This window comes from Salmo salar, chromosome ssa14, assembly GCF_905237065.1.
Source record: "Salmo salar chromosome ssa14, Ssal_v3.1, whole genome shotgun sequence".
In the NCBI taxonomy this organism is placed as follows: Eukaryota; Metazoa; Chordata; class Actinopteri; order Salmoniformes; family Salmonidae; genus Salmo; species Salmo salar.
This window is the reverse complement of record NC_059455.1, coordinates 19,425,631-19,543,186: the sequence shown is the minus strand read 5'-3', so window position 1 is coordinate 19,543,186 and position 117,556 is coordinate 19,425,631. Positions and strand designations below refer to the sequence as shown.

The following is a 117,556-nucleotide window of genomic DNA, read 5'->3' as shown; positions in this document are numbered from 1 at the left end:
AAGATAAAGCAAAGCAGTTCGACACATACAACAACACAGAGTTACACATGGAGTAAACAAACATACAGTCAATAACACAAGATAAAAGTCTATATACAGTGTGTGAAAATGAGGTAGGATAAGGGAGGTAAGGCAATAAATAGGCCATAGTGGCGAAATAATTACAATTTAGCAATCAACACTGGAGTGATAGATGTGCAGAAGATGAATGTGCAAGTAGAGATACTGGGGTGCAAAGGAGAAAGAAAATAACAGTATGGGGATGAGGTAGTTGGATGGGCTATTTACAGATGGGCTATGTACAGGTGCAGTGATCTGTGAGCTGCTCTGACAGCTGGTGCTTAAAGTTAGGGAGATATGAGTCTCCAGCTTCAGTGATTTTTGCAATTCGTTCAAGTCATTGGCAGCAGAGAACTGAAAGGAAAGGCGGCCAAAGGAGGAATTGACTTTGGGGGTGACCAGTGAAATATACCTGCTGGAGCGCGTGCTTCGGGTGAGTGCTGCTATGGTGACCAGTGAGCTGAGATAAGGCTGGGCTTTACCTAGCAAAGACTTATAGATAACCTGGAGCCAGTGGGTTTGGCACCGAATATGAAGCGAGGGCCAGCCAACGAGGTCATACAGGTCGCAGTGGTGGGTAGTATATGGGACTTTGGTGACAAAACGGATAGCACTGTGATAGACTGCATCCAATTTGCTGAGTAGAGTGTTGGAGGCTATTTTGTAAATGACATCGCCGAAGTCAAGGATCGGTAGGAAGGTCAGTTTTACAAGGGTATGTTTGGCAGCATGAGTGAAGGATGCTTTGTTGAGAAATAGGAAGCCAATTCTAGATTTAATTTTGGATTGGAGATGCTTAATGTGAGTCTGGAAGGAGAGTTTACAATCTAACCAGACACGTAGGTATTTGTAGTTCTCCACATATTCTAAGTCAGAGCTGTCCAGAGAAGTGATGCTGGACGGGCGGGCAGGTGCGGGCAGAGATCGGTTGAAGAGCATGCATTTAGTTTTACTTGCATTTAAGAGCTGTGTCGTAGCCTGGAGGTCTGGGACCCGATGATGGTATTATTATTTAATAATAATGATGACTATGGCCAGAGCTGTGTGCCCCCCCCCCCTCACCTCCAGTGCTGTGTGCTCCACCCTCCTCCTCGCCCTCTCCATCACCTCGAGCACAAGCCTGACTATATTTAGAACTTCTGCATCACCGCTTGTCATATTGACTCGGAGAATAACATACACATAAAATGATCTACTGTTCTCCACCTGGCCTTTCATTCAGGTTCAAGGGGAGGCTTTCAAGGAAGAATGCTGCATGCTACTGACATATTATCCTGGTGTTAATTCTTCATCTTCCTTATCCTTTCTACCAGTGTGTACCACTCTCTCTTTTCTGGCCATGCAAATTATGCTTCACATATATATTCTAATACCACCCCTCCAGAGGTATCATTTCGGTCTAGACTAAAGCAAAAATGAAGTCTACTGTACCTAAGGATTGTAACAAGCTTAGTGGGGGTTATGTGACCTTTAATACCATCATTATTATTAAATAATAATACCATCATCGGGTCCCAGACCTCCAGGCTCAGACACAACTTTTACTCACAAGCCATCAGAGCACTGAAATCTTCAACCCGTCTCTTGCACTGACTCCCTGCACCCTAACACACATATACACACTCACACACTCTCACACCTAGACTCGAACACACACAAACACACTCCCACTCTCTCACACACACACAGAACACACACACCCACGCTACACACACACTCCATGACTGCTGCGACTGGATACCTACAGTGCCTTCAGAAAGTATTCATACCCCTTGATTTATTCCAAATTTTACTGTGCTATAGCCTGAATTTTATAATGGCCTTTGATCCTCCTTGAGCTGTCACTACAACTTGATTGGAGTCCACATGTGGCCAATTCAGTAGTTTGGACATGATTTATAAAGAAACACACCTGTCTATATAAGGTCCCACAGCTGACAGTGCATGGTCAGAGCAGAAAATATACCATGAAGTCCAACGAACTCCAAGATAGAATTGTGATGAGGCATATATCTGGGGAAGGGTATACAACTATTTTTATAGTGTTGAAAGTTTCCAAGAGCACAGTGGTCTCCATCATTGGGAAATTGAAAAAAAATATGGAACTACCCAGACTCTGTCTAGAACTGTCCGTCCGACCAAACTGAGCAACCCGGCAAGAATGACCTTAGTCAGGGTGGTGACCAAGACCACTCTGATATAACTACAGTGTTCCTTGGCTGAGATGGGAGAACCTGCCAGAAGGACAACCGTCTCTACAGCACTTTACTCAATTGCTTCCTGTTTAACTTTTCCTCGGTCGTCACTAGTTACCACAGCCTCAAAGGCATAAACCCCGCCTATTTATACAGTTTAACTTATTAAAATGTGATTTTAAACCTAACCATAACCTTTAACCTAACCTTAACCATACTGCGAACCTTATGCCTAACCTTAACCTTAAATTAAGACCAAAAATATCCAAGAAAAAAATCTATATCCAATTTGACTTTGTGGCTGTGGTAAGTAGTGGAAATCTTCCTAGTCCCTACCATCTTGTCGCTGTAGTAGTTTCTACGGACCCAATTGGTCAGAAAAGTTTGAGGAATATACGTTATTCAGTAATCTATTGGATAACAGCACTGTCAATGAATTAATTACAGGAGGAAAGCTCCCTCATAGGCTTACTGCTGCCATCGGGAACAGTGGGGAGATGAGCGTGTCGAGAGCAGGAAAAGAGGGCGTAACCACTGCATCACTTATTTTATTTCAAAACAAAATAGTACTACCGGTGTTCAGATATTATATTTGTGAAGGATAGAAGAGGAGCCATGGCGAAGCAGCAGGACACAAAGAAATTATTTGAGAATCTCTCTGGCGCCGGGAAATCCATCGGCGTTCTGACAAGCGGAGGAGATGCTCAAGGTATCGATTATTGAAACAAGTGGATAAGAGTGATATATTGTATCAAATGGATTACAGTGTAATAACTACATGATACTAAAATGTAAACAAACTGTTGAGTTATCATTTTTCCAAGTACTGTCATTGGCATTGTTTAGCCTAAAGGATCAATTTATCTTACAGTAGGCCTATTTGTTATCTTATGGTCATCAAAATTATGCAACAGATGATATGGTTGAGTATTGACACTGACAGTCGTATAAGCTATTCGACAGAAACATTTTAAATATAGGGGCCTAACCATTATTTGTGGAATTATTTGGAAGTTATATTACAATTTCTCGTAATTTAAAGAAATGTGATTATGCACTCTAATAACCGATAAAAACACATGTAGCCTATAGGAGCAAAACACATGTAGCCTATAGGAGCAAATAAGTTAGGATACCATATTTGAGGTTACTGAAGCCTGCATTGCAGACTTACAATCGTTGGGTAGATAACGTGGCGCAGAAATGTCAGTCTGCAGCTATCGCGCTCTGCATGTTAAAGTTTACATGCCAAGATTTTAGAGAGCAAAGATATAGACCTACACCTCAAATTCCATCATTGGCGTGTACCCAATATTGTAATGAATGTAACTTTATAGACTGTTGCAATGCCTTTCATCATCGACTTCCTCTGTCCGTTAAAACACAGGTCTTGTAGCGTGCATGACAGATGGGCAGACATCCACTTGAGTCGTGAGGAAGGGTGGGTGCCATGTACTGTAGGCCAGGCCTACGTGAGGAGCGGGAAGTAGCGGGGTTTTCCCAATGATTTATATATAAACTAGATGTCGGATTGGGGGAGCTATGTTGAAGCCATCGGACCTCCATCTTGGCACGCCCCTACCGTGTAAAAATATTTTGGAAGTGATAGAAATGCATTTATTAATGTCTACATTCGTTTTTGCCACGCTTATTCTATTACAGATATCTTAATGCATACTTTTAAATTATGTTATGTGAGCTAAGCATAAAAAAGGAAAATATATGAAAACATTTTCCTTAGAGTATACATTTTTGGAGATGACTAATGTTACTGTCCCCACTACAACCAAAACATATTTAAATACATGTAATTTTGTTCTTGAAACATTTAATTGAAATACTGTAGAATTCCATTCATTCCTATGGAGGACTGCTCCTACTGGGGAATGCCAATATGGCTGATCTGTTGGTTCAAAGCCTCTCAATTTCCAGTCAAGGGTTCAAAGCTTCTTAATGTCTAGTCAAGGGTTTATATACAGTTGAAGTTGGAAGTTTACATACACTTAGGTTGGAGTCATTAAAACTCGTTTTTCAACCACGCCACAAATTTCTTGTTAACAAACTATAGTTTTGGCAAGTCGGTTAGGCATGACACAAGTAATTTTTCCAACAATTCCAGTGGGTCAGAAGTTTACATACACTAAGTTGATTGTGCCTTTAAACAGCTTGGAAAATTCCAGAAAATTATGTGATGGCTTTAGAAGCTTCTGGTAGGCTAATTGACATCATGGGAAAATCTATAGAAATCAGCCAAGACCTCAGAAAAAAATTGTAGACCTCCACAAGTCTGGTTCATCCTTGGGAGCAATTTCCAAACGTCCGAGGGTAACACGTTCATCTGTACAAACAATAGTACACAAGTATAAACACCATGAGACCATGCAGCCATCATACCGCTCAGGAAAGAGACGGGTTCTGAACGTACTTTGGTGCGAAAAGTGCAAATCAATCCCAGAACAACAGCAAAGGACCTTGTGAATGTAACCAATATGAAATGGCTAGCTAGTTAGCGGGGTGCGCGCTAATAGAGTTTCAGTCGGTGACGTCACTCGCTCTGAGACCTTGAAGTAGTTGTTCCCCTTGCTCTGCAAGGGCCGCGGCTTTTGTGGAGCGATGGGTAACGATGCTTCGAGGGTGACTGTTGTCGATGTGTGCAGAGGGTCCCTGGGGCAAGGAGAGGGATGGAAGCTATACTGTTACATGAAGATGCTGGAGGAAACAGGTACAAAAGTATCTATATCCACAGTAAAAGGAGTCCTAACCTGAACATAACCTGAAAGGCCACTCAGCAAGGAAGAAGCCACTGCTCCAAAAGCGCCACAAAAAAGCCAGACTACGGTTTGCAACTGCACATGGGGACAAAGATCGTACTTTTTGGAGAAATGTCCTCTGGTCTGATGAAACAAAAATAGAACTGTTTGGCCATAATGACCATCGTTATGTTTGGAGGAAAAAGGGGGCGGCTTGCAAGCCGAAGAACACCATCCCAACCGTGAAGCAGGGGGTGGCAGCATCATGTTGTGGGGGTGCTTTGCTGCAGGAAGGACTGGTGCACTTCACAAAATAGATGGCATCATGAAGATGGAAAATTTGGTGGATATATTGAAGCAACATCTCAAGACTGGGTCTTCCAAATGGACAATAACCCCAAGTATACTTCCAAAGTTGTGGCAAAATGGCCACGGTATTGGATTGGCCATCATGAAGCCCTGACCTCAATCCCATAGACAATTTGTGGGCAGAACTGAAAAAGCGGGTGTGAGCAAGGAGGCCTACAAACCTGACTCAGTTAAACCAGCTCTGTCAGGAGGAATGGGCCAAAATTCACCCAACTTACTGTGGGAAGCTTGTGGAAGGCTACCCGAAACGTTTGACCCAAGTAACATTTTTTAAAGGCAATGCTACCAAATACTAATTGAGTGTATGTAAACTTCTGACCCACTGGGAATGTGATGAAAGAAATAAAAGCTGAAATAAATCCTTCTCTCTACTATTATTCTGACATTTCACATTCTTAAAATAAAGTGATGATCCTATCTGACCTAAGACAGGGGATTTTTACTATGATTAAATGTCAGGAATTGTGAAAAACTGAGTTTAAACGTATTTGGCTAAGGTGTATGTAAACTTCTGACTTCAACTGTATAATGGGACATTTTTTCACCAAATATTTTTAATATAAGGTACGATCCTCGCTGCACTTTGATAGGTGGGGGCAATGTACTGGTGGGGTTCATTAGCATATTTGGGGACACGGTCAAATATTTGTATATTTGTGCCAACCATCAGTGGAAGTGTTGTAGCAGATTAAGTTTGAGGGTTATGCCAGTGCAAGTTGAGCACCTCATTTGACACTGTCTGTTCTGCAAATGTTGTAAGAGCATGTGTCACTAACAAGCTGCTCTGTAATGAGGTTATTGTGCATTTTCCAGCAATTTAACAGCAACTTGTTGTTAGAAGTTGCTGTGAATTTGTATTTTCTTAATTAACTGGAAAACATTTGTCAGTAAGTTATTGTAAAATTCACAATAATTTACAGGCAACTGGCTGCCACGAGCAATACATGCCAGTAACGTTCTGTGCCTTCACTGACTCTTCTGTTGACAACATGCAACATTACTTGCTATTTGGCAGCATACTGTAGAAGCGGCAGCCTATCATAATATTGCAGGCGTGGCTTTCAGCTCCCATGAGAAGGAATATCATCCCAGTTAATGTGAGCTGTTCTATTCTGCTCATAAACACCAGCTTGTACACTGTCAGTTCTCCAGCCTTGTTAAAAGCTGACATACACTACATGACCAAACATCTGATTCAAAAATCATGGGCATTAATATGAAGTTGGTCCCCCCTTTGCTGCTATAACATCTTTCACCCTTCTGGGAAGAGAACTAGTGAGGTTAGGCAATGATATTGGGTGATTATGTAAGGCTCGCAGTCGGCGTTCCAATTCATCCCATAAGTGTTCGATGGGGTTGAGGTCAGGGCTCTGTGCAGGCCAGTCAAGTTCTTTCACACTGATCACGAGAAACCATTTCTGCGTGGACCTCGCTTTGTGCACCGGGGCATTGTCAAGCTGAAACAGGAAAGGGCCTTCCCCAAACTGTTGCCACAAAGTTGGAAGCACAGAATCGTATAGAATCTCATTGTATGCTGTAGCATTATCATTTCCCTTCACTGGAACTAAGGAGCCTAGTCCTAACCATGAAAAAACATTATTCCTCATCCACCAAACTTTACAGTTGGCACTATGCATTGGGGCAGGTAGCGTTATCCTGGCATCTGCCAAACCCAGATTAATTCGTCGGACTGCCAGATGGCATTGCGCATGGTGATTGCCCATGAAAACCCATTTTGTGAAGCTCCCAACAAACAGTTCTTGTGCTGACATTGCTTCCAGAGGCAGTTTGGAACTTGGTAGTGAGTGTTTCAACCGAGGACTTCAGTACTCCACGGTCCCGTTCTGTGAGCTTGTGTGGCCTCAAACTTCGCGTCTGAGCCGTTGTTTTTTCCTAGATGTTTCCACTTCACAATAACAGCACTTACATTTGACCGGGGCAGCTGTAGCAGGGCAGAAACTTGACGAACTGACTTGTTGGAAAGGTGGCATCCTATGACGGTGCCACGTTGAAAGTCACTGAGCTCTTCAGTAAGGCCATTCTACTGCCAATGTTTCTCTGTGGAGATTGCATGGCTGTGTGTTCGATTTTATACACCTGTCAGCAATGGGTGTGGCTGAAATAGCCGAATCCACTAATCTGAGGGGTGTCCACATACTTTTGTATATATAGTGTATCACCCAACCCGACTCTACAGCTTTAAAGATTGTTACTGTGCATGGCCCTAATATTGTGGCCTTACTTATAGCCTTCAAACACAGTGTTATGTCTCTGTTTCACTGGCCTGCTGTTTTTTACTTTGCTTGCTTCTATCTCGAAGGGTCAGTAGTGCTGAAAAGAAGAGGTTGTATGCGTACATACGCCTGTGTTGTGAAATACACTGTATCCTGACTTCAACTGTACATCATTGGTTTTGCCTCTATGCGTCACTATTCCAAAGATTGTATATTATATTGACAAGATAGTCAAGTGACCACTATAACAATGGAAATACATGTCCTCAAAGATGGAAGGCAGGCGGGAGGAGGCGAGATCTGGTGGGACCTTTCTAGCCAATGAGAGGTCACATACAGGTGTGAACAACAGGCCATAGAGATAGAGGACTCATCTTTGTATCTGCCATTGTAACGTCTATGACATTATGGGCAGCGCCATTTAGGCTATCTCCATTTAAAGTATTCAATTTTCTTCTTCATTGGCTGATTGCTCCCAACTCATAGGAATCCCCACCCTGTTGACTACTTTAAAATGGCAATGTCCATGCTTAAATAGGTTATATCCATGATGAATACTCTATCTATAGAACAGGTTCAACTTCACATGCATCCACTTATATCAGTCCATTCGTAACATTCGTAACAACCTAACCATCTTCTATTTGATCAAGCAAATTAGCAATAACAAAATGTGTTGACCAATTTTATACTCTCGTTGTTCTCCATACAAAATTTCCTCACTTCTTGGGCTTATTTTGGTGGACAGATTTTGGGCAGAGTAAAACCTTTCGCTTTGCCTCTTCCTCTCTGACTATCCTCTACACTCTCGTTGATCTCCATACAAAAATTCCTCACTTCTTGGGCATATTTTCGTGGACAGATTTTGGGCAGAGTAAAACCTTTCGCTTTGCCTCTTCCTCTCTGACTATCCTCTTTTTTTTTTACATCACATAAGTGTTTGGGGTGGGAAACACATCTTACAAAGAACATTAAAAGTCTGTGGTGCAACGTGGCGTTGGTGGATGGAGCGAGACATGATGTCCCAGATGTGCTCAATTGGATTCAGGTCTGGGGAACGGGCGGGCCAGTCCATAGCATCAATGCCTTCCTCTTGCAGGAACTGCTGACACACTCCAGCCACATGAGGTCTAGCATTGTCTTGCATTAGGAGGAACCCAGGGCCAACCGCACCAGCATATGGTCTCACAAGGGGTCTGAGGATCTCATCTCGGTACCTAATGGCAGTCAGGCTACCTCTGGCGAGCACATGGAGTGCTGTGCGGCCCCCCAAAGAAATGCCACCCCACACCATGACTGACCCACCGCCAAACCGGTCATGCTGGAGGATGTTGCAGGCAGCAGAACGTTCTCCACGCGCGTCTCCAGACTCTGTCACGTCTGTCACGTGCTCAGTGTGAACCTGCTTTCATCTGTGAAGAGCACAGGGCGCCAGTGGCGAATTTGCCAATCTTGGTGTTCTCTGGCAAATGCCAAATGTCCTGCACGGTGTTGGGCTGTAAGCACAACCCCCACCTGTGGACGTCGGGCCCTCATACCACCCTCATGGAGTCTGTTTCTGACCGTTTGAGCAGACACATGCACATTTGTGGCCTGCTGGAGGTCATTTTGCAGGGCTCTGGCAGTGCTTCTCCTGCTCCTCCTTGCACAAAGGCGGAGGTAGCGGTCCTGCTGCTGGGTTGTTGCCCTCCTACGGCCTCCTCCACGTCTCCTGATGTACTGGCCTGTCTCCTGGTAGCGCCTCCATGCTCTGGACACTACGCTGACAGACACAGCAAACCTTCTTGCCACAGCTCGCATTGATGTGCCATCCTTGATGAGCTGCACTACCTGAGCCACTTGTGTGGGTTGTAGACTCCGTCTCATGCTACCACTAGAGTGAAAGCACCGCCAGCATTCAAAAGAGACCAAAACATCAGCCAGGAAGCAGAGGAACTGAGAAGTGGTCTGTGGTTACCACCTGCAGAACCACTCCTTTATTGGGGGTGTCTTGCTAATTGCCTATAATTTCCACCTGTTGTCTATTCCATTTGCACAACAGCATGTGAAATTTATTGTCAATCAGTGTTGCTTCCTAAGTGGACAGTTTGATTTCACAGAAGTGTGATTAACTTGGAGTTACATTGTGTTGTTTAAGTGTTCCCTTTATTTTTTGAGCAGTGTATATATATTTTTATATTATTGTCCATAAAATTATCTCAGTGAATCTCAGTTGATAATATGAAAAATGTAACATTACAGTAGAAAACATAGTACATCCTCATGTCAACTACAAAGGCTGCTCTGAAAACTCACCAAACTGTTACTGAGATATTTATCTATTAGAAACAATTTGAATATCAAACTCACAAAAATTATAATTACACAATTACACACACTTACCATAAAATGTGCTAATTGTAATGGGAATTGTGATGGTTGCCATTTTGAAGAACCAGAAAGAAGAAATGATCAAGGTGACACTCATACACATATGGTATCATTGAAAAACCCAGAATGTCCTCTCTAAGGTACAACAGGACCTAACACAGTGGCAAGTATGGTCTAGAGATACGGACCAAAAACTAATGTCCTTTAGAGAGAACATAAATGAGGCTCAGGAGACTACAATAATGTGGAAACCCAACTGACATCCCAGTTAAGGACTGTGGTAGTAATAGAGTAATAGTGACTCAGCCCTTCATGCCTGGCTGTCATCCAGTAACAATATTGTACTCTCTGAATATGGACTGTCTTATTGGCATACAGGCTACAGTAGGCTGAGATTACCACTGAATTTAGGATACTGTAGTAGGCTACATTTGCAATAATAGCCTATCTGTCATTGAAGTGTGACGTGGTGGGGAGTAGAGTAGTCGGCTACTCCCTTTCTCACCAGAGCACCAGTGACAGAAGCCTACAAGTTTCATTTATGACCATGTAATGACAATTCTAGCTCTCCACAATAGGGTTGGGCGATGTCAACCTTTGTCCTATCGTGATTATGTATTCATAAAATATTGTGCTATACCAGGCCTGGGCAATTCCAGTCCTCGGGGGCCTGATTGGTGTCACACTTTTCCCCCATCCCTAGCAAACACAGCTGATTAAACTCATTTTATTTTTAACTGAAGATCATGATTAGTTGGTTATTGGAGTCAGGTGTGTCAGCTAAATAAAAAAAGCTACATCTGGACGAATCATTACGAAATATATTGTTGTTGAAAGCCTGAGCAGAGGTTAAGTGCAGGCAAATCTAATATTTATTTCAGGTGGAGATTCAGCATGGAACAGGTGTGTCTGTCTGTGTCTGTGTCTTGTACATATGATGGAGCAAAGTGACAGTCAGCTGATGAGGAACAGGCTGTTTTACCGTCGTGAGGTTATAAATAATGGGTTTTATAGAAGCAAAGTCTACAGTCTTGAGAACTGGATAATAATTGCGTTGCCTCATCAGCCTGTCTTAATGGGCTATTGTTTGTTATATCACTCATAAAGCTGTGATTGAGAATAGCCTATAGACTCCGACTTCCATTATTTTTGAAAGCTGCAACTTTAGGACAACAGTAACTTCTTAGGCTATTAGAATATTTGGGAAATAGGCTAGTTGTTCATAACTTTAATTTGTCTTAAATCCTTATGGAAAAAAACACCTTTTTTGCCTTTATTTAACCAGGTAGGCTAGTTGAGAACAAGTTCTCATTTACAACTGCGACCTGGCCAAGATAAAGCAAAGCAGTTCGACACCTACAACAACACAGAGTTACACATGGAATAAACAAACATACAGTCAATAATACAGTAGAAAAAGTCTATATACAGTGTGTGCAATTGAGGTAGGATAAGGGAAGTAAGGCAATAAATAGGCCATGGTAGCGAAGTAATTACAATATAGCAATTAAACACTGGAATGGTAGATGTGCAGAAGATGAATGTGCAAGTAGAGATACTGGGGTGCAAAGATGCAAAGGTGCAAAGATAAATACAGTATGGGGGTGAGGTAGTTGGATGGGCTATTTACAGATGGGCTATGTACAGGTGCAGTGATCTGTGAGCTGCTCTGACAGCTGGTGATTAACCCTTTCACACGTACCATCACATGGGTGTGATCGTTCTACAGTGGTCCCTGAAGTCTACGATCACACCACGTGTGATTAGAACACTCATTTAGAATGCTCATTTAGTACGGACAGTTTCGAATGACGCAACAGTCAGCATTTGAGCTGGCCACACTTTTTTCAGAAACTATTTACACAAATACAGTCCTTACAAAGTTATGTCCAGAATGTGAGCAGTTTATTTTTGGATGCAATGTTCAGATATTCACAGAAGTATCTATAGCATAAAACAATCATCCTAACCGGAAAAATGTAGGCTACATTTGTCCTAGCACTGAGGAAAGATTGACGCAACACAAGCGGTCATATTTTCTAACTCTCGGCTGACATAAACTACACTATGAATTTGCTAATAGCAATTACTATGTATAATTAATCACATCACGGGTGAGCTCACCGTTGATCAAAATAATTGAGTAAAACACTTTCTAGAAATCAAAAGTAATCCAACAATTAGTTTCAGCGCGCAGCCATGCTTTTTTACCTCACAGAAACCAAAGATAATAAGAGAAGACAAGATTAGTTTGGTCTGTTTATAGTATGCATGTTGAAGGAGTGTGTCGTCTACCATCGTTCACATCCCACATTCACTTCCTGAAGTTCTCAAAAAATGAGTGAACCTTTACTCACCTCATTTTGTTATAGCATCTTTGGTCCGACAGACGATCAAGTGAAACCCAGAATGCATTGTATGTCAACAAACATGGCTCCACACACATAGCTGGAATTAGCTTAGCTCATCATAATCAGTACAACCTTCAAAACATTATTTTACACACATACTATGTGCCCATTACAATCTATGCAAAAATCGGAATGCATGATTTATCACCGGTAATTGAAAAACGTGAATAAAATAGTAAATATATCAATAATACCACACAAAACATTTTCTGATAGTGATTTATTGATACAAATGGTGCATGCAGGCAGTCAATCACGTTAACCTCTCACTCCCACTCTGAGCCATTCAGTGTTGTTGTTTATGTATGTAGCTAATGAGCTAAGCTGTAGCATTAGCAATGTCTTTCAAAAGGAGACAACTCAGAAATGCAGAAATTCTGGAGATTTAAAAAAATTCTGACAATGAGTCTGAAAGTCAGGAATCAGATCTGACAGTGACAGAGGACCCCTTGTCTGAGGACTCCTTGTCCACTGACAAAATCCCAGTTCCATTTGAAGATGCTGTTGGTGGTGGAGGCAGACCGATAGTGGATGAAGTACAGGAGTTCTGTGGTAGCTGGAAGGCTGCCAGCCATTTCACCCCTCCAGGCCCTGCTGTTTGTGTTGATGAGTCCCAGTCTGGAGTGCAACACCCCTTTCCATTTCCATCTGAGGCAGAGTGCTTCAAGTTGTTTCTGACAGAGGAGTTGGTGGGAGACATAGTAGAGACCAATCCAGGAGAAGAGAGAGCCAGGAGTGGGGGGGGACAACCACAATTAGTGAAATGTATACATTGGGGATAGTAAAGAAGAACTCCCTAAGAGAATAATGGAGCAGAGATCCTATGTTTGCAACTCCCTTCTTTGCCACCCTCTTTTCCCAAGACTGCTTTCTAGTTCTGCTGCTCTGACTGCATTTCATCAACAACGCTACTGACATCCTAAATGACCCGTTATACAAAATAAGAAATGTTAACAGCTGGCAGCAAAGTGCCATGACAAACGAGACGTCCATGTCCTCTCCACTGTCCATACAGCAACCATGTCGGCCACGTGGAAGGTGGACCATATGACGGGAGAGAGAAACAAACCAGACAGAGAAACATCAAACCAGACTGCGTGCTTGACGATAACCTCAAAATGGGGGCAGTGGATAAGGCTGACATGATAAACAGCTTTGTGGAATGCACTCAGAAAACGACCAAGTGGTATAAGATATGTTTAAATTTTTCCAGGGTAGCTTCAAAATACAGGCCAATACTTCTGACACATTTAGCATTGTTTTACAGTGCTAATAGAAGAATGTAACTAGCTACATAAGCACGATTGAATATAACACCATAAAAGGTGAGTAACATGAGTAACGTTACCTCGCGTGTCCACTATTATAAGGAAAATACACAAAAACATTATGCTACAATAGAAACGACATAACACGACATGCAGAAACTATTATAACGTAATAAGGCACTTACTTTGAAAGAAACGCACACATTTCCAAAGTTATTATTGGTAACGAAAACAACTTTGATTGCGATGAAGGCAACAGACGTAAAATATGGACACGTGTATGCAGGGCGGCAGATGAGCAAATGTCTGCAGACCTGAACTGCACAAACAATTGAGAAGTGTTTTGGGGAATTTTGTCCAGGTCAGAAATGTCCCAAAAATGTATTGGTCCGCAGTTTGCGTGCTTTGGTTTGTGGGCAGTGCGGATGAAATGTACTGTTAAGTAACAATCACATTCTGGAATGGGAGAGAACGTTCTAACATCACGTGCATAAAAAAACTCACGCTGGGGCAACCGTTAGAGATATTTGGAACTCACGCATGAAAGGGTTAAAGCTAGTGAGGGAGATATGAGTCTCCAGCTTCAGTGATTTTTGCAGTTCGTTCCGGTCCGGTCATTGGCAGCAGAGAACTGGAAGGAAAGGGGGCCAAAGGAAGAATTGGCTTTGGGGGTGACCAGTGAGATATACCTGCTGGAGCGCGTGCTACGGGTGGGTGCTGCTATGGTTACCAGTGAGCTGAGATAAGGCGGGGCTTTACCTAGCAGAGACTTGTAGATGACCTGGAGCCAGTGGGTTTGGCGACGAGTATGAAGCGAGGGACAGCCAACGAGCGCGTACTGATCACAGTGGTGGGTAGTATATGGGGCTTTGGTGACAAAATGGATGGCACTGTGATAGACTGCATCCAATTTGTTGAGTAGAGTGTTGGAGGCTATTTTGTAAATGACATCGCCGAAGTCAAGGATTGGTAGGATGGTCAGTTTTACAAGGGTATGTTTGGCAGCATGAGTGAAGGATGCTTTGTTGCGAAATAGGAAGCCGATTCTAGATTTAATTTTGGATTGGAGATGCTTAATGTGAGTCTGGAAGGAGAGTTTACAATCTAACTAGACACCTAGGTATTTGTAGTTGTCCACATTTTCTAAGTCAGAACCGTCCAGAGTAGTGATGCTGGACAAGCGGTCAGGTGCGGGCAGCGATCGGTTGAAGAGCATGCATTTAGTTTTACTTGCGTTTAAGAGCAGTTGGAGGCCACAGAAGGATAGTTGTATTGCATTGAAGCTCGTTTGGAGGTTAGTTAACACAGTGTCCAAAGAGGGGCCAGAAGTATACAGAATGGTGTCGTCTGTGTAGAGGTGGATCAGAGCGACATCATTGATGTATACAGAGAAGAGAGTCGGCCCGAGAATTGAACCCTGTGGCACTCCCATAGAGACTGCCAGAGGTCCGGACAACAGGCCCTCCAATTTGACACACTGAACTCTATCAGAGAAGTAGTTGGTCAACCAGGCGAGGCAATCATTTGAGAAACCAAGGCTTTTGAGTCTGCCGATAAGAATGTGGTGATTGACAGAGTCGAAAGCCTTGGCCAGGTCGATGAATACGGCTGCACAGTAATGTCTCTTATCGACAGCGGTTATGATATTGTTTAGAACCTTGAGCGTGGCTGAGGTGCACCCATGACCAGCTCTGAAACCAGATTGCATAGCGGAGAAGGTACGGTGGGATTCGAAATGGTCGGTCTGTTTGTTAACCTGGCTTTCGAAGACCTTAGAAAGGCAGGGTAAGATAGATATAGGTCTGTAGCACTTAGGGTCTAGAGTATCTCCCCCTTTGAAAAGGGGGATGACCGCAGCAGCTTTCCAATCTTTGGGAAAAACATGTGATCACTTGATTTTATGTGAAGTTAATGTGATAACATGTAACAACATGTGAAGAAAACATGATCTCATTTGAAATAAAAGTGACAACATGGTGATGCAAAATTTCAACATGTGATACCATGAAACTACACATGTGTAAACCCTGTGTCAAATGTTATTGAGATTATTTTAGTTTCAAATGTATAATGGACATTAATTCAATCAGGCATTGTCCCCGGCAAGTGTTATCTAGTTCCCTGTTTGTGGACAAGAATGTTTTTAGAATGTTGTATAATGTTCCCCTGGATAACTTGGGACTCACAACCTCTTGGCCAAGTTTAGGACCAAAAGGCTCCTTAACAGCTTCTAACACCAAGCCATGAGATTGCTGAACAATTAATTAAATGGCCACCGGACTATTTACATTGACCCCCCCTCCACTTGTCTTGTACACTGCTGCTCCTCGATGTTTATTATCTATGCATAGTCACGTCATCCCTACCTACATGTACAAATTATCTCAACTAACCTGTACCCCCGCACACTGACTCGGTGCCGGTACCCCCTGTATATAGCCTCGTTATTGTTATTTTATTGTGTTACTTTTAATTAGTTTTTACTTTAGTTTATTTGGGAACTATTTTCTTAACTCTTCTTGAACTGCACTGTTGGTTAAGGGCTTTTAAGTAAGCATTTCACAGTAAGGCGCATGTGATGAATAAAATGTGATTTGATTTTCTACCTGAAGTTCCTGTTGAGCCACCAGGTCTTGTCATAATCCGTGTATGTAGGTGGCAGGGAAGTCAGGTGCAGGAGAAACCAGAGTGATTTAAAAAAAATGGAGTATTTATTAACAAAGAACTAACTCCAAAACCAACGTAGAAAACTAATTCGGGTAAACAAATAACCCGTCGCACACCGATACATAAACACGTACATAACATAACAAACAATCACCGACAAGATATGAGGGGAAACAGAGGGTTAAATACACAACATGTAATTACTGGGATAAGAAACAGGTGTGTAAGGAGACCAGACAAAACCAATGGAAAATGAAAAACTGGTGGCTAGAAGACCGGTGACGTCTATCGCCGAGCACCACCCGAACAAGGAGGGGTCTCAACTTCGGTAGAAGTCGTGACAGTATCCCCCCCTGACGCGCGGCTCCAGCAGTGCGTCGACACCGGCCTCGGGGACGGCACGGAGGACGAGGCACAGGGCGATCCGGATGGAGACGATGGAACTCGCTCAGCATGGAAGGATCTAACACGTCCTCCACCGGAACCCAGCATCTCTCCTCCGGACCGTACCCCTCACAGTCCACGAGGTACTGAAGACCCCTCGCCCGATGTCTCGAATCCAGGATGGATCGAACGAAGTATGCCGGGGCCCCCTCAATGTCCAGAGGGGGCGGAGGAACCTCCCGCACCTCAGCCTCCTGGAGCGGGCCAGCCACCACCGGCCTGAGGAGAGACACATGGAATGAGGGGTTAATGCAGTAATTGGGGGGAAGCTTTAACCTATAACATACCTCGTTCAATCTCCTCAGGACTTTAAACGGCCCCATAAACCGCGGACTCAGCTTCCGGCAGGGCAGGCGAAGGGGCAGGTTTCGGGTCGAGAGCCAGACCCTGTCCCCCGGTGCGAACACCGGGGCCTCACTGCGGTGACGGTCTGCACCAGCTTTTTGACGTCGTACGGCGCGCTGAAGGCGGACGTGAGCAGCATCCCAGGTCTCCTCCGCGTGCCGGAACCAGTGGTCCACCGCAGGAGGCTCGGTCTGATTCTGATGCCAAGGGGCCAGGACCGGCTGATATCCCAACACACACTGAAATGGAGTGAGGTTAGTGGAGGAGTGGCGGAGCGAGTTCTGAGCCATCTCTGCCCCGGGCACAAATGCCGCCCTCTCCCCCGGCCGATCCTGGCAATAAGACCTCAGAAACCTACCCACATCCTGATTTACTCTCTCCACCTGCCCGTTACTTTCAGGGTGAAAACCTGAGGTAAGGCTAACCGAGACCCCCAGACGTTCCATGAACGCCTTCCAAACCCTTGACGTGAACTGGGGCCCTCGATCAGACACTATATCCTCAGGCACCCCGTAGTGCCGAAAAACGTGGGTAAACAGAGCCTCCGCCGTCTGTAGGGCCGTAGGGAGACCGGGCAAAGGGAGGAGACGACAGGACTTAGAAAAGCGATCCACAACGACCATGATCATGGTGTTACCTTGTGAAGGTGGAAGATTGGTTATAAAATCCACCGACAAGTGCGACCACGGCCGCTGTGGAACGGGTAAGGGTTGTAACTTACCTCTGGGTAGGTGTCTAGGAGCCTTGCACTGGGCGCACACTGAGCAGGAGGAAACATAAACCCTCACATCCTTAGCTAAGGTGGGCCACCAGTACCTCCCACTAAGACAACGCATCGTCCGACCAATCCCAGGATGACCAGAGGAGGGTGACGTGTGAGCCCAGTAGCTCAATCGGTCACGGACAGCGGACGGAACGTACAGATGCCCAGCTGGACACTGTGGGGGAACGGGCACTGCACGTGACGCCCGCTCAATGTCCGCGTCCAGCTTCCATACTACCGGTGCCACCAAACAAGAGGCTGGGATGATGGGAGTGGGATCCATGGACCGCTCCTCTGTGTCATACAGCCGGGACAATGCATCTGCCTTGACGTTCTGGGAACCTGGTCTGTAAGAGAGGGTAAACACAAAACGGGTGAAAAACATGGCCCACCTTGCCTGGCGAGGATTCAGTCTCCTCGCCTCCCGGATGTACTCCAGATTGCGGTGGTCAGTCCAGATGAGAAAAGGGTGTTTAGCCCCCTCAAGCCAGTGTCTCCACGCCTTCAAAGCTTTGACGATAGCCAACAGCTCCCTGTCCCCCACATCATAGTTTTGCTCCGCCGGGCTGAGCTTCTTAGAGAAGAAGGCACAGGGGGCGGAGCTTATGTGGCGTACCCGAACGCTGAGAGAGCACAGCTCCTATCCCAGCCTCAGATGCGCCCACCTCCACTATGAATTGCAAAGATGGATCCGGATGAGCCAACACAGGAACCGAGGTAAACAGAGCCTTCAGTTTCCTAAAAGCCCTGTCCGCCCCAGCCGACCACTGCAAGCGCACTGGATCCCCCTTCAGCAGTGAGGTAATGGGAGCAGCTATCTGACCAAAACCCCGGATAAATCTCTGGTAGTAATTGGCAAACCCTAAAAATCACTGCACCTCCTTTATCGTGGTGGGAGTCGGCCAATTACGCACGGCTGTAATACGGTCACTCTCCATCTCCACCCCTGACGTAGATAGGCGATATCCTAAGAAAGAGACAGACTGTTTAAAGAACAAGCATTTCTCAGCCTTGACATACAGGTCATGCTCCAACAGGCGACCAAGCACTTTGCGCACCAGGGACACATGCTCGGCAAGTGTAGCGGAGTAAATCAGAATGTCATCGATATACACCATTACACCCTGCCCGTGCAGGTCCCTGAAAATCTCGTCGACAAAAGATTGGAAGACTGATGGAGCATTTTTTAACCCGTACGGCATGACAAGGTACTCATAATGCCCTGATGTGGTACTAAATGCTGTCTTCCACTCGTCTCCATCTCGGATACGCACCAGGTTGTACGCACCCCTGAGATCCAGTTTTGTGAAGAAGCGCACGCCGTGCATCAATTCAATAACCGGGGCGATCAGAGGTAGCGGATAACTGTACCCCACTGTGATTTTATTAAGACCTCGATAATCAATGCACGGTCGCAGACCCCCATCCTTCTTCACAAAAAAGAAACTTGAGGAGACGGGTGAGATGGAGGGCCTAATGTACCCCTGACGCAGGGATTCAGAAACATATGTCTCCATAGCCACCGTCTCCGCTTGCGACAGGGGATACACGTGACTCTTGGGAAGTGTAGCGTCTGCCATGAGATTTATCGCACAATCCCCCTGTCGATGAGGTGGTAATTGAGTCGCCTTCTTTTTACAGAAGGCGAGAGCCAAATCGGCATATTCAGGGGAAATGCGCACGGTAGAGACCTGGTCTGGACTTTCCACCATAGTAGCACCGACGGAAACCCCTACACACCTACCTAAGCACTCTCGCGACCACCCCGTAAGAGCCCTCTGTGGCCAATAAAAAGTGGGGTTATGACTAACCAGGGCAGACCCAGCACCACTGGATACGCAGGAGTGTCAATAAGGAAAATACTAATTTTCTCCTTGTGACCCCCCTGCATCCCCATAGTCAAAGGAGCTGTGGCCTCCCTAATCAACCCTGACCCAAATGGTCGACTATCTAAGGTGTGAATGGGAAAAGGTACTTTCACCGGTACAATAGGGATCCCTAAACTATGAGCCAACGTTTGATCAATAAAGTTCCCAGCCACGCCTGAATCTACTAGCACCTTATGCTGGGAATGAGGGGGGGGGGAAGAAAAAAAAATAATCAGGAAAAGTGACAGACACAAATATATGAGCAACAGAAGGGCTCAGGATGAGAATGGTGCCTACTCACCTGGGGTGGCACCAGAGCGCCCTGCCTGTTACCTCGATTCCCAGAAAAACCTACCCGGCACCGACCAGCAGTGTGTCCTCTGCGGTCACCGATGGTGCACGAGCGGGAACTCCCTCCCGTCTCCCTGTGCACCCTCTCTCCTGGCTCCATGGTTATAGGAGAGGGGGTGCGGGAGGATGAAACCACCAGACCCCGATCTGGACGTCCGCGAGCAGCCAGCCAGTTGTCCAACCGGATGGACAGATCCACCAGCTGGTCAAAGGTGAGGGTGGTGTCTCTACAGGCCAGCTCCCGACAGACGTCCTCCCTCAGACTACAGCGATAATGATCGATCAGGGCCCCGTGATTCCATCCTGCACCGGCTGCCAGGGTCCTGAACTCCAATGCAAAATCCTGGGCGCTCCTCGTCTCCTGCCTCAGATGGTAGAGGCGCTCACCCACCGCTCTGCCCTCGGGTGGGTGGTCGAAGACTGCCTGGAAACGGCGGATGAACTCCTCATAACGGTCCAACGCCGCATCTCCTCCTTCCACCATAGCGCTGGCCCATTCCAGGGCTCTCCTGGTGAGGCACGAGACGAGGGCGAAAATCTTCTCACGTTCTGATGGAACTGGGTGGACCGTGGCCAGATAAAGTTCTAATTGGAGCAAGAAACCCCGGCAGTTGGCAGCACTTCCGTCGTAACCCCGAGGCATGGCTAGACGGATACCACCCGGTTCAGGTTGACAAGGGGCGTTTTGGATCGACCCCGGTTGGGCTGGTGGAGGCGCTGGCTGAATCTCCCGTCTCTCCAAGCGGTCCATCATCTGAACAGCGCGATCCATGTAACAGTCTCTCCTCATTCTCCTGGATGTGCTCCTCCAACTCCCTGTCCGGGATATCTTCTCCAGCTGACTTCAAAAAAATTGTTGATGATTCAGTCATAATCCGTGTATGTAGGTGGCAGGGAAGTCAGGTGCAGGAGAAACCAGATTGGATTAAAAAATGGAGTATTTATTAACAAAAAACAAACTCCAAAACCAACGTAGAAAACTAATCCGGGTAAACAAATAACCCGTCGCACACCGATACATAAACAACACGTACATAACATAACAAACAATCACCGACAAGATATGAGGGGAAACAGAGGGTTAAATACACAACATGTAATTACTGGGATAAGAAACAGGTGTGTAAGGAGACCAGACAAAACCAATGGAAAATGAAAAACTGATCAATGGTGGCTAGAAGACCGGTGACGTCGATCGCCGAGCACCACCCGAACAAGGAGGGGCCTCAACTTCGGTAGAAGTCGTGACAGGTCTGTGGACATAATGGGGATAGGCTATACATACTGTACTCTATATTGGCAAGAATGCATTTTTGCACTTTGCCAAAAGTATATCCAATAACTTGAAGGCATTATTTCTATAAAATGACAGTATGCTGCTGTATTCTGATTTCAATTAGTGTAATAAAAATACGGTATTATTTCGTACTGTGACCACACTTGGGACTCAGCCTTAGCTGGGATTTGAACTTAAAACCTACACCTGAACTCTCATTCACTAGCAACCTGAAATGTCCTGCTACATTTCCTGCTGCACCACCACACTTAATGGCAAGAATACATTCATACACTTTGCTTAAAGCTGTCCAGAATAAAGTAAATAATTGTCCAATTATCACCACCGACATTACATCAACGTAAAACTAACAGTGCTCAAGGACACTTGACACAGAGTATACATGAATGCTTTGGGGATTTGAATTTGCAACCTCTTGGTTGAGAATGTCAATGTTTCTGCAGTGCCACCAGGTTCATACTTCCCTCTTGGAACATGTATTAACACACTCTCAAAAAATAAGGGTATGGTTAGGGTACAGTATAGTTCACTGGGGTGCAAAAAAAGTAAAAGGTACACTTCGCAGGTACACATATGAACTCACAGTTCGGTAACTTGTAGGTATAATGGGACATTTTCCCACCAAATATTTTGAATATAAGGTACGATCCTCGCTGCGCTTTGATAGGTGGGGGCAATGTACTGGTGGGGTTCATTAGCATATGTGGGGACGCGGTCAAATATATGTATATTTGTGCCAACCATCAGTGTAAGTGTTGTAGCAGATTAAGTTTGAGGGTTATGCCAGTGCAAGTTGAGCACCTCATTTGACACTGTCTGTTCTGGAAATGTTGTAAGAGCATGTGTCACTAACAAGCTGCTCTGTAATGAGGTTATTGTGCATTTTCCAGTAATTTAACGGAAACTTGTTGTTAGAAGTTGCTGTGAATTTGTATTTTCTTAACTGGAAAATATTTGTCAGTAAGTTATTGTAAAATTCACAATAATTTACAGGCAACTGGCTGCCACTAGCACTACATGCCAGTAACGTACTGTGCCTTCATGGACTCTTCTGTTGACAACATACAACATTACTTGCTAATTGTCAGCATACTGTAGAAGCGGCAGCCTATCATAATAATGCAGGCGTGGCTTTCAGCTCCCACTTAATGTGATCTGTTCTATTCTGCTCATGAACACGAGCTTGTACACTGTCAGTTATCCAGCCTTGTTAAAAGCTGACATACACTACATGACCAAACATCTGATTCAAAAATCATGGGCATTAATATGGAGTTGGTCCCCCCTTTGCTGCTATAACAGCCTCCACTCTTCTGGGAAGGCTTTCCACTAGATGTTGGAACATTGTTGCGGGGAGTTGCTTCTATTCAGCTACAAGAGATTTAGTGAGGCCGTCATTGTAAATAAGAATTTGTTCTTAACTGACTTGCCTAGTTAAATGAAGGTTAAATAAATATAAATAAAATTGAATAAATTGGTAAACACTGATAAACAAAGGGAAACAAATTCACACAATTACACAATGAATGCGCATGAATTGGCGGAAGTCAGTGCTCATTAGTGGAGAGAGACATTGCACGTCTCTGCCACACAAAGACATATCCATAATCTCTAGGAACAATACTTACCTTGTGATTGGTTAAATGTGTCCCTCGCTATCAAATAAACAGCTGAAACGAACTTTTGTCGCAATCACACCACATTCCTGCTTTGTAGACAGTGGGTTGCCATTAGACCATGCACTTCGTGCAAGACTACCTACCACGTAATCTACCACTGTCTACACAGCAGGAATGTGGTGCGATTGGGACAAATGTTTGGATCTCTGTATCAGGCCAATGTCCCATCAGAATCCATCAGAATCCAGGTGCGGCCAATTTGATAACCACTCCATCCTGTAGCCTACCTTGTAAACTAGAGAATGCAGTATGCATATTTTCTCACATGATGTTAGTAAAAACCACTTGCAAGTCTTACCTGCCAGAAAATATCAGTTTGTTCTGTATATAGGGGGATTTCTGTAATGACTCACAGAGCCATTGGCCATGCTTCAGGAAATCTTCCAGTGGATTAATAACTTTTGAAGTGTTTATCATTATTAATCCACATTGAGAAATCTGTGCCATTCTCCATGTGTAGACTCATCTCCTTCATTTTATATCGTTACAGGTATCCTAGCATGACTGCATGGCACTAGCCAACCCACAGTACCAGTATCAGTGCTTACAGTTTCGGTGCAACTAAGATGCCAGTTTTTATAATCATTATGATCAGTTTTCAGACTGTAAATGGTAAATGTATTAGATATTGAATTAATGCAATGATACATGGCCGATGGCTATGCAAGCATCTTTCTCTGCTGGACGAAGCACCCCACTGGGCAAAGATGCCAATTCAACGTCTATTCCACGTTGGTTCAACGTCATTTCATTGAAAACAACGTTGATTCAGTGGGACATCACTTTAATGTGGTTGATTTATCTCTGTGATTCATTCCATCTCCCTGATGAGTGTTTTCAGTCTGGAGTCTACTGGATGGAACATGCAATGCAATAGCCATTCATGTACTGCCATTTTTAATTTTCTCTCTCTCTCTCTCTCTCTCTCTCTCTCTCTCTCTCTCTCTCTCTCTCTCTCTCTCTCTCTCTCTCTCTCTCTCTCTCTCTCTCTCTCTCATATTGTGCAGGTATGAATGCTGCTGTCCGGGCTGTGGTCCGCATGGGTATTTATGTGGGAGCTAAAGTTTACTTCATCCATGAGGTGAGATCATGACAGACACTACTTGGTGGCTTGTACCGTTCTACCACTGACACTGAGACAAATCAACTCTGGCAAGCTCTATGCTCAAGGGGCAAAGCTTTTCTTTGAAATGAGGGTCAGGAAAATTAGAAGTAAGGTTATTTAACAATTTGTCATGTCATGGGTGTTAAATTCATCTTTTATGTATCCCTATATTTCTGTTTTTACGGGGCTATCACTCTGTTATTAGTGCGCCTGCGCAGCAGTCTCATTGTGGATGAACCTGGCCTGAGTGCAATGGCAACCATGTAGTGTGCTAATACGGTTTAGTAAACGTTGTTGAACTGGAACCTTGTCGTTGTGTCATTTCGAGTTAACAATGGGATCAGTCCTAAATTCCCTATATAGTGCACTACTTTTGACTAGGGCCCTTTATAGAAAATGGGAGCAGTTGGTAGTGTGGGTGGTTTCCCATAGATAAGTAGCTCCTTAAAGCAAAAGTTCGCCCAAATTACAAAATGACACATTGGTTTCCTTACCCTGTAAGCAGTCTATGGACAAGGTAGGACAGCAATTCATGCGTTGGTTTTGTTTCCCTAGCACTGTTTCCACATGCTAACGTTGCTAAATCAATCATGCTAAATCATCCAAAAGTATCTACAATTTATGGTGAAGCTCAACAAAGTCACTTAGATGATTTGAACATGATGTGCGAACAATGCTAATATTGGTCCCATGACTTGAATGGGATTTGTGCCACCAATGTTAAAATGATAACATGTGGAAACAGTTGCAGGGAACTTTGCTTAAGTGTTGTCTATTGTTAGAGACTCTGGTGTTTAATGAGTGATGAAAGGCATTCCGTTGAGGAGGCTCACATCACACTCACTGGCTTTGTCCCAAATGGCACCTTATTCCCTATATAGTGCACTATTTTTGTCCAGTGCTCTGTATAGTGCAATACTTTTAACCAGGGCCCATAAGGTTTCCTATTTTGTGCCCTACATTTGATCGGGGCCCATCGGGTTCTGGTCAGAAGTAGTGCACTATTTCCTATATAGTGCTCTACTTTTGACCAGATTCCTATGGGTCCTGGTCAAAAGTAGTGCACTATACATGGGAAAAGGGTGCCATTTGGGATGCAGACACTGAATGTAAGAGGTGTTAGGTTCTATTTTTAGAGTAAGAACTCGAAGGACACTGTGAAAGCTTAAACCAACTTTATTCTTCTGTGAAAGCTTAAACCAACTTTATGCTGCATTAGACAAAGCCATGAAATATAGGCCAATGTTAATGTTTCCTTTCTACTTGCAGGGTTACCAGGGTATGGTAGACGGTGGAGATAACATAGAAGAGGCATCATGGGAAAGTGTCTCCAGCATGTTACAAGTGGTAAGGAGGGCAGTGAACTGACTACTGTGTGTATTTGTGCCTTTAGGCAAAATACTAGGGATTTCATTAGAATTCCCATAGGCTATGTACAGTATACAATGCTAGGAATATGAGCTGAAAGTTATTCCGCTAACTAAGAATAGCAAAGCACCCTTAAGCCAATCAGCCTGTTACCAACCCTTAGTCAACTTTTGGAAAAAATGGTGTTTGACCAGATACAACGCTATTTCAAAGTAAACAAATTAGCAACAGACTTTCAGCACGCTTATAGGGAAGGGCATTCAACATGTACGGACGGCTCTTACGCAAATGACTGAGAAAAAAATATCATAAGAAAACTGTGGGGGCTGTTTTGTTAGACTTCGGTGCAACTTTTGACATTATCAATCATAATCTGCGTCTGGAATAATGATGTGTTATGTCTTTACACCCCTGCTATGTTGTGATTGACAGTTACCTTTCTAACAGAACACAGAGGGTGTTCTTTAATGGAAGCCTCTCCAACACAATCCAGGTAGTCAGGCATTCCCCAGGGCATCGGTCTAGACCCCTTACTTTTTAAAATCACTGGCACTGAGTAAAGCCTGTGTGTCTATGTAGCAAGGAGCTGCAGTCAGTTTCAGAATGGGCAGCAAGAAATAAGCTGGTCCTAAATATAAAAAAAACTAAAAGCATTTGGGACAAATCATTCACTAAACCATAAACCTCAACTAAATCTTGTAATGAATAATGTGGAAATTGAGCAAATTGAGGAGATTAAACTGCTCGGTGTAACCCTGGATTGTAAACTGTCATGGTCAAAACATATCGATTCGACAGTAGCTAAGATGGGGAGAGGTCTGTCCATAATAAAGCGCTGCTCTGCCTTAACAACACTATCAACAAAACAAGTACTACAGGCCCTAGTTTTGATGCACCCGGACTACTGTCCAGTCATATGGTCAAGTGCCACAAAGAGGGACAAAGGCAAATTACAGTAGGACCAGAACAGAGCAGCACAGCTGGCCGTTAGATGTATACGGAGAGCCAGCATTGATAATATCGATGTCAATCTCTCCTGGCTCAGGGTGGAGGAGAGATTGACTGCATTACTGCTTGTCTTTGTGAGCGGTATTGACATGTTGAAATCACTGAGCTGTCTGTTTAAGTGACTAGCACACAGCCCAGCCATGTTTTATTGTATGTAATTGTGATTGGAACCCAGGATGTGTAGCTGCTGCCTTGGCAGCTAATGGGGATCCAGAATAAAGTCCAAATCCCAAATGGTATAAATATATTTGTGGTCCCAGACTTGTAATGTACAAATTGCACGTGACAGATGAGCGCAGCTGCATTTCTGCCTGATGCTAACAGAGTGGAAGGTGCCTTGTCATTGTGGATTCTGCATGAACCTGTTAGTTAATGACAATAACAAAACACACCACACCACACAAAAAAACAAAATGAGAGGTTGAATTAATGAGGCATATCAATGACTGCAGCAGTGCTCCATTGTGTCAGATTATGCCATTCATTGGTTTGGTCTAGAGCTGTTGTGTTCCATCCATCCAACCTTCATCTGCCCATTCATCCAACATCCATCCACATTTATCCATCTATCCTTCCAACATTCATTCATTCATTCATTCAATCATCCATCCATCCATCCCTCCATCTATCCTTCACCCATCCACCCAATCTTCCTTCATCTATCTATCCAACCTCAACCTATCCATCCATCAATTCAATTGTCATCCATCCAGCAATCCATCTTTCAAACTGTCATTCATCCATTCATTGCAATTCTTAGCTGTTGTATTTTCCTGTCAGGGTGGCACAGTCATTGGCAGTGCCCGCTGCAAGGAGTTCCGCAGCCACGAGGGGCGTCTAAAGGCTGCCCACCAACTGATTCTGCGTGGCATCACCAACCTGTGTGTGATCGGAGGGGACGGTAGCCTCACGGGGGCCAACCTCTTCAGAGAGGAGTGGAGCGGACTACTGGAAGAACTTGTCCGACAGGGTAACTGAACGTTGTAGTCCATGTAGTGGACCAAATGTTCACAGTAATCTACTCGATCACTAAATTAGATATCTAATTTCCTACGTAAATTGCAAAAAATGTATTTTCCCACATGATATGTAGTAAGACATGTATTACTAGGTATTACCAAAGCCTGTATACCAAAGCGTGTATACAGCCATTCCACCTATGAGTGTACATTACTCAGTAGTAAAACCAGTGGGTTAAATTGTGGTGTCTTGTGTATCCTGTTTAAAGGTCTGATTGATGAGGAGGCTGCCCAGAACAACTCAGAGTTGCACATCGTGGGAATGGTGGGCTCCATCGACAACGACTTCTGTGGCACTGACATGACCATCGGGACAGACTCTGCCCTGCACAGAATCATAGAGGTGGTAGACGCCATCATGACTACTGCACAGAGGTACTGACAGAAATAGTATAGCATGTGTATCCCAAATGGCACCCTATTCTCTATATAGTGCACTACTTAATTGGGAAGCATCCAGTGAATTTAATAAAGGGTACATATTACAGCTCAGTGGTGTTGTTTGTACACACTCAACATTTACACAAACTTCTCGCCTTTCTCTCAGCCACCAGAGGACGTTTGTGCTCGAGGTCATGGGAAGGCATTGTGGGTATGGAATGACATTAATTTGCTGCCCTGACTTCTTGCTTTATTCTTGTGTATTTCCTTGCTGTAATTTAGCTATGGGCTCTCAGCGGTCTTGCTTTGAAAATGTTTGTTCATAATACATACAAATGGGTTTGTGTTTGCATGTAGTTATTTCTATTTTATTATATTCTAATGTGTGTGTGTGTGTGTGTGTGTGTGTGTGTGTGTGTGTGTGTGTGTGTGTGTGTGTGTGTGTGTGTGTGTGTGTGTGTGTGTGTGTGTGTGTGTGTGTGTGTGTGTGTGTGTGTATGCGTGTGTAGGTACCTGGCTCTAGTCAGTGCTCTGGCCTGTGGGGCCGACTGGGTCCTGATCCCTGAGATGCCCCCTGAGGATGGTTGGGAGGAACATATGTGTCAGAAACTATCTGAGGTAAAACACACACACACACAGGTGACATCTGACATGTGCAGATGTAACAATAAACACATTTTAAATCTATGCTTTACATTGAATGGGATGTACTGCTTAGTGATCACAAGTGTTGTAGTGTATTGTATTCCCTTCAACCATAGCAAAATCAACAGTGTTCATTCCTGCAGTGTGTTTCTTAATGCCCAGAGCCGATCCAGGGGTTCAAGGCTGAATATAATCATAGTTGCTGAAGGAGCCACTGACAGACAAGGAAAGGCTATTACTGTTGATAATGTCAAGGATGTGAGTACCTGAATATGCAACGAAGGGGGAACCAAAAGCAGGCCCTATAGATGCGTGAATAGCTCCATGCTTTACAATGGAAAGGAATCTATACAGTGAAAGATAGAGAAAGAAAGAAGAGGTAGTAGACATATCTGTTCTTTCTCGTTCTAAGGTAGACATGCAGCTGTTTCAGCATAAACCGGGTCCAGCTTTTGACAAGCCAAATGCAAAACTTTTCTGTCATGTACTGTATATCTGTGCTTTGTTTGTATTCCTATAGAACCGTGCAGATAAGAAACGGCTCAATATCATTATTGTAGCTGAGGGGGCGATAGATTGCCACAACAAGCCTATCACTACAAACCATATTAAGGAAGTAAGTACTATGAGAAGACCAGCGCAGCCCAGCTGTCTTGTACTGGTACAGTACTTCTCTGCAGACCTGAGATCAAATCCTATTTAAAATCTTTCAAATACTTTGAATGTTTGCTTGAGTGGCAGATGGGTGGGGTTTGCAGTTTTGCGGCTATTCTATTGTTACCAAGCGCCAGCCAAGCTCAATCAAGCCCAACTTAAGTATTTTAAATGATTTCAAATAGTTTTTGAACCCAGATCTGGTACAGTACTCCTTTGTGCCGTGGTTCCTTCTGGTTGGACATTGTCATCTCTCACTCTCTCTGTCTCATTAACAACATGCTGTACATGTTTTAACTCTGAAGTCTTTTCATGGACCTTTCTTAGTGATGTGAAGTTCTGTAAATTATACTCCTTCCTGTTTGTGCATTGCCACCTTGTTCTTCGTCAGCATACCTAAGAACCTGATAAACATAGAATTACATATAGAACTTATAGGATCTCTGTGCTGGTAAGAGTCTTATACAGTACATTTTACCTGGGAGAACAGAAGAACAAGTTTGAGTCCAAAGTGGCTCCCTATTCCCTATATAGTGCACTACTTTTGACCAGGGCCTATTAGACTCTGGTTAAAAGTAGTGCACTATATACGGAATAGGGTGACATTTGGGTCACAAAAGGTATAAGTGTTGAAGGTGTTACATCTGCTCCTTCCACACCCTCTACTGCTCATCCTGTGTCTCCTTGACCTGCCACATAACAGTATGATCTGGCCAAAGAGATGAACCCAGCAGATTCAGATCCTCTCCACCAAACCCTCGCCGGCCAAGGCGCCATGCTCAAGCAACATGGCCAAGCCCTTCTGGAGCACATCAAGGAGTTTTCACTGAGCCTGTCTGACCTACAGGGCCGAACCTTCGCCCAGAGCTCACAACCAGTCCCAAGTACTTGTTTTCCGCCCCGGGAGCCGTTTGTTCCGACTCCCGAGTGCTACGATGGCAACCTCTGAGCTTTCAGAGCCCTTTTAGTACAATGTTCACTAATATTTGAGCAACAGTCCTACTCTTATGCTAGCGAACGGGCCAAGATTTCCTTCCTGATTGGCTGCCTCCGTGGAGCAGCGCTTTCCTGGGCCACGGCGGTGTGGGAGAGACAGTCCCCCATCTGCTTCTCCTACTCCAGATTCACGGAGGAGATGAAGAAAGTCTTTGACCACCTGGTCTGCAGTAAGGATGCCGCTAAACGACTCCTGTCCCTCCGTCAAGGCCCCCATAGTGTTGCTGAGATGGCATGTGAGTTTCGCACCCTCGCCGCTGAGAGCAGCTGGAATGAGGAGGCCCTTCAGGGAGCATTCCGGAACGTGCTCACTGAGACCATAAAGGACGAGTTGGTGTCCAGGGATGAGCCTGATGGACTCGATGAACTCATCTTTCTCGCCATCCGCATCGACAACCGTCTCCGTGAGCGTCGGAGGGAGAGAGTAGGTAGGATTGCATGCACCATAACATCTGCTTCAGCACCTTGTCCTCCTTCTCCGACTGCATCCCTTTCCAAGGCTCTTCCTGATCCTGAACCCATGCAGCTCGGCAGGGCCTGTCTCTCTCCAGAGGAGAGGCAGCGGCGAATCGACGCTAGGAGCTGCCTATACTGTGGCCAGGTTGGTCACTTTGTCTCCACTGGTTCCCTGTGTCCAGCAAAAGAGGGGGCTCGGCAGTAGTGGGGGATATACTGTTGAGCCAAATCGCCTGCCCATCTTCCCCCAGACCCCTGCTTGAAGGCAACATTGTGTGGCAGAGCCAGGCTTTTCCTCTTTCTGCTCTCATCGATTCGGGCACCGACAGGAGCTTCCTGGACCGAAGTGTCGTTACCCAGTTGGGCCTGGACACTGTCACACTCGATTCACCCGCTCGATGCCAACGCTGTCAACGGACAGCTCCTCGCCCGTGTCTGTGAGAGAACCGTCCCTACCATCCTGTGTCTCTCTGGAAACCACCAGGAAAAGATCAGTTTCCACATAATCGACTGTCCTTACTCCCCCCTGGTTCTTGGCCATCCATGGTTAAAGCTACACAACCCACAGATTGACTTGACCGCCGGAAAGGTAACCACTTGGAGTTCATTTTGTCACTCTAATTGTCTACATTCTGCCTTTCCCCCTGCCTTGTCTGTGCCCCAGTTCATTCCAGAACCTCCGGACTTGTCATCAGTTCCTCCAGAGTATCACGATCTAGCTCCTGTGTTCAGCAAGCACCGTGCCCTGTCGCTGCCGCCTCATCGGCCAAACGACTGCGCCATTGACCTCCAGCCTGGGGCTCCTCTTCCCAGTAGCCGGTTATTTAACCTCTCTCGCCCCGAGCAAGAGGCTATGGAGAGGTACATCCAGGATTCTCTGGCAGCAGGACATCTTCCTCCCCGGTGGGTGCTGGGTTTTTCTTTGTGAAGAGAAGGATGGATCACTGAGGCCGTGCATAGACGTCCATGGGCTGAATAATATCACAGTGAAGAACAAGTACCCCTTGCCACTCATCAGCTCTGATTTTGTCCCCCTTCATGGTGCCACGGTGTTTACCAAACTCAACCGCCGGAATGCCTACCACCTTGTCCGCATAAGAGAGGGGGAGGAGTGGAAGACTGCATTCAACACACCACTGGGTCACTTTGAGTATTTGATCATGCGTTTTGGTCTAACTAACGCCCCTGCTGTATTCCAGAACCTAGTCAATGATGAGCTGAGGGATGTGATTGGACGCTTTGTTTTTGTCTATTTAGATTACATCCTGATTTTTTTCCATGGACCCTGACGCTCACCAGCACCATGTTTGCCAAGTTCTTCAACGGCTGTTGGAGAATAAGCTTTTTGTTAAAGCTGAAAAATGTGAGTTCCATGCAGCCTCAGTGTTTTTCCTGGGTTATATTATTGCACAGGGACAGTTACGTATAGACCCTGCCAAGGTCATGGCAGTCACAGAGTGGCCTGCGCCCTCCAACCTGAAGCAGCTACAGCGTTTCCTGGGGTTTGCACATTTTCACAGACATTTCATCCGCAGCTACAGCCATCTGGCTGCACCTCTCACCACTCTCACCTCCACTTCCACTCCATCCCAATGGACTCCTGAGGCAGAGGCAGCATTCCTGGAACTCAAGCGTCGCTTCACCTCCGCTCCGGTCCTTACTCAGCCCGACCCAGGACTCCAGTTCATCGTGGAGTTGGATGCCTCTGACACCGGAGTAGGTGCTGTTCTGTCTCAACGTTCCCTCTCTGATCAGAAGGTCCACCCATGTGCATTCTTTTCCCGTAAGCTCTCACCTGCAGAGAGGAATTTTGACATCGGACACCGGGAACTCCTGGCAGTTAAGCTGGCTCTTGAGGAATGGCGTCACTGGCTGAAGGGCTCTGTAACCCCCTTCATTGTGTGGACTGACCATAAAAATATTTCCTACATCCAGACTTCCAACGTCTGAACTCCCGGCAAGCCAGGTGGGCCTTGTTTTTCGGTAGATTCAATTTCACACTCACTTATCGCCCCGGTTCAAAGAATATCAAGCCTGAATGCCCTCTCCCGCCAGTTTACCACCGACAGCATGGGTACCGAGGCAGAAGCCATTGAGCCATCCACCTGCATCGTCGCCGCCGTCGCCTGGGAGATCGAGTCCCGTATCCGCCAGGCTCAGCAGAACCAGCCTGATCCGGGTAACGGTCCTAGGAATGCTATGTTTGTTCCAGATTTTGTTCGCTCTGAAGTTCTTCAGTGGGGCCATTCTACTCACCTCACCTGTCACCCTGGTATGAACCGGACCCTCGCCTTCCTGCATCAGCGCTTCTCTTGGCCCACCGTGGAGAGAGATGTCCGGGAGTTTGTCTCAGCCTGCTCGGTTTGTGCTCGGAACAAAACTTCCACTAAACCACTTCTGGGCTGCTGCGCCCTCTTCCCTTACCCAGTCGCCCCTGGTCACACATAGCTCTGGACTTCATCACTGGCCTTCCCCCATCTAACGGTAACTCCGTCATCCTCACCATTATTGACAGGTTTTCCAAAGTGGCTCTCTTCATTCTCCTCTCCAAGCTCCCGTCTTCCAGGGAGACTGTGGACCTGCTAGTATCCCATGTGTTTTGTCTGCATGGCATTCCCACTGACATCATTTTCGACAGGGGACCCCAGTTTACCTCCCAGGTATGGAGATCCTTCTGTTCAGCTCTTGGTGTCAATGTCAGTCTTTCTTCTGGATATCACCCCCAGACCAACGGCCAGACCGAACGGGCCAACCAAGAGATGGAGACTGCCCTATGCTGCGTGACCTCTGCTAACCCTTCTTCCTGGAGCGCTCAGCTACCCTGGGTTGAATATGCCCACAACACCCTCACTAATGCCTCGTCAGGTATGTCACCTTTCGAGTGTGCTCTGGGTTACCAACCCCCCTTGTTCCCCGCCCAAGAGGTTGAGGTTGCGGTTCCCTCTGTCCAGGAACATCTGTGCCGTTGTCATCGTACCTGGAGGAAGGCTCGGGCTGCCCTTCTTCGTGCCTCCGACAGGACCCAGTCCCAAGCCAACCGTCGCCGGGTCTCAGCCCCAGTCTACACCCCAGGTCAAAAGGTATGGCTCTCATCAAAGGACCTGCCATTGAAGGTGGCATTGAATAAACTTTCCCCCCAATTCATTGGTCCCTTTGAAATTGACCGTGTCATTAACCCCTCTGCTGTGCGCCTGAAACTCCCAGCCTCTCTCAGGATCCATCCTACCTTCCATGTATCCCTGATTAAACCTGTGTGCTCCAGTCCCCTATCTCCTCCTGCAGCAGCTCCTCTACCCCCTCGGCTCATCGATGACCATCCTGCCTATACCTTCCGTCGGCTTTTGGATGTGCGCCGTCGGGGTCGCAGCTGGCAGTACCTGGTGGACTGGGAAGGATATGGGCCGGAGGAGCGCTACTGGGTGCCCCACCGTCACATTCTGGACCCCTCCCTCTTATGTGATTTCTATACCTCACACCCAGATAAGCCTGGGGGGGGGTTACTATTATATCTGCTCCTGCCACGCCCTCTATTGCTCATCCTGTGTCTCCTTGACCTGTCGCATAACAGGACTTACTGTGTACATGACAGTGTTTTGCATGTGTCTACAGTGCTTGTGCTTTCCCCTTCTGTCTTTCTTTCTGAGAAATAGCATGCCATTTTCATTCTCTTTCTGCCATACATAGTGTATTATGTGACATAACTCAAATACCACGTTTTCAAATAGTCAATAGTTACGTCCCAAATGACACACTCTTCAATATATAATGCACTACTTTAGGTCAGAGCTGTCTGGTCAAACGCAGTGCATTATATAGGGAATAGGGTGCCATTTGGGATGTAACCAGTGTTATTTAAGTACACTCTGATTTTCCTCTCCTGCTATAGCTGGTTGTTAGCTGTCTGGGGTTTGACACCCGAGTCACCATCCTGGGTCACGTTCAGAGAGGAGGAACCCCCTCTGCCTTCGACAGGATCCTAGTGAGTGGTACATCCACATACCAATTTTACATAATTAAAAGGCACTTACAGATTCAGTATTGCTTGCCAAATGGCACCCTATTCCCTATATAGTGCGCTATAGCCATCTGTGCTGCTGCTTGTCTAATAGCTGGATAATATCCCTGGTTTGTTTGTTTTGTTTAGTGACCATGAGGCAGGCAAAGTTTCAGAGTGGTCATCATAATTTAATGAGCATGTCATGTCATACTATTAAGCAATTTCTAACTTGAACTTGAGGTTACAGCATTTTCCCAGTGTCCCAAGTCACTATTACAATACAGTGTAACCTTTGACCTGTCTGTCCAGGCCAGTCGTATGGGAGTGGAGGCGGTCCTGGCCCTGCTGGAGGCGTCAGACAGTACCCCGGCCTGTGTGGTGTCTCTGTGTGGGAACCAGGCTGTCCGTCTGCCCCTCATGGAGTGTGTTCAGATGGTAAGTGCTGTTGGCCTGCCACATACACTGTGTGTTCAAGATTGCTTTACTCAACTGTAAATGAAGCACACATATGGAGTGATAGCCTACCCCATTATTTAGCGGTGTGTTTTTATGTTGTACACTCCCAAGTACTTCTACCTACAGTATACATTATAGATATATTATGAATAAAGATAATTGGTAGGCTGTTGATTAGAGACAAATTACCATTCGTCGTTATTTTCTCAATAGACACAAGATGTCCAGAAATCCATGGACGAGAAGAATTTTGAGGAAGCCGTGAGACTGCGTGGGAGGTACATTATCTGACTCTGTGTATATAGGACATTTCTTTGGTAAAATAAACATAAATCTTTGTATTTGGAAGCTTCATTGAATTGTGATTGATTTTCCACTGGCCTTTAAAAGCTTATGCAACTCAGTAATGGAGGCTTCTGGAGAATGGTAGAGGGATGAATAACAGTATGTTTCATTAATATTTTGCAGGAGTTTCGAAAACAACCTGAACACCTACAAACTCCTCTCTTACCACAAAGCAGACTCTGAACTCCCAAATGTAAGTAACCTCAGATAACCCAAGATAAAATGAATAATGTACATACACAAAGTAACTGTGACATTCATATTTATTTCCTCCTAACGTTTGTGTCATTCCAGCATTTCTCAGATTTGCGCGTTAGGATCAGGTACTTCCTATTGAGGTGCATTGTGGGTCATGTGGAGGTCTTTTTGTGACAGTAACAGTGTTTGTTGAATTGCTTCTGTCTTTAGGGGATAGGAGGAGGATGAGCCCCCGTATAATGTATGTACTATACTGTAGCCTACTATACTATAATAGTTCTAGCTCAGTGCTCCTAAGTGCCAACTATTAGTTGCAACTATATCTATTTTTAATTATTATAAAAAAATGTAACCTTTTTCTCCCCAATTTTGTGGTATCCAATTGGTAGTTACAGTCTTGTCTCATCACTGCAACTCCTGTACGGACTTGGGAGAGGCGCAGGTCGAGAGCCGTGCGTCCTCCGAAACACAAACCAACCAATGCCCACTTAATCCGGAAGCCAGCCACACCAATGTATTGGAGGAAACACCATACACCTGGCGACCATGTCAGCGTGCAGTGCGCCTGGCCCGCCACAGGAGTCGCTAGTGCGCAATGGTACAAGGACATCCCTGCCGGCCAAACCCTCCAATAACCCAGACGATGCCTGGCCAATTGTGCGCCGCCCCATGGGTCTCCTAGTCGCGGCCGGCGGAGACAGAGCCTGGACTTGAACCCAGAATCTCTAGTGGCACAGCTAGCACTACGATGTAGTGCCTTAGACCACTGCGCCAAGTTGCAACTATAGCTATACCTTGTCAAATATCAGTCTCAACGTCAACAATGAAGAGGCTGGCAGCTTCATTAAATAGTACCCGCAAAACACCAGTCTCAACGTCAACAGTGAAAAGGCGACTCCGGGATGCTGGCCTTCTAGGCATAGTTCCTCTGTCCAGTGTCTGTTCTTTTGCCCATCTTAATCTTTTCTTTTTATTGTCCAGTCTGAGATATGGCTTTTTCTTTGCAACTCTGTCTAGAAGGCCAGCATCCCAGAGTCGCCTTTTCACTGTTGACATTGAGACTGGTGTTTTGCGGGTACTATTTAATGAAGCTGCCAGTTGAGGATGTGTGAGGCATCTGTTTCTCATTTTAGACACTCTAATGTACTTGTCCTCCTGCTCAGTAGTGTACCGGGGCCTCCCACTCCTCTTTCTATTCTGGTTAGAGCCAGTTTGCGCTGTTCTGTGAAGGGAGTAGTACACAGCTTTGTATGAGACCTTCAGTTTCTTGGCAATTTCTCGCATGGAATAGGCTTCATTTCTCAGAACAAGAATAGACTGACGAGTTTCAGAAGAAAGTTCTTTGTTTCTGGCCATTTTGAGCCTGTAATCGAACCCACAAAATGCTGATGCTCCAGATACTCAACTAGTCTAAAGAAGGCCAGTTTTATTGCTTCTTTAATCAGAATAACAGTTTTCTGCTGTGCTAACATAATTGCAAAAGGGTTTTCTAATGATCAATTAGCCTTTAAAGTGATGAACTTGGACTAGCTAACACAACGTGCCATTGGAACACAGGAGTGATGGTTGCTAATAATGGGCCTCTGTACCCCTATGTAGATATTCCACTAAAAAGCAGACGTTTCCAGCTACAATAGTAATTTACAACATTAACAATGTCTACACTGTTTTTCTGATCAATTTGATGTTATTTTCATGGACAAAAAATGTGCTTTTCTTTCAAAAACAAGGACATTTCTAAGTGAACCCAAACTTTTGAACGGTACTGTAAGTGATTACAACGCTTATGAGGTCACTCATTATACGTGGGGTCTATCTGTCCATGATCTTACTGTGATCATGTGATTGACAGCTAAAGAATGTCCCTAAGCTCAGAGCCAGTGGTCTATGTGAATGAAGTACAACAGCCTATAAAGATGTAACATCTTGGAGCCATAGCATGAGGCCTTGTTAGAGATGATCAATGCATGCTGCTCCATTCTCCACAGAGACAACAGCTTTGCCAAGCCTTTACAGCATTTCTCCTGAACATCAAGCACTATGTGCTTCTATATTGTATACAGAGGGATCTGCTGTTGATATGTGTGTCAACGGCTTGGAGTTGGGGCCAATTCTATTTCAAGAATTGGATAAGTGCCATTTATCTTCAATGAGTGTTTTGACATGAACTGAATTGAAACAGAATTGACGCCATCCTCGCTGTCTAAAAGTGTGTGTGTCTGCGCATGTGCGTGTGTGTGTGTGCTCGTGTGTGTGACGGTTGTGCTGTGCTGTTGATCCTCAGAGCTCCTTCAACGTGGCTGTGCTGAACGTGGGCGCCCCTGCGGCGGGCATGAACGCAGCTGTCCGCTCGGCCGTCAGGGTGGGCATCAAAGAGGGGCACAAGATGTTTGCCGTTAATGACGGCTTCGAGGGATTCTACAAGGGACAGGTACTGGAGTTAAGACATAAATCTGTTTTGTTTACCTTGTTGTCATTTCATTCTTGCCCAATGAGGATTATTGTCCCTTATCACGCCCCTATGACACCTACGTCCTGTTATTGTTAGTAGCGTCTCACTGCCACATGATCAACAGATCAACGTGATAAAACATTAAACACATTTTGACCGTATTTGTCCCCTAGTATTGTTTACACCATAGAAATAGTTCTGTTGTTTACACCATATCTTAAAATCTAGCAAAACCAGAATACTTCTGCATATCTGATCAAAAGATATCAGACAGTGTTGGCTGTGATGAAAACATGACAGCTAAAACAGGTAAGCTATAGGTTATAGTGACCTTGTTGACTGGCTCTGCAGAGTAGAACAATAGCTGGCTACTTTAATGCACTTTTCAAACCAAGATGTTTTGCCGCCAACTTTAGCATGCTGCCAACTTTTTTCTATATTTTCTTTATATCTGAAAGGTGTTGCCGGCAACAAAGCCTGTACTTTTATTTCCGCCGACCGACCTAGTCATGGTTGAGGTATTATTTAACCTGATATGGTATAGGGGGCAGTATTTTCGATTTCGGATGAAAAGCGTGCCCAGAGTAAACGGCCTAATACTCGGGCCCAGAGTCAAATATTTGCATATTATTAGTAGATTTGGATAGAAAACACTCTGAAGTTTCTAAAACTGTTGTCTGTGAGTATAACAGAACTCATATGGCAGGCAGAAACCTGAGAAAAATCCAACCAGGAAGTGTGGAAATCTGAGAATTGTAGTTCTTCTTTTGAATCCCTATCGAAACAACAGTGTCTGTGGGGTCACGTTGCACTTCCTAAGGCTGTCAACAGCCTTCAGAAAGTTTTTCCATCATTCCCCTGTTACTGGGCAGAGAATAGTAGCTCAGTCAATGAGTGGACTGCCTGGGACCAGTGAGTTGTTTACTGCGCAGGCACGTTTGGCGCGCCCCTCCTTCTTTTTCTCCTGGAATGAATACGCTATTGTCCGGTTGGAATATTATCGCATTTTTACATAAAAAATACCCTAAAGATTGATTGTAAACAACGTTTGACATGTTTCTATGAACGGTAATGGAACTATTTGACTTTTCGTCTCTGGTACTGCGCTCGCGCGTTATGCCTTTGGATAGTGATCTGAACGCACGAACAAAACGGAGGTATTTGGACATAAATATGGAGTATTTCGAACAAAAAAAACATTTCTTGTGGAAGTAGGAGTCCTCGGAGTGCATTCTGACGAAGATCAGCAAAGGTAAGAGAATATTTACAATACTAATTCAGAGTTTTGTTGATGCCAGAACTTGGCGGGTAGCTGTATAGCTTGCTTCGATGGCTGAGCTATGTACTCAGAATATTGAACAATGTGCTTTCTCCGTAAAGTTATTTTGAAATCTGACAAAGCGGTTGCGTCAAGGAGTAGTGTATCTATAATTCTTTCAATAACTGTTGTAAATTTTATCAACGTTTATGATGAGCATTTTTGTAAATTGATGTGCACATTCACCGGGAGTTTTGGTGGGAATACATTTTCTGAACATCACGCGCCAATGTAAAATGCTGTTTTTGGATATAAATATGAACTTTATCGAACAAAACATACATGTATTGTATAACATGAAGTCCTATGAGTGCCTTCTGATGAAGATCATCAAAGGTTAGTGAATATTTTAGCTGTACTTTTGGTTTTTATGATGCATGTCTTTGCTTGGAAAATGGCTGTGTGGATTTTCTTGTGAAGTTTATGTCCTAACATAATCTAATTTTATGCTTTCGTCGTAAAGCCTTTTTGAAATCGGACAATGCGGTTAGATTAATGAGAGTCTTATCTTTAAAATGGTGTAAAATTGTTTGAGAAAATGAAATTAGGAGATTTTTGCTGTTTTGTATTTTGCGCCATGCTATTTCACTGGCTGTTGAATAGTGTGGGACGGTCACATCCCACCTAGCCCAGAGAAGTTAAAAGTCTCGCCAACCCCTCTGTATAAATGTCCCCTTTCATCTTACTGGCTTTGTCATTATGAAAAAGTATAAACACAAAAACGACTGTCTGCATGACATCGCAGCAGCCTGGTCCAAATAGCAACATTACCTGCTCAATTATTTTTACACCAAAAAACCCATCGGTTTAAACGTTTATTTAGGATATGTAGCTATTAAATCTAGCAAGCCAGGGAACTAAAAGCAAACTTTCTAGACAATGTTTTGGTTTGTTGCTAACGTTAGCTTGTTAGCTAGCTATCTAGCTGACTAGCCAGCTCATATAATTAAGAGAACATATCTAACAATGTTTTGAGTTCAACTGTAGCCAACTTTTTATTCACCATAACAGGAAAATTAACACATTACAAAGTAATTATTTACAAATTATTTACAAGTGTGGCGTGCTGCTAACTTATTGTTGTGAATGTGAAGAAATAGAACCACTTGCAGCTGTCACTCATGTTACCATGACTACTGTTGCAACAACAGGGTCTAGGAGCTAGGGTCAAAGTTAAATGTCTCTTGCTCCTTGCCGGCTAAAGCAATGGCGATATAAAAGGGGAATGCCGACAAGAAAGAGGTAGAAATAGTTGTTTGAAATGGGATCATAGAAACATTGCCCAATTGTTTTTACAGGCAACATACCGTCAATCCTATGTGAAAGGCCTTCCCTGTGGCTCAGTTGGTAGAGCATGGTGTGTGCAACGCCAGGGTTGTGGGTTCGATTCCCACGGGGGGCCAGTACAAAAAAATAAAATGTATGAAATGTATGCATTCACTACTGTAAGTCGCTCTGGATAAGAGCGTCTGCTAAATGACTAAAATGTAAATGAAAGCAGTATAAGTCACCTATACCCCTGTGCCCATGACGCTGGCACAGACAGTGTTTTACAGATACGACTTGTAATGGGGAGATAAACAGCTTACAGTAAGCCATTTACTCTCACCCTCATCCCTTCTCCCTTATGCAGGCCTCTCTCTCACCCCCTCTCTCACCCCTTTTCCCTTATACAGGCCTTTCTCTCACCCCTACTCTTACCCCGTCTATCCTAATTCAGGCCTTTCTCATCCCAGGTTCCCAGGCCTCTAACCCAGTTCCCAGGCCTCTCACCCCCACTTTCTTAGCCTCACCCCCACTGCCTTTCTCTGTCACTCTCTCACCCAAATCTCACGCCCTCGCCCAGGCCACACAACACTGCCTGGGCCAGTCTTTGTTTCGAAACCCTGGACACTCAACTGGAGGAAAGCATGAAGGCAGGGATAAGTGACTGAAAAGCATTGGCTGCTCATCCAGACATTGTCTAATGCCACTGTACCTCGGCCAACACTGGGGGATGAATAAGATGTGGGTAGAGTGCTGTTGGTAGATTATAGCCTGTGTGCTACAGTACAGACAAGCCGTCAGCTCAGCAACACCATAGTGCCCTCAAACCCCTCCAAGCACATCACTAAGCTAAGGACCCTGGGACTAAACACCTCCCTCTGCAACTGGACTTCCTGACGGGCCGCCCCCAGATGGTAAGGGTAGGCAACAACACATCTGCCACGTTGATCCTCAACACGGGGGCTCCTCAGGGGTGCGTGCTCAGTACAATCCTGTACTCCCTGTTCACCCATGACTGCGTGGCCATGCACGACTCCAACACCATCATTAAGTTTGCCGACGACACAACAGTAGTAGGCCTGATCACCAACAACGACGAGACAGCCTATAGGCAGGAGGTCAGAGAACTGGCAGTGTCGTGCCAGGGCAACAACCTCTCCCTCAACGTGAGCAAGACAAAGGAGCTGATCGTGGACTACAGGAAAAGGAGGGCCGAACACGCCCCCATTCACATCGACAGGGCTGTAGTGGAGCGGGTCGAAAGCTTCAAGTTCCTTGGTGTCCACATCTCTAGCAAACTATCATGTTCCAAACACACCAAGATAGTCGTGAAGAGGGCACGACAACGCCTATTCGACAACGCCTAAAAATTGTCAAAGACTCCACCCACCCAAGTCATAGACTGTTCTCTCTGCTACCGCACGGCAAGCAGTACCGGAGCGCCGAGTCTAGGTCCAAAAGGCTCCTTAAAAGCTTCTAACCCCAAGCAATATATCTGCTAAACAGTTAATCAAATGGCCACCCAGACTATTTGCATTGACCCCCTTTTACGCTGCTGCTACTCACTGTTTATTAATCACTTTACCCCTTCCTACATGTACATATTACCTCAATTATCTCTACTAACCGGTACCCCCACATATTGACTCGGTACCCGTACTCCTTGTATGTAGCCTCGTTATTGTTATTTTATTGTGTAACTTTTTTTTTTTTTTACTTTACTTTAGTTTATTATTATTACATTTTTTTATTTGTGCAAATTATTTCTTACTTACTTTAAAAACAACTCTGCATTGTTGGTTAAGGGCTTGTAAGTAAGTATTTCACCTGTTGTATTTAACACATGTGACAATTTGGGGGGGGGTATTGTAATACAAAGCAAGATAAATGTTGATTGCAAATCTGATGTGCTTGATTGCTTTTTAGAATGTAATTCATTCGTTTAGTGTAAATGCTACTGTTTTGTGTCCCCTTGAAATGAACATGATGAATGACGATGTTCGCATTTAGCACATCTTTTTGGAGACTACACAGAACACATTTGAAACCTCATCCTCAAACACAGTTTTGTTGTTTTTGTCTCCACACAGATAAAGGAGATTAAATGGGGAGATGTAGCAGGTTGGACCGGCCAAGGGGGGTCCATACTGGGAACAAAGAGGTAGGCTAATGTTTATGCTGTGGGACCTCAATGGCAACCTATTCCCTATATAGTGCACCACTTTTGAACAGGGCCGATAGGGTGCCATTGAAAAGAATCAACACTCACTTGTGTAGATGATCATTGGATTTTCATTTCTAATTTCAGAACCCTTCCAGCGAAGCATCTTGATAAGATTGCTGAACAAATCAGGATACATAACATCAATGCTTTGCTTGTTATCGGTGGATTTGAGGTATGCAGAGCACATAACAGCATCAAATACATTTTATATGTAATATATTTACAATATTATTACAGAATTATACCACTATTTTGCAGTACCAAATTGTATATTGTACTTTTATAATTTTGAAAAGTTATTAACATTAAGGGTATGAGTAAAACTGGAATCTTACAGTACTTGGGAAACATATACTCTCTTCTCATGCGTCTTTGTATCTTTTTCAGTGTTTCACGCCGTTATATTCATTAATTTCACAATCTAAAGTTACAAAATATTCTCCATTATTTCCTCCTATAATAATTAAGAACATGTTTCTGTATTTTCAAAGAACCCCTTTAGGCTCTCTCCTCCCTGTGTGTCCCTCCCCATCTCTGTGTGAGTTACTGTGTGTTGCTTCCTGTCTGTGTCACACTGTCCGTTGTGATAGGCCCGGCTCCCTCACCCTGGCTCCGCCCACCTTGTCTCGTCTTTACTCATGTCTGTGTCCCAAATGGCACCCTTTTCCCTATACAGTGCACTACACTTGACCAGGGCTCACGGCCCTGGTAAAAAGCCCTCTGGGCCCTGGTCAAAAGTAGTGCACTACATAGGGAATAGAGTGCCAGTTTGGGCAAACACATTAACTCCTCGCTCTTAAGCCCTGGCTCTGGCTCTGCCCTGTACTGCAGGCCATCCTGGGAGTCATAGAACTGTCCGCCACCCGGGAGAAATATAATGAGTTCTGCGTCCCCATGGTTATGGTCCCAGCCACGGTCTCCAACAATATACTGGGCAATACTGGGCTCTGACCTCAGCATTGGCGCAGACACAGCCTTAAATGCTATTACTTACCTAAGTGTGGCTGGGGATCAGAGGTCGCGAGGTCAGATGTGTTTAGAATACCTACCAGCCAATCAGAATAAAGAACTTCAATGATTGCAGCTTGGGGAGTTGCGTGTACCAGCATCACAACAGGCGAAACATAACTAGGTCTAACCCAAAGGCACCATGCTGATTTGTGTTAACCTAGGTATGCATGTGCTCCTATATCGTCTGAAGGAAAATAGTTATGTAGAGTTTAAAAAGCCTTAGAAGAGAATAATAAACACAATGAAATAGCAAGAAAAGGTATGACAACTAATCTTCTGATCAGCTGCAAACAATGTCTAAATTAGAAACAGCAAGCAGTTACAAAACAGTGTTTTCATTCAAGCTCAACCCATGCAGAGGTAAAGTAGTATATGATTAGGGGCCGGTTTCCCGGACACAGTTTAAGCCTTGTCGTAGACTAAAAAGCACTTTCAATGGAGATTCTCCTTATGTTTTTTTTAGTCCAGAACTAGGCTTAATCTGTGTCTGGTAACTGTCCCTGTAAGTCTAGGTCTTTCAGTCTGAGGCTTCTGTTGTTGCTGGTAAATATCACAATGAAAATCACAGGTAAGTGATAGATACTGGCATGAAGTGACGTCAGTGGCATGTTTTTGACCCAAGGGCGAGCGTTGTTCTGCCTGCAGCTGCACCTTTCTATGATTGTTTACTAAACACAATGAGTTGACTTGTCCCTGGTCTGGTTTAACACAACAGTTCCTATCCTGCTATCTCTATAACACTCCTATGCTGCTATCTCTACAACACTCCTATCCTGCTATCTCTACAACACTCCTATCCTGTTATACATTTGTCTACAAGCCAGTTGGATGAGGTAGAGGTTTTTAAGGGTAGGGTATTAATGAAGTAGTAGTAGTGGTAACATTTAGATGTTGTCTTTAACCAATATTTTTACTTTCACCAATCTAGTTGATTTGAATTCCATCATCAACCAAAACTAGATTTTCACTAAGCATCTGAAAAGCATTTGAATAGTCACTATACTGTATTGGAGAAGGAAGTGAATTCACTTAAGTAACCTACTTGTTGTGAACAAACACAGTATCTTATTTTGTGTATACTGAGAATCTATTGCTAATAGTGAAAAATGGAGATTGAATGTGCCATAGAACAGTATTAGACTATCTAATTGTTGTCTTGAACCAGGCCAGACCTCCATCTTGTTTTGAACACTGTCTGCATCGGTAGTGGACCTCACGAATAACAGCCAGCATTTTTCCACTCGCGTACAAACATTCCCTCACGTCATGAGGCCAAGTGCAGTGTCGCCAGGCTGCATCGTGACAGACTGAGTCTACTGTTGTTTCCACATCAACACTTCTGTCTGTCTGCCAGCCAGGGTGACCAACCAACCCCGCCCTTTTCTTCTTTACTAATGGGATGCCCAGCTAACCCCCCTATCACACGGAGATAGCCACCCTCAGGATACACACACAGATACTACATTTTCTAGATCAGACCCTAGCAAGGTAACAGGAGGTTCTGCCTCCCAAATGAGAGCCTATTCCTTTTCTAGTGCACTACTTTTGACCAGAGTCCCATGACCCCAATAGTGCACTGCATAGAGAATAGGGTGCCATTTGAGACAACGCCCATAGTCGGGGTAAAATGAAGTAGGGTCTCTCTTTGAGTCTGAGAGTGCCCCCCCTAGTGGTCTAACACGTTTGTGCCGCACCATCTCCAGGCGTTTGAGTGTCTGCTGCAGCTCTATGAGGCCCGGACCAGCCATGAGGACTTTTGCATCCCGATGTGTGTGCTGCCTGCCACCATTAGTAACAATGTGCCCGGTACTGATCTGAGTATCGGGGCAGACACTTCCCTCAATGCCATTGTGGAGGTAAGGTAGAACTCACATAGTCTGGCCCCAGATCTGTTTGTGCTCTTGCCAACTCTATTGCTGTCATTGTCAAGACAAGCGTGACAAGGAGTGACAGGGAGTTGGCATGATAGCACAAACAGACTGGCACTCAGGCAAGAACTCACAGCTTTCAACAGGGGTGAAATTATACCGTACTATTAAAGTTATTATACGGTACTATCTACAAGTATACTTATGAGCATTGTATTAGCTAAAATACAAAAACAAAAATAGTTTAGTCAAGAATTCTCTTATTGGACAGACCCTTGTTGACATTGTGGAAAAGAAGAATGCACAAATGTACTTGGGAATATAGACTGACAACAGACATAGACATTTCTCTCCCACATTTAAACAGACTTACACAAGCACACTGTACACAAACCCATTTCTGTGCACTTACAACATGCATACATTACTAGTTAGAATTACTCTTACCTTACTGACTGTTTTCTGCTTTAGTGTTATGGAAGAATTCTTTATCAGACTCTGCATCCTGGTAAATCTTGCAATACTGTTTGTATTTTACAATCGTATCATATTGTGACATGGAGCATGTTTTTGGGCATTGTGTGAGCATTTGATACCTACTGTATAGACAGCATTTTTGTATGTACCTACTACCTAACAAAATAACATTGTCTGCAAGCTATTGATAACCTTACAGTGGATGTGTCCCAAATGGCACCCTATTCCATATAGTGCACTACTTTTGACCAGAGCCTTATAGGCCCTGGACAAAAGTAGTGCACTACATAGGGAATAGTGTGCCATTTGGGATGCAACCAGTGTGTCTATTTGATCTGACTATGAGCATCTCTGTGTGTGTGTGTGTGTGTGTGTGTGTGTGTGTGTGTGTGTGTGTGTGTGTGTGTGTGTGTGTGTGTGTGTGTGTGTGTGTGTGTGTGTGTGTGTTGTGTTGTCAGACATGTGACCGCATCAAGCAGTCTGCCAGTGGGACCAAGCGGCGTGTGTTCATCATTGAGACCATGGGAGGGTACTGTGGGTACCTGGCCAGTGTCGGAGGGCTGGCTGCGGGGGCTGACACTGTCTACATCTATGAGGAACCCTTCAACATCAGAGACCTCCAGGTGAGGACCATTGTTTTACAAAGGGTTGCAAAATTCCGTCAACTTTCCCAAAGTTGGTTGGAAGATTCTCGAAATCAGGAGGGAATAAACAGGAAATTCGGAAACCTCTAACCATGATTTATGGAAAACCTGGGGAATTTTGGAACCCTAGTTCTACACAGTATACAGTACATTGATACAAATGTAAATGTTTACATCATAGTTAATTCCTCAGTGGATACATGTGCAGCTGTGACAACTTTCTATGTTGAAGCAGTTTTTTTAGTATGGAGAGAAATCTCCATGTGCCTGTCAATGGTTATATTGTCCTATTTATACAGTGCTGTACAGTACAATTAACACTCCAAGGAAAGAGCATCCTTGACAGCAATGTTTGTATTCCCTTTATAGTGCACTACTTTTGAGCTCTTTTGACCCTGGTCATAAGTAGTGCACTGTTAAGGATGGGGTGGCAGGGAGCCTAGTGGTTAGAGTGTTGGGCCAGTAACCGAAAGGTTGCTGGATCAAATCCCTGAGCTGGCAAGGTAAAAATCTGTCTTTCTGCCCCTGAACAAGGCAGTTAACCCACTGTTCCCCGGTAGGCCGTCATTGTAAATAAGAATTTGTTCTTAACTGACTTCCCTAGTTGAATAAAAAAAAGGAAACATGTTTCCTCTTGGGATGCAACAAATTACTGAACATATCAAACTAACTGCACTCTGTCCAGCTGCCAATCAATCTCTCCTCCCTCAGCGCAACGGGGCCTCTATTTTAGGAGTGCTCAGGTGACCCAGATACAGTACGTAGATAAGGCAGTTATTAATAGGTGGAGAGCATCGTTATTCCAGGAGTGTTACGCTCTGATCAAGACACATCACATTGTTATGGTTTCAGGAGGTCTACTCAACATCACTAGAGAGAGTTGTTGATGTGCCAGTTTTTGTTGTCCGAGAGACACATTGCTGTTTTCAGGTACACAACAGTTGTAGAGCCCCTCAGATCATGGAGAAAATGGGATGGACTGAAAAGTGCTGGTAAGAGTTACCATGATAAAGGCTAAGTTACACTGAATAGATCAGCTCAAAGCAGCCCAGCCCTCTAGTCTAGACTAGCTATCTGCTGGTCAGACTGCTGACCAATGACATCAAAATGAAAGTATTATTTAATGCAATGAGTGTTATGGATATGCTACATTGTGAAACGAGGTGATGATGACATTTACCCATGTGTTGCAAAGAGCAAACAAAAGATGGTGTTGATTTTGTGTAATGAGTGGTCTACCATAATGTTCAAGCTGTAGCCTACATTGATTGGAGTGAATGACGACAACTGATCTAAGTGGACAGAAAATCAGTAAGACGTGAGCCACCTCATGGTCACCAGAGCACACTGCAGTACTCTGTCGCTGAGACACAGCAGAGAAATGAGCTTCATTCTGCAGCTCTGAAAGTTCATGTAGGTTAGAGATAAGAGGAGGAATACTCAAGGATACTTCAGACTTCTCACAGCTAATGTGAGGGTTTTCTCACTGCTTCAGTCCAACGTCGAGCACTTGACAGAGAAGATGAAGACGGGGATCCAGAGAGGCTTGGTGCTGAGGTAAGTAAGGCAGAGCTCACGTCCTGCATGATAGCCTGTTAACAAATAAACAGTAAGTTAACAATAAAGGCATATGTATATGTAGCCAGCTATGTATGATAGTCATACTATCTTTATGCCATACTGTATAGGCTATTAATACAAATTGTCTAATAAAACTCTTGTATGTTAAAATATAACCTTTTTGGAATTATTCATCACAATTATGGCCAATTTATATTGTGAACGGGCCCTAATTCTTCCTGTATTGTTGATATTCTATGGAGGCTCTATCAAGGCCACTCATCATTGCTCTGTATAACTGAACTGAGAGGGAAGAGTCCCCCTGTAGTGCAGCAGCATGACAACTGGAACCTTGACATTGTGTGTGCGTGCATGCATGCGTGTGTATGTGACGTGACAGGAATGAGAACTCCAACGAGAACTTCACCACAGATTTCATCTACCAGCTTTACTCTGAGGAGGGGAAAGGAGTGTTTGACTGCAGGAAGAACGTGCTTGGACATATGCAGCAGGTATGGTTAGCTCATTACCCACGCACACGCAGCTGTGTATTCCACATAATATTATTAGCCTACTCTAACCCTAACCCATGAACCTGACCTGAGTAAAACAGATCCATTTTTAAAATGTATTTCCAAAGGGAGGTGCTCCTTCTCCATTTGACAGGAACTTTGGAACGAAGATTGCAGCAAAAGCAATTCAGTGGATTTCAAGAAAGCTAAAGGAGTCCTATAAAGACGGTACTGTACATGTACTGAATGTAGTTCATAAATCCTGTTTTAGTACTAACATGATGTGGCCTCTTTAGTTTCCCTGTTGATGAATTGGCATCCCAAATGGCACCCTATCCCTATATGGTGCACTACTTTTGACAAGGGCCCATAGGGCTCTCTAGTCAAAAGTAGTGCACTATATTTGGAATATGGTGTCATTTGGGACATACATAAATGTGTGCTGACTGTATTCCCTTACCATGCAGGGAAAGTGTTCGCTAACACAGAGGACACGGCCTGTTTGCTGGGGATGCGTCGCAGAACCATGGCCTTCCAACCAGTGGTGCAGCTGAAAGATGAGACAGACTTTGCGTAAGACAACATTTACAGTACCTTCAGGCACAGCACTTACACCTACACACACACACACACACACACACACACACACACACACACACACACACACACACACACACACACACACACACACACACACACACACAGACAGACACCCATTTAGGCTTTCAACCAATGACTGCTCTTCAAATGAGAGAGAGATAGTAATTTTTCTGTGTAGACCTCCATAGTAGCACATAATGAGAAGAAAGTACAATTATTTATTCCATATGACTGACCAATCCTACTTCAAATCAAACCTTATTTGTCACAGGTGTAGACCTTACCGTGAAATGCTTACTTACAAGCCCTTAACCAACAGTGCAGATCAAGAAGAGTTAAGAAAATATTGACCAAATAAACTAAAGTAAAAAATTATAAAAAGTAACACAATAAAATAACAATAACGAGGCTATATACAGGGATACCGGTACCGAGTCAATGTGCGGGGGTACAGGTTAGTCGAGGTAATTTGTACATGTAGGTAGGGGTGAAGCGATTGTTCAGCAGTCTTATGGCTTGGGGGTAGAAGCTTTTGGTCCTAGACTTGGCGCTCTGGTACCGCTTGCCGTGCGGTAGCAGAGAAAACAGTCTATTACTTGGGTGAGTGGAGTCTGACAATTTTTGGGTCTTTCCTCTGACACCGCCTAGTATATAGGTCCTGGATGGCAGGAAGCTTGGCCGTGTACTGGGCCGTACGCACTACCCTCTGTAGCGCCTTACAGTCAGATACCGAGCAGTTGCCATACCAGGCGGTGTTGCAACCGATGCTCTAGATGGTGCAGTTGTAGAACTTTTTGAGGATCTGGGGACCCATGCCAAATCTTTTCAGTCTCCTGAGAGGGAAAAGGTGTTGTCGTGCCCTCTTCACGACTGTCTTGGTGTGTTTGGACCATAATAGGTTGTTTGTGATGTGGACACCAAGGAACTTGAACCGCTCGACCCACTCAACTACAGCACCGTTGTAGTCCAACGATCAGCCGCTTACAACTCCTTACAACGTCCACCTGTTCAAACGTACAGTGGCAAATTAAATTGTCTTTATGGTCTCTTTTAGGTCTCTCATACACAGTATGTGTGTGTCTCTTATCATTCTCTCTCTCTCTGTGTGTGTGTGTGTGTGTGTGTGTGTGTGTGTGTGTGTGTGTGTGTGTGTGTGTGTGTGTGTGTGTGTGTGTGTGTGTGTGTGTGTGTGTATAGCCACAGGATCCCTAAGGAACAGTGGTGGTTGAAGCTTCACCCCCTGATGAAGATCCTGGCTAAGTACAAGACCAGCTACGATGTGTCTGACTCTGGCCAGCTGGAGCCAGTGACCCGGGTCAGGCCCAAGAAGGCAGACTGAACTGACCAGCAGTCTGACCAGCAGATAGCTAGTCTAGACTAGAGGGTTGGGCTGCTTTGAGCTGATCTATTCAGTGTAACTTAGCCTTTATCATGGTAACTCTTACCAGCACTTTTCAGTCCATCCCATTCTCATGTCTCCTCAGAAACTCCACCCTTCATATGCACTTGCACACTTTCTCTTATGGGTTTTACAATGGTGAAAACTGCTTCCAGCCAACACTTATGCTTTTAAATTCATGACTGGGAGTGTGCAAGTGCACACTTCTGGAAAAAGGTGGAGAATCAGGATGTAGCTTGTCAACTCCCATAGGTTATTCTTCCCTCTCTATTTTCTTCTAAAGGGAGAGCTGACTGTGTCTCCCATCACCTACTGTAGGTCTATTCCACTGTGTGTTGTTACTCTATACTTGCACTTTGTATCAAACCTGGGCTGTGTGGCACTTAAAGGGATAGTTCACCCAAATAAAAAAAAGAACAGAGGTTTTTTTACTCTGTAAGCAGTTTGTGGCACTTAAGAGTAGGGTCTGTATTCAATCCGTGTTGCAGAAATTCAGCGTTACAGCGTGATTGAAGTGCAATGTTCCCGCGTTAGCTGCACATGTCGGCTCAGTAGGAAATTACCTTTACATCGCTTCAGCGATACAGATTGAATAGAGCCCTGGGTCATGTTTGTTCTGCTGCTGTATTATGTTGCTTTGTTGAGGATGATGCATTTGTGAAAGCCATTATTATGCAATATATATAGTTCTAATATGTTGACTCACTGTGTGTTTTCTCCAATAAAAGAATACTTGTGAAACCTGAATCGCATCAACACTATACATGAGATCAGAGGAGGGCATGTAAATCTCACAGAATAAAAATGCATGTAGAATTGTGTCTGGTATAGAGATGGAAGTTCAAAGCCTTGTGAAACCGACTGACCGCTGTATTTGTATTTATTATGGATCCCCATTAGCTGCTGCCAAGGCCGCAGCTACTCTTCATGTGGTCCGGCAAAATTAAGGCAGTTATACAATTTACATTCATTACCGAATTCACAACACACTAAGTGTGTGCCCTCAGGCCCATACGCCACTACCACATATCTATAACACAAAATCCATGCGTACGTGTGTGTATAGTGCGGATGTTATCGTGTGTGTATGCATGTGTTTGTGCCTATGTTAGTGTTGCTTCACAGTCCCCGCTGTACCATAAGGTGCAAGCATTGCCAAGAGTGTGCAGAGCTGTCATCAAGGCAAAGGGTGGCTACTTTGAAGAATCTCAAATGTAAAATATATTTTGATTTGTTTAACACTTTTTTGGTTACTACATGATTCTATGTGTTATTTAATAGTTTTAATGTCTTCACTATTATTCTACAAGGCAGAAAATAGTAAAAATAAAGAAAAACCATTGAATGAGTAGGTGTGTCCAAACTTTTGACTGGTACTGTATATCATAAATGACACATTGTTGTTGTATAACATGATCATTTAATGGTCATATTTTATACAAACACTGAACACAAATATCAATGCAACGTGCAACAATTTCAAAAATTTGACTGAGTTACAGTTATAATGAAATCAATCAATTGAAATAAATAAATTAGGCCCTAATCTATGGATTTCACATGATTGGGAACACAGATACGCATCTGTTGGTCAGATTCCAAAAAAAAAAAGTAGGGGCGTGGATCAGAAAACCATTTGCCTCATGCAGCGCGACACGTCTCCTTCACATAGAGTTGATCAGGCTGTTGATTGTGGCCTGAGGAATGTTGTCCCACTCTTGAATGGCTGTGTGAAGTTGCTGGATATTGGCGGGAACTGTTACACACACGCTGTCATACACGTCGATCCAGAGCATACCAAACATGCTTAATGGGTGACATGTCTGGTGAGTATGCAGGCCATGGAAGAACTTGGACAATTTCAGCCTCCAGGAATATTGGGTACAGATCCTTGCGAGATGGGGCCATGCATTATCATGCTGAAAATAGCCCTTGAAAGTGAGCATTTGCCCACTGAAGTCACCGAACTGCAGACAGGTCAAGACCCTGGTGAGGATGACGAGCATGCAGATGAGCTTCCCAGAGATGGTTTCTTACAGTTTGTGCAGAAATACTTTGGTTTTGCAAACACTCAGTTTCATCAGCTGTCTGGGTGGCTGGTCTCAGATCATCCCGCAGGTGAAGAATCCGGATGTGGAGGTCCTGGGCTGGCGTGGTTACACGCGGTCGGCTGTTGTGAGGCCGGTTGGACATACTGCCAAATTCTCTAAAATGACGTTGGAGGCGGTTTATGGAAGAGAAATTTACATTAAATTCTCTGACAACAGCTCAGGTAGACATTCCTGCAGTCAGAATGCCAACTGCATGCTCCCTCAAAACATGAGACATCTGTGGAATTGTGTTGTGTGAAAAAACTGCACATTTTAGAGTGGCCTTTTATTGTCCCCAGCACAAGGTGCACCTATGTAATTATCATGCTGTTTAATCAGCTTCTTGATATGCCACAGCTGTCAGGTGGATGGATTATCTTGGCAAAGGAGAAATGCTCTATAACCAGGAAGTAAACACATTTTTGGAGAGAAATGTGTTTTTTTATGTGCATGGAAAATGTCTGGGATCTTTTATTTCTGCTCATAAAACATGGGACCAACACTTTAAATGTTCAGTATATGTACCCTATGGAAATACAGTATTTCAATAGACAGAGGCCATCTTTGTACATACATTTAGAAGCCAGAGGTGAGTCTATGTCTAGAAAGTACACTAATAAATGAAATGTATGTTGTCATAATTGTATATTATGAATATGGTATCGAGGTGAGGTTAGGCGTAATGTTATCTATCGGACCATCTGTTCTCTGTTGTGCGCATTCCGTTTTTGCCCAAAAACCAATAGACTTTCTGGTTAATTCAATACAATTCAAGTTATATTATTACCGGACACAGTCCAGTTATTCAGGACAATCAAGTAACATTGATGTTAACCATCTTATGACACAGTGCCTCTGAAGTCGCTTAATTGGAAAATACAAAAGTGGATAATTCCATGTCTGGTTATTTTACCACCCATGAGGGGTCTTTCTTGATGGTGTCATTCTCGGGGCCCAGAATAGCAACTCCACATGTCCTTTGTCCAATGCCAAGGTACCTGTGTAAAACATAAATCCCAAATATTAAATGGCCATTTTCTGCATATAACATTTTATTCAGGCCAATAATATGGTTTACCTAGGGACAATTTCAAAAAAGACAAATTCATGGTAAAATGTAGTTGGAGCACAAAAAACAGATTCATATCTGTATTACAAATTCAACACTTGAAATTATATTCAACCAAAACTACATTACCTGCCAGCCACATCGACAATGCTCTTGTCTGTGACAGCAAAGAGTCTCTCTCTGTGGGCCTGTTTCAGCTCATCTGTGATTCCACTCAGGAAACGGCCCATACCTGCAACACGGTGGTGTGATGTGTCAAGACATGGATTGACAGTCGGTCTATTTCATCTCTTTGTTTTGGTCTATTTATAACATGTCATTTAGAAGTCTCTAATGAAATGTATCTCTTTGTAGACACTGTAAATGTGTCCAGTGCTGTCCTCATGTACAGTAAAAGTTAACAGGACATAAACAAACAACATGTTAAATGTCAGGTAAAGAGGTTTAGAGCTGGGATTTAGGCGACTCCAGGAGAGATAAGGAAGGGCCCATCTTTTGTCAGCTGTAGTATTTGTCATCCAGTGGGGTTTCAGTTCAGTATGGAAGGCTCTGAGTGAGTCCCAAATGGCACCTTATTCCCTACATAGTGCACTACTTTAAACCAGGGCCCATAGGGGTACTCATAGGTCTCTGGTCAAAAGTAGTGCACTAAATAGGGAATATGGTGCTCTACCTTTATCGGAGGGGGCGACGGGGGAGTCCACGGCTGAGAACACGGACAGCTTGGCCTCATTGATGTCCTGCTGGGTAAACTGTCCTGATATGGCCCAGTCCACACCCTTACGGAAAGCTGACAGAGTCTGCACCGTGTTGGGGTCTCTGAAATAAACACAGGGGCATGCAAATTAAATATGACAAGTTATCTAATGCATTCACATTTTAATGAATAACTCCACTTAATGTACTCTGAACATTTTGATAGGTTCTGACTTCTAAACGTGAAATATGAAATGCAGAACGTTTACGTTCTGTCAGAACATGTTATTGTTAGACATCAGGTATCCTATGGAAAGGAGAAGTGCCACAGTCTGCTTTCAGTTGTTGGGTTGTAATTTGAAATACTTGCTACATCAGAAGTGAATGGTTATCTGTAGGAGGAATGTATATGGTGGGTCAATAAAGGTTGGATATGAGTCAGGGGCTTGGAATGTTACTGAGGAAGGGAAAGGCAATCACATGGTTGTCGTCACTGATAAGGATGGATAGCTGTGGATTAGTGAGGAATGGGGGCAGAGGTCAGGTCGGGTCACATGAAGGCAGAAGGAACAGTTTATTACCAACATCACTTAACTTCCTGCCTAGCAATGAAGATGTAATGTTTAGAGAGAAGGAGAAGACTCCACCTAAAGTGGGGTATACATACATGCACGTGTGGGAACATGTCTTTGCCTGTTCAGCTCTCTGACCCATTGGGTGAATAAACTTGGTTTTAGCTTTTCCTGGTTGTCCGTTAGGTACTAAATAAACGGAGTAAAAACTAACAATTTCATGACTCTAAGATCAAGAAAAAGCATTCAAAATAGTTCCGATGTTTCGTGATTGCATGTATTATTTTCCATTTCCTGAAAAGTTCCAGTTTTGGAGAATTTCCTTCGACATTGACTCTGTCATGTTTTAATCTGGTTAACAACTGTTAAAACCTCTTTGAATACGATATAATCCTGTCTTATTACAGTACATTAATACACTACACACCTGTATGAATAGAAGGTGAATAGTCCTCCTCCCATCCTGGCCCCTCCACCGTAGGCCCCACCCTTTTCTCTGATCTCTCCGTGCAGGTACTTAGCCGTCATCATCCGGGCCAGGATATTCAGGCTGAGGGAGACAGGGGGCAGAGCATGGCTAAGTTTTCCAGAAACCCTGGTTGAAGGATTCTGGGTTTCGTGCATTTTCTAAAGTAACCAGCATTTTGGAACCCTAGTAAATGTAAACATGGATCCGAGAGGGTTTGGAAAGACATGGAACATGAACTACTAGGGCGATAGCTTAACACAGTATTAAGACAGTCACCTGGCACAGTCCTCATGGGTGAAGGGCACGGTGCGGATACACTCGCTGACAAAGTTGATTGGGAAGGGCATTGGGAAAAATGTCTTCATCTGGCAGGGCTTGAAGTTGGGCTCCTGTGTGGGGATGATCAAACACACTCACATTAGCTTAATGGTAGAATATGGAGGTCAGAGACCAATGATAAGTGTTACTTAACAACAATGAAAGTAAGATCAAACTAATGTTCAGGGGCTGTATGGATCAAGTGTCTGAGAGTAGGAGTGCTGATCTAGGATCAAGTCCCCTGTCCACGATGTAATCTTATTGATTGTGATCTAAAAGGCAAAACTGATCCTAAATCAGTATTCCTATTGAGATGCTCTATACAGTACATACGGCCCCGGGGCCTAGTTTAAAAGTGGAGGCGATACGCACAGCGACAAGTTTTCTACTTGGGCCAGATCCAGGGGGTGCCAGTGGGTCAAGAGGTCTCTGTTAGGATCAAAAGAAAAGTGAATGAAAAATCCTGTCAACTCACAGTGAAATACAGGCTTCATCCCAAATGCGACCCTATTCTCTACACAGCGCACTTCTTTTGACCAGATTCCTATGGGCTCTGGTCAAAATGTCACATGGAATGATGCTGGAGAGATGGAGCAGGTACGGGGAGTAAAACATTTAATAAATAACGGACATGGAACGAGACAGGAACAGCGTCAGCAAACAGGTAACACAAACAAAAGACAATCAATGCAGAAGCGGGGAACAGAGCTGGGGAACTGACAAATATAGGGGAGGTAATAACAGGTGATGAGTGAGTCCAGGTGAGTCCAATATCGCTGATGCACGTGATGAGGGAAGGTAGGTCTGCGTAATGGATGATAGGAGTGCGTGATGCAGGGGGGGAAGAGCGGGAGCAGACGTGACACAAAAATAGCGCACTATGTAGGGAATAGGGTGCTACTTGTGACAAACCCACAGTACTCATTCCAATTGGTTATAGTGCAGTCTCAGTACAGTACCAAGATAGTGTGACAAATTCATACCTCAGTGATATTGGACTGGACTGGTTTGCGATCCTTCTTATTGGAAGCAACATTAAACATTAAGTTATCCAACTGTCCAGCGGTATTAGACATCTTCTGCGGTGTTGCGTTAACCGCACATCTGTCCGAAGAAGTTGTAAAACACTTTACGTAAAGTCAACATAGAGAAATCAGAGTAAAATCTTAACCTTTGATAAGTAACTGTCACGTGTAAAGACTTTACCCACCTCATGTTCAGTGGGTTGAGAATGTGTCTCTTGATTCTAGGAAGTGTCCGTAGAACTTGGGTGAGGTCTGGCATCTCTGCAACCCTCTTCATAAACTTGACCTGATATTCAAGATGCACAAGATACCTGAGATTTTTCATTTGAGGGTACAGAAGTGCATTATATTCTCATTCAGAGGGTACAATACCAGTGTCCTTCGTCATTAGAGCTTTCTCTTCGCTTGTTGACCCTCAGGTTACATGGTCTGACTTCACCACAGTCCTCCCCCCTCTCACCTGCTCCATCCCTCCGAAGGTCTCCTGTAGTTCTCCTGTTGGGGTAAGGTTGCGAGCTGCCCGTGTCATGGCATACATGTGACCAGAATTAGAGATCCCATTGGCCAGTTCCTGCGCCGACATCATGACCAGCACACGCAGACGCTCCTCGTCATCAAAGTGCGGGCTGTGGGTCAAGGGTCAGAGCAGAGCGGGACAAGGGCTCAAATAATATCAATCAAATGACTTATTAGAAAACAATGGACATGTGGATTATTAGTGATAGATGGATTATTTACAGATTGATAATTATCTGATAAGAACATATAACCATGTAATACTGTTCCATGGTATTATTCTACTGGACATGTGAGCCTACCTGTTGAATATGTCACTCCACAGGTGAAACATATCAGGAAGATTCCTCTCCAGGCAGGAAGATGAAAGGAGGACTCCCTGTGAACCAGAGGTGATTGAGAATGCTCTTTCTAGTAGCCAATTGCATTGCGTACTTGTGTAGGGAATAAACTAGGCTTTATGGTGACTGACTGACTGACTGGCTTGCTGACTGGCTGGGGACTGACCTGTTCATACATATCCATGTTAGAGTAGTCAGGGGTGACTGATGTGGAGATGGACATGCCTCCTGTCTTCAGCTCCATCTGCTGGTCCTGCTGCCTGTAGTCCAGCCCTCCACAGCCCATCCTGAAATAACACACCTTCTCAATTATCATTATTTAAATTATCTCATTTTACAGCCACACTGGACCAACACACACTCCTTATCATACACACCTTACATCCCATCAAGAAAGAACACACACTCCCATGACCTTTTCACAAATTCTACTGACCTAACAGCCAACACAGCACGCCATCTCACAATCACCTCAGTAACCCAGACTGACACATTCTCAACACAAATACTCAATAGTCTGTATCACAATTGCAACTACCTCCATTATCTTCAACTAGAGGACTAGACCGATTAATTAGGGCCGATTTCAAGTTGTTTTCATAACAATAGGTAATCAGCCTTTTTGGACGCCGATTACATAGCAATCCACGAGGAAACTGCGTGGCAGGCTGCCCACCTGTTACACGAGCGCAGCGTCAAAAGGACCTTGTGGCTGCAAGGAGCCAAGGTAAGTTGCTAGCTAGCATTAAACTTATCTTATAAAAAAACAATCAATCTTCACATAATCACTAGTTAACTACACATGGTTGATGATATTACTCGGTTAACTAGCTTGTCCTGCGTTGCATATAATCAATGCGGTGCCTGTTAATTTATCATCGAATCACAGCCTACTTCGCCAAACGGGGGATGATTTAACAAAAGCGCATTCGTTGCACAAATGTAGCTAACCATAAACATCAATGCCCTTCTTAAAATCAATACAGAGAAGTATATATTTTTTTAAACCTGCATATTTAGTTAAAATAAATGCATGTTAGCAGGCAATATTAACTAGGGCAATTGTGTCACTTCTCTTGCGTTCAGTGCAAGCAGAGTCAGGGTATATGCAACAGTTTGGGCCGCCTGGCTCGTTGCAAACTGTGTTTCTTCCTAACAAAGACCGGAATTCATTTGCCTGAATTTTACATAATTATGACATAACATTGAAGGTTGTGCAATGTAACAGCAATATGTAGACTTAGGGTTGCCACCCGTTCGATAAAATACGGAATGGTTCCCTATTTCACTGAAAGAATAAACGTTTTGTTTTCGAAATGATAGTTTCCGGATTTGACCATATTAATGACCAAAGGCTCGTATTTCTGTGTGTTTATTATAATTAAGTCTATGATTTGATATTTGATAGAGCAGTCTGACTAAGCGGTGAATGGCAGCAGCAGGCTCGTAAGCATTCATTCAAACAGCTCTTTACTGCGTTTGCCAGCAGCTCTTAGCAATGCTTGAGGCACAGCGCTGTTTATGACTTCAAGCCTATCAACTCCCAAGATTAGGCTGGCAATACTATAGTGCCTATAAGAACATCCAATAGTCAAAGGTATATGAAATACAAATGGTATAGAGAGAAATAGTCAATGCGTCATAATTCCTATAATAACTACAACCTAAAACTTCTTAACTGGGAATATTGAACCACCAGCTTTCATATGTTCTCATGTTCTGAGCAAGGAACTTAAACGTTAGCTTTTTTACATGGCACATATTGCACTTTTACTTTCTTCTCCAACACTGTGTTTTTGCATTATTTAAGCCAAATTGAACATGTTTCATTATTTATTTGAGACTAAATTGATTTTATTTATGTATTATATTAAGTTAAAATAAAATAGTTCATTGTTAATTCAGTATTGTTGTAATTGTCAGTATTACAAGTATATATATATATATATATATATATATATATATATATATATATATATATATATAAAAATCGGCCGATTAATCGGTATCGTTTTTTTTTTTTTGGTACAGCAATAATCGGTATTGGCGGTGAAAAATCATAATCGGTCGACCTCTACCTTCAACACATGTATATGAAACCACACGAGCTAAGCCTTCTGGACAATACACAAATGATCTTTCATATCAGATTGGTTCTGGACTCACTTGGTGATGACACTGCAGAAGAGGGGCACGTATAGTCTGAGGTCCTCAGGGAGGCTGTTGAGACTACACATAGCTCTGAAGTAGACCATGCCATTGGTGGGCTGCTCACAGTACTGTACTGGCACTCCTCCTATTGGGATGAAGAGAGTAGAACAGGACAAATGTCAAAGGTAGGCAAAACCATGAGACAAATGACCCGAGTGTCCTAACGTTGAACTTCAAGGACTGATTCTCCAGGGAGCTACAGAGTTTATACATCAAAACGTATCCATAGTCCCGTGCATGTTGTTTTAAATGAGGGGTTTAGTCTATCAAAACAGACAGACTGGGTGGACTAGAGTGTAATCTCAGAACCCAGAGTAACTAGAGTGTAGCGTCAGCGTGTATCCATTAATACAGTAAGTACTGTACCTGCAGTGCCCATCTCCACACGTGTGACTGCTATTGTTGGCTCAATATCAGATACTTTCAGGGCAGGGAGACATGAAGCATCCTGGGTCTTGCTCTGAATCGACAGCAGCTCAAGACCTGAATTGAAAACAACACAAAATAAAAAATGTTTTCATAATGAAGTCAACGAGTCTCTCGATTCTCCTTTATAGACGTAGAACTGACCTTTCTCATAGATGTCTTTCTTGTCACTCTCAGACAGAGCCTGTATCTTCTTCTGGAGTTTCTCCTCCTCTGCTTTGACCTGTTTCTCCAGGTACGCCTCATCAGGACTCATAGACAGAGTCAGTCTGTGAGTATTATCCTGCACGGGCACAAACATGACCCTCATGACATGACACGACCCTCATGACATGACACGACCCTCATGACATGACACGACCCTCATGACATGACCACAACACTAAATAATGTAAATGACATTATTACACCGATGATGTCATGTTCTGCTTTCAACAACACCATGGTCTATGACCCCTGCACGATAACTTCTCAACTTTCTTGACGAGACTGCTGTATCTCCTTTATTGATTTGTTTTGTTGAATGTCCTGTTACATACGTAATTCAGATTTAGATGCTGTCTATACTGAAACTTAAAACTCAACTTATTTTCTCCTGTCTGGTTACTCACCTTGAAGTAGTGCACGACTTTCTCCTGGAGGAAGCGAGGGTTGTCCTTCAAGGCCTGTCTGAACTGGGTCACACGGTCGCTGATCTTCAGCAGCTGAACCGGGTCTCCATCATGGTTCCAACAGGAAGCTATGTACTGTTAGCCGAGAGACGACAACACAGGGTGAAACATGGTTACATTGTACACAAGAGCTGCCCAGGTGTGTGTGTGTGTGTGTTTGTGCGTGTCCATCGTGGTTCCAGCAGGAAGTTATGTACAGCAGAGACAAGTAAGCATGAGTTGACCCACACAAAACACCAACATAGTTAGAGAGGTGCTGACTAACGGAATACTAAACTTACCAGAGGTCATACTGTATACAGGAGTGCTCCCAGGACAATCACTATGGTTGTGTGTACATTCTTGAGTCTGTCTTTATATACAGTGAGCTCCAAAAGCATTGGGACAGTGATACATTTTTGGTTGTTTTGTCTCTGTACTCCAGCACTTTGGATTTGAAATGATACAATTTGCGCATCTAACTTTCCAACTCATCATTATTCACGATTCATTCAGGATTATCCATAACATTGGTAGCATCCACATGAATGTAGAAGTGTTTAGAAACATATTCTATTCATATTTACAATTAAAGTGACTCCAAAATGACACATTGGGCACCAAATAATCTGAAACACAACCAAAAGAAACAGCAAATGCATCCAAACAAATTTGTAGTCACAAGCTTGATGTAGTCATTGCATGCTATGAATATGGGACCAAATACTTAACTTTTACTGCATCTCAGTGCTGGAGGCGTCACTACAGACCCTGGTTCGATTCCAGGCTGTATCACAACCGGCCGTGATTGGGAGTCCCATAGGGCGGCACACAATTGGCCCAGCGTTGTCCGGGTTAGGCCGTCATCGTAAATAAAAATGTGTTCTTAACTGACTTGCCTAGTTACATAAAAGGTTAAATAAAAGTACATTTGACCTAATACTTTTGGTCCCCTAAAAAATGGGGGACTATGTACAAAAAGTCCTGTAATTTCGAAACGGTTAACTCGATATTGATGAAAATACCCTCAAATTAAAGGTGACAGTCTGCACTTTAACCTCATAGTCATTGTATCATTTCAAATCCAAAGTGCTGGAGTACAGAGCCAACACAACAAATAATGTGTCACTGTCCAAATACTTTAGGAGCTCACTGTACAACTTAATTCCCTGCACATTTAATCTCTGTTTAGGGTGAACATGTGTGTGTTTAGGGACTTGTCAAGGACTTGTTCATGGTTAAAACAGCACAGGGAAGGAACTAGTCATGCTGTGGCCCTGTACTGTACTCACCGAGGCCAGAGACAGGCCGAAGCTAGTAGACTGATGTTTCATCTGGATCTCAATCTTATGAAGCAGGGCCTCTATCCTCTCCTCCTCAAATCCATTACTGGACCATTAGGAGGGAAGTACAGTTAGATGAAACGGCATTATTGTGATGACAAAAGTTACAAGAAACATTAGCAGCAAGTGCACTTACGCAATGATCTCATCAAAGGTTTGGATGATGATTTGCTTGACTTTCTCTATATCTTCTTCGGCCATTCCTTGTAAGCCAATACTGAACGATGCCTCTTTGGTGCTCCCATCATATCTGAAAAATATACACCGGTAAATGAAGTATATACTGTTTCACTTAAAAGGCAAACACTTTAAACAACATTTCTTACATTGCTCCCCAGAATACTATGAATGTTGTTCTCATGTAACAAGTTCTAAACGCCTCCCACTTGAACCTACCCTACGACAGAAGAAAAGTCTGTTCCTATCTTGGGTTCTATAAGGGCCTTGTAGAAGGGAGCGTTGGGTCCAGAGATCATCAGAGAGGACATCAGACTCAGGGTGAAGCCCTCAAACGTATCTGTGATACTGCAGAAAGAAGAACACATGAATGACACCACTACATTATCACTTACTGATTTTAAGCTAAATGACCAAAATGCATATGTAAATCACGGTACGCACCAATTGAGGTTACAGTCACTTTAAAACTGACCAATGTATACTATCCCAGACACAATTTTAGAGAAACAACTGTTAGTGTTGCAGTAGATCAGCATTACATACTCTCCAAGCAGGTAGCTCATACACAGTGTGTTCTGTTTGGATGCATCAGGCGCCATAGCATCAGGACTGCAGGTCACATGGTCCTCTCTCTGTGGACAAATCAATTAGAATTACAAGAATTATAAAAGCTTTATTGTCCACACAATGTGGAAATTTATATTTGGCTTCACACATAAAAAAAACAGACATCAAAACATTATCAAACAGCACCTTATCATCAATATCATTCAAATAAGCAATTACAGTGAAATGTATTCAAACTTCCAAACCATAGACCTTGCCAAAGTTGCTCAAGTTGAGAGAATAGATTTGGAAAATCTAGGAGCTGATAATGAATGAACTAATATCTGACAGCTGGTACTGACTGAGCTACAGTGATACTGAATGGGCAGACTCACAGGCCTGTCCCAGTGGGGTTGGTTAGGGACAGCAGTGTTAGGCTCAGTGCGTTCAAACTTGGACAGAGCCTCCTCATGGATCTGTTTCAGGTGCTGCTCTAAGGGCATGTCCCCGTAGGTGAAGAACCTGAGGAGCAGAAAAGGAAAACCCTGTTACTGCCAAGGTCCAACAGAGTTGTGTGACAAGACACAGTGTGACTGTACCGAGTATTTAATATTGGGGTGTGTGACAGTGTGTTGTGCCGTGCATTGCTAATTGGTAATGTGTGACAGTGTACTGTGCAGGTCATGGTGTATCACAATGTACTTTACAGTGTGTTGCTAGTATGGAGCAGTAGCTAGTGTGGCAGCATGTTAGACTGTACCTTGCGTTGCTGGGGTGGTAGTGTGTGGCGTGGAAGTGCTTGAGTTGCTCCCAAGAGAGGTCAGGGATGGCCAGAGGTTCCCCTCCAGACACCACACCATATGTGTGGTCAGGATACAGCTTGTTCTGGAGGTACTGGGCATACACTTGCTCATTGTCTGACTGAAATTACATACAGAGAAGAAATGTAAGACTCCAATATGACATCCATTTGTCCATCTCCTGAGCAAATGATTCTGTAATTAACATAGCCTAATTCTCACAAATTAATCACAAATACAATGAAATATCTATTAATAGTTTGGAAAGAAATAACTCACAAAAGCACCCTTCATTTCATTGAAGACAACTCCTTTGAAGACCAAAGGGGAAGTAGGATCTGTAGGGTTTTCATTCTCCAGTCTCCATCCCTCCTGCCTTTAATGAAACCCATTGAGGACAAGGGTGTGAATGGCAAGACTTCTGATGTCACTGATTATGATGAAAGAGGCATCTATTTAAACATCACACTTACCGAAAATCTAGTTCCCCCAGACAAGGGAAAAACACTGCATCCAGATACACGGAGAGGAGATTCTGGAAGTCTTTCCCGTTTTGTGTGGAGAATGGATACATGGTGAAATCACTGGCTGTGAATGAAAAACAATGATTTTTAGACACCATTCTCTCTCATCACACACACACACACACACACACACACACACACACACACACACACACACACACACACACACACACACACACACACACACACAACCTGTGAATGCATTCATGAAGGTGGAGAGGGATCTGTTGAGCATCTTGAAGAAGGGGTCTCTGCAGGGGTACTTCTCTGAGCCACACAACACTGTGTGTTCCAGGATGTGTGGAACCCCTGTGTTGTCCATCGGGGTCGTCCTGAGCTGAACACTGCAAAGGTGTTAGGACAAGAGAAGGAAACACTGTCATTACAAAAAGCATTGTCTTAAAATAAGTACTTTGTTATTAAACTAAACATTTAATTTGATCTAATCTTTTCCACCTGCCTGCTCTCTCTGTCATGGTAGCAATTGAGCCAGGGGACAAGGTTACATTTGACCAAATCCAAATGACATTTGACCTAATCCAAATAAAGCACAATCCCACAAATGTGGGTTTATTACCTAAAGAGATTGTTTTTGTCATCTCTAGCTGCGTGTAGATACTGGGCGCCTGTGTTGTCATGGGTCAGTTTGACAGCTGTAAGGAACAGGTCAGGAACAGCAACCACCTGCAGAAATACAGGAAGATAAGATCACATTTTATCTTTACCTTACGCTAACCCTTGACTAAAACTGAATGTGAAGATGATCAGAATCAGGGTGATCTTTTTGTTGTGGATTGGGGTTTTCCAATCCTAGGGTCCCAAAGGGATGCACACTTTTGTTTTTGCGTTTGATTAGTGGAATCAGGTGTTTTAGTGCTAGGGCAAAACAGGACCATGACTGAGAAACACTGTTGTGAGTAATGTGATGACTTGGTCATTTCACCTCCTTGACTGTGAAGCCATGGATCTTCTGTCCTGCCTGGTACTGCAATACCCTCTCTGTTGCTGGGGTGCTCCTGAACCTCCATGATGGATTATGCCCCTGGAAACTGGATTTGCCAAGAGAGAGACCATTGCTGGCTTGCATCAGCTGTTGCATCACGTTATACATTTGTTTAGGTGTCTTTCTAGACAGCAGAACACAGAGCAAGAATACAGCTGTACAGGTTTACCTACGTGTAAGGAAAGCATCGATATACTTGACACCACTGAAGGAAAGGTGTTTGAATATAACGTTACAGTATTTAACTGGCTAGCTGACTGGCTAGCTAGCTAACGTTACATTACTCACCTTAGAGATCGAAGTTTCTGGAGAACTGTTTTACTCTGCCTAAACATTATTTCCTTAATTTAGCGACAATAAAAATAATGGGTATTTATCCGTACACAGGCATATCAGAATACTACGCTCGGAACAGCTCTACTATTAAAAAAGAATAATCACGTTTTGGTTAGTTACACATCCATGTCCTCTCATGCCGACTATACTGTTGTAGCTAGTTGACACACTGAAATTGAAGTGGACAATGTCAACGTTGCGTCAGCTGCGCAATGACAGATAAACTAATACATGTATTGACCCAAGTCACTCATTGATATTACTATGTGTGGGTTCATGTTGTTTATAGATCTACATAAATTGCGGCTTGCTATTTAGAGTTGATGGACTAGACTTTCAGTGTTGTACAACTTAACTTTCTATTGGCTAAGTAGGTAAGAACATCCGATATGATTGGGTAAACGTGGTATGACGACGGTTACAACGCCATGACGTCCAGAAGTTTACGGGCAACACCAAAATAATGTACAACTAACCTGGCAACACGTGGTTCGGGACGTAGCTAGCGTGCGGCGAGTAGTGCGGAAGAAGTGGAGAACATGTTTGAGAAGCATTAGCTGTACTTCAATGCGAACAATATGGGTGTCAGTTCTGATGATATGGAGCAGGAGGATGAGGGTCAAGGACCGGAATGGTCTGTAGTGGAAAGACATACAGCACCAGGCAAAAGTTAGGACACACCTACTCATTCTAGGCTTTTTCATTATTTTTACTATTTTCTACATTGTAGAATAATAGTGACGACATCGAAACTATGAAATAACACATGGAATCGTGTAGTAAGCAAGAAAGTGTTAAACAAATAAAAATATATTTGAGATTTGAGATTCTTCAAAGTAGCCACTTTGCCATGATGACAGCTTTGCACACTCTTGGCATTCTCTCAACCAGCTTAATGAGGGAGTCACCTGGAATGCATTTCAATTAACAGGTGTGCCTTGTTAAAAGTTCATTTGTGGAATTTCTTTCCTTCTTAATGTGTTTGAGCCAATCAGTTGTGTTGTGACAAGGTAGGGGTGATATACAGAAGATAGCCCTATTTGGTAAAAGACCAAGTCTGTATTATGGCAAGAACAGCTCAAATAAGCAAAGAGAAATGACAGTCCATCATTACTTTAAGACATGAAGGTCAGTCAATCTGGAAAATATCAAGAACTTTGAACGTTTCTTCAAATGCAGTCGCAAAAACCATCAAGTGATATGATGAAACTGGCTCTCATGAGGACTGCCACAGGAAAGGAAGACCCAGAGTTACCTCTGCCGCAGAGAATAAGTTCATTAGAGTTACCAGCCTCAGAAATTGTTGCCCAAATAAATGCTTCACAGAGTTCAAGTAACAGACACATCTAAACATCAACTGTTCAGAGGAGACTGCGTGAATCAGGCCTTCATAGTCGAATTGCTGCAATGAAACCACTACTAAAGGACACAAATAGGAAGAAGAGACTTGCTTGGGCCAAGAAACACAAGCAATGGACATTAGACCGGTGGAAATCTGTCCTTTGGTCTGATGAGTCCAAATGTTAGATTTTTGGTTCCAACCACCGCGTATTTGTGAGATGCAAAGTAGGTGAATGGATGATCAACGCATGTGTGGTTCCCACTGTGAAGCATGGAGGAGGAGGTGTGATGGTATGGGGGTGCTTTGATGGTGACACTATTGGTGATTCTGCAGCAATACGCCATCCCATCTGGTTTGCGCTTAGTGGGACTATCATTTGTTTTTCAACAGGACAATGACCTCCAGGCTGTGTAAGGGCTATTTGACCAAGAAGGAGAGTGATGGAGTGCTGCATCAGATGACCTGGCCTCCACAATCACCCGACCTCAACCCAATTGCGATGGTTTGGGATGAGTTAGACCGCGGAATGAAGGAAAGGCAGCCAAGAAGTGCTCAGCAAATGTGGGAACTCTTTCAAGACTGTTGGAAAAGCATTCCAGGTGAAGCTGGTTGAGAGAATGCCAAGACGATGCAAAGCTGTCATCAAGGCAAAGAGTGGCTACTTTGAAGAATCTAAAATATATTTAGATATTTTTTTTTTTACTTGTTTGGTTACTACATGATTCCATATGTGTTATTTCATAGTTTTGATGTCTTCACTATTATTCTACAATGTAAAAAAGAGTAAAAATAAAGAAAAACCCTTGAATGAGTAGGTGTGTCCAAACTTCTGAATGGTACTGTAGGAAGAAGAGAGATCATGATACTGAAAGCAGTAAAGCGTCTAGTAAAGAAAGCATAAAGAGGGCCAAGGTAGGAAGCAAGAGTAATAATGTGTTGGAGTGGAAAGTGGTGATGGTGTTTGAGACCACAGGGCCTCATTTACACCCTAACTGACTAACCACTGCTGTAGAAAAAGAAAGAGGTGAAGTCAAATTTGCCCGGTTCATTGGAAATGGTAGATTGTTAATATTTTGTGGTAGCCATGCTCAGCAAGGGAAGATTATGCAAATGGTATAACTTAATGGGAAGAAGATTAAAAGCCATGTCCCTGGTGCTTATGCTAGGTTGAGGGGAGTCATCACTGGGGTCCCAATATCTATGTAGAAAGATGATATTAAAGAAAATGTGAAGGGCGGTAGTGATTGCGGTCAAAAGGTTGATCAGTAGGAAAGCGGCTCAAAGAAGTGAAAGCTCATCAGTGCTGCTGAGGTTTGAGAAGGTTTTGCCTGGAAAAGTACAGATAGGATTCCTTAGTTTCAATGTCAGAAAATGTGTCCTATCCCCATTGCAGTGTTTTAAATGGGGGGGGTATAGAATCAGTCATATTGTATTGTATGCAGAGGCTGTAAAACAGATTAGTAGAACTACAGTGCGGACTGATTGAGCTTACATGGATGTTCCTGCAGTAAGTGGACACACTGTCGGAGCTGTGCTTCTGCTGGTCCTGGCGTGGTTTTGAGGCCTGTTCATAAATCTTGTGCTCATGAATGTGTGGTGTCAAAGGACACTTTAATAATGAATAAAGTTAACTTCATAGCTTTTATTGGGAAGGTTATCAATACGACTTGGGTTGTGGAAAGCAGAAATGCCAGGTTGAAGGTTATTTGGAGACGGTAAAAGAGATATTGGGGGTAACCAACGTTACTGTTGAAATGATTGTTGACATGCTGAACAATCCTATGGTTGGAGTGGTTCAGTATGAAATAGATGAAGTTTAATGCGGTAGGGGGCTTGGGCAGGGGCAGGGTGTGGTAGAAGTTAGTAGGGATTTGTTTGGTTTTGAACATATTTTTTTATGGTAGTACAGAATTGGGTAGATCATAATTGATCGTACATTCCAGCACAGTAGGTGGTGGCATGCACTTTAAATGTTTGGACCGCCATGATATCAAAGAAGAGGAAGAAGGGTAACATGTGGACCAAGATGGCATTGTTGAGAAGTGGGAGTGTTTGAATTCATGTTCCTTTAAATTGAGGAGTTTGTGATAATACTTGTGAATTTGATGACTCTTGTTCTTTCAACCGTTTTAATTTGTTGCACCAAAAGGTGATTAAGACGAGATGTCATAGTTTTAATGGGCACAAAGAAAACATTTGTGCGACACAAACACCTTCCTGCGAGCACAGATATAAATGTAAAGTATTCAAAACATAACATGTCCATAGTCAATACTTAGACGGCATTTTTATTTGTCATTATTACATTTGTGCACACTTTCCAGTTATGTTCCCAGCAGAGAAAGTATCTAGCTAGAGATAAACGATCTCTTCCCAGTTCATAGTCTGGCTGTAATTAGCTTAGTCTACCAGAAGATGGTGGTAGAGGGTCATGTCTTCCAATTATGGTCTTTCGAGTGAAAATGTTGCAATTTTGGGCAGTTTCCGTATGATGAAGAATGCAGAACATGTTACTTTAGCAGAGATCTGTAGCCTAACGTTAAAGTGCGATTAAGCTTCAAGTACTTGTCACAAACTAGGCTATTTGCCCACACACTACAAATATTGCTTGTATTGATATAATACCCGGCCAACTGTATTGACAAGGGTCTGAATGTAATGTAATGCAATTTATATGATTGATGCACTCAGGGTCATCATGTCAATTTCCAATGACAACAAACTGAAGTTATTCCACCATATCAGCATGAGGAGACCTTGAGCTGGAGGTCAGCATGAGGAGACCTTGAGCTGGAGATCAGCATGAGGAGACCTTGAGCTGGAGATCAGCATGAGGAGACCTTGAGCTGGAGATCAGCATGAGGAGACCTTGAGCTGGAGGTCAGCATGAGGAGACCTTGAGTTGGAGGTCAGCATGAGGAGACCTTGAGCTGGAGATCAGCATGAGGAGACCTTGAGCTGGAGGCATGAAGCCGCTTGCCTTGAGCAGAGAGGGCCAACGTTTTTTTAGATATATTTTTTATTGTTGGACGTAAGACTGTAAGAACACCAGAAAATCAGCTCCAAGTGATTATCATTTAGGAAATATGTTCCAGAGAGATATATGCAATCATATAGCATACAAATGTAAGCAAGGTTTGAAATTATGTTTTAGTGAAATATTATATCTGTTTGGGCTTCTTGCATTCAATTTACAGTCAAATTATTTTTTATTGTGTACTGTCCCCTCACCATCCACTCAAGAACAAAATCTCCCTGAGGCTGAATCTAGTTGATGCTCCCTGCTCTACAGTATACTGTATGATCTGTTCCATTGAAATACCACAATAAAAGTGCATCATCATTGTATACTTGGAATCTTGACAAATACAAGCAAAGCTAGTTTAAAAAAAGTGGCCATTGATATAGAACCCTAGATCTAGAGCCTAGAACACAATGTAAGAAGTACAGTGCATCATGCAGTAGGTAGCAGTGCATCATATTCAGTGTTTGTAGTGCATCGTATTCAAATACAGGCTTGTGGTGTGCTAAACAATGTGCTCTCTAGCACACACTGTTGTTATGGCCAGTGCTGTGCAGGACAAGGCTGTCTACACAGGATCCAAGATCTTCATTCAGGCATCTGTGCAGGATAGCGTATTGATAAGGATTCTGATATTGTCTCCTGTGAGCTATTGCTGTTTTGATGTACCATGCCCAGCCCTCAGGTACCATCAAGTAGCCAATGTAAATGAGCAGAATCAAACATTTTAGGTTGACCAAGTATCCACTCACTTTCACGCACACACATCTCTCTCTCTCCTGATGTGGTTGGTGTGAAATATTAGAGTTGATCTCAGTGGGACAATTATCAGGACAGATATCCTCCCCCAGCCTCTCAACACATATAGACCTCTCTGACGAATGGCCCCGGGTCCTGCTCTCTTTTATTCAGACACAGTAAAAACTATGCTGTGGCACTATATAGAAATCTGCCATGTTGTAAGAGTACAATGAACAGCACCTGTGAGATTGAGATTAATTGGAGAGAGCCAAGAGGTCGATAACATGCAAAGTCACTATATTCTGAGTCAGGTAGACTGCTATAGTTTAATATCTAGCTTTTTCAAATCCCTCTGTGGCCCAGTTGGAATTGTTTCATTCAAATGTAAAACTATCATGGATATCTCAAGTGGGCTATTCACAGCAGCCTCAATTGTGAGAAAAAAAATAAAAATAAATGTATAAGTAATCAGAGCCGAATTTTCATTTCTGTAAATTCGATACCATTAGCTTCTGTATCGCTCCAGTTTCCCCCATTGCGTTTATTAACTAAGCTGTGCTTCACACTAGTAGACAATTCTCCTTAGACTGGACCCCACGGACATTCGCATTCTGCTGTTTGAACAGTTCCCCAAAGATCAATTCAGTGAGTGAGAAGCTCCCACTCAGATCCAGTTTGCTTTGCATGGGCTGCTTTAGCCCAATAATGGACTAAAGGAGCCTAATATTACTCCTTATAGTCCAAGGACCTTACATGTCTAGTTCTGTTTAAAGGCGAATAGGCTCTGGAAGCAAAACATTTGCGGTATGGTTCTAGAAACATAAATCCCTCTACTTTCATATCACGTCAAAATAATTGCCCAAATACAAAATACACACTTACTATATGTATTCTGTTTTAACAGGCTTTAACACAGTTGCAGCCGATTGTATTTTTCAGTGACAACTTGTTTGTGGCGTCCATCTTCCGTTTAACACTATACCCCATAATGACAAAGAGAAAACAGTTTTTTAGAAATGTTTTCAAATGTATTGAAAATAAAAAAACAGAAATACCATATTTACATAAGTATTCAGACCCTTTGCTATGAGACTCGAAATTGAGCTCAGGTGCATCATGTTTCCATTGATCATCCTTGAGATGTTTCTACAACTTGATTGGAGTACACCTGTGGTAAATTAAATTAATTGGACATGATTTGGAAAGGCCTACACCTGTCTATATAAGGTCCCACAGTTGACAGTGCATGTCAGAGCAAAGACCAAGCCATGAGGTCGAAGGAACTGTCCGTAGAGCTCCGAGACAGGATTGTGTCAAGGCACAAACCTGGGGAAGGGTACCAAAAAATGTTTGCAGCATTGAAGCTCCCCAAGAACATATTGGCCACCATCATTCTAAAATGGAAGAAGTTTGGAACCACCAAGACTGTTTCTAGAGCTGGCTGCCCGGCCAACCTGAGCAATTAGGGTAGAAGGGCATTGGTCAGGGAGGTGACAAATAATTTGATGGTTACTCTGACAGAGCTCCAGAGTTCCTCTGTGGAGATGGGAGAACCTTCCAGAAGGACAACCATCTCTGCAGCACTCCACCAATCAGGCCTTTGGGGTAGAGTGGCCAGACGGAAGCCACTCCTCAGTAAAAGTCATATGACAGCCCGCTTGGAGTTTTCCTAAAGGCACCTAAAGACTCTCAGACCATAAGAAACAAGATTCTCTGGTCTGATGAAACCAAGATTGAACTCATTGGCCTGAATGCCAATTGTCACGTCTGGAGGAAACCTGGCACAATCCCAACGGTGAAGCATGGTGGTGGGAGCATTATGCTGTGGGGATGTTTTTCAGCGACAGGGACTGGGAGACTAGTCAGGATCGAGGGATAGATGAACAAAGCAAAGTACAGAGAGATCTTTGATGAAAACCTGCTCCAGAGCACTCCGGACCTCAGACCTGGGCGAAGGTTCACCTTCCAACGACCCTAAGCACACAGCCAAGACAACACAGGAGTGGCTTCGGGACAAGTCTCTGAATGTCCTTGAGTGGCCCAGCCAGAGCCTGGACTTGGACTTGAATCAAACATCTCTGGAGAGACCTGAAAATAGCTGTGCAGCGATGCTTCTCATCCAACCTGACAGAGCTTGAGAGGATCTGCAAAGAATGGGAGAAACTCCCCAAATACAGGTGTGCCAAGCTTGTTGTGTCATACCCAAGAAGACTCGAGGCTATAATCGCTGCCAAAGGTGCTTCAACAAAGTACTGAGTAAAGGGTCTCAATTCTTATGTAAATATGATATTTCTGTCTTATTTGTAATACATTTGCTAAAATTTCTAAACCTGTTTTTGCTTTGCATTATGGGGTATTGTGTGTAGATTGACTATTTAATCAATTTTAGAATAAGGCTGTAACATAACAAAATGTGGGAAAAGCCAAGGGGTCTGAATACTTTCCTAATGCACTGTATACTTACAACATTTTTTTAAACTGGTATCAGGGGACCTTCAGACGAGTCTTGTGAGGCCTGTGGGCGGCCTAAAGCAAAACAACTGACAATTGCATGTTCATGAGTCTCACCTTTGCACAGAGGGGTATTAGTGTGTAGCCCAAACTGTTCGGACACTACAGACAGAAGTAGTCAGATCGGCTGTACTGCTCCAGACACTTGTGGAGGTCGGAGAGCAAAACGGAGAACACCATCATATTTGTAAGAGTCACATTTTTCATCTTTCATAACAGTTTGTAGGCCAAACCGTTCAGCAGCTACCGACTGTTTTGTGAGAAGACCTTTCACTGCAGATGCTGAAGTGCGACATAGGGGCATGCGGTGGATTGAGATGCATCCAATGCAAAAAAAGTATATCAGTTATCTCTAGCTTCAACTAACAGATGTTTATGGGGATTTTTTTATCATGCTAATTCGATTTTCGTGGGGGCGCAGACATCGACCGTAGTGGGCACACAGGTGTTCGGAGACGCAGATGGATAATTAGCACAGGTTGTCCACTCTGTCTTCCGTCTGTTTTCCGTAAACAAGCGCTGTAAAATGGAAATATAGACGTGTGGGAAGTTGGGAACGCTAACCATATTAAGGTGTGTAGTAGTGATGTGCGGGTTGACTCATAACACGCAGTCCCCGAGGTGGGCGCACGCCAAATAGCCTACATGCCAAATGCTTTTGGGAACGGGGAGAGAAGTTCATGTTGATCCAAGGAAACAAAATGACAATGTCTGAGTTTAGTGCAATAAAATAAATGTTGCAAAATGGAGAGTTGAAAATAAAGAGAAGAGAGGGCCAGGAAAGTAGGCTAACGTTTGGTAAAGTGGTAAAAGAGGATGATAGCAGTTGTGGCTATGTTACGTGTGATGGTTGTGACGCGGTTAACATGCCAGTTACAAGACGGGGACTTCAAATAGGCCTGTGGCACATCAAGGGAACTGTCGCCTACTGTTCAGATTGGCTAAATGGAAACTGAAATCTAGACACTGACTGTAGGTATAACCTCACAAAGCCTTAATATGAACTCTGCAGAATTAAGCATTTCTTGCAGTAAAATTATACACCAAATGTAGGCTACATTTTGACTCGGGAACAGGAGTGGAGAAAAATGATTTATTTCTTTCAGCATCTTGAGAGATTGCGAATGCGCGGTTAGACGCCATCTGTAAAGCTGCCCTCTTTATCAGCATCATAAAAGCGGATAGAATTTCAACCACATAAAATATGCGTTCTAGCCGAACTTAAATCTTATCAGAAACATTTTTGGTCGTTTTCACATCTTTCTACTTCCTTACAAACGGACAAATGGATGTCATTTAGAAATGTTGCACAACTCTCTATTTTTTTGTTATTGCATTTTCTCCCCGGTCGCTAAACGTCTTTTCTCCGCGAAATAAGCAGAGATGACAGCGAAAACTTAACCAATGTAACTAGATTGAAGCATGCATTCTTAATGACATTCTGGTAAGAAAGGGTTTATTTAGTCTTCTATGGCAAATGACAGAAGAGAAGCTGCATATCTAATTATAGACTAACAAATAGCCTACCATAAATAGCACGTTCAACAAAAACATGTTTTCCCATCTCAAGAGGCTAAATTTAAAAAATGACATTAGTAAGTGCCTAATAAAGTAACACGGTTGACCATAACAGGGTTGACGATTTCATCTTAAATCAGCCATATCAGCCTCTCTTCAGGGGGAATGGAAGCTTGTGTGCAACATGGACATGGAAAGAGGATACCTAGTCAGTTGCACAACTGAATGTATTCAACAGGAGTGGAAATTGAATGCAAGCTTCACTAAACATCTCTAGCCTGTCTATTTATGGGTAACGAGTTGACTCAGTTTTCCACCACAAAACACCAGAAAATTACCAGAAAGAGTAGAACCAGCTCACCTGCTTTTACACTGTTCATTGTTTCATTAGAAAAAAATATTTAAAAATAATAGTTTCACATATTAAAATGGGAGTTCATTTCACATAACAGGGTTGACCTTAAAATGAGGGACAGACATAAATGAATCACTAAATCACATTAAATAAATAATAATCTTCAGAAATTACTTTGTCAAAGCAACAAAATAACTAGGGCTTTACAATGATGGTGAAACTTGGAGATATTTTTGGATTAAGTCGGTAGAAATCGTCCTAGAAGTGACAGTCACCCTACTCCCTATTTTTGGATTAAGTCGGTAGAAATCGTCCTAGAAGTGACAGTCACCCTACTCCCAGGGCCTGGTCAAAAGTAGTGCACTATAAAGGGAATAGGGTGTCATTTGGTGTGTATGCTGTGGCTCTGGTGTAAACTTTCTCTATTGTGCGATTATGAGCACATGTACAGTAGTGTAGACTTCTAACAGTAAGCCTTTACTCTACACTTTATAAATGTTATTACACCTTTATTTAACCAGGTAGGCCAGTTGAGAACAAGTTCTCATATACAACTTGTTGCCAACATTTGTTTTTGAAATAGCAATCACATAGAATAGTTAATGTGATGTTATCTGACATTGTAACCCTGAATGCCAGGTTTTTTTTGCGTCACATTTGAAGTGTGTTTCTAGCACATAGGATGTTTTTAACGAATAGTTGACAGCGATATCAATTTAACAAGCCACGGTCATGAAAGGCAAACCTTGTTTGGCAGTTTCTAAAAAGCTTTCTTTAATGCAATGTTGTCATAAATTTAAATTATTCATTAGAGTTATTATAGACAGGAATATCATTATATACTGACATTGTTGTCGAAAAATCCCCAAATTCATTTTTATCTCTCAAACATTCATGCATATTTAATGGCGAATGCAAAGAACTTCACAGAGCAATATAATCCCAATATGCAGACACTCGTTATCACTGTCATATGCAATAATTCCTCATACCACTTTGTAAAAAATGAAAGCTTCCAAAGTCGAACCCCAGAGTTTGGATCCCCTGGGTCTTGTTCTTTGTTCTCCGCTGCCCAAGAGACAGGCGCTGTTAACTCAGTGACACTCCTTGATTGGCTCCTTGTTCTCCTCAGGGGCTCCGTTGCCTGGAGCCGTGTAAAGCCATCACAGCTCCAGAAGACCTGTTGACAAAGCAGCAAGAGATTTTTAAGGAAAGGGACTAGAAAATGGGGCTATAAACAAATGAGATAGGTATTCATTCCCTTGCTTTACTCTGTAAGTTTATCTCACTCTCAAGGTAAATTTATTTAATCAAAGGTGCACCTGCCAAACAAGGCATGGAATTGTATTTGTCTTGTCGAAATGTTTAATTAAAGACTGTCTGTGTGTCCCCTGTGACTTTAAGATTGCATGAGTGAGCAGAAAATATCTACTACAAAAAAGCCATTCAATAATGTAGCCTATCGCTGCCAGAAGAAACATAAAAATGGAAAATGAAAGACAACAGAAAGACTACATGCCACATAGAGATCAGCACACTCAATAAGACTCCCTCACAGGGGTACCTACACAGAGATAGAAAGCCAACGTCATAAAAGGGACCAACACTATTCACCATGACTTAAAGGCAAGGTTTTTTAAATACATTTAATGGGAGAAGAGGGGAGAGATGTTCTTTTCTATGAGGCACAAATTGAGTCGACATGCCAGAGAACATCACATGGGCACAAGTGTCACTGCACTTGTTTGGGTTTCCAAACTGGGTCCTGGAGCCACCCCTGGGTGCACATTTTGTTTTTTGCAATAGTACTACACAGCTGATTCAAATAATCAACTAATCATCAAGCTTTGATTATTTTAATTGGCTGTGTAGTGCTAGGGCAAAAACCAAAATGTACACCCATGGGGGGCTCCAGGAGTGAGTTTGGGAAACCCTACGGATTAGGTTACTGGTCAACAGGTAAAGCTGCAGCCTGAACCTCGCAGGGCTCTACTCAAAAGTAGTCCACTATAGGGAGCCATTTGGGACACAGACCCTCTCCTCTCAACATATACACGTACACAGAATAATGGCCACACAACCCTTGTTACAGTTTTGGACCCTTGCCTTATACCCATGTTGGGCACAGACCTGGTAATACCTGAATCCCTCAACTCTACTCTCATACAGAGATTAATGACCATGCTATTTACGACCCTTGCTTTATGCCCATGTCTGGATGTGTTTTCTCCACAGCTCATTTCAGATGCACAGACCTGTTCACCAGAGTCATGGGCTGCTTCCCAAATGGCTGCTTCCCAAAAACATTAAGAACACCTGCTCTTTCCATGACAGACTGACCAGTTGAATCCAGGTGAAAGCAATGATCCCTTATTGATGTCACATTTGAAATCAACTTCAATCAGTATAGATGAAGGGGAGGAGACAGGTTAAAGAAGGATTTTTAATCCTTGAGACAATTGAAACATGGATTGTGTATGTGTACCATTGAGAGGGTGAATGGGAAAGAAAAAACATTTAACTGTCTTTGAACGGAGTATGGTAGTAGGTGCCAGGCGCACTGGTTTGTGTCAAGAACTGAAACACTGCTGGGTTTTTCACGCTCAACAGTTTTCCGTGTGTATCAATAAGGGTCCATTACCCAAAGGACATCCAGCCAACTTGAAACAACTGTGTGATGCATTGGAGTCAACATGGGCCAGCATCCCTGTGGAACGAGTCCATGCCCCGACAAATTGAGGTCGTTCTGAGGGCAGAAGGGGGGGCAACTCAATACATGAAGGTGTTCCTAAAAGTAGTGCACTATATAGGGAATACAGTAGGGTACCATTTGGGACGCAGCCATGGTGAGACCTTACCAACACCTTTGAGAGCCATCTGTTTTTCATGGGTCTGGTGGGCTATTTGTGTCCATTCATAAAACTGCTGCTGTATTTTCAAACGGCAGGTAAATTGCAGATGTTGACCTTGACCTGACGACCATGTAATGTGGGACACGCATATTTAACTGGATATTGTTTATTACCTTGGATATACGCAACACAGCACTGTAGCTATGGTTAAATCCCAAATGGCACCCTATTCCCTATATAGTGCACTACAAAAGTAGTGCCATATGTAGGGAATAGGGAGCCATTTGGGACACGACCTAGATGCTGATTTGTGTCTATTGTGGAATGTAACTGGGTGTTTATATTAAAATTAATTCACTGTGACCTCAGGGGGTTGGCCTTGCATTGATGTATGAGATGGGTTTGGGCTACGGTGCTACAGTTACACCATAGAAATGTTAGTGTGACTTCAAATCACTATCCCCAATACTATATTTTGGACCATTCATCATTGTTTTTGCAGTGTCATCTGACAACTAACTGAAGTAATTTGGAACAAAAAAATGACGCTCTCTACCTTTCGGTGACTTGTGACACAGGATGCATTTGATGTGCGCCTCCCTTCCAGAGTCCTTGGCTCGTTATCATTGTGCATCAGTAGTTTCTCTATGTGAGTCCCAAATGGCACCCAATTCTCTACATAGTGCGCTACTTTTGACCTGCGCTATATAGGGAATAAGGGTCCAATATTTAGATCTGCTCTGGGTTCATCTAGTGGACGGTTACAGTCTTATCTCCCTCGGGGCTCACTCACCTGGAAAGGCAGAAATTATGGAGCTCAGAGCTCAGTGGGGAAAAGGCTAAAAGAAGCGTCCCTTTGTTAGATGCCAACCTTTCATAGTTCTCCTTGTGTATCTGATATCTAATGAGCTAGAAATTGTTTTGATGTTATATGATTCTTTTATGGAAGATTAGATAAGACTACATTTCACCTTATGCACATTCATAAAGGCAAATGTAAGGGTACATACTGTATGTATGTCAACAACAACATAAGGTTTCAGTGACCTTTCAACTTGTTGACATGAATTTCCATGTTTCATAAACATGAGAATAGACTATCCATTTAGAGACCATTAGGCTGCTTTTTTCTGCTTACCATGAAAGATTTACACAATATTAAATATGTTTATACAACAGCGTTAGTGAATACTCGTTTCTGATTGGTTACAAGGGCATTCTAGACGACAGTAAAACCAGATAAAGGGACAGTTGGAAAATATATCGGGACACCTTGCAATCATGACGCAGTAAGCGCCTACTTGCTTCAAAGTTACAGAACGCTAAACCAACAACCACACACACTGAAATTGGATACAATGTTAACGCAGGTCCAACGAGGAAAAACACAGTTAGCTAGCTAGCATTTATTTGTTTTTGCAGATCATTTTTGGGGGAGCATCTGATGAGCTCATGGTGAGTGGTGAACATGAATTTTTTGGTCCCTACTGTTGGCTGTAGTCATGATGCAAGTGGTGCTATGCTGTCAAATCCTCCCACGTTTCTAGTTTGACCAGCGGTTTTCAGCAACTGGTATTTTTGAATTCGATTGTCATATTGGCAGGTTTGCTAGCAACAAACTATTTAGCTAGCTTCTAGCCTATTGTTTGATATGCAATGTGATCTCCTAGAAATTAACAGTGTCGAGTGTTCTGACAAGAAGCCACACTTTTCTAGCAATGCTAGGCGCATAGGGCATTATGAGCTCATTGGTATGGATGTATCCAAATGAATGTCAATAGAAAACAACTACTGTGCTGTTATTCTGTCTGCAGAGGTCATGACTGTGTTAGCCATAGCTAGCTAGCTAGTTAGCAAGCAAGAGATAAGAACGTTGCTATGGAACATAAAGAACAAACGACTGGGTCGCATCCATAAATATTAAACTAACATGCTGACCACACCTCCCACGTTGCATGCGCGAGCGTTGCAAAATAAATGTACACATACATGTTATTAAATAATTTCATCCAAACTGCTCGCGTGTGTCAATGAGCGTCTGTGTAGCCAGGCGCTAAAATAGAACGCGCTGCAAGTCCCTCCTCTCTCATCTCCTCAATGGTTTTTAGGAGCATATACCCACGTGTGTAAAGACTGTCGTAGCGAGGGGACCAAAGCACAGCGTGTTGAGTGCTCATAATGACTTTTTATTTTAACACAGAATACTAAAGAAAATAACAAAAGCGAAAACGATCAGCTCACAGTTCTGTCAGGTACTGAAGACTATACAGAAAACAACTGCCCACAACACAGGTGGAGAAAAAAAAACCTACTTAAGTATGATCTCCAATTAGAGACAACGAGGACCAGCTGCCTCTAATTGGAGATCATCCCCAAAAACAACAACATAGAAATAGAAAACTAGAACAAAACATAGAAAAACACAAAACACCCCCTGTCACACCCTGACCTACTCTACCATAGAAAATAACATCTCCCCCCCCCCCAAAGGTGCAAACTCCGAATGCTCCTAAAAAACAAAAATGGGAGGGTAGGGTGGGTAACACCTGTTTATGGCGGCTCTAGTGCAGTCCACATAACCTTATCCTCCAGCAGAGGAGGCGGCTCCGGTTCGGGGCGTAATCCCCGCTCTACCCGCTGATCCCTCTGCTTTAGTACCACCGGACCGTGGATCGTCGTTGAAGGAACCGGACTGTAGGCCGCCGCTGGAGACTCTGGGCTGCAGGCCGTCTCAGGAGGTTCCGGGCTGCAGGCCGTCTCAGGAGGTTCCGGGCTGCAGGCCGTCTCAGGAGGTTCCGGGCTGCAGGCCGTCTCAGGAGGTTCCGGGCTGCAGGCCGTCTCAGGAGGTTCCGGGCTGCAGGCCGTCTCAGGAGGTTCCGGGCTGCAGGCCGTCTCAGGAGGTTCCGGGCTGCAGGCCGTCTCAGGAGGTTCCGGGCTGCGGAGCGTCGGTGGAGGCTCCGGGCTGGGGAGCGTCGCTGGAGGCTCCGGACTGGGGAGCGTCGCTGGAGGCTCCGGACTGGGGAGCGTCGCTGGAGGCTCCGGACTTGGGAGCGTCGCTGGAGGCCTAGTGCGTGGAGCCGGGACAGGTGGCACCAGACTGGTGACACACATTTCAGGGCGAATGCGAGGAGCAGGCACAGGACGTACCGGCTGTTGAGACGTACTGGAGACCTGGTGTGCATAGCCGGTATCACTTGTTCCGGAACTTCCACACACTTCTCAGGACGAGTACGTGAAGCTGACTCAGGTGGCACCAAACTGACGATATGTTCCTTTGGGAAAAACTTGTGTGTCCTCCACCAACTCAACAACTCTCCCATTTCTCCCTTCTCCAAATTTTCTCTCTTCTCCGGGATTGTCTCTGGTTTACTCCTCGGCTCCGCCGACTGCTCCATATGCCCCCCCCCCAGAATTTTCTTTGGGTTTCTGTAGCCTCTCATGCCTCCCCGGCAGGCTTCTATATCTGTCCAATACTTGGCCCCAAGTCCAGTTTATCCTCTCTAGCCTCTCCTCCAGAGACCAGGTATCCATCTCCTCCCGAGCACGCTGCTTGATCCAGTTGTGGTGGGCAGTTCTGTAACGACTGTCGTAGCGAGGGGACCAAAGCGCAGCATGTTGAGTGCTCATAATGACTTTTTATTTTAATAACACAGAACACTAAAGAAAATAACAAAAGCGAAAACGATCAGCTCACAGTTCTGTCAGCTACTGAAGACTAGACAGAAAACAACTGCCCAAAACACAGGTGAAAAAAAAGTATGATCTCCAATTAGAGACAACGAGGACCAGTTGCCTCTAATTGGAGATCATCCCCCGCAAAAAACAACATAAAAATAGAAAACTAGAACTAAACATAGATATAGAAAACATAGAAAAACACAAAACACCCCCTGTCACGCCCTGACCTACTCTACCATAGAAAATAACATACTATGGTCAGGACGTGACAACGTGGGTGATTGAAAGATGAACAAGGTCCACACTCCAGTCGTTGGTTGCGGTAATGCACCTTAAAGTTGGTTGCCATATACAATCCACAGAAGAAGAAGACTAAATGAGGAGAGATTACAAGGAACTAACTATGTTTCCCCTTTTATCAGTGGATTAATTGTCAGAGGAGATAATACACAATTTTGTGTGACTCAAAATTGGTCAATAATCTACAAAGATCCAGCAAAAAAGGACCGTGTACATTTCAGGTAAAATAACAACCCAATGTTTATATCCCAGGAACAATTAGCAAGCATCAGCAAGCTAGCTAGCTAAATGTCCATGAATGTTTCATACGTATTTTGACCACTCCCCAAATTAATATAGTTGGTTCAGTGTTCATTTTGATATTTAAACCTGCATGTCATGATCATGTCTGGTGTCGATGGACAAAATCAACATGCGTGCGATGGCGCACGCGGATGGAAGCGCGTGGCCGGTGTAGTCAGCATATAATTGAATGACTGGGTCTTGTCTCTAGCAATCAAAAGATGAGAAAGTATGAATTTGTTTATATAAATTAAAATATATATACATTTTTTTATTTCTACCGGTAAATGTGTGCTTAGTATTGTTTCCTTTGGCAACTGTGGTATAAGCGGGATAAACAGCTTAAACAAATGCAATGCAATAAACTGTTATTCTGGCTGCAGAGGTCGTGACTGTGTAGCCATAACGTTAGCTAGTGTGCTGGCAAGGTAAAAGAACGTTGCCAATGAGCATGGCAACGAAGCATGCATAAAGAACGAACGACTGGGTCGCATCCATAAATATCGAACTAATTGAAAGAACGACTGGGTCACGTCTCTAGCAACTAAAAGATGAGAAAGTATGAAAATATAAACGAAAATGATTTTTTTCTACTAGTAAATGTGTGCTTTAGTATTGTTTTCTTTGGCAACTTTGGTAGAATTGAGATAAACGCCTCTGTTCTGTACATTTCCTTGGAAACATTTACTCAGCTCCGCCTCGTGGTCCATTATATCCAAGGTAATGTACAGAATGTCGGTACGCGGATGCCTGGATACAGCCCTTAGCCGTGGTATATTGGCCATATACCACAAACCCCTGAGGTGCCGTACTGGTATTATAAACTGATTACCAACGTAATTAGAGCAGTAACAATATATATTTTTTTGTCATACCGATAGTATCCTGTCTGATATACCGTGGCTGTCAGCCAATCAGCATTCAGGGCTCGAACCACCCAGTTTATAATATGTTTTATACAACGGGTGGGTCTAATCCTGGATGCTGATTGGTTAAAACCGCATTCCAGCCGGTGTCTATTCCACAAGTTACCACCGGCTACTATGACGTTGACATGCCTATTTACTCTGTTCCATCTGACTACGCAATCCACTGTCTCATCAGCTCAGCCTGGCAATTGATATACTAGATCTACACTGTAAAGAGCATGTAGACATTATCTCCCATTTCTTTAGACTAGCATTTGGCTTTCAACAGCGGAGATTTGTAATAACCTTGCTGTCTGTCTCTCCGACATTTGCAACATTGTTTCAGTGTTGAAATTCGATCTCCAAATGTCCTATGGTAATGATCGTGTCGGGAGTCAGGACAAGACAGACAGGCTGGCAGCTTTTCTCAGCCAGTCAAAATCATTAATCAGCATCATGTTTATGGATATATACAAAGAAATGTCAATTGAAAATACAAAACTGTGTTAGTCAAAATTGGCTAGCTAGAAAGCAAGGGATAGGAACGTTGCCAGCCATCATCTCAACGGAACGTTTCGAATGAACGTCCATAGATTTAAAACAAAAACACTTAATGACTGGGTAGCATCTCTGGCAACCGAACCGATAGAACGAACAACCAGCCGGCTTGGGTAGCAACCCTAGATTTGTATCGGGACTATATCTTGTGGAAGGGTAAAATAGTATGAATAAATTCATTAAAATATATTTTTTTATGAAAATATGATAATCATTATTTGAATATGTTGGTAACACGTTGTATAAGAGTGATAATGCCCTCGAAGCCAGTGTTTGGAGGATATATTGGCACGGTTTTTGTCTCGGGCCTAACAGCACCCGGGCCAATAATATTATATCCTCCAAACACAGGCTTCTCGGGCATTATCACTTAAGTCAACTCTTGAGTGAACTATTCTACAGGTGAGGGTGAATGTTTTGTTAGAATGTCCTAATCAGAAGTCTTCCATTAACGCATTCTCCTTGGGTTTCCATGGAAACAGACTCTACAGTCACGTGTTAAAAAATGGATGGATAACACAGCGTAAGAGGGAATAGCTTGTGTGTAATTGTGTGTGCGTGTGCGCGCACTTGTGTGTGGTGTGTAAACGCCAGAATAAAGGAACATTTTTGGGAGAGGAGAGGACTCAGTTTTGAACAGACTTTGTTATCCTCTTTTCTTTGAACGCCACCCACCAAACACAAAGCAACTTCCCCATTGAGCATCCACTATGGAGTTGACACAATTGAGCCTACTGTATCACCACAGGCAGGCAGAGGCAGCTTGCTGTCTGACATTTCAATGTTAAAAGGGAACTCATTTGACAGATTTGACTCTCCAAAAGGCTTTCTTGATCCCTTATTAATGCCAATTGAGTTTCTCGTTTGTACATCCGAGGTCTCTGTAAGAGTTCAGCTCATCAGGGAAGCTTTATACACAAGTCAATTTATGACATCTTTGATCTCAATAGCATCATTTATTAATAGGCTAGCTCCCTCCAAGTCTCCCTCCCGCCTGCTTTACAGTACAACGGCTTGACATACACACCAAAAAACTAGACTCCCCTAAGCTCGCTCCATTGAGTGTTATACCAGTTGATGGACTGCTTCTGAAACATCTAGCAGAGCTGCATGTCCCTGGATCTTGCCTGTATGAAATCACACCCCAGTGCACCGTGCACCAACACCGTGTCTGAATTAGCCCGGGTGCCTCCGGCTACTTTCATCTTAATAAGTATGTTGTTTATGGGCCTATAAGCAAAATATTGCCTGCACTGCTCATTACTGCTGAGTGGGGGGAAATCCCATGAGGTCTGCCTGCCACGCAGTTAAAACAATTCATATCCACGGCTTATGGCAGGCTCAAGGAAACACAATATAAAACATAGTAACAGTCCAGTGGAGCTGCTGATGCTCCAGCTGCTGCTTCTCTCCAAATGGCACCCTGTTCCCTCTGTAGTGCACTACGTTTGACCAGAGCCTATTAGAATAGGGCGCCATTTGGGACGGGGGCTCTGGGTGTCTCTCAGATATTTTGACTGGGCACTTCAACATACATTACGGCCTACAATGAGGACTGTGAACACTTATTCGTGTCAACAGTAGTGTAAATGGTTCAGTGGTTCCGTGTTATCGCTACTGTACCAATCTAAACTGTACTGGGTGCGTCGTAACACTCCTATATAAAAAAGATGACTGGGTATGCATCCCAAAAGTAGTGCACTAAAGGGAATAGGCTGCCATTTTGGGAGCCTAGTTTTTTTAATATACGGAATAAAAATATAAACGCGACATGCAATCATTTCTACGATTTTACTGAGTTACAGATCATATAAGGAAATGTTTTATTTAACCTTTATTTAACTAGGCAAGTCAGTTAAGAACAAATTCTTAATTTCAATGACGGCCTAGGAACAGTGGGTTAACTGCCTTGTTCAGGGGCAGAGTGACAGATTTGTACCTTGTCAGCTCGGGGATTCGATTTGCAAACTTTCAGTTACTAGTCCAACGCTCTAACCACTAGGCTACGCTGCCGCCAATTTCAAACAATTGAAATCAATTCACTGGACCCTAATCTATGAATTTCATATGACTGGGAATACAGATATGCATCTGTTGGTCACAGAAACAGTTGAAGTCATAAGTTTACATACACCTTAGCCAAATACATTTAAACTCAGTTTTTCACAATTCCTGACATTTAATCTTAGGTCAGTTAGGATCCCCTCTTTATTTTAAGAATGTGAAATGTCAGAATAGTAGTGGAGATAATTATTTATTTCAGCTTTTATTTCTTTCATCACATTCCCTGGGGGTCAGAAGTTTACATACACTCAATAGTATTTGGTAGCATTGCCTTTCAATTTGTTTAACTTGGGTCAAGTGTTTTGGATAGCCTTCCACAAGCTTCCCACAATAAGTTGGATGAATTTTGGCCCATTCCTCCTGACAGAGCTGGTGTAACTGAGTCAGGTTTGTAGGCCTCCTTGCTTGCACACGCTTTTTCAGTTCTGCCCAGAAATGTTCTATAGGATTGAGGTCAGGGCTTTGTGATGGCCACTCCAGTACCTTAACTTTGTTGTCCTTAAGCCATTTTGCCACAACTTTGGAAGTATACTTGGGGTCATTGTCCATTTGGAAGACCCATTTGCGACCAAGCTTTAACTTCCTGACTGATGTCTTGAGATGTTGCTTCAATATATCCACATAATTTTCCATCTTCATGATGCCATCTATTTTGTGAAGTGCACCAGTCCCTCCTGCAGAAATGCAACCCCACAACATGATGCTGCCACCCCCGTGCTTCAAGGTTGGGATGGTGTTCTTTGGCTTGCAAGCCTCCCCCTTTTTTCCTCTAAACATAACGATGGTCATTATGGCCAAACAGTTCTATTTTTGTTTCATCAGACCAGAGGACATTTCTCCAAAAATTATGATCTTTGTCCCCATGTGCAGTTGCAAACTGTAGTCTGGCTTTTTTATGGCGGTTTTGGAGCAGTGGCTTCTTCCTTGGTGAGTGGCCTTTCAGGTTATGTCGATATAGGACTCGTTTTACTGTCGATATAGATCCTTTTGTACCTGTTTCCTCCAGCATCTTCACAAGGTCCTTTGCTGTTCTGGGATTAATTTGCACTTTTCGCACCAAAGTACGTTCATCTCTAGGAGACAGAACGCGTCTCCTTCCTGAGTGGTATGACGGCTGCGTGGTTCCATGGTGTTTATACTTGCGTACTATTGTTTGTACAGATGAACGTGGTACCTTCAGGCGTTTGGAAATTGCTCCCAGGGATGAACCAGACTTGTGGAGGTCTACAATTTTTTCTGTGGTCTTGGCTGTTTTATTTTGCCTGACATCATGGGAAAATCAAAGAGGCACTGAGTTTGAAGGTAGGCCTTGAAATACATCCACAGGTACACCTCCAATTGGCTCAAATTATGTCAATTAGCCTATCAGAAACTTCTAAAGCCATGACATCATTTTCTGGAATTTTCCACGCTGTTTAAAGGGACAGTCAACTTAGTGTATGTAAACTTCTGACCCACTGGATTTGTGATACAGTGATAAGTGAAATAATTTGTCTGTAAACAATTCTTGGAAAAATTACTTGTGTAATGCTCAAAGTAGTCTTAACCGACTTGTCAAAACTATAGTTTGTTAGCAAGAAATTGGTGGAGTGGTTGAAAAACGAGTTTTAATGACTCCAACCTAAGTGCATGTAAACTTCTGACTTCAACTGTATATATACAAAAAGGTAATGGCGTGGACCAGAAAACCAGTCAGCATGCAGCGCGACATATGTGTGGCCCGTAGAATGTTGTCCCACTCCTCTTCAATGGCTGTGCAAAGTTTCTATATATTGGCGGGAACTGGAACACGCTGACATACAAGACGATCCAGAGCATCCCAAACATGCTCAATGGGTGACATGTCTGGTGAGTATGCAGGCCATGGAAGAACTTGGGAAAATTTCAGCTTCCAGGAATTGTGTACAGATCCTTGTGACATTGAGCCATGCATTATTATGCTGAAACATGAGGTGATGGTGACACGACAATGGGCCTCAGGATCTGTCCGTAGCTTATGCCTGCCCATACTATAACCCCACCGCCACCATGGGGCACCCTGTTCACAACTTTGACATTAGTAAACCATTTGCCCACATGACGCCATACACGTGTTCTGCGGTTGTGAGGCCGTTTGGACGTACTGCCAAATTTTCTAAAACGACGTTGGAGATGGCTTTTAGTAGAGAAATAAACATAAAATTATCTGGCAACAGCTCTGATGGACATTCCTACAGTTAGCATGCCAGTTGCATGCTCCCTCAAAACATGAGACATCTGTGGCATTGTGTTGTGTGACAAAACTGCACATTTTAGTGGCCTTGTATTGTCCCCAGCACAAGGTGGACCTGTGTAATGATCATGCTGTTTAATCAGCTTCTTGATATGCCACACCTGTCAGGTGGATGGATTATTTTAGCAAAGGAGAAATGCTCACTAATAGGGATTTAAACAAATTTGTGCACAAAATGTGAGAGAAATAAGACTTTTGCTTGTATGGAACATTTCTGCATATGGAACAATTCTGGGGTCTTTTATTTCAGCTCATGAAACATGGGACCAACACTTTACATGTTGTGTTTATATTTTTGTTCAGTATAAACTCAGCAAAAAAAGAAATGCCCCTTTTTCAGGACCCTGTCTTTCAAATATATTTCATAAAAATCCAAATAACTTCACAGATCTTCATTGTAAAGGGTTTAACTTCTCTGGGCTAGGTGGGACGTGACCATCCCACACTATTCAACAGCCAGTGAAATAGCATGGCGCGATATACAAAACAGCAAAAATCTCATAATTTCATTTTCTCAAACAATCAACTATTTTACACCATTTTAAAGATAAGACTCTCGTTAATCTAACCACATTGTCCGATTTCAAAAAGGCTTTACGGCGAAAGCATTCAATTAGATTATGTTAGGACATAAACTTCACAAGAAAATCCACATTGCCATTTTCCAAGCAAGGACATGCATCATAAAAACCAAAAGTACAGCTAAAATATTCACTAACCTTTGATGATCTTCATCAGATGGCACTCATAGGACTTCATGTTATACAATACATGTATGTTTTGCTCGATAAAGTTAATATTTATATCCAAAAACAGCATTTTACATTGGCGCGTGATGTTCAGAAAATGTATTCCCACCAAAACTCCCGGTGAATGTGCACATCAATTTACAAAAATGCTCATCATAAACGTTGATAAAATTTACAACAGTTATTGAAAAAAGTATAGATACACTACTCCTTGACGCAACCGCTTTGTCAGATTTTAAAATAACTTTACGGAGAAAGCACATTGTTCAATATTCTGAGTACATAGCTCAGCCATCGAAGCAAGCTATACAGCTACCCGCCAAGTTCTGGCATCAACAAAACTCTGAATTAGTATTATAAATATGCTCTTACCTTTGCTGATCTTCGTCAGAATGCACTCCGAGAACTCCTACTTCCACAAGAAATGTTTGTTTTGTTCAAAATACTCCATATTTATGTCCAAATACCTCCGTTTTGTTTGTGCGTTCAGATCACTATCCAAAGGCATAACGCGCGAGCGCAGTACCAGAGACAAAAGTCAAAATGTTCCATTACCGGTCGTAGAAACATGTCAAACGTTGTTTACAATCAATCCTTAGGGTATTTTTAACATAAAACGTCGATAATATTCCAACCTGACAATAGCGTATTCATTACAGAAGAAAAAGGAGGGGCGCGCTCGCGGGATCACTCATAGGCAGTCCACTCATTGACTGAGCTACTATTCTCTGCCCAGTAACAGGAGAATGATGGAAAAACTTTCTGAAGGCTGTTGACAGCCAATGGAAGCCTTAGGAAGTGCAACGTGACCCCACAGACACTGTAGTTTTGATAGGGATTCAAAAAAATAACTAAAATTCTCAGATTTCCACACTTCCTGGTTGGATTTTTTCTCAGGTTTTTGCCTGCCATATGAGTTATGTTATACTCACAGACATCATTCAAACAGTTTTAGAAACGTCAGAATGTTTTCTATCCAAATCTACTAATAATATGCAAATATTTGACTCTGGGCCCGAGTATTAGGCAGTTTACTCTGGGCACGCTTTTCATACGAAATCGAAAATACTGCCCCCTATACCCTAAAAAGTTAAACACGGTTTCCCATGCTTGTTCAATGAACCATAAACAATTAATGAACATGCACCTGTAGAACGATCATTAAGACACTAACAGCCTACAGACGGTAGGCAATTAAGATCACAGTTATAAAAACTTAGGACACTAAAGAGGCCTTTCTACTGACTCTGAAAAACACCAAAAGAAAGATGCCCAGGGTCCCTGCTCATCTGTGTGAACGTGCCTTGGCATGCTGCATGAGGACTGCAGATGTGGCCAGGGCAATAAATTGCATTGTCCGTACTGTGAGACGCCTAAGACAGCGCTACAGGGAGACAGGACGGACAGCTGATCGTCCTCGCAGTGGCAGACCACGTGTAACAACACCTGCACAGGATCGGAACATCCGAACATCACACCTGCGGGACAGGTACAGGATGGCAACAACAACTGCCCGAGTTACACCAGCAACGCACAATCCCTCCATCAGTGCTCAGACTGTCTGCAATAGGCTGAGAGAGGCTGGACTGAGGGCTTGCAGGCCTGTTGTAAGGCAGATCCTCACCAGACATCACCGGCAACAATGTCGCCTATGGGCACAAACCCACCGGCGCTGGACCAGACAGGACTGGCAAAAAGTGCTGCTCTTCACTGATGAGTCACGGTTTTGTCTCACCAGGGGTGATGGTCGGATTCGCGTTTATCGTCGAAGGAATGAGCATTACAACAAGGCCTGTACTCTGGAGTGCGATCGATTTGGTGGTGGAGGATCCATCATGGTCTGCGGCAGTGTGTCACAGCATCATCGGACTGAGCTTGTTGTCATTGCAGGCAATCTCAACGCTGTGCGTTATAGGGAAGGCATCCTCCTCCCTCATGTGGTACCTTTCCTGCAGGCTCATCCTGACATGACCCTCCAGCATGACAATGCCACCAGTCATACTGCTCGTTCTGTGTGTGATATCCTGCAAGACAGGAATGTCAGTGTTCTGTCATGGCCAGCGAAGAGCCCAGATCTCAATCCCATTGAGCACGTCTGGGACCTGTAGTATCGGAGGGTGAGGGCTAGGACCATTCCCCACAGAAATGTCCGGGAACTTGCAGGTGCCTTTGTGGAAGAGTGGGGTAACATCTCACTGCAAGAACTGGCAAATCTGGTGCAGTCCATGAGGAGGAGATGCACTGCAGTACTTAATGCAGCTGGTGGCCACACCAGATACTGACTGTTACTTTGATTTTAACCCCTCCCTTTGTTCAGAGACACATTATTCCATTTCTGTAAGTGAAATGTCTGTGGAACTTGTTAAGTTTATTTCTCAGTTGTTGAATCTTATGTTCATACAAATATTTACACATGTTAAGTTTGCTGAAAATCAATGCAGTTGACAGTGAGAGGACGCTTCTTTTTTTGCTGATTTTATATCATGTCTTCACTCTGGCCATGTCTGTACTGCTTTTACTTCACTGGTTGTTTCGGGCTCTCTGGGTTTGCCAGAACATATTTGTTGGGTTTGTGATCAAACCCTCTGGAGTTTTATTATGGTCTTATCGAGGCGTCTGACAGGCCGAAAACATGAAGAAATGACGGTAACTTACAGTGACTTAGGCCTACGAACTTTCATCCATGTCTCGACTTCAACAGCATAGTAAATTAGATAATGTAACCTTATTTGCTGGAAAGTGTTTGTTGTGGTTCTGTGCAGGGTTGTGTCCAGTTTTGATCTGGTTTTATGGAGATGTCTGTGTGACGTGATGAGGTTGGGACCCAGGAGCAGAGACCAGACAAGGAATCAGTGGTTTGGATAAACGTAAATACTTTACTGAGAAACGGTACCAGAAGGATCACAGTAACACTGGGAAAACAACAAACACTATGGCTCAAAAACTCACTCTGGAGACAAACGCACATGGCAAACGAATCAAGCGTCTGCAAAAGGAAACAGAAAACAGACCTCTCTTAAAAGGGAAATCATAATTAGTGATAGAACACACCTGAGTGTCATAATTGTCTCAAGGACGGTCTCTGGTGACAGGTGGAACCATGACAGTCTGAACATGAATGGGCCAAAAAAGAGCAAGTAACTATTCCCACTGTGACTTCAATACAACAGACATTTAAGTGGAGCTATCAACATGCCTCCCTCCACCTACAGTAGATGATATCTTGACCTGTATACTGCATGTATTTGCGTAACATACATGAATGCATACATATGCAATACAGCAGAGGCTACAGTGGGGGTGTATTAGGTATGTATGCCAAGATGCTAAAAATACTAGGAGATGTAGAATTAAAAATAATTCAATTTATTGAAACATTATTCTCACTTAATTTAGCAAATAATTTAATCAAATTCCTATAATACCTATTACACCATTTTCAATCTCTTTAAGAGATACAAAAAACAGTAACAAAATTATAAAATGTATCCCTCTGACGTTTTATTATACTAAACTCAACGAGTGAACCATGATATGAATCTACTTAAATTCAGTCTTGATGATCTAAAATTGATTGACACCACCAAAACCCAAATAACTGCCTTAAAAATAACTAATTAATGTAGCTCAAACACACTAGTCTACAAAGCGTACAGTGGCATTAATATTATCTTGTTGAGCTTTCATCAAATTTGATATCACAGCGATGGAAGCTCTTATTGCATCCCGAATGGTACCCTAGTCCCTATAGTGCACTACTTTTGAGTAGTACACTGTATAGGGAATAGGGTGTCACTTGGGACACACCCCTTGTCTAATAAAATAAACCAATTATGGTTCAGACAATTATGTGTGAAACCCTGTTCTTTTTTTTGTATTTTCCTGTTCTTTGGATGAAAGCCTTTTGACATACAGTACCAGTCAAAAGTTTGGATACACCTACTCATTCAAGGGTTTTTCTTTATTTTTACTATTTTCTACATTGTATAATAATAGTGAAGACATAAAAACTATGAAATAACACATATGGAATCATGTAGTAACCAAAAAAGTATTAAACAAATATTATATTTGAGATTCTTCAAAGTAGCCACACTTCGCCTTGATGACAACTTTGCACACTCTGGCATTCTCTCAACCAGCTTCATGAGGTAGTCACCTGGAATGTATTTCAATTAACAGGTGTGCCTTGTAGTGGTGGTATACAGAAGATAGCCCTATTTGGTAAAAGACCAAGTCCATATTATGGCAAGAACAGCTCAAATAAGCAAAGAGAAACGACAGTCCATCATTACTTTAAGACATAAAGGTCAGTTAATATGTACAATTTCAAGAACTTTTAAAGTGCATTCGCAAAAACCATCAACCGCTATGATGAAACTGGCTTTCATGAGGACCACCAAAGGAAAGTCACTCAATCCACCCAAAACAACATGCAGTCTTTCCACAAGACTCCCATGAAGTTATAGTGTGATGTTATGAGTCGAAGTTAAAGTAACATTCTCACAACATACTGCACTTGTTTTATCCTGTTTTAGATGGATCCTCTGTTTAAACATTTAAACTCTTACAATAACACTGTTAAAATACCATGTGATAATTTCTTGTCTTTTATGTTGGAATTGTACAATTATATATGGACATACACTCCATAGTTGTACAAGTATACATGGATATATTGTACTTTTCATAATAAAACATACTTGAAACAAGAAAAAGCATGTTAATTGTGAAAACAATTTCGTTATTGATTTTTACATTGCTTCTCCCTGTCTCATGTTGACGTTTGTCATGAATCTTGACCTGGAGGCAGAACTATGAGATTTCCTCTAGATATGTCAGCTGCAAAGTCAGAATTGGCTGTGGAAAATGTTGTTTTATGGTCTTAATTTAAGGGAAGGATTAGCAGTGTGGTTAGGGTTGAGGTTAGGATTAAAATCTGATTGTATTACTTTGTGCCTGTGCCAGCTAGGGAATACTTTGCTGAACTGCCTCCAGGGCAAGGTTCATGACAATAAATGCCAACCTGCCTCCAGGGCAAGATTCATGACAATAAATGCCAACCTACATCCAGGGCAAGTCTTACCTGTGGCTCAGTTTGTAGAGCATGGTGTGTGCAACGCCAGGGTTGTGGGTTCGATTCCCACGGGGGGCCAGTACAATTTTTATTTTTTTTAAATGTATGAAATGTATGCATTCACTACTGTAAGTCGCTCTGGATAAGAGCGTCTGCTAAATGACTAAAATGTAAATGTAATGTAAATGAAAGGAAGACCCAGAGTTACCACTGCTGCAGAGGATACGTTCATTAGAGTTACCAGTCTCAGTCAGAAATTGCTGCCCAAATAAGTAACAGACACATCTCAACATCAACTGTTCAACTGCGTGAATCAGGCCTTCATGGTCTAATTGCTGCAAAGAAACTACTACTAAAGGACACCAATAAGAAGAAGAGACTTGCTTGGGCCAAGAAACACAAGCAATGGACATTAGACCGGTGGAAATCTGTCTTTTAGTCTGAAGTGTCCACATTTGAGATTTTTGGTTCCAACTGCAGTGTTTTTGTGAGATGCAGAGTAGGTGAACGGATGATCTCTGCATGTGTGGTTCCCACCATGAAGCATGGAGGAGGAGGTGTGATGGTGTGGGGGGTGCTTTGCTGGTGACATTGTCAGTGATTTATTTAGAATTCAAGGCACACTTAACCAGCATGGCTTCCACAGCATTCTGCAGCAATACTCCATCTCATCTGGTTGGCGCTTAGTGGGACTATCATTTGCTTTTCAACAGGACAATGATTCAACAGACCTCCAGGCTGTGTAAGGGCTATTTGACCAAGAAGGAGAGTGATGGATTGCTGCATTTGATGACCTGGCCTCCACAATCACCCGATCTCAACCCAATTGAGATGGTTTGGGATGAGTTGGACCGCAGAGCGAAGGAAAAGCAACCAACAAGTGCTCAGCATATGTGGAAAGTCCTTCAAGACTGTTGGAAAAGCATTCCAGATGAAGCTGGTTGAGAGAATGCCATGAGTGTACAAAGCTGTAATCAAGGCAAAGGGTGGCTACTTCGAAGAATCTAAAATCTAAAATATATTTTTATTTGTTTAACACTTTTTTGATTACTACATGATTCCATATGTTTTATTTCATAGTTTTGATGTCTTCACTATTATTCTACAATAAAGAAAATCCCTTGAATGAGTAGGTGTGAACAAACGTTTGACTGGTACTGTGTGTATACATATACTGCTCAAAAAAATAAAGGGAACACTTAAACAACACATCCTAGATCTGAATGAAAGAAATAATCTTATTAAATACTTTTTTCTTTACATAGTTGAATGTGCTGACAACAAAATCACACAATAATAATCAATGGAAATCCAATTTATCAACCAATGGAGGTCTGGATTTGGAGTCACACTCAAAATTAAAGTGGAAAACCCCACTACAGGCTGATCCAACTTTGATGTAATGTCATTAAAACAAGTCAAAATGAGGCTCAGTAGTGTGTGTGGCCTCCACGTGCCTGTATGACCTCCCTACAACGCCTGGGCATGCTCCTGATGAGGTGGCGGATGGTCTCCTGAGGGATCTCCTCCCAGACCTGGACTAAAGCATCCGCCAACTCCTGGACAGTCTGTGGCGCAACGTGACGTTGGTGGATGGAGCGAGACATGATGTCCCAGATGTGCTCAATTGGATTCAGGTCTGGGGAACGGGCGGGCCAGTCCATAGCATCAATGCCTTCCTCTTGCAGGAACTGCTGACACACTCCAGCCACATGAGGTCTAGCATTGTCTTGCATAAGGAGGAACCCAGGGCCAACCGCACCAGCATATGGTCTCACAAGGGGTCTGAGGATCTCATCTCGGTACCTAATGACAATCAGGCTACCTCTGGCGAGCACATGGAGGGCTGTGCGGCCCCCCAAAGAAATGCCACCCCACACCATGACTGACCCACCGTCAAACCGGTCATGCTGGAGGATGTTGCAGGCAGCAGAACGTTCTCCACGGCGTCTCCAGACTCAGTGTGAACCTGCTTTCATCTGTGAAGAGCACAGGGTGCCAGTGGCGAATTTGCCAATCTTGGTGTTCTGTGGCAAATGCCAAACGTCCTGCACGGTGTTGGGCTGTAAGCACAACCCCCACCTGTGGACGTCGGGCCCTCATACCACCCTCATGGAGTCTGTTTCTGACAGTTTGAGCAGACACATGCACATTTGTAGCCTGCTGGAGGTCATTTTGCAGGGCTCTGGCAGTGCTTCCCCTGCTCCTCCTTGCACAAAGGCGGAGGTAGCAGTCCTGCTGCTGGGTTGTTGCCCTCCTATGTCCTCCTCCACGTTTCCTGATGTACTGGCCTGTCTCCTGGTAGCGCCTCCATGCTCTGGACACTACGCTGACAGACACAGCAAAGCTTCTTGCCACAGCTCGCATTGATGTGCCATCCTGGATGAGCTGCACTACCTGAGCCACTTGTGTGGGTTGTAGACTCCGTCTCATGCTACCACTAGAGTGAAAGCACCGCCAGCATTCAAAAGTGACCAAAACATCAGCCAGGAAGCATAGGAACTGAGAAGTGGTCTGTGGTCCCCACCTGCAGAACCACTCCTTTATTGGGGGTGTCTTGCTAATTGCCTATAATTTCCACCTGTTGTCTATTCCATTTTCACAACAGCATGTGAAATGTATTGTCAATCAGTGTTGCTTTCTAAGTGGACAGTTTGATTTCACAGAAGTGTGATTGACTTGGAGTTACATTGTGTTGTTTAAGTGTTCCCTATATTTTTTTGAGCAGTGTATATATACTGTATATTTTACATTTTACTGTATAGTTCACATATGGTTGAACCCAGCGATATTGCCTACAATATCTATCTCTAAACCATTCACTAGTGAAAGTACTAAAGACCTTGCTCTTCACAATTCTGTGAGAATTTGTTACATTTCTAAAAAGACACAAAAAGTCCATAAAAAATTCACAGCCATATAGACCAACTGTAAGATTACGCACCCGTGCACTCCCATTGACCCTGTTGGCGCGCCAATCCCTGAGTCCCTTGGGTGCAGTGTTACATACAGTAGTGTCTGACTGCATTTAAATCCCAACCCTGAGGCTACTAAGTGTGTAAAGACACAAGGAACAGGATGGGAGCCAGCACTCTCACACTGAGCAGAGTGCCACAGAACTACAGTATGCATTGTGTCTTTACATTTCCTGTGCTGGGAGTTAATAATTTATAGGAAATATAGGCTACCCTTTCATTCCAACAAGGGTTAGGTTTTAAGTCAATGTTCTACAGTACTGTCGTATGCAGCACTATGGCTTAATCCCAAATGGCACCCTATTTACTATATAGTGCACTACTTTTGACTAGAGCCCTATCGTTCTACTTTTAAGTAGTGCGCTACATACGGAATATGGTGCCATTTGGGAAGCAGATAAGGCTTGCCCAAGCGGTCTGAAAGGGGCATGATTAACCAATAAGACTGGATCAAATTGATTGTACTTGTAATCAAGGCAATTGAACACCTTGTGAAGTTGAGTGATGATAGTAATAGCAAGCTGATTTACCCGCCTCAATTTTGCAGTTTTTATTGTGGGATGCTTACAGGCAGTCTCACCCAATACTGCATATTGGTGCTGATGTGTTGATTTGTTTTCTTGTGTTGGCCTAGCTGTTCCCGTCACAAATGGAAACCTATTCCCTATATAAAGCACTAGTTTTGATCAGAGCCCTATTGGCCTTGTGTACTGTTTAGGGAATAGGGTGCCATTTGAAATGCTGCCACTGTTGTTCCTAGAATTCAAACAGTATTTCAAAAGCATCTCAATAAACCAGGGTGTCCTTGGATTTCAAGACCTGCAGAATGTTATTGTCTCATGTGTCTGAAGAAAATCTAACACAGCCTGACAATATGCCCACTGAATAAGAAATGCTTGCTATCTGCAGTTACCTTGGTTTCATCACCAAAATGTAGAATTTTAACACAGAATAAATATCTCACAGGCAAGTTTGTTTCTTTGTGTTAATAGATAAAATACCACTTTAATTAGCATTACATATGAAGTGTATTTGATAAAAGTGTGTTAATAATTTGAAACACACACGTTTTAATATTCTACCTTCTGTATTTCACACAATGATTCAGTATCAGTGTAAGTCACCAAGTGCATTTGATGTTGGCAATGGTATGTGATCAAAGTCAAGTGTAGAGGCAGTCAGTAGTAAAGGAGGTGGTGAGAGAAGGTGGGGGGAGTGGATTGTGTCAGGGAAGGCAATCCCCTTGAGTCATGCAGTCACCCATGATGCCTTCCTCAGTTGTGATACCCTGATGAGCTCATTTATGATGAGCTCACCATCTCTGTCTCTTCTCTTTACACTTTGAAAGCCAAGACACTTTTAAAGGCGCAATCTGGGATTAGACTTGAATGAATGATAGCCTTCGTTTCTTGAGGAATATACAGTGCCCTTGGAAAGTATTCAGACCCCTCAGGTTTTTAAATTTTTTGCAAATGTATTTAAAATAAAAAAAACAGAAATACCTTATTTACTACATAAGTATTTACACCCTTTTTTCTATGAGACTCGAAATTGAGCTCAGCTGCATCCTGTTTCCATTGATAATCCCTGAGATGTTTCTACAACTCGATTGGAGTCCACCTGTGGTAAATTCAATTGATTGGACATGATTTGGAATCCAATCCTCAGTAAAAGGCACATGACATCCCGCTTGGAGTTTGCCAAAAGGCACCTAAAGAACTCTCAGACCATGAGTGAGAAACAAGATTCTCTGGTCTGATGAAACCAAGATTGAACTCTTTGGCCTGAATGCCAAGCGTCACACCTGGAGGAAACCTGGCACCATCCCTACGGTGAAGCATGGTGGGGGCAGCATCATGCTGTGGGGATGTTTTTCAGTGACAGGGACACTAGTCAGGATCGAGGGAAAGATGAACAGAGAAAAGTACAGAGAGATCCTCGATGAAAACCTGTTCCAGACCTCAGACTGGGGTGAAGGTTCACCTTCCAGCAGGACAATGAACCTAAGCACACAGTCAAGACAACGCAGGAGTTGTTTTGGGACAAGTCTCTGGATGTCCTTGAGTGGCCCAGCCAGAGCCGGGACTTGAACCCGATCGAACATCTCTGGAGAAACCTGAAAAGAACCTGCCAGAGCTTGAGAGGGTCTGCAGAGAGGAATGGGAGAAACTCACCAAATATATTTGTGTCAAGCTTGTAGTGTCATACCCAAGAAGACTCAAGGCTGTAATCGCTGCCAAAGGTGCTTCAACAAAGTACTGAGTAAAGGGTCTGAATACTTATGTAAATGTGATATTTCCATTTTTTATTGTTAATGATTTAGCAAAGATTTCTAAAAACCTGTTTTTGCTTTGTCATTATGGGGTATTGTGTGTAGATTGATGGATTTTAGAATTAGGCCGTAACCTAACAAAATGTGGATAAAGTCAAGGGGTCTGAATACTTTCCAAATGCAGTGTAACTTAGAACTCATTTCTACCATCATGTTAAATGTGCAACCAGAGGGGAAAAAAACTCTAGACCACCTTTACTCCACATATAGAGACACGTACAAAGATCTCACTTGCCCTCCATTTGGAAAATCTGACCGTACCTCTATCCTCCTGATCTCTGCTTACAAGCAAAAACTAAAGCAGGAAGTACCAATGACTCGCTCAATAAGGAAGTGGTCAGATGACACAGATGCTAAGCTACAGGACTGTTTTGCTAGCGCAGACCGGAATATATTCCGGGATTGTTCCGATGGCATTGAGAAGAACACCACATCAGCCACTGGCTTCATCGATGACGTTGTCCCTGCAGTGACCGTGTGTACATACCCCAACCAGAAGCCATGAATTACAGGCAACATCCGCATCGAGCTAAAGGGTAGAGCTGCTGCTTTCAAGGAGCGGGACTCTAACGCTGACGCTCATAAGAAATCCTGCTATGCTCTCCGAAGAACCATCAAACAGGCAAAGTGTCAATACAGGACTAAGATTGAATCGTACTAAACCGGCTCCAACCCTCGTCGGATGTGGTAGGGCTTGCAAACTATAACGGACTATAAAGAGAAACACACCTGGGACGTGCTAAATAACTTGTATGCTTACTTCGAGGCAAGCAACACTGAAGAATGCATTAGAGCATCAGCTGTTCCGGACGACTGTGTGATCACGTTCTCCAGCCATGAAGTGCTTTGAAAGGCTGGTCATGGCTCACATCAACACCATTATCCCAGAAACCCTAGACCCACTCCAATTTGCATACCGCCCCAACAGATCCACAGATGATGTAATCTGTTGCACTCTATTGCACTCCACACTCCCCTTTCCCATCTGGACAAAATTAATACCTACGTGAGAATGCTATTCAAATCAAATTAAACTTTGTCACACGCGCCGAATACAATAAGTGTTGACTTTACCGTGAAATGCTTACTTACAAGCCCTTAACCAACAATGCAGTTCAAGAAAAAGAAAATATTTACCAAGTGGACTAAAATAAAAAGTAATTATAAAAAGTAACACAACAGTAACGAGGCTATATAATGGGGGCACCGGTACCAAGTCAGTGTGCGGGGGTACAGGCTAGTTGAGGTGATCTGTACATGTAGATGGGGGTGAAGTGACTATGCATAGGTCACAAACAAACAGCGAGTAGCAGCAGTGTACAAAAGGGAGTGGGGGGGGTCAAAGTAAATTGTCCAGTGGCGATTTTATTAATTGCTCAGCAGTCTTATGGCTTGGGGGTAGAAGCTGTTGAGGAGCCTTTTGGTCCTAGACTTGGCGCTCCGGTACCGCTTGCCCTGCGGTAGCAGAGAAAACAGTCTATAACTTGGGTGACTGGAGTCTCTGACAATTTTATGGGCTTTCCTCTGACACCGCCTATTATATAGGTCCTGGATGGCAGGGAGCTTGGCCCCAGTGATGTACTGGGCCGTTCGCACTACTCTCTGTAGCGCCTTATGGTCAGATGCTGAGCAGTTACCATACCAGGCTGTGACTCAACCGGTCAGGATGCTCTTGATGGTGCAGCTGTAGAACCTTTTGAGGATCTGGGGACCCATGCCAAATCTTTTCGTGGAGAGAGAGGTTTTTATCCTGGCACCACACTGCCAGGTCTCTGACATCCCTATAGGCTGTCTCATCGTTGTTGGTGATCAGGCCTACCACTGTTGTGTCGTCTGCAAACTTAATGATGGTGTTGGAGTCGTGCTTGGCCATGCAGTCATGGGTGAACAGGGAGTACAGGAGGGAACTGAGCACGCACCCCTGAGGGGCCCCTGTGTTGGGGATCAGTGTGGCAGATGTGTTGTTACCTATGCTTACCACCTGGGGGTGGCCCGTCAGGAGGTCCAGGATCCAGTTGCAGAGAGAGGTGTTTAGTCCCAGGGTCTTTAACTTAGTGATGAGCTTTGAAGGGCACTATGGTGTTTAACGCTGAGCTGTATCAAAAAGATTTGAAGACGGCCCCGAAGAACATGGCTGACGTTTTAAATTCTCCCAACCAATTGTGCTATTTTGTTATTTCTCTTGCAGTTTCTGTACCTTATTTTTTTACTTATTGTGTACATAATGTTGCTGCTACTGTCTCGAATGACCATAAATAACTTCTGGACATCAGAAAAGCGATTACTCACCGCGGACTGGAATAAACTTTTTCCTTTAACGAATCCGACGAGAAGGATATCCTGCTTTCACTGGAACAGGCCCGATCCACACCTTTTGCGTGAAGAAAAGACGTCGGAAAAGGGGCCGCAGATCAGGCATCCTTCTGAGAATCCGGAGGCGAGCGAGAACTCCCACAGCCTTCAATTCTTCTGGCTAACGTGCAATCATTGGAAAATAAAATTGATGACCTACGATTAAGATTATCCTACCAATGGGACATTCAAAACTGTAACATCTTATGTTTCACCGAGACGTGGCTGAAACTATCATGGTCCAAACACACCAAGACAGTTGTGAATAGGGCACGACAACACCTATTCCCCCTCAGGAGACTGAAAAGATTTGGCGTGGGTCCTCAGATCCTCAAAAAGTTCTACAGCTGCACCATCGAGAGCATGGTGTCAGAGGAAGGCCCATAAAATTGCCAAAGACTCCAGCAACCCTAGTCATAGACTGTTTTCTCTGCTACCGCAGGGCAAGCGGTACCGGAGCGCCAAGTCTAGGTCCAAAAGTCTTCTTAACAGCTTTTAACCCCAAGCCATAAGACTCCTGAACAGCTAAACAAATGTCTACCCGGACTATTTGCATTGCCCCCCCCGCTCACACCCATTCTTATGCTGCTGCTACTTTCTGTTTATTTATCCATGCATAGTCACTTTACCTCTACCTACATGTACATATTACCTCAACTACCACGTCTAACCTGTGCCCCCGCACAATGACTCTGTACCGGTACACCCTGACCCGCTACTGTTATTTTATTGTTGCTTCTTAACTATTTTTTATTTTTATTACTTCTGGGGTTTTTTGTAAATACTTTAACACTTTTTTTAAACTGCATTGTTGGTTCAAAAATATATGGTGGACACCACAGTTTATCTCCTTAGCATCAAACAAGTGTCTCGCCCACATCCACTCTTTGGACCCTATCAGTTAGGTATGTCTTCACCTATAATAAGGAGTCAGTGCCAAAACCAATTGCTTTCAGTTTTACAACAAAATATTGTTTCACAGTATCAAAGAATGTTTGTTGGTCAAGCATGACCATACCACAGAAGTTGCCCTTGTCAATTTCTTGCTTGATAAAATCTGTCAAGTAAAGTTAACGTGTCGTGGAATAGGATGGTCTACAGCCAGACTGAAGGTCATATAAAATGGTATGGTCATCAATGTATGTACTTTAGGATCTTTTCATGGAGTGTTCTTTGTAAAACCTTTGAAAACATACTCAAAAATGACACTGGTCTGTAGTTCCCTTGTTCAAAGTGGCTTCTTTTTTGTATAAAGTAACAACTCTTGTATGTTTCAACTCCTGTGGTACCTTTCCATGTTGAATGGAAAGGTTGATGTGTGTTACATAAGGTCCGATACGATCAGCATCATCACTCAGGAATCTAGCTGGAATTCCGCGCTTCAAGATTGTTTCGGTCATGTGAACTGGGATATGTTCCGGGTAGCCTCAGAGAATAACATTGACATATCTGCTGACTCTGTGAGCGAGTTAATAAGGAAGTGTATAGGAGATGTACCCACTGGGAGTATTAAAACCTTCCCTAACCATAAACCGTGGATGGATGGCAGCATTCGGGCTAAACTGAAAGGACATTCCACTGTGTTTAATCATGGTAAGGCGACTGGGAATATGGCCGAATACAAACAGTGTTGTTATTCCCTCCGTAAGGCAATCAAACAAGCAAAGTGTCAGTATAGAGATAAAGTGGAGTCGCAATTCAACGGCTCAAACACAAGACATATAGGGCAGGGTCTACAAACAATCACGGATTAGAAACAGAAAACCAGCCCCATCGCGGACATCGACGTCTTGCTCCCAGACAAACTAAACACCTTCTTTGCCCGCTTTGAGGATAATACAGTGCCACCAACGCGGCCCGCTACCAAAGACTGTGGGCTGTCCTTCTCCGTAGCCGACATGAGTAAAACATTTAAACGTGTTAACCCTCGCAAGCCTGCCGGCCCAGACGGCATCCCTAGCCGCATCCTCAGAGCATGCACAGAACAGCTGGCTGGTGTATTTACGAACGTATTCAATCTCTCCCTATCCCAGTCTGCTGTCCCCATGTGCTTCAAGATGGCCACTATTGTTCCTGTTCCCAAGAAAGCAAAGGTAACTGAACTAAATGACTATCGCCCCGTAGCACTCACTTCTGTCATTATGAAGTGCTTTGAGAGACTAGTCAAGGATCATATCACCTTACCTGTCACCCAAGATCCACTTCAATTTGCTTACCGCCCCAATAGGTCCACAGACGATGCAATCACCATCACACTGCACACTGTCCCATCTGGACAAGAGGAATACCTATGTAAGAATGCTGTTCATTGACTACAGCTCAGCATTCAACAACATAGTACCCTCCAAACTCATCATCAAGCTTGAGACACTGGGTCTCGATCCCGCCCTGTGCAATTGGGTCCTGGACTTCCTGACTGTCCTATTTAATTACATTTCAGGTACCCTAAAATGTAATTAAATTATAATATTTCATAAAGAAGTATGTTCAATAGAAAAGTAAAATTAGCAAGTGTGGGTCCTCCTCGTCGCACACCCACAGATTGATTTCCAACTGTGACCCCTTGTACCAAAACTGTACCTCGTTTTGGAAGAAACAAGTCTGAAACCTTGAACAAAGACTGTTGACATCTAGTGGAAGCCATAGGAATTGCAATCTGGGAGCTGGAATTGCATAGGACCCATAGCTTTCCATTGAAAGAGCATGGGATCTCAACAACAACAAAAAATTCTGGTTGATTTTTCTTTGGATTTTCAGCTACCACATCGATTGTGTTATAGTCTCATACATTATTGTAACATTTCGACAAACTTCAAAGTGTTTTCTATCCAATGGTACCAATTATATGCATATCCTGGCTTCTGGGCCTGAGTAACAGGCAGTTTACTTTCAAGGGAAAGCATTTTTGAAATCTGACAACGCGGTTGGATTAACAAGAAGTTAAGCTTTTAAATGATGTAAGACACTTGTGTGTTCATGAATTTTTAATATTTAGATTTTCTTATTTTGAATTTGGCGCTCTGCAATTTCACCGGATGTTGTCGCAGGTGGACCACTAGCAGTCCGCGATCCCTAAGAGGTTTAAATAGAAAATAACTCAAGTAAAAGTGACTCAAGTAACACCTTGGATAAACTACAACTACTTATTCGTTTTTCAAGAAACAGGCCTGAAACCATTTCTAAAGACTGTTGACATCTAGTGGAAGCCATAGGAACTGCAATCTGGGTCGGTTTTTTTTGTCATGTTTTTTGTATATCCCATAGGCTCCCATAGGCTAGCATTCCGGTTTGGAGCGAGCAGCCGCACCACGCTTCGCTCCACAGGTAATATTACACTTCACTACATTACAACGGCTTGATTTGTTTGATCTGAGCAATTCTTCTTAGCTAGCTACATAGCCGTCTTTGTATCAAAGATAATTGTGTAGTTTAGAGTAACTGAGTAATTATCGAGGCTAGCTATCTTCGTCCTCCTAACGTAGTCAACACTGCTAGCTGCTAGCTAGCTAGTCATCTTCTACCGACTAGCAGCACTGCAGAAATTATTACATCGTAACGACTTGATTAGTGTGGTGTTAGTGTTAGTTAGCCAGCTACATAGTTGTCTTTGCTGTCTCTGTATCTAAGATAATTGTGTAGTTTGAGTTTGAGTATTATCGAGGTGAGCCAGCCAGCCGCGACGCGGCGCCAGACTTACTCAACACACCTAGTCATCATTAACCCACTGCCAGCTAGCCAACCGTTACCGACTAGCAGCGCTGTAGATACTAATACTTTACAACGGAACGATTTGACTAGTGCAGTGTTACCTAGCTAGCTACTTAGTTGTCTTTGTCATAGCTTGATAATTGTTAGCTAGCCAGCCATCGAGGTTAGCTAGCCAGCTATTTCCGTCCCCCGCGACGCCATTTTTCCTAACCCAGCCAACTATTACCGACGAGCAGCATTGTTGAAACTAAATACACTACAAGGAACGTCTTGATTAGTGTTATGTTAGCTAGCTAGCTACAAAGTTGCTTTGTATCATGACAAGGTGTAGTACTGAAACTACCGAGGTTACCTAGCCAGCTACACGTTCAAAGTCAACAACGCAGCCACTGCTAGCTAGCCTACTCCACCAGCCAGCAGTACTGTATCATTTTAGTCAATAAGATTTTTGCAACGTAAGCTTAACTTCCTGAACATTCGAGACGTGTAGTCCACTTGTCATTCCAATCTCCTTTGCATTAGCGTAGCCTCTGTAGCTTGTCTACTATGTGTCTGTCTATCCCTGTTCTCTCTCCTCTGCACAGGCCATACAAACGCTCCACACCGCGTGGCCGCTGCCACTCTAACCTGGTGGTCCCAGCGCGCACGACCCACGTGGAGTTCCAGGTCTCCGGCAGCCTCTGGAACTGCCGGTCTGCGGCCAACAAGGCTGAGTTCATCTCAGCCTATGCTACCCTCCAGTCCCTAGACTTCCTGGCGCTGACGGAAACATGGATTACCACAGATAACACTGCTACTCCTACTGCTCTCTCCTCGTCTGACTACGTGTTCTCGCATACCCCTAGAGCATCGAGCCAGCGGGGTGGTGGCACTGGAATCCTCATCTCTCCCAAGTGGACATTCTCTCTTTCTCCCCTGACCCATCTGTCTATCTCCTCATTTGAATTCCATGCTGTCACAGTTACCAGCCCTTTCAAGCTTAACATCCTTATCATTTATCGCCCTCCAGGTTCCCTTGGAGAGTTCATCAATGAGCTTGACGCCTTGATAAGTTCCTTTCCTGAGGATGGCTCACCTCTCACAGTTCTGGGTGACTTTAACCTCCCCACGTCTACCTTCGACTCATTCCTCTCTGCCTCCTTCTTTCCACTCCTCTCCTCTTTCGACCTCACCCTCTCACCTTCCCCCCCTACTCACAAGGCAGGCAATACGCTTGACCTCATCTTTACTAGATGCTGTTCTTCCACTAATCTCATTGCAACTCCCCTCCAAGTCTCCGACCACTACCTTGTATCCTTTTCCCTCTCGCTCTCATCCAACACTTCTCACTCTGCCCCTACTCGGATGGTATTGCGCCGTCCCAACCTTCGCTCTCTCTCTCCCGCTACTCTCTCCTCTTCCATCCTATCATCTCTTCCCTCTGCTCAAACCTTCTCCAACCTATCTCCTGATTCTGCCTCCTCAACCCTCCTCTCCTCCCTCTCTGCATCCTTTGATTTCCTCTGTCCCCTATCCTCCAGGCCGGCTCGGTCCTCCCCTCCTGCTCCGTGGCTCGACGACTCACTGCGAGCTCACAGAACAGGGCTCCGGGCAGCCGAGCGGAAATGGAGGAAAACTCGCCTCCCCTGCGGACCTGGCATCCTTTCACTCCCTCCTCTCTACATTTTCCTCTTCTGTCTCTGCTGCTAAAGCCACTTTCTACCACTCTAAACTCCAAGCATCTGCCTCTAACCCTAGGAAGCTCTTTGCTACCTTCTCCTCCCTCCTGAATCCTCCTCCCCCTCCCCCCCTCCCTCTCTGCGGATGACTTCGTCAACCATTTTGAGAAGAAGGTTGACGACATCCGATCCTCGTTTGCTAAGTCAAACGACACTGCTGGTCCTGCTCACACTGCCCTACCCTGTGCTTTGACCTCTTTCTCCCCTCTCTCTCCAGATGAAATCTCGCGTCTTGTGACGGCCCGGCCGCCCAACAACCTGCCCACTTGACCCTATCCCCTCCTCTCTTCACCAGACCATTTCCGGAGACCTTCTCCCCTACCTCACCTCACTCATCAACTCATCCTTGACCGCTGGCTACGTCCCTTCCGTCTTCAAGAGAGCGAGAGTTGCACCCCTTCTGAAAAAACCTACACTCGATCCCTCCGATGTCAACAACTACAGACCAGTATCCCTTCTTTCCTTTCTCTCCAAAACTCTTGAACGCGCCGTCCTTGGCCAGCTCTCTTGCTATCTCTCTCAGAATGACCTTCTTGATCCTAATCAGTCAGGTTTCAAGACTGGGCATTCAACTGAGACTGCTCTTCTCTGTGTCACGGAGGCTCTCCGCACTGCTAAAGCTAACTCTCTCTCCTCTGCTCTCATCCTTCTAGACCTATCTGCTGCCTTTGATACCGTGAACCATCAGATCCTCCTCTCCACCCTCTCCGAGCTGGGCATCTCCGGCGCCGCCCACGCTTGGATTGCGTCCTACCTGACAGGTCGCTCCTACCAGGTGGCGTGGCGAGAATCTGTCTCCGCACCACGTGCTCTCACCACTGGTGTCCCCCAGGGCTCTGTTCTTGGCCCACTCCTATTCTCGCTATACACCAAGTCACTTGGCTCTGTCATATCCTCACATGGTCTCTCATATCATTGCTATGCAGATGACACACAATTAATCTTCTCCTTTCCCCCTTCTGACAACCAGGTGGCGAATCGCATCTCTGCATGTCTGGCAGACATATCAGTGTGGATGACGGATCACCACCTCAAGCTGAACCTCGGCAAGACGGAGCTGCTCTTCCTTCCGGGGAAGGACTGCCCGTTCCATGATCTCGCCATCACGGTTGACAACTCCCTTGTGTCCTCCTCCCAGAGTGCTAAGAGCCTTGGCGTGACCCTGGACAACACTCTGTCGTTCTCCACCAACATCAAGGCGGTGACCCGATCCTGTAGGTTCATGCTCTACAACATTCGCAGAGTACGACCCTGCCTCACACAGGAAGCGGCGCAGGTCCTAATCCAGGCACTTGTCATCTCCCGTCTGGATTATTGCAACTCGCTGTTGGCTGGGCTCCCTGCCTGTGCCATTAAACCCCTACAACTCATCCAGAACGCCGCAGCCCGTCTGGTGTTCAACCTTCCCAAGTTCTCTCACGTCACCCCGCTCCTCCGCTCTCTCCACTGGCTTCCAGTCGAAGCTCGCATCCGCTACAAGACCATGGTGCTTGCCTACGGAGCTGTGAGGGGAACGGCACCTCCGTACCTTCAGGCTCTGATCAGGCCCTACACCCAAACAAGGGCACTCCGTTCATCCACCTCTGGCCTGCTCGCCTCCCTACCTCTGAGGAAGCACAGTTCCCGCTCAGCCCAGTCAAAACTGTTCGCTGCTCTGGCACCCCAATAGTGGAACAAGCTCCCTCACGACGCCAGGACAGCAGAGTCAATCACCACCTTCCGGAGACACCTGAAACCCCACCTCTTTAAGGAATACCTGGGATAGGATAAAGTAATCCTTCTAACCCCCCCCTTAAAAGATTTAGATGCACTATTGTAAAGTGGTTGTTCCACTGGATATTATAAGGTGAATGCACCAATTTGTAAGTCGCTCTGGATAAGAGCGTCTGCTAAATGACTTAAATGTAAATGTAAAAATTGAAAAGGCCTGTGACCTAAAAAAAAAAAGAAATTCCAGATGGATTTTCCTCGGGTTTTTGACTGCCATATCAGTTCTGTTATACTCACAGACATCATTTGAACAGTGTTAGAAACTTCTGAGTATTTTCTATCCAATGCTACCAATTACATGCATATCCTAGCTTCTGGGCCTGAGTAACAGGCAGTTTACTTTGGGCACGTCAGTCATCCGGAAATTCAGGATGCTGCCCCTAGCCCGAAGAGAGTATGAGAATTGGGTATTTTTTCCACCACTCCATCAGACTATTCTCAATTTAATATTGTCTTTACTAATATGCAAAACTAGTTTCGATTTAGAATGGCCCATTATGAAATGGGCAGGGACAGGGGGAAAAATATGTAATCTGTATGCACTGGAATAGTGCCTGGAGGCTGCGCGCTTTCCCGCCAGTCTACTTCGGTTTTATAGCTGAGCATTTGCTTAATAAGAGGTTAATATGAGCATCTGAGTAATTAATATAAGAACACTTATTTCAGTCCATGCGTCAACAATTGTTTGGGGAGCATGCTCTTGCTACGCAACAGGTGACAGTCCGCCAAACTCTGTATGTCATTGCTCCCCAACCTTGTTCCTGCACCTACCCCGTGCTTATTTTGGGAAACCAAGTGAAATCTGTTCGGGAACATCAATAGTAACATGTTTTCGCAAGGAAACATATTTCACTAAATTGTTGACAGCCCCTCAGCGCTCGAGAAAGGAATTAAGGAGGAAGAGGAGAAGGTGGAAACGCATGGTGGTGAGATATTCTTTATAGCTAAAGGTAATGTGTCAACTATTTCATTTTGAAAGTATATATTTTTTAACTATTACTAGGCTTTTCAAAGTCGTCCTCCACAGTCAATGAACCAACTGCATCACCTAGGGCTATACGTTCTCTCCCAGACTCGTGGATATACATTTTGGAGCGTAGCATAAGGTAACCAGTCCACCTAGTCTGCATTATAATACAGTCAACACTGGAATTAGTTTGATTTTGGAGTATAGGCTCGCTAGACCAAAAATGTACCAAATACATCTAAATCAGTTTTGTTTTATGTTTTTCTGCCATGCGTAATATAGTATATTGTATAAAGGCACTAAGATCATTTTAATTGTGGGGTTTTTTTCGGTCTTGGGTTCATAAAGCATACTTATGCATAAACTCTAATATGCGCATGGATGTTTTGAATTAATTATCGCCTTAGAAAGAACGCCCTGTCCATTTCGTTATGTTAGGTTTTGAAACAACATCCACAATGACAATGTTTTACATTCAGTTTCAACCTGCTGTGGAACTTCCTTCAAATTGATCATCACAGTTTTAAAAGCATGATACTGTTTTGATAAGTGTTTGATGTGATTTTTTATAGCATTTGCAATGATGTCAGAGTGGTTAGAGGGACAATAGAACCCTGAATACCAGGCCATTAGGACCTGATGGAGGGACAATAGAGCCCTGAGTACCAGGCCATTAGGACCTGATGGTAGTTAGCAAATTGGGTACTACCTAAGCATTCCAGAGTACAGACTCAATGGTCATGTGGAATTTTACTGCGGTCATGACTGCTGGTGTGGCGGTAATATAGTCACCATAACACCTCCATTTCCAAATTCTCGGTCAAGTGTAATGGTGTAGCGGTGAAGGAGAAATGCTCTGTTACATACTTGAGATGTGAACTGGACCACACATGACAGGTGAACTCTCTGTAGGTCATCAGGACCCTGGCAACATCTCTGATACAGTGCCACTGTGACTATGCCTGTATCTCATGGTTCAGTGGCATAACAAAAAATCTTTAGGACAAAGGCCCAAAACAAATTGATGAGAATTATACTCAAGCTCAGCCCTAGGATGCACATTGGTCCTAAGAATTTTAGGGAACTTAACTGGCTTCCAGTTGATCTCTGGGTGGTGCAGATTAACTATTGATGGTTTTTCAAGTTACACATGACCTTATCTGATTATTTCAATTTCATTATAGACTCTCATAGCCATCACACCAGAGTTAGTGTTGCCAGTATCCGACCGCTGTGCTATAGGAGCATTTCTGGAAAAAAACTCTTTCCTTACAACGGTACAGAGGAATGGAATGGTGTACCAAACCATATAAAATCCATCACTATGCTAGGGAGTTTTAAGATAAACCTAAAGAAATGGGTTATGGGCAAAATGCTTTAAAACTGCATAGGCTAAAAGAAAGTATAATTGTATCAATGAACATTACTTGGTCATCTACTTTATTCCTTCACCCGTTTCCTCCCTATTGATGACATGTATTTGAGATGTGTTTTATTTTCATGTTATAATCCTGTCTATATTTTGTTTTCATGTCTTTTCAAGAGGACCACAGTGGAAATATGTTATGAAACTTTTTTTTGTGTGATCCTTGATTATTTGAATGGCATTGTACAGTATCCACACGTGTGGTTGTATTGTGTTTAAAAAGGTCAAATACATCAAATACCTTTTTGTTGATCACTCACTATATTTTGTCATTTTGATACAGTAAAGGTACAGATTACCTCATTAAATACCATGTATCAAAAAGACTATCCTGAACAAAGACCTTAGTGTCTAAACATAAAAACAGAAGTGTGTGCCTAGGTTTTGATATTCAGCTTCAAATGGCAGCTTGTGAAATGTAGTAAATTGGTTTCCTTCCCTCTCAATTCGATGTAGCACAAGGTACATGAGAGGGGGGTTTGGTAGTAAATTACAGCACTTTCCTCCCCTGAAGGTAGTGGACTTGCGTTGGTAAATTATTGGGCCAGGAGCTGACATAAAACATTATTCAAATCATGCTTATCCCCAGACCGCTAAAATCTGTTATTTAGCTGCGACATGAGCGAGTTCAAAGAGTAATAACACAGGCACACAGAGGGTTTGGCCAATGTTTGTGTTGTCATATCAAGACTCTGGTGGGAGTTCCCTCAAGACCCTTGCAAGGTGCTCTTATTGCTGTCCGCTTATTAATCAAATATTTGACATGGAGCTGGTCCAGATTTGAGACAATGAAAAATAACTTTCTCTAGCTAACAACACACACACACACACACACACACAACATTTTCTCTACTCTTCCTGTGTACATTTTGGAGAATAGTTGGTTTCGACATCAGCTGAGGGGTATCTTACGAAGCAGGTTTGAGGCGTTAACGAGGTAACTTTGGTCAAATATGGCAATGAATCCTTCAGAAGTAACTCCACTTACCCTGAATGAAATGACTGAGGCGCGAGTTGAGCACCAACGAAATCAGATTCCCTCCCCTTCATTTGAGGAAGACGACTGATTAAATATTGTATTAATCAAATGTTTGTGCATTAAATAGTAGTAATGTTAAAATATATTGATAGAAGTGGGAAAAATAGGAGCTTGTGCATTGATAAGCACACCAAAGACTACATTAATGATGCGTAATAAAATAAAGACGACATTAACGATAATTCATAAAATAAAGACGGCACTTCTAAAAGCCTCTTTCACACCATAGCCTGCTGAATTTGCAAGCTACATTTTCTTTCATTTTGATTTCGGCACAAAGAAAAATGTGGCATTGACTTGCCCATGGATTGATGGTTCAGCATTGTAGCAATGAATAGTTTGGCGTCCCACTAGCCACGTGCGACATGCACACACAGTTACAAGCCTGCTCGAGTTAGCGGTACGCGGATGAGCAATGTCCACCGTTAGTAGTATGGATGAAGCCCGAGCTGGAATGTGAAGCTAAATGAAACTGGTTAGCTTTAGAAAACCCTGAGTAGATCAAGCTTGCTTTGCAGGATGCCCCTCTGGTGTCTAAGCCTACGGATTTCTCAAGATGACAAAACATTTGAATTACCATACTGCTTATTCTACTTTCTCTCTAAATAATAAGGTCAACTAAAGTTAATATCAACAGGAAAAAGGCTCATGCATAGAATGGGGTATGGTCCTCAACAATGCACATGGTACTGTAAGTACTGAAGGGATCACAGTCAAATCCCCAACAGATGACAATCTCTAAATGGTGATTCCCCCAGCTGCCTGTGAAATGCTCTGGAATGCTTGAGTAATGTGGTTCTGCCATAGCCTAATATGTCATCATCACAGGACATTCACATCCAACAGTCAGAACCAATGGTTTGTTTGCGTTCAAAAGCACCACTGTTATTCAAGTTACCCTTTCCAAATGTAATATGATTTTTTTTAAATGGTTGAATGTAGGATTGTATTTTGGTTTATTAAGGACAGCAGCGCTTTAAGAGTAAGAAAAAAAATGCATTTTATGTCAGAATAAAGAAAATGGGAGGCCAAGTGTAAAGACTTTCCACTGTTGCAAAAAAATAAAATCTGAAACAAAGCACATACTCCACAACATACTGTACTACACTGCATTTCAGTACTCATGAAGAATGCTGCTATCTATTCACACGTCTCTTCCTTTGTGGGCTGCTTTTATGAAGAAGACAGTGGGGCTTTGGGTCAGGTTTGAAGGATTCCCCCCATGTGTCATCCTCCCTCGCAGTTTGGGACAGAAGGAGAAAACAATAGCATTGTGGCTGTAAACAGGCTGGCCACATTCCAAACAGTACACTATTCCCTTTATAGTGCACTATATAGGGAATAGGGTGTCATTTGGGACGTACCCGCTGTCCACGAATCTGTCATCAGCTATCTGGGAAACAACAACAAAAAAGGCTTTGTTGCCATTGCAGTAAAGAACCAGTGTCTCGGTGCTGAGTGAATACTTATTGATAACTATTGGAATGTATGTTCGGCTGCATCCCAGCCATGCTTGTGAACATAGCTGGGATGCACTCTACATGCTGGCTAGGGCCTAACCCCAGAGGGATGTTTCATGAATGAGATCACTGCCTTTTTTTTAGAATGACCCCCTTTGTACTGGTGCTGTTAGGGGGCAATGAATAAATCAAATGTGGGATATACAATCCAGTCAACAATAAACTGGAGCCAATGATTATCTTTGTCTCTCCCTGGGGTTGCTGACAGCGCAGGGATGGATGGGGGCTGGGAATGCACAGTGCAATGACCATCCTGGGAAAGCCCATTCGCCCATACGTCCGTGGCTAACTTGCTCTACTATAAACAACATGCAAGGGTTACTCCATACCAAATGTATTTCCATAACAGCAGCTTACTAATAACTATTAAGGGCAATCCACGCCCGCCATTGACCAAGCCTGCCGTTGTCATAGAAACATCCAATAAAGGAGGCTGTGAGTGTGGATCTGTGGAGAATTCAGCCTAAACCTGGCGGTCATAGTTACAATATATTTATGTCTCTATTGGTTGTTTGTGTTGACCTTCACATTAATGAGACAGAAACAGAAAAGGCAACAGCACTATCAAACAACTGCCCTGATTCATGTGCCACGTCTGTAAACTGACTGTCTAGCTATACCGAGGCTTGATATATTTCTATGGAATTGCCCGAGTTTAGGGCATTATCTGAAGATTTCAAATAAGTTACCTCTTAGAATGTAACACATTTTGTTGTGTTAAAGCCTGAATTCAAAATTGATTAAATAGATTTTTTTCTCACCCATCTACACAGTACTCCATAATGACAAAGTGATAGCATGTTTTTAGACAATTTTGCACATGTATTGAAAATAAAATACAGAAATATCTAATTTACGTAAGTATTCACAACCCTGAATCAATACTTTGTAGAAGCACCTTTGGCATCGATTACAGCTGGGAGTCTTTATGGGTGAGTCTCGAAGAGCTTTCTACACCTGAATTGTGCAACATTGGCCCATTATTATTTTCAAAATTCTTCAAGCTCTGTAACATTGGTTGTTGATCATTGCTAGACAACCATTTTTAGGTCTTGCCATAGATTTTCAAGTAGATTTAAGTCAAAACTAACTCGGCCACTCAGGAACATTCACTGTAGATTTGGCCTTGTGTTTTAGGTCACTGTCTTGCTGAAAGGTGAAGTAATCTCCCAGTGTCTGGTGGAAAGCAGGCTGAATCAGGTTTCCTCTAGGATTTTGCCTGTGCTGAACTCCCCAGTCCCTAACGATTACAAGCATACCGATAACATGATGCAGCCACCACTATGCTTGAAAATATGAAGAGTGGTACTCAGTAATGTGTTGTATAGGATTTGCCCCAAACATAACACTTTGTTATTAGGACAAAAAGTTAATTGTTTAGCCACATGTTTTGCAGTTTTGCTTTAATGCTTTGTTGCAAACAGAAGACATGTTTTGGAATATTTGTATTCTGTACAGGCTTCCTGCTTTTCACTCTGTCAACTAGGTTAGTATTGTGGAGTAACTACAATGTTGTTGATATATCCTCAGTTCTCTCCTATCACAGCCATTAAACTCTGTAACTGTTTTTTTGTCAGCATTGGCCTCATGGTGAAATCCCCGAGCGGATTCTTTTCTCTCCGGCAAGTTAGGAAGGACGCATGTATATTTGTAGTGACCATCCAAAGTGTAATTCATAACTTCACCATGCTCAAAGGGATATTCAATGTCTGCTTTTTATTTATTTTTACCCATCTACCAATAGGTTCCCTCCTTTGCGAGGCATTGTAAACCCTCCCTCGTCTTTGTGGTTGAATCTGTTTTTGAAATTCACTGCTCAACTGAGGGATATTACAGATGTTTGGGGTAAAGAGATGAAGTAGTCATTCAAAAATCATGTTAAACACTATTATTACCCAGTCCGTGCAACTTATTTTTGCTCCTGAACTTATTTAGGCTTGCCATAACAAAAGGATTGATTACCTATTGACTCAGACATTTCAGCATTTCATTTTTAATTAATTGGTATAAATTTCGAAAACATAATTCCGCTTTGACATTATGGGGTATTGTGTGTAGTCCAGTGACCAAAAAATCTACATTTAATAAAACATTTATTCAGACTGTAACACAACAAAATGTTGAAAAAGTTAAGGAGTGAATACTTTCTGAAGGCAATTACATTTGACATTTTTTGCTTTTTATTCTATTATTTATTTTATTGTACTATTGTATATATTTTTGCTGGATACAGTATGTTTTTACAGTATGTTTGCTCCCATGATTCTCTGTTCTGTTTCATTTCAGTTAAACATTGAGTCTGTTATTTGTCAATACTTCCGAGTTAAGTTATTTGTCTCAGGCCTACAACACCTGTACAAATATTATATCCTCCAAACCACGGCTTCTCTGGCGTTATCACTTAATTAATACACAGCTTCAACTGCATGTCTTCTGTGTTGTCTTCTCTCTCCAATCCTCCCTGCTAGCTATCTGGTTGTCTCACCAAGCTATCTTAAGATGAAGGCACTAATTGTAAGTTGCTCTGGATAAGAGCGTCTGCTGAAAGACTAAAATGTAGAATGTAATTACCCCTGAGGTTCTACACAGTAGGGTCTCAGCCGGGTGGAATCAAGCATGAGTGCATCCCATGGTTGCCATAGAAACCCCGTAAGCCACCAACAGCTATGGGACCGGGGAACTTAGGCTCGCTGTATATGGACACAGAGTTAAAACTCCAGCTCAAACGGCAGCACAACACAGTTGACAATAAATTAATTATTGAAATAGTGTTTTGCGTCTCCATGTATAAAGGGTCCCTGCTCATCTGCGTGAATGTGCCTTGGCATGCTGCAAGGAGGCATGAGGACTGCAGATGTGGCCAGGGCAATAAATTGCAATATCCGTACCGTGAGACGCCTAAGACAGAGCTACAGGGAGACAGGACGGACAGCTGATCGTCCTCGCAGTGGCAGACCACGTGTAACAACACCTGCACAGGATCGGGACATCCGAACATCAAACCTGCGGGACAGGTACAGGATGGCAACAACAACTGCCCGACTTACACCAGCAACACACAATCCCTCCATCAGTGCTCAGACTGTCCCCAATAGGCTGAGAGAGGCTGGACTGAGGGCTTGTAGGCCTGATGTCCTCGCCAGACATCACCGGCAACAACGTCGCCTATGGGCACAAACCCACCGGCGCTGGACTAGACAGGACTGGCAAAAAGTCGCGGTTTTGTCTCACCAGGGGTGATGGTCGGATTTGCGTTTATGGTCGAAGGAATGAGCATTACAACGAGGCCTGTACTCTGGAGAGGGATCAATTTGGAGGTGGAGGGTCTGTCATGGCCTGGGGCGGTGTGTCACAGCATCATCGGACTGAGCTTGT

At 43.5% G+C, this 117,556-nt stretch overlaps 2 protein-coding genes across 3 annotated transcripts; one reads left to right on the top strand and one right to left on the bottom strand.

Moving 5' to 3' along the window:
* Nucleotides 1-2,681: 2,681 nt before the first annotated feature.
* On the top strand, nt 2,682-51,777 carry LOC106568830 (ATP-dependent 6-phosphofructokinase, platelet type). 2 transcript variants are annotated; one of them, XM_014139533.2, is made up of 24 exons: nt 2,682-2,964; nt 24,079-24,152; nt 25,446-25,523; nt 27,333-27,522; nt 27,781-27,946; nt 28,119-28,163; nt 28,462-28,570; nt 29,118-29,213; nt 34,590-34,682; nt 35,010-35,135; nt 35,370-35,434; nt 35,625-35,694; nt 37,984-38,130; nt 42,826-42,896; nt 43,044-43,131; nt 43,791-43,874; nt 44,331-44,335; nt 45,763-45,826; nt 46,774-46,938; nt 48,455-48,516; nt 48,920-49,031; nt 49,160-49,259; nt 49,499-49,604; nt 50,829-51,777. In XM_014139533.2, the coding sequence occupies exons 1-24, from the start codon at nt 2,871-2,873 to the stop codon at nt 50,968-50,970; spliced, it is 2,352 nt and encodes a 783-aa protein (XP_013995008.1). In that variant the 5' UTR covers nt 2,682-2,870; the 3' UTR covers nt 50,971-51,777. The 2 variants fall into 2 exon arrangements, with proteins under 2 accessions (XP_013995008.1, XP_013995006.1); XM_014139531.2 differs by lacking the exons at nt 43,791-43,874; nt 44,331-44,335 and having other exon boundaries at nt 45,674-45,826.
* Nucleotides 51,778-53,575: 1,798 nt separating this feature from the next.
* Nucleotides 53,576-66,382, bottom strand: LOC106568831 (presequence protease, mitochondrial). The gene is made up of 27 exons (XM_014139534.2): nt 66,098-66,382; nt 65,750-65,855; nt 65,384-65,490; nt 64,999-65,150; nt 64,756-64,870; nt 64,562-64,658; nt 64,243-64,403; nt 63,878-64,004; nt 63,480-63,568; nt 63,153-63,281; nt 62,893-63,006; nt 62,706-62,802; nt 61,375-61,509; nt 60,908-61,046; nt 60,704-60,820; nt 60,293-60,422; nt 58,293-58,413; nt 58,088-58,164; nt 57,730-57,895; nt 57,455-57,555; nt 57,228-57,348; nt 56,617-56,673; nt 56,203-56,315; nt 55,885-56,007; nt 54,863-55,008; nt 54,319-54,421; nt 53,576-54,118 (listed from the first exon to the last, which is right to left on the bottom strand). Exons 1-27 carry the CDS (start codon nt 66,142-66,144, stop codon nt 54,025-54,027), a joined length of 3,084 nt encoding a protein of 1,027 aa, XP_013995009.1. The 5' UTR covers nt 66,145-66,382; the 3' UTR covers nt 53,576-54,024.
* Nucleotides 66,383-117,556: the final 51,174 nt, after the last annotated feature.

Coding starts and splice junctions, on each gene's coding strand:
- LOC106568830 (XM_014139531.2), top strand. CDS start 2,871: ATGGCGAAGCAGCAGGACACAAAGAAATTATTTGAGAATCTCTCTGGC. Junction 28,571..29,117: donor TGTGTCAGAAACTATCTGAG/GTAAAACACACA, acceptor GTATTCCTATAG/AACCGTGCAGATAAGAAACG. Junction 29,214..34,589: donor CTACAAACCATATTAAGGAA/GTAAGTACTATG, acceptor CTCCTGCTATAG/CTGGTTGTTAGCTGTCTGGG.
- LOC106568831 (XM_014139534.2), bottom strand. CDS start 66,144: ATGTTTAGGCAGAGTAAAACAGTTCTCCAGAAACTTCGATCTCTAAG. Junction 64,404..64,561: donor ATGAAATGAAGGGTGCTTTT/GTGAGTTATTTC, acceptor ATGTAATTTCAG/TCAGACAATGAGCAAGTGTA. Junction 58,414..60,292: donor TTCTGCAGTGTCATCACCAA/GTGAGTCCAGAA, acceptor GTGTTATTTCAG/GATGGGCTGTGGAGGGCTGG.